The following is a 144,179-nucleotide window of genomic DNA, read 5'->3' on the forward strand; positions in this document are numbered from 1 at the left end:
ACCAGATGGCCTCATTTTTCAAAGACCGCAATTTCCCCTCCTACACAGTGGTTGATGCCCTCCGGCACATCTCATCCACTTCCCACACTTCCACCCTCAAACCCCACCCCTCCGACTGCAACCAGGACAGAATCCCCAGTCCTCACATTTCACCCCAACCAACCTCTGGATACATCACATTGCCTGCCATTTCTACCACCAACAAATGGACCCTACTGCCAGAGATATATTTCCCTCCCCACCCCTACCTACATTCCATAAAGACCATTCCCTCCATGACGCTCTTGTCAGAGACAGGTCCCCCACTAACCCACCCTCCCCTCACAGCACTTACCCCTGCCACAAGAATTGCAAACCTGCATCCTCACCTCCATCCAAGGTACCAAAGGATTCTTCCACGTCCATTTACCTGCACTTTCACGTGTCATTTACTGTATCCATTGCTCCGATGTGGTCTCTACATTGGGGAGACAGGATGCCTACTTGCGGAACGGTTTAGAGAACATCTCTAGGACACCTGCATGAAACAACCCACCACCCTCTGGTTGAGCACTGACTGACCCTCCCACTCCACCAAGGACATGCAGATGCTAGGCCTTCTCCATCACCACCTGATGCCTGGAGAAAGACAACCTCATCTTCTGCCTTGGGACCCTCCAACCACACGATTAATGTGGATTTCACCAGTTTCCTCATTCTCCCACCTCTTTCCCCACCCCCCAACCAAACCTTATCTCAGATACAACTCGGCACTGCCCATTGTCCTTCCCACTCATCTGTTTCACTCTCCTCTCTGACCGATAACTTCTTCCCCATCTTCATTTACCTATCGCACACTCACTACCTTCCCCCCCCCCCCCCCCCCCCCAGTCTCATTTCCCCTCCCATGTATCTCTCAGCCCCCTTGGCTTACAAGCCTCATTGCTGATTAAGGGTTTTTGCCCGAAACATCAATTCTCCTGCTTCTCGGATACTGCCTGATCTGCTGAGCTTTTCCAGCACCACACTCTCGACTTCTCCCTTTCCCTCCTCAGTGCAACTCGGTTCTTGCTGAAATAAGAAGGGAATGAGCCTTTACCACCACATGTGGGCAGTGAGCTCCAAATCACACCACCCTCAGAGTTCAAAACGTTTCTTCACTTTCCTTTTAAAATCAATGCCACATAGTCATTAATCCCTTCATCAAGGAGAAAGGTTCCTGTCTCCTCTACTTATGCACCTTAAATTTTATTAATCTCAATCACTTTCACCACCTCAGTCTTCTCTGGTCCAAGGAAAACACCACCGAAACTATCTGATCTCTCTTTCTAATTGAAATATCCTAGACCATGCAACACCCCATTAAATCTCTTCGGCAATCACATCTTTTCTATAATGTAGATTCCACAACTGCACACAATACTCCAGCTATGGTTTAACCAACTTTTTATACAGCTCCAAATGATATGTCCTATATCTAATCAGGGAATCAATCAGTAATGAGACAGGTTCAATAAATGATCTGGTTAAAAGATCCCCTAGGAAACAGTGACCATAATATGGTAGAATTTAGGATTCAGATGGAGAGCAAGGAACTTGGTCAGAAACAGCTGTACTAAACTGTTCTAAGGGTAATTATAAACAAATGAGAGCTGAGCTAGCTGGAGTGGATTAGAAAAAAATAGTTTAGCCGCAAAAATGGTTGATGAACAATAGCAAGCACTAAAAAAAAAATTCACGCCTCACTGAAAAGATATATCCCAATCAGGAAGAAACATTATTGGAAGGGAAGAAGCCAACAGTGCTTACCCAATGAAGTTACAAATAGCATTATTTATAGTTTAATTTAGTTTAAGTTAGATTTCCTACAGTGTGGAAACACGCCCTTCAGCCCAACAAGTCCACACCGACCCTCTGTGGAGTAACCCACCCAGACCCATTTCCCTCTGACTAATGCACCTAACACTATAGACAATTTAGCATGGCCAATTCACCTGATCTGCACATCTTTAGACTGTGGGAGGAAACCGGAGCACCCAGTGGAAACCCACACGGACACGGGGAGAATGTGCAAACTCCACACAGACAGACAGTCAACCAAGGCTGGAATTGAACCTGGGACCCTGGTGTTGTGAGGCAGCAGTGCTAACCACTGAGCACGGTGCCGCAAATATTAATGATAAGACAGAAGATTGGGAGTTTTTTAATAAAAGCTTAAAGATGACTAAAAAATGAAAACAAACAGTACGAATTTGCAAATAACAATCAAGATGGACAGCAAGAGGTTCTTTAAAATATATATAATAGCAAGTGAAAAGCCAAAGCAAATATCTACCCCTTAGGGAATGAGGATAGGGAAGTAATAATGAGGAACAAGGAAATGGTAAGGTTATGTAATTTGGCAGCAATAGAAGAGCTGAATATTATTTAAATAGAGGAAGACTGCAGAGGGTTTTGGAAGTCCTTGCACATAAATCACAAATTCAGCAGGTAATAGGGAGAGCAAAGGGGATACTGGCCTTTATTTCAAAGACAAAGTAGTATAAAAGACAGGGAGGCCTGCTCAATGTATACAAGTCCTTGTTAGACTGCAACTTGGGGGAGGGGGAGGATGAAGAGTGGTTCTAAGGGTGGGAGAGAAAGGATGTGGAGTTTGGGGGGGGGGGGGGGGGGGGAGGGGGGGGGGAAGGTGAGGAGAGAAGTTGAGAGAAGGGCAGAGAGAGAAAATAATATAAAATAAACAAAAACCAAAATGTGGATCCTGAAGGTCTGGCAGCCTCTGTGGAGAGAAAACAGAGTTAACATTGACCGTTTTTCAGAACTTCCCTGGTGCTGCCTGAGTGCATTGAATGTAGTTTAAAACAAAGCATTAATTCGGTTTTTCTTTCCACAGATATATATTTTTTTTAATTACTTCTGGGACTTGGATGTTCTGACTGATTTGACAGGCTGGCCAGCATTCATTGCCTAGCCCATGATACCCTTGAAAAGACGGTGATGACCTGTCCTCTTAAACCTCTGCCACATGCGATATGGTGTAACAGGTAGACCTACAAACCTATCAACAGGAGGTGGTGGTGGTGGTGGTGGTGTGGGAGGAGGGAGAGGGAGAGCATAGAGAGAGGGAGAGCGGGTGGGGGAGAAAAGGGAGAGGGAGAGAGGAAAAAAAAGGGTAGGAGGGGGAATGAATAGAGCGCGAGCAAGAGGAGAGAGCTTGGAGAATTCCAGCATTTTGACTCAGCTATACTGAAGGAATGGAATATATTTCCAAATCAGCAAAGTGCGTGGCTTGGAGATAAACTTGCAGGTAATGGCGGTCTCATATCTGCTGCCCTTGTCCACCTAGATGGAAGAAGTTCTGGTTTGGAAGCAGCTATGGATCTTGTACATTGTACACTGTTGCTGCTGAATGATAGCAATGGAGGGAATGGATGTTTCTGGGTCTGGTGCCAATTTTAAACAGGATTTGTCCTGGATAGTGTCAAACTTCTGGTGTATTCAAGTAGTATTGGGAATTCTTGGAGGTGCACCCATCCAGGCAAGTGAGGTGTACTCCATCACACTCCTGACTTGTGCATTGCAGATAATGGATAAGCTTTGGGGAAATCAAGCAATGAGTTACTTGCAGCAGTATTCCTAGCTTCTGACCTACTCTTGTAGCCACTGTATTTATAAAGGCAAGTCCACTTGAATTTCTGGTCAATAGTAAATTGACCGGTGGGCAGCACAGTGGCAAGCACTGCTGCCTCTCAGCGCCAGAGACCCGGGTTCAATTCCTGCCTCAGGCGACTTACTGTGTGGAGTTTGCACGTTCTCCCAGTGTCTGTGTGGGTTTCCTCCGGGTGCTCCGGTTTCCTCCCACAGTCCAAAGATGTGCAGGTCAGGTGAATTGGACATGCTAAATTGCCTGTAGTGTAGGTAAGGGGTAGATGTAGGGGTATGGGTGGGTTGCGCTTCGGTGTGGACTTGTTACCTGTTTCCACACCGTAAATAATCTAATCTAATCTAAATCCCAGGATGTTGATAGTATAGATTGCAATGATAGCAATGCCATCTTTGAATGTCAAGGGACAGTGCTGAGCCTGTCCTTGTATTGAAGATAGATATTGCCTGGCATGAATGTTACTTGCCCCTTATCAGGACCAAGCCTAAATAATGTCCAGAACTTATTGCAGCTGACCATGGACTGCCTTACTATCTGAAGAATCATGAATAATGCTGAACATTGTACAATGAACACCCCTACTTTTAACCTTATCATGCAGAGAAGGTCACTGATGAAGATGGTTGGGCCTAGGACACTACCCTGAAGAACTCCTTCAGAAATATCCTTCAGCTGAGATATCTGACCTCCAAAACCACAACCATTTTCCTATATTGTAGGTCTGACTCCAAGCAGCAGAGGTTTTATTCCCTAGTTACCATCAATTCCAGTTTTGCTAGGACTCCTTGATGCCACACTAGTTGGATTCAGCCTTGATGTCAAGGGCTGTCACTCCTACCTCATGTCTGGAATTCAGCTCTTTTGTCCATTTTTGAACCAAGGCTTTAATGAGGTCAGGAGCTGGGTGATACTGGTGGACCCAAACTGGGCTTCACTGAGCAGGTGTTGCTTGATAGCACTATTGATAACACCTTCAATTACTTTAGTTATGATCAAGAGTAGACTGAAGGGGCAGTAAAAACCAGTTTGGATTGGTCTTGCTGTTTGTATTCAAGACACACCTGGACAATTTCCACATCATCAGGTAGATGCCCTTGGTGTAACTGTACTGGAACAGATTGGCTAGAGTCATGGCAAGTTTTGGAGCACAAATCATTAAGTACTATTTCTAGAATGTTGTCAGTGCCCATAGCCTTTGTAGTATCCAGTGCCTCCAATAGCTTCTTGATATCCTGTGGAGTAAATCAAATTGAGTGAAGACTGGCATCTGTAATGCTAGTGATGACTGGAGGAGGCAGAGATTGATCATCTACTCCTGGCTGAAGTTTGCTGTGAATGCTTCAGCCTTATCTTCTGTACTGATGCACTGGACTTATCCTCATCCTTGATAAAAAGGATCTCTGTGGAGCGTTCTCTACAAGTTAGATTTTTAAAATCTGCCATGTTGGGATTTCAATTTAGATGGCTAGATTATTAGATTATCACACTGCTAGATTATTAATCCAGATGCTCAATAATTCCACTAGACCATCTCCTCCCCAGAAGGGAAGGTAATGCAGACCTGATCAAAAGTTGTTTAAAATTTAGTTGCACATGCCTGCTGCTTTCAGTGCATGCTCCCTTTAAATATTTCTCTGGGCTACGAATCCATATTACCCATCACAGAACAAGGCTAGTATATTTTACAGGCTGTTTCAAGTTAATGTGAACTTTGCTGCTGAATATTTGCACCAGTTCCTGTTCTTATTTCCTGCTGTTCTGTGTGGCATTGCACATTGATGTGCTGATTGAAAAAGATAAAACTTCAACAATTTACAAAGCGATAATCAGCACTTTTCACAGCTAACTTTATCCATTCTGTTTCACTTCAAGTCAATTGAAAGTTAAAGGCAGGCCAAGTCAAAATAGTTCACTGCAAAACTTTATTCTTCAAGTAGTTATGTACAATACAGGGTTGTATCGTAAATAGGGAAATAAAAATGGTTGCTTATAAAAGAAATTAAAAACTATAATATACATTATTTACAGCTTTGTAATTATCATACAATAAGTGTAATCAAACCCAATTGTAGAGTTCAATGCACCCAAAAATCATTGGGATGGGAGGAAAAAAGGGGTGCTAGGCAAACACTAAATGAATTTGCTACATATACATAACCATTGCTTGAAGCCAAAATTCTTTCATTGGCAAAATAAAAAAGTGCGCTATTCCATTTTGTAATTTTATTGATTTCAACAAACAAGAGGAAACAACAAGCTTGTTGACAAGTGCGTAGGTGTTTGGAGTAGCTACAAGACAGTATATTTTTGAAGAAGATAAAATCGAAACAAAAAAAGAAAAGGTTTTGATTAAATACAGAGAGGAGGATGCTTTGTTTCACTCATTAAATCAGGTTGAATAATAGAATTTTCTCCACTGCAGCAGTCTACTACAGTAGGCCACAGTGTTGCAAGCAAACACATGTTAATACAATATTGTTTGCAAAAGAACTGAAGCACTTTCAATTAAGTCTAATTTTGCTCCAATTAATACATCGTCCATCTGCAAAAAAAGTTACCAAATCTTTCTATTCAGTTAAGATACTAGAAAACACAATACTTTGAGAAATCTTCCCTTCCGTCATTTATAGTAAGCCATACACAATACATATTACATCCAAATATTCCTTAGTGTTCAACAAATCCCACATTTTTGGTCTCACCATTGAATCTGGCCTCCAACTAGTCAATTAGTAATACATGAGTTTTTTTTAGAATTGAAGTTGATCCAGTTCTGGACATGGTGGTTGCATTATTAAAATGCCCTAGAGATGTGTGCTCCCTGCAAAACTGTAATACTTCTGTAAACAAATGCCTTTTGAAATATTTGAGACAAATAACACACACACACAGTTACTAACAACATGGTTTGGCTCTCAAGTGTGAGCTCAAACACTCAGCACACGGAGGGAAAGATTGCAGTCCTTGCAAGAGAACCAGGTTAATGGTTGCACCTTCGATCCTCTGGCAAAGTGTCTCAATTAGTCATTCTTTCTTTTTGTCACTGACCTTTTCAGGAAAAGCCAAGTACAGTTTCATTAATGGTCACCTAACTCCGGGAATGCAAGGAAACAAGTTACTACAAATTGGATTCTTCCAAACACCTTGCTTGTTTGGTTACAGCCACTTGCACTGCAGAACAGGCTAGGAGTATCTAAGAGACAAAGTAGCACAGAAGTATTTGCAATCAAGGAGCAGCCTCCAGTGCTGTCCCCACTACCCAAGATATGAAACAGAGGACTGTTTTGACTATTATTATGGCACTGAGGAGTTGAGGTGCCCCTTTCTTCAAAAGAAAAAAACCCAGAATTTTGTGATAAATGAAGAATCAAACCGCATTGTTGCTCCTCAAAAAAGAGGCAGTGTACAACTCATTACAACTTAATGCTGAAATTCTGCAAAGTCACAATTACTGCGCAATTTCTGAAATTGATAATTTTCACATGTTAGGAAAAGGAGACCTGCACTGTATATTTAACAAAAGTGCTATCAACCTGAATGCATTAAAACCATTCTCACCCTGGCTCCTCACCACTGTCCTGACCAATGGCTCAGAAGGACTGAACAGCTGGAATGGCCTTCCCAATTCCTGCGTAAAGAGGAAGAAAAGCACCTGAGACAAAAGCTTTTGATCATACGCTTTTTTAGAATTGAATTGTCAGATATCAAAGCTTGCAGATGATAGAAACTTAGGAGATCCAGTTGGTCAAATGCTTAAAAAATGTTGCTTAACTGAAGGTAAATGCAGTTTATGGTAAACAAGAGTGAGTTCATCCATTTTCAGGAATTGCAAGGTTTGTAGCTCAGGTTGAAGTTTAGGGTGTAGGTTTGCTCGCTGAGCTGTAGGTTTGATATCCAGACGTTTCATTACCTGGCGAGGTAACATCATCAGTGGCGACCTCTAAGTGAAGTGAAACTGTTGTCTCCTGCTTTCTATTTATATCTTTCACCTGGATGGGGTTCCTGGGGTTTGTGGTGATGTCATTTCCTGTTCATTTTCTGAGGGGTTGGTATTTGGTATCTAGATCTGTGTGTTTGTTTATGGCATTGTGGTTGGAGTGCCAGGCCTCTAGGAATTCTCCAGCATGTCTTTCTTAGCCTGTCCCAGGAGAGATGTATTGTCCCAGTCGAAATGGTGGTTTTTTTCAATCAGTATGTAGGGCTATGAGGGAGACAGGGTGGTTTCTTTTTGTGGATAGCTGGTATCCTGGTGGCTAACTTTCTTCCTGTTTGTCCTACGTGGTGTTTGTGGCAGTCCTTGCATGGAATTTTGTAGATGACGTTGGTTTTGTCCATGGGTTGTACTGGGTCTTTTAAGTTTATTAGTTTTTGTTTGAGAGTGTTGGTGGGTTTGTGTGCTACTAGGATTCCGAGGGGTCTTAGTAGTCTGGCTGTCATTTCTGAAACTTCTTTGATGTATGGTAAAGTGGTTAGGGTTTCTGGCTGTGTTTGGACTGCTTGTCGTGGTTTGTTCTTGAAGAATCTGTGGACTGTATTTTTTTGAGTATCCGTTCTTCTTGACTATGTTGCATATGTGGTTGTCCTCTGTTTTCCGAAGTTCACCTGTGCTGCAGTGTGTGGTGGCTCATTGGAATAGTGTTCCGACAAACAGGAAGAAAGTTAGCCACCAGGATACACAAACACCAGCTAGCCACAAAAAGACACGATCCTCTCTCCTCATAGTCCTACACATGGATGAAAAAAACCACCAATTCGACTGGGACAACACATCTATCCTGGGACACGCTAAGCAAAGACATGCCAGAGAATTCCTAGAGGCCTGGCACTCCAACCACAACGCCATAAACAAACATACATCTAGATACCATCTATCAACCAGTCAGAAAATGAACAGGAAATGACATCACCACAAATCCCAGGAACCCCATCCAGGACAAACATAAACAGAATGCAGGAGACAACAGCTTCGCTTCACTTGGAGGTCGCCACTGATGATGTTACCTAACCAGGTAACGAAAAGTCTGGATATCAAACCTACAGCTCAGCAAGCAAACCTACACCCTAAATTTTCAGGAATAGACAGCAAAATGGAATATTCTTTTAATTGTGTAAAGTGAGGACTTATATTTGACCAAAAGAGGTGCCAATATACACTATCACAGCAAAAATAATCACAAGTTTTGAAGGGCAATTAAAGAAGCCGAGGAGTAATTGCAGGAGTTTCTTAGGTCCAACCATCTTTAGCTGATCCAATGACTTCCCTCTAACAAATGTTCAGAATTTTAACATTCTGATGATCACACATTGTTCAGTACCATTTGCAATTCCTCAGACACTAATACGTATGCATATACAACAAGACCTGGAGAAAATTGAGGCTTATGCTGATAATAGGTATGAGTAAATGTGCAAAGCCATCAGGCAATGATTATCACTACCTGAGAAAAGCTAACATCCTTTAACCTTCAAAGCATTATCACTCACCCCTCTATTACCAAGAGATGAGATTGCCACTGAGCAGAAATTTAACTAAAATAACCACATCAATATTGTGGTTACAAAAACAAGTCAGAAGCTAGAAATCCTGTAGCAATAAACTAGTCTGCTGAATTTCCAAAGTCTGTCAACCATCTACAAATATACTTGCATTGTCAGGATGGGTGTAGCTTTAATAATACTAGAGATGTTCAAAGCCATCCCAAACTAATCCATCCACTTGATCAGCACCTTCCCCACCGTCTTAAACACTTGTGCTCTCCACCACTAGCATCAAGTGACAGTAGTGTGCATCATCAGAAGGATGTACTACAACACACAAAAACAGTCAGAGCTCTTTCAACAGCAGTTAAAACTTGACCTCATCACAAAAAGAGCAAGGAAGTGTGGAAATGTTAGCACCCAGATGATCCACTCCAAGCTACACATCATCCCAACTTGAACCACATGGTATTCCTTCACCGTTGAGACAGATGCTGGGCTATTAGAGAGATGGGCAGAAATACTAACCTCACCTGCAACGTGGACTTCGCAAGAGCAATTTTGGTTCAATTAAACATATCATTGTATGCATGAATTACCAGAAACAAAATAGCTGAATTTCAAAAAGTGGAGAATTTATTCTTCAGTTGTACAAAAAAAAACTTGTATCAGACCCCATCTGAACTATAATGAGCAATGAGTTATAAAGATTTATTGCTGTAGTCATGGGCACATAATGTACTTTTTTAAAGAAAAAAGTGGCTCATCAGAATAGACATTTTTGGATTTTGTTTTTACAATGCATTAAAAATATTGCTCAGTTTCAATACAACTGATAAGCTAAGGATACTGTTTGTCTGTACAGTTGGCTTTAAAACATTATAGCAGGTTGCTTTCTATTGCAAGAAATGTTTGTATACATTTAACAAGCTCATCAGCTGCAGGACTGTGCTTGAAGTTGCAGCTGGTTTAAAAAAGGTTTCCTGGGAATTTTTTCCACACTGGATTTTGTTTGAATGATTTGGAATAAGAAATGTTTGGCTGAAAGAGATTCCATGCATGTTGACAAAAATATTATATAATTGCATGAAATTACAAGCATATACTGTTGAGAAAATCCTGCCAGTCACTGAGCTTTTAGTTTTAGTCGGTTAATAAGGTTGAGGAAACAAGGTTCAGACAGAGCAGTGGAGGGATACAGGATAGCCAGAAGGGACCTGAAGAAAGGGATTAGGAGAGCTAAGAGAGGGCATGAAAAATCCTTGGCGGATAGGATCAAGGATAACCCCAAGGCATTCTATGCGTATGTGAGAAACCTGAGAATGACGAGAACGAGGGTAGGTCCGATCAAGGACAGTGGTGGGAGACTGTGTATTGAGTCGGAAGAGATAGGAGAGGTCTTGAACAAGTACTTCTCTTCAGTATTTACGAACGAGAGGGACCGTATTGTTGAAGAGGAGAGTGTGAAACGGACTGATAAGCTGGAAGAGATACCTGTTAGGATGGAAGATGTGTTGGAAATTTTGAACAACTTGAGGATAGACAAGTCCCCCGGGCCTGACGGGATATATCCTAGGATTATGTGGGAAGCAAGAGAGGAAATTGCAGTACCGTTGGCAATGATCTTCTCATCTTCACTGGCAACTGGGGTGGTACCAGGGGACTGGAGAGTAGCGAATGTTGTGCCCCTGTTCAAAAAAGGGAATAGGGATAACCCCGGGAATTACAGGCCAGTTAGTCTTACTTCTGTGGTAGGCAAAGTAATGGAAAGGGTACTGAGGGATAGGATTTACGAGTATCTGGAAAGACACTGCTTGATTAGGGACAGCCAGCACGGATTTGTGAAGGGTAGGTCTTGCCTTACAAGTCTTATTGAATTCTTCGAGGAGGTTACCAAGCATGTGGATGAGGGTAGAGCAGTGGATGTAGTGTACATGGATTTTAGTAAGGCATTTGATAAGGTTCCCCATGGTAGGCTTATGCGGAAAGTCAGGAGGCATGGGATAGAGGGAAATTTGGCCAATTGGATAGAAAACTGGCTAACCGGTCGAAGTCAGAGAGTGGTGGTAGATGGTAAATATTCAGCATGGAGTCCAGTTACAAGTGGAGTTCCGCAGGGATCAGTTCTGGGTCCTCTGCTGTTTGTAATTTTTATTAATGACTTAGAGGAGGGAGTCGAAGGGTGGGTCAGTAAATTTGCAGATGATACAAAGATAGGTGGAGTTGTGGACAGTGAGGAGGGCTGTTGTCGGCTGCAGAGGGACTTAGATATGATGCAGAGCTGGGCTGAGGAGTGGCAGATGGAGTTCAACCCTGCCAAGTGTGAGGTTGTCCATTTTGGAAGAACAAATAAGAATGCGGAATACAGGGTTAATGGTAGGGTTCTTGGTCAGGTGGAGGAACAGAGGGATCTTGGGGTCTATGTACATAGATCTTTGAAGGTTGCCACTCAGGTGGATAGAGTTTGTAAGAAGGCCTATGGAGTATTATCGTTCATTAGCAGAGGGATTGAATTCAAGAGTCGTGAGGTGATGTTGCAGCTGTACAGGACTTTGGTTAGGCCACATTTGGAGTACTGTGTGCAGTTCTGGTCGCCTCACTTTAGGAAAGATGTGGAAGCTTTGGAGAGGGTGCAGAGAAGATTTACCAGGATGTTGCCTGGAATGGAGAGTAGGTCGTACGAGGATAGGTTGAGAGTTCTCGGCCTTTTCTCGTTGGAACGGCGAAGGATGAGGGGTGACTTGATAGAGGTTTATAAGATGATCAGAGGAATAGATAGAGTAGACAGTCAGAAACTTTTTCCCCGGGTACAACAGAGTGTTACAAGGGGACATAAATTTAAGGTGAAGGGTGGAAGGTATAGGGGAGATGTCAGGGGTGGGTTCTTTACCCAGAGAGTGGTGGGGGCATGGAATGCGCTGCCCGTGGGAGTGGTAGAGTCAGATTCATTGGCGACCTTTAAGTGGCATTTGGATAGGTACATGGATGGGTGCTTAATCTAGGATAGAAGTGCGGCACAACATCGTGGGCTGAAGGGCCTGTTCTGTGCTGTATTGTTCTATGTTCTATGTTCTAAACTGTGCTGAATATCCATTTTTAAAAGTTCTAAACTCTCAGTGTTGGCCGAAGGAAACAAAAGGCAATGTCTTGGAAGTAAACCCATTTAATTAATTGTAGAGCAGGAATGCCTAAAACATTAAAAACAACTAAACAATTTTCAGGAACGGGGAAAATGCAGTGCATCAAGTGACAATTTTTAGTTGAATACGTTTTAAACAATGCATTTAAGAGTTCATTCCACATGCCACTAATCTTAATCTTGGATGTAGGTTTGCTTGCTGAGCTGGAAGGTTCATTTTCAGACGTTTCATCCCCATACTAGGTAATATCTTCAGTGAGCCTCCGGACAAAGCATGACTGGTGTTTCCTGCTTTCTATTTATATGTTTGGGTTTCCTTGGGTTGGTGATTTCATTTCCTGGTCTTTTTCTCAGAGGGTGTTAAATGGGATCAAAGTTAATGGGTTTGTTGATAGAATTACTGTTGGAATGCCATGCTTCTAGGAATTCTCATGCAGGTCTTTGTTTGGTTTGTCCTCGGATGGATGTGTTGTCCCAGTCGAAGGGGTGTCCTTCCTTATCTGTATGGGAGGACACTAGTGAGGGAGGGTAGTGTCGTTTTGTGGCTGGTTGGTGTTCATGTATCCTGGTGGCCTGTTTGTCCAATGTAGCGTTTATTACAGTCCTTGCAAGGTATTTTGTAAATGACATTAGTTTTGCTTGTTATCTGTATAAGGTATTTCAAGTTCAAGTTCATTAGCTGCTGTTTTAATGGGTTGGTGGGTTTGTGGGCTACCATGACGCCAAGGGGTCTAAAAATGAACCTTCGAGCTCAGCGAGCAAGGCTACATCCAGAACCTCAACCCGAGCTACAAAATCTTCTCAAAACATGCTAATCTTAACCTTACCACAGTTGTCTGAATTTTGTTTTAGATAGCTAAAGATAATAACGAGGTAGCCAAAATAATGTTTTTCACCATAAAATGTTTAACTAAAAAGAAAGAATAATTGTGCACTAGAACAACAGAAATGCACAAGTTTTGTTGTCTAGAAGGAGGTGATTGCATCAGAAATGTTCCTCTTTACCGGGGCCAAGCATTCCTGTCAGCCCAGTTAAGGAGCTATTGTCCAGTTTAAGCACTGTGCTTCTTCTTTGGAGAAAATCAGCAGAACACGTGATTTAAACAATTTTACAGCCCCTGCTCTTTTTAAAAGATGAAATAATTCAGCACTTTCACACAAAGATTTACCAATTTCTTGACTGAAAATTAGAGCCTGTGCAAAACCTCAATTCTCTTTTTTGTCACCAATACATCAAATACGAGGGGGAGGTAAAAACAATCAAGTAAACTTTACTGACCAACAAGTGCTCCCAGACCCAAAGAAACAACAAACATCTTAGACTAGATTTTCCAAATCTAAAACTGACTGTATAAATCCATTTAAAACGAATGACATTCTGTAAGAGGGAAAAAAAACATCTCGGCCTTTTACAGCAGTATATTATTTTCAGTGTCAAGTATGGCACAGGTCAAATACACATCTGTATCCACATTACCATCAATAGAAATCCAAAAAGTCAAGCTGATCTAAATTTTAATGTTATAGTATCTTAAAGTGGAGTCTTTTCAAGCTAATGCCAACTATGAGGACATTAAGGAAATCAAATTCGCAAGATCCAAATAAATGTCACTCAAAATCATTTTATTCAAGCAATTTAAATATAGAGATGGAAGTCTAGGCCATCATGTTTCAGCAGATTTGACAACACTAATTTGCATATCTCCCAACCTTTACACCAAACAAACAATAATAAAGTACTTGAAATATGTTTTACTGCCTTCTCTGTACCAAATAGTGGAATTCTCTACAGTTTGAAATTCAGACAAAGTTGAACCAATACACAGCCCTCCTTGGATTAGACTCACATGGCACAGTGTTCTTACAGACCGAGCTACCATAGTGGCTTTAGGTTATGATTAAGACAAGTACACAGTTATGGGTTTCTGGTCACCAGTTTTCCAAACTGTGCAGACAAATGGGGGGGGGGGAGAAAGTGCCCAGTGCTCAAGAACAGTAAATTCCACTGATAAAATTTTATAACTTCCAGTTTGCATGTGGATTCACATTTTAAGCTAGAATACTGTGTTTGACATAAAGAGACATTTCTCATTTTTAAAATAGTTTGAGATATCCAAAAGACAGCTTAGAGCTAATTTGACTGAACTCAGCCTTTTCCAACCAAGTTTGTAATGGATAACTGATAAGATTTGAAACACACCAGGAGCATTCAACAGGCTCTTGGTATTGGTAACAAGAATAAAGACCAGGTAGAGATGAAATTGAAGGCTGTAGCAGGCAGATGATTTATTGTAGATTCAAAATAAAGAACCAGTAAGTTTACTGGACTAGCACTGCATCTTGCTATCTAGCAATTAAAGAGCACAGTGCTGGAAAAAGTTTTTAAAAATCCTGGCATTTACTTAGAACTACAATAATAAATACTGATCTTTAAATGAAGTACAAAAATATAGGTTAGATTTTTCTTCAGAGAGATTTAACTATTGGATCAATAAAAAGGTAAAAGTATTCATAAGAAAGTTTATAGTGGAGATGTTAATGCAGAGTCTGGGGCATTGACATTGACCAGCAGAACTTCACTCCAGAATGTTAGCATACACAACTGGGGTATTCCTAACATAGGCAGAAACATAACGTCATGCAAGAGTCAAAAGGAACATAAGATAAATGCTAAATAACCCAGCTGTTAGAGTATACCATATTTGTCAACCCATAAACTAACATTCTTTCGTTGTATTCATTAATCATTCAAATAATTCTGAAAAGAAATGTCAAAGATTAAATTCTTATCAGTTTTGGCTCATTTTAAAAAAAAATTCATTCATTCATTGGTTGTTGGAGTCACTGGCCAAAAGGCAGTTACTAGTCATCCACATTGCCCAGACCATGAAATACTGGGTTTCTTTCTCGAAAGGACATTAGTGAATTAGATGAGTTTTCCTGACAATTGACAGTGCGTTCCTGGTCATCATTAGGCTTTTAATTCCAGATATGTACTAAATTGAAATTCCACCATCAGTACCACCACCAAGGCTATCATTAAAGTCTTTATACTGCAAGCAGGTAACCAGAACAAAAACTATATTGACGGTAGTGACTTGGAAGTAGGTACAATTCTACGTGGATCTGAAGGGCTCTCATTTTATCTAATGATTTAACAGCTGTAGCAGAAGGTTAGGAGCACACATGGAATTTCAGAGGCTTAAATACTTTACAATCTGTCTGCAGCTTTTGGCAAACTGTAGATCTTCATTCCTCATAGAATGAGTCAAACAGAACATGTATGATGAGATGGAACTTTCTGAAACATGATTGTATAGATCAAAATTATGGGCATCAACTGGATAGATTTAGGGTGTATTTTGCAATCAGGCAATGATTCTTTTATCCATCCCAGTCCTTTCTCCTGAAAACATACTTCTAAACTTGCATAGTTTACTAAAACAAACCACTTAAGGAAATGGCCTTTGACAGACTTAAACAAATACCCTCTGGCTTTCAGATATTCCTTTGTTTTTCAGTCCTCTACTCATATTTTGCTTATAGTTTGCCATTTTGAGATTCAACGAAGGGAAGTTTTGTTTACTAAGTTGATCCAAAAGCTACAAAATGTTCCACGTTAACAAAGCACTTGCATTACACTCCACCCATGTATATTCAAAAATTATATATTTCTGATATTACACCAACACAGTTGAAAGCTATAAATATTTTTAAAAAGGCAAACTATTTCTTTGTGATTGCATCCCTCAGAATGGTATATGGAGGATGGCTTGCAGAAAAAAAAAAGTTTCATTTTTTGATAAACTACTTTAGAATAGTTTATACACCAGCTACATGTGAACATAGTCTACAGTCTCTGTGGGAGTTAAACAAGATTTAAAAAGGGATAGTTACCAGATTATCACAAGTCATCAGATAAATTTTAAACTTGTCCATTGAATGCATTTCTTCAAATCGCGATAGACATGGAGCCCTTTTGGAGGCCTTTAGAAATTAGTACAGTGTATATTAGGGACACATGATTTTTAAAAAAAATATTAAAATGAACCAAGCCTGAAGTCTTGATGCCCATGAGTATATTTAGTTAATAAAGCAAAATCAAAAATAAGTCTGGAGCCAAACTTGGATCTTAAAGTTTCCAGAACCATAGCCTCCAGCAATGTAAATGTTTACGTTTCAAAATGATTCACAAAGAAATTTACTCAAGGTAAACAAAAACAGTGACAAATTAGCAGCAGAATGGGCAACACCCCAACACCTGGTTTACAAATCTTTGGTTACAGTCCCAGTTTCAATGTTACAAATAAATCAAAACGATCAATGCATTCAATATACAGTAATGCCCATCTCTCATACCATCAAACATAACATTTTAATCAGTTCTACAGCTACCTCTATAACAGCAGTGTCTGAGCATTTTTAGCCACATAATTTACTACAGTAATGTAAATCCAAAAGAATGTGCGCAACAGACATGCTTCAAGTATACCATGGTGTTCAACATCAAGGTTTGCAACTTCCACCTTCTAATCAAGCGCGAGTATTCCCAGCTGTAACAGGTGAGAGGAGTTAGAGGAGCATGCAAATCAAAAACTTGAATGGAGTTGTTGGGAAGGCAAGCCGTGTAAACTACTGCACAGCAACTCAGATCTGCCTAGAAAACTGACCCTGTAAACCACTGTGCATCCATTTGAACCACACAAAAAAACTCCACACAGCATAGGGAGGTTGGGTGAAAGAAGTGGAAATGATAGATATGTACGAATTTCACAGGATTACTCAGAAATACTCAACCATAAATTTTCCTGTGCATATTAAGAAGTGTAAACTGAGTGAACAATGGTTCATTTTTTTGCTGCTGGCATGCACACTGCTAAAAGCTAGCTTGTGCACAATCATATTGGCTAAAAAGGTGACATGCACAAGCAGCAATACTAAGTTTCAGTCGAATGAATAGTTTACTGGTATTAGGATTACTTTCCAAAAAATTAATAGTTGAATAGTCTGCACTGTTTGAGGAAGCCGCAGTGATGAACAAAAGCAAGATTGGTCATTACAAAACGTTAAAATGGCAATACGCTAATGCTCATCACTAATGGCGGTATTTAAACCTCATCATCTGATAGGGCTTTTCTATCATTACAACACAAATACAAACACAATATCCTCAGGTTTGTGGGAGAAAAGGATGAACAAGAAACACCATGTCTAATTCTTATAATAATCTTACTTATGTACAGTAGTAAACATCTCCCCAGAGCCCACTTTTTACCTGGATATCATAGTTCACATTTTCAAATTAATGTTTAAAAACTTCCAAGTTTGGCACATGTAATACTGACACTCTCCCTGCAGTTTATCTTGGAGTGCATTTACAGTTGTGTGCATCTGCCACCATTAACAATTAATGGTAACTGTAGAAAATGTTTTGCTTGTGAGCCTTCACTGATCGCATAATCATCTTCATGCCCTCCTTTCTGGGGAAAAAAAAGCACGTGTGGCGCCATACTACAGAGATCCAAACAGCTTTCCCCTACTGGCCTGGAGATCACAACGGCTGGATATTCCATACAACTTCATGACCTTACAGGTTGGCATTCAATTCTGGTGTCTTCAGCTGGTTTTTTCCTCAAACATTCCCCACATTGAGAGCTCCAACAGTACTGCTTAGCTTAAATGAAATCTGCCCTCATAGTGTGGCTAGAATCCTCGAGAATGAGATGACAACTGTGAGAACTGTCTGTCCAGCACCAAATACCAGAGCCTCAAGTGGAGCCATCGTTTTGCCTGCTACCCTGTATACACCAGCCACTGCTGCACCTATACAAAATTTAAAAAAAAAGAACAATTACTTCACAAGAAGCAAATCATTAACATTTAAAAAATGAATAGATAATGGTGAGCGAAACAAAGCATTTCGGGTAACAGAAAACTCAAGTATCCGTAAGAATAAAACCAGGATTTGCCATCAATATGACAATCAGGCTGGACTTAAATAGGATACAACACCAGGACCAGGTGTGATGGATCCAACAACATGAAAAGGTTAAAGATGGAAATCGTAGAAGCACTAGCTAAAATCTTCTAATTCTCTTTTGAACAGGGATGTCACCGGAGGATTGGAGATCTCAAAAAGAACATGCAAAGAAAATCTCCACAATTGAAGACTAAAGCTCTCTAAGCTGTTTCCCCCCAGTGAGTGTCACTTTGGACACGTATAAATTAAGAAACGAGCACAGATTTGGTAAAGGCATTAAATAAAACAAAGTATTAGAAAAACTCAGCAAGTCTGGCAAGTTCTTGGTAGAAAGCAAAATGATTTAATATTGAATTCAATGACTCCTCAACACCTTACAAAACACTAAGAGGTAAAATAGAAAACAATGAAGATGAATAAACGGAAAAAAAAAAAGTGTGAAATAGAAATCCTGTCAGAGAGAAGAGTAGAACCTCTTCAATGGATCTACCTGCAAAAGAAGTGGCAGTGAATTAAATACTCAAGAACAAAATAGCAGATGCTAGCTTTAATGAAAGAAAAAGTATTGAAGAACCTCTTTCTCTCTCTCCACAGATATTGAGTTTTCATTGAATCCATTGATTATTCAACACTTCAAATACCAGGAGGGCAATAGAAATAAGAACTCTTGAAAAAGGAAAATTGCATTTAATTAACTTCATTAACTCTCAGATGAATTAGCAGAGATGGTAGTTGAGGGTAAAAATATATTGAAGTGGTGTTTATGAACTTCCAAAAGGCATTGGTTAAGTGCTATACAGGAGCACTCCCAGTAACTTTCTAGTTTTTAAGTGACAAAATAAAGCACCAAACAGAAAAATATGGATCAAAGATGATCAACTTGGATTGGTTTAGAAAAGATTCTATTTGACTTAAACTGATTTTTTTTAAAAATTGCCTACATGTGGAATTGAGGACAGTAACACGTTGATCCAATATATTTGGATTTTAGCACGTTTTTGACAAAAACAGACAGACCAGAAAAGCAAAAGCTCATGGGAAGTCAGAAACTTGCATATATAATTGGCTCAGTGCAGGAAGCAAAAAAAAGATAATAATCAAAAGAGTCCTTTGGGACTGACATGTTGTTACTGGTACAATTCCACAGTGCTCAGGATCAAGCCCTCATGACAATGAACAGAGAAATCAGTGTGCAGGCCCACAGATCCCCGAAGGCAGCACAACAGACACAGAAGACTTTTCTAAAAAAAATCAAATCATTCATAGTGAATTAACTGGGCCAGAGAGCAATTAAGAGCCAAGTCTGGAGTCCCACGTAGGCCAGACCAGGTAAAAACAGATTTCCTTCCCTGAAGGACATTAATGAACTAGATGTGCTTTTACAACAACTGACAGTTGTTTCATGGTTTTCATTAGATTCTTAATGGCATACTTTCTTTTAAAATTGGATTCAAATTCCATGATGCCTTGACAGGATTTAAACCCAGGTCCCCAAAAGGATTACCTGGGTCTCTGGATGAATATAGTCAATAAAATGCAAGAGCAGGGAGCATACATTAAAACTACATAAAAACACAGTACTCCTCCTGCTAACTGTATTTCAACAGAGAGTTGGTGCCATCAACTCAAACTGGTGCCCATTATTGCCATCTCTTCCTTACCCCTCTATTCTCAGTTTCTCTCACCTCTCTAATCTCCACTCCCCTTGCCATCCCACTTCGTATTTGTAGCTCTGCTTATCCCATGGTAGACAGCACATGCACTTGAATTTCTATGTTATCATTTCACTAATTTTATTTATTGTTCCTATTGATCCAATAAAAAAATCTGATTATAAAAGCATATTTGTTGATTCAATGGCAGGGTTCTCATCTGCAATGGAATATATGATTACCAGCATTTTCATAAAAACAGTGTATGGTTTTAGTTACTGCAATAAGGGTATCCATCTCAACTCCTTTAGCAATCTATGCAAGCCAGAGTAGATGACTTAGTTAAAACACAGTTAATCCTACCTGTCAATTTTCACCCAATCCATGATCGCTACATCTCCAAATCACCAATATTTTGCCAGCAGCCTCATTTGTTTAATAGCGATAAAAATGTACTCATCAAGTACAGTCTTGTGCAACACCTCTAATCACTTTGACCGCAATAAATACTTTACTGGCCTGTAAATAGTATGCTCCCTTTACATTAACTGCCAATCTCATTTTCCTCTTCACTTCGCTCTATTTACTGAACTCATTCTGGTTCTGGTTCTCACTTGCATCATAGACCAAAAAAAAATAGTGAATCTCCCTCATCACGATGCTCTAACTTTGGTTCCCCTTTGTGGGATCTATCCAGTATCAAAAAGATTCTCCTCCATAAAGATCACAGAGTGTTTTGCTTGCCAGACGTTTGTTCCAATTTACACTGGACAGGTTTCTTCTCACCCTATGCAAGTAGTTCTATTCCAATTTAGAAGTTTTACTTTGGAATATTCCTTGCTTCTCTATTTGCATCATAAGGTTTAGACTACAATGATAACTCTTAGTCAAATATTGCCCAACAAACATTTAGTCCATTCGGCCTACCTAATTTCCTGTGGTAGATCTAGGAATGCCTTCTTCCTACAAGGGCCAATAGCATCACAATCAATGAAATTCTCGGGCACACATTTCAGAAATTCCTCTCCCTCTTTTACCTTTATTGTAATTACCCAAATACAGACGGTTAAAATCAGTCTCTCAATAATCAGCATTCTACAGTTCTTGCAAAACTGATCTCCCAGATTTGTTCTCCCTCATTATTGGAGGGTCTATGGAATGCACATATCCTTCTTACCTCTAACCAAATTGATTCTGTCCTTATTTCCTCAAGGGTATCTACTTTGCAACACCAAAGTACATTCAAGCCAATCCACCATTTCTTTTCTAACTGCAATTTCACATTAATCTTCATTTACCATGTGTCTGCCTATCCTTGAAGTCGGTTACTATTCATTGCAATGTAATAAATGAACAATGACAAATTTATGTCATGTGAAAACTTTGAAGTTTTACCAAATCACAATCATATACAATATATACACAAATATGAAGTAGACTGACAAACTAATTGAAGAAAACATTTGTTCTCTTTACGTTAGCAAAGCCTATCATCTTGAAAATCGCCAACGAGTCAGCTCTTAACCTTTTTTGTTTAGAGAAGAACTGTCCTAACGTTTCGGATTTCTCATGATAAGCGAAGCCACTCATTCCTGTTAACATCTGACAATCAACTTTCCTGGAAAAGTGATGTCAGAACTAGTCATAATACTCCAACTGAGATTAACAAAAGTTGTTTATAAATTGGATTGGAGAACAAAGTTCAGAATGCTTAAGGACAATTTACATGAACGAGAGGACACCTTATTGAAACAAATAAGATCCTAAGGAGGCTTCACAGGGTCAATGTAGAGAGGTTACTTCCACTTGTGGGACAGTCTAGACCATTAAAGGCATAACCTCAAAAGTAAGGTGTCACCTAGTTCAGGTGAAGACAAGGAGGATTTATTTTCCTCTCAAGGATAGGGTGCCTGTGGGATTCTTTACCATGGAGGCCCTTCGAGGCTGGGTTGTTATTTATATTCGAGAGATAGATTTCTAATCAGTAAGAAAATCTAGAGCTATAAAAGCATAAAGCAGTAAAGTGGTGTTTAGGATTAACAGATCAGCTATTTGAATTCTCAGATGGTCTGCTCCTCTTCCCATGTCTTATGGATTTATTGTCAACATGGTGGCTGCATTTTTTGTCCGGAATAGAAATCTGGCAGTCCAACTAAGCTCTCCAAAGTAAGCTCAACTACTTCCAAATGCAAGTATCCAAGCATCTGATTGTTAGATATTTGTATCATCGATAGTCACAGGTGAGGTGCCGGAAGACTGGAGGTTGGTAAACGTGGTGCCACTGTTTAAGAAGAGTCATAAGGACAAGCCAGGGAACTATAGACCAGTGAGCCTGACCTCGGTGGTAGGCAAGTTGTTGGAGGTACATCCTGTCCCTCAGGGTTCCACGTATTTGCAAAGACAAGGACTGATTAGGGATAGTCAACATGGCTTTGTGCGTGGGAAATCATGTCTCACTAACTTGATTGAGTTTTTTGAAGAAGTAACAAAGAGGAATGATCAGGGAAGAGCTGTAGATGTGATCTATATGGACTTCAGTAAGGCGTTCGACAAGGTTCCCCATGGCAGACTGATTAGCAAGGTTACATCTTATGGAATACAGGGAGAACTAGCCAATTGGATACAGAGGGTGGCGGTGGAGGGTTGTTTTTCAGACTGGAGGCCTGTGACCAGTGGAGTGCCACAAGGATCGGTGCAGGGTCCTCTACTTTTTATCATTTACATAAATGATTTGGATTCGAGCATAAGAGGTGCAGTTAGTAAGGTTGCAGATGACACCAAAATTGGAGGTGTAGTGGACAGCGAAGAGGGTTACCTCAGATTACAACAGGATCTTGACCAGATGGACAAATGGGCTGAGAAGTTGCAGATGGAGTTTAATTCAGATAAATGCGAGGTGCTGCATTTTGGGAAAGCAAATCTTAGCAGGACCTACACACTTAATGGTAAGGTCCTAGGGAGTGTTGCTGAACAAAGAGACCTTGGAGTTCAGGTTCATAGCTCCTTGAAAGTGGAGTCGCAGGTAGATAGGATAGTGAAGGGGGCGTTTGGTATGCTTTCTTTTATTGGTCAGAGTATTGCATAGAGGAGTTGGGAGGTCATATTCCGGCTGTACAGGACATTAGTTAGACCACTGTTGGAATTGCATGCAATTCTGGTCTCCTTCCTATTGGAAAGATGTTATGAAACTTGAGAGGTTCAGAAAAGATTTACAAGGATATTGCCAGGGTTGGAGGATTTGAGCTATAGGGAGAGGCTGAACAGGCTGGGGCTGTTTTCCTTGGAGCAGAGGCTGAAGGGTGACCTTATAGGGGTTTACAAAATTATGAGGGGCATGAATAGGATAAATAGACAAAGTCTTTTCCCTGGGGTCAGGGAGTCCAGAATTAAAAAGGGCATAGGTTTGGGGTGAGAGGGGAAGGTATAAAAGACACCCAAGGGGCAACTTTTTCACACAGAGGGTGGTAAGGGTATGGAATGAGCTGCCAGAGGAAGTGGTGGAAGCTGGTACAATTGCAACATTTAAGAGGCATTTAGATGGGTATATGTATCGGAAGGGTTTGAAGGGATATAGGCTGGGTGCTGGCAGGTGGGACTAGATTGGGTTGGGATATCTGGTCAGCATGGACGGGTTGGACCGAAGGGTCTGTTTCCATGCTGTACATCTCTATGACTCTACAACTCTAAGCAGACAGTACATTTTAACCAATGACTGAAATATTCGAAGAGTGAAGATGGATTTATGATGGACCTATAGAGGTCTCACAAAAAACCCCAAACAAAAATGTGGAATAGGAAGCCAGAAAAGAAAAAATAAAAGAGAGATAGACATCAACCAGGACAGCACCACATAAACAACAGATGAAACTGAAAGGCAGTGTATGTATAGGAGCTGACGACAGCATTATATTTTGCCTACTGGTTAATGCATTACGCTCAGTGGTACAGGAAGAATGATAATATAAGGCACTTTCCTTTGTTATCATTTAAACAAATGTAAATTCCTGATCAATGCAAGTTCAATGGCACCTCTGGTGTAAATGATGGTGCAATATTTCTATTGATTAATGGCTACTGCCACATGAACAGCTCTCACCTCCTTTAGAATACAATAAAACACACAATGAGTTTCTGCAGGAAAATACTACTTTGTTATCATCCCACATTATGACTAATTGCCAGAACCTATCTGAAGAGCCAAATTCTCTTGAGCAATAGATAATCAAAGCTGAAAGTGTGAACTGAAGATCACATTTGAAAACAGTTCCTATCTTTTCCCTACAGTTTCCTCTTAAATAAAAAAAACCTAACAAATATACATACACACACAGTCTGCACAAGACAGACAATAAAAGGACAGGGTTCCAAAACTGAAAATCTTCCGCAGCATTCCACTCAGAGAATAGTGACCTGTCATTGCAATATAGCCAGTTTGTCTATAACAAGATGGTTGCGTTGTGAAACCAGTGATATTGAAAAGTTGCATTTTAGAAACAACACTTAAAGTGTTGACGCTGCAATCATGTTACAGCCAACACAAGGTTTAAGTGTTCACACCATAGAAACAGCATCCCCATTCATGAATTGCGATACAGCACATACATGTTGACAAAACGTTAGTTATCACAGAACGAGCTGTACTGGAAATTCTAAACCCTTTCTTACAGAGACCACTTTGTTGCCTTCTATTCTGCTGGAGAGGTGTCAATAAAAAAGTCACACAGGGAAAGCAACATTCCTAAGATCAAAAATTCACATTTCAGGACTGGTTTAAATTGTCTGTCTCAATTCCTTTTCATTTCAACATGGGTCCAGTGTAAAGCGATGGTCATTGTTGATTTGATGGTTGATCTTATTTTAAATTATTTGAAAAAAAAAAGCAATTTATTGCAGCTACTGGAGATCTTAAGCAAAATCAGAAGTTGCAGGAAAAATTCAGCAGTTAGGCAGCATCTATGGAAAGAGAAACAGAGTCCAATATGACTCTTCCATAAATTCCAAATTAGTCTGATCAGATATGAAACATCAACTGTTCTTCTCTACACGAAATGCTGCCAGGACTGCTGAGTTTCTGTGGTACTTCTGCTTTTCATTCAATACTGGCTGACTGCTAAGAGTCAAAATATCAATTGTCTCTTGATGCAATAATTGCCAGTAAAATGGCATTAGGGTTAGGATATTTATTTTCTTCTCATTTTATTCAATTTTTAAAAAATGATTGGTGGGATACGGGTGCCACTGGTGATTAAGTATTAATTGTCCATCCGTAATTGCCCTGAAGACATTGACGGTGAGCTGTCTTCAACTGTAGTCCTTGTGGTGTAGGAACTTGCCAGTGAGTGTGTGTGTGTGTGTGTGTGTGGCACAAGTATGCAGTGCCGTGCTCAGTACTACCTGGATGTTACCCTTTTAGGTGCAGAGGAAGCGGTTAGCTCCATGGAATAGCTGACTAGTTTAAATATAAACATCTTTGACTTGGCTTTTTCCAATGTATTCCAGCATAAATACATATCACACAAGTTTCCCTGCAGTTAATCTTCCAAAATTCTTTGTTAATATTACAAGCTCAAACCTCTCATCTACTGTGTAGGACACTATTTCAATAAAAATTACTGCTGTCCGGATATTATGCAGAGCCTGGTTTGTAGGATTTAACAAATCACATCACTTCTGAAGCAGTTTGGAAATTCTTGCTGTGTTGTGTTATGTCACAATGTTATAATGCATTCAAACAGAATGACAGCAATGTCTTATTGTTCCAGCATACACACTGCACCAACACTGCAGCTAGCAAGTGCTGTTTAACTGTACAAGATTTGATTTGCAATTTAAGGTGTACGTTAAGTGGAGGTTACAAGAAGTTATATAGTAGACACTTCACATCAATACACCTTCACTGTACCACAATCAAAATATGTTGACAACTTACGACAGTGGAAATACCCTCATTGACTTCCCAAAGGATGTAGCATTTTAAATCTAAATCATAGGTAAATTATCTGGGGTTAATCATGGTCTTGCTTCAAGATGAGAACATTAATATGGCCCGTTATCTCAAAAAGAGAGTCAAGAGATTTTTTTCTTCTTTTGAGCAATGTGGGGCCACTTTTCAAGTCCCCAACACATCCACGTGCCATCCAAAGCTAGGGCTCCAACATTGTGAAAGCAGATTGTAAAACCACCAGAACAATGCAGGTTTCTTTTTAAAGTGACTTCTATAAAATGATCATATAGTTTTGTCTTTTGGGTGTATAGACTGGAATGAAATTTGGATTGCTATGAAAGGTGAAATAGCAGAAAAGCTCTGCAACACAGAAGAATCACTAGTTGCCCATTTTTGGTCATACAAGAAAATATAGCTTTTGGGAGCAGCCAGAGGGAGGGAGGAGGAGAGGGGTTTAAAAAAAAGGAGAGACAGACAGGACAGGCAACAATAATGAAACAAGAACAGCTGCCTGAAGACAGCCCTCCAATTGTAACAAACTGCCAAAGTGGCAAGCTCAGGGAAGCCATCATCATTCAGAGCCTAAAACTGAATCTCTCTCTGTCCCTTCTCTTATTCTGGATGAACGAGAAAAAACAAACCAAGGAGGGTTAAAAGACTGGATTCAAACAAAACAAAACATCCTAGGTCCATAAGATCAACCATCAAATCAACAATGACCATTGCTTTACCCAGCGCACTCATTGCTTTACCCACGCTGAAATCAAAAAGAATTAAGACAGACAATTTAAACCAGTCCTGAAATGTGAACTTTTGATCTTAGGAATGTTGGCCTCTTTGTAATAATTAATGTAACTTTTTTGTAATAATAAATTACAAGTATCAAACCGAGCTCTTCAGAACATGGCTACAGTAGTTACAGTGTATGGGAAAATATTTGCCTAATGTAGCCTCAGCAAGTAGGATAATAGCAAGACTGTTTAATCAAGGTTACTGGCTGGGATGGAATGCACAGCTGCAATTTCTTACATAGACAAGAACATTTTACACTAAGTAGTGATTTCTCTTGAATTATTTAATCAATCTGTGACAATATTAAAAAGTAGGTTTTTTTTCCAGATCTTCAGATAATCAAAGATATAGTTATATATAGATTCCATAGTAGCTATAGATCTACATATGTATGAAAAATAACCAAAAGAAAGTGATTCAGGCAATAGAAGTGGCCCCTCTTATCATCAAAGACTGAAAACATCACGAGTGTGGGTGAACCAGTCTGTCCATTGATTTTAGATGCAGTACCAAAAAGGCAATTACAGAGGGTCATCTTAGCGCTGCTGACCAATAATGTCAAAGTGAGAACGGGTGCATTCTAAAGATTTTGTGTACCTTATTGGGAAGATAATCTGAAGCTGTAACAAAGTTCTACCTAAATCTACTATAAGACTCAGACTCTCATGGTTAAATAGGAGATCTAAGTGTTGTGAAGCAAATCCTTTCCTTTGTCAATATTTGTTAAAATGTATTACAGTAAACAGAACTCTTTCTGAATTGCTTATGCCCTGAATTGCAGTCAAGCAAATGAGTCTTCTTGGTGGTCTAACTGGAATTTCAGGATTTGGAGCCGCTGGTGTTGGAGTGGAGTGTACAAGTTAAAAATCACAACAGGTTTGTTAGGCATGACCTCCCCCTCACTAAATCCATGCTGACTTGTTTAATCTGACCCTGCACTTCCAAGAATTTAGAAGCCTCATCCTTAAAATGATGGATTCTAGGATTTTACTTACATCCGATGTTAGGCTAATCGGCCTATAACTTTCCATCTTTTGTCTTTATCCTTTCTTGAACAAGGGGGTTACAACACCGATTTCCCAATCATCTGGGACTTTCCCCGACTCCAGCGATTTTTGAAAGATCACGGTCAGTGCCTCCGCTATTTCCTCAGTCACCTCTCTCATAACTCTAGCATGTAGCCCATCAGGGCCAGGAGATTTATCAATTTTTAGACCTTTGTGCTTTCCTAGCACTTCCTCTTTTGTAATGGCTACCATACTCAACTCTGCCCCCTGACCCTCCTTAATTGTTGGGATATTACTCATGTCTTCCAAGTGAAGACTGACACAAAGCACTTATGTTCTTCAGCTATTTCCTTGTCTCCCAGCACTAGCCTTCCTGCATCAATTTGGAGTGGCCCAATTTCTACTTTTGCCTCTCATTTGTTTCTTATGTATTGAAATAAACTTTTATATCATTTCTAATATTACTGGCTAGCTTACCTTCGTATTTTATCCTCTCCTTCTTTATTTTTCTCTTTGTTATCCTCTGTTTGTTTTTGTAGTCTTCCCAACTTTGATTTCCCAGTGCTCTTAGCCACTTTGTAGGTTCTCTCTTTTTCTTTGATACATTTCCTGACTTCCTTTGTCAGCCATGGCTGTCTAACCCTCTAATCTTTCTTTTCTTTGGGATGTACCTCTGTAATGGTGTCCTCAATTACGCCCAGAACTCCTGCCATTGTTGCTCTACTATCTTCCCCACTAGGCTCTGCTTCCAGGTCAATTTTCATCAGTTCCTCTCTTATGACTCTTATTATATTTAACTGTAACACCATTATATTTGATTTTGCTTTCTCCCTTTCAAACTCCAGACTGAACTCTACCATATTATGATCGCTGCCTCCTAAGTGTTCCCTGACTTTAAGATCTTTTATAAGGTCTGGCTCATTACATAGCTCTAAATCCAGAATAGCCTGCTCCCTTGTGGGCTCCATCACAAACTGTTCCTAAAAGCCATCCTATAAGCATTCCATGAATTCCTTTTCTTTGGATCCACCAGCAACATTATTCACTCAGTCCATCTGCATATTGAAGTCCCCCATAATCACCGTGACCTTGCCATTCTGACATGCCCTATTTATTTCCTGGGACAAATTGCGTCCCTGGTCCTGACCACTGCAGGGAGGTCTGTACATAACTCCCAATATGGTTTTATTGCCTTAAGTTGTTCCTCAGCTCCACCCACACAGACTCCACATCATCTGATCCTATGTCATTCAGTGCCATAGATTTAATCTCATTCTTAACTAACAAGGCAATCCCACCACCTTGTCTGTCTCCCTATCTTTTCGGTAAGTTGTAAATCTTGAATGTTTAACTGCCAGTCCTGAACTCCCTACAAACTCATCTGTGATGTCTATCACATCATAATCATTCATGCTTTGTGCCGTTAAATCAGCTTTGTTACAAGTATTATAAGCATTTAGATAAAGCTCCTTAATGCTAAACATCTTATCCTCATGATTTCCAACATCTCTAGTAATATGTCCTAAGTTATCATTTCTTTTTGCTTCTTTCCTAGCCTGTTTTGAACTTAAACCCTGCACACATGCTAACCTGCTGCTGATCTTTCTACTTGACTCCAACCTCCCTGTTGCTTTCCTTTTCCCTTCCCTCCTACTCAAGCTTAAAATACAAAGGGATGTGTGTCCTTGAATATAAAACAAGTTGTTAGTATGCAGACACAGGAAAAGGTAGGTAACCAAAATGGTCTGTTGCCTTTATTGCGAGAGATTCAAAAGGAGAGAAGTCTTGCTACAACAATTCATCGGTGAAAGCACACCTAATGTATTGCATACAATTTTGCTTCATATTTAAAAGGATGAAGTAGTTGGGTTGGAAGCAATTCTGATAAGGTTCATTAGACCGATTCCTGGGATGAAGGGGTTAGCTTATGAGGCGAGATTGATGGTTTTAAGGATTTTTTTAAAAAAAGGTGGATAAGCTGGCAATTTGACAGGAAATCATTCTGCTTGCAACACACTATCTACCAATTAAATGTGAAAGGTAAGAATGAGTAATTATTGAGCTTTCACAACCATTAGGCTGACACCAGCATTGCTAAAGATCTTGCATGCGATTCAAGAATGAATCCTCTGTTTTAACCTCCATCAAAACAATGGTCTATACCCAATCAGATTCACTCCTCCACAACTGAAATCTTAAGAACTGTAGTCTGAACACCACATTGTGAATTAAATGCAGCATACAAAACTCTGCCACAGGATGCAAGATATTCAACTCGCCACAGTAGTGTGACTTACTGTCTGCATTTAACTTAGACTTGTGGTTACCATTGTGCAGCTTTACATGATCAAAATCATTGAATCCCTACAGTGTGGAAACAGGTCCTTTAGCCCATCAGGTCCACAGTGACCCTCCAAAGAGTAATCCCCTAGACCCACTCCCCTACCCTACTACTCTACATTTACCCCTGACGGACGCACCTAATCCTACATATCCCTGAACAGTATGGACAATTTAGCATGGCCAATTCAACTAACCGGCACATCTTTGAATTATTGGCGGAAACTGGAGGACCTGGAGGAAACCCACACAGACATGGGGAGTTTGTGCAAACTCCAGACAGATAGGCAGAGGCCGAAATGGAACCCAGATCCCTGGCGCTGTGAGGTAGCAGTGCTAACCGCTGAGCCACCGTGCTGCTCAGTAGATAAATTGTAGAGGTAAAAATGCCAAGAGAAGGTTCCCTTCAATTAAAAAAAAACTATGGGTATTAATTTAAAAATAAAGGAGTCTCCATTTAAAATGGACATAGGGAGGAATTTCTTCACTCAGTGGGTCACGCAATTATGAATCACCACAGGAAGTGATGACATCACCAACCCAAGGAAATCTAAAACACAAATAAAAAGCGGGCCATACTAGTGCTTCATGGGAGGCTCACTGATGTTACCTAGTATGGTGACAAAACGTCTGAAAACAAACATTCTAGCTCAATGAACAAACTTACATCCATTAGGAAATTTTCTACTGAGAAAGCAATGATGCTAGGTTATTAACATATTCATTTAGGCAATACAGTGAATCAAGAGTTTATATGTAAAATGGCTTACTCCTCTATCTTACATTCTTTAAGCCAACTTTGATCAATATGGTAAGAATAGTTAAAGAAAGAAGTGAACAAGATTTTACTACATAATGTGTATTACAGATCTGTATATGTTGAAGGATTGACTTATAACTACAAGAGCAGGCCTTTTGACCCACCAAGCCTGTGCCAAATCCTTATTTAAACTCACTACTTATTGCCCATGTGCAGTGTTCACTGTTCTGTCTCTGTTCACCTCATGTTCATGGTCTATCAAGATACAGATTAAGTGTTAACGTGCCTGCTTCCACCACCTCCAGCGGCAGTGTTTCAGGCATCACCACACGGAGAAAATCTTTTCCTACACTTCTCCCCCACACTTTCATCTGCTCATTGACTTTATCACCCTGGGGAAAAAAACCTTTCCACCCTATCTATGCCTCTCAATTTTGTAGACCACCATCAGGTCGTCCCTCAGCCTTTCCAGTGAAAAGAATCAGATCTTGTCCAACCTCTCCTTATGTCCAAAGCCCTTCAGACTAGGCAACATCCTGCTAAACCTTCTCTGCACCCTCGCCAAAGCATCTATATACTTCTGTTAGTGTGGTGACCAGAACTACATGTAATATTACAAATGTGTTCTAACTAAAGTTTTGTTTGGCTGTACCGACTTCAGAGTAGGATTCATGAAATTTAGTGAGAAAATTTTATGTACAATAAAAGTCAGAGAAAGGTAACTAATAGTGCTCAGCATTGCAACTTAGTTGGGGGTGTGGCATTTAAAAACATCCATTAAAGGAATCAATTTTGAAATGCTGCAAGGGTTTTACATTCCTGGAATCAGCTCCACTTAAGAATAAACAATCCCTTTAGGTTTACGAAAGTTAAAACAAGTTTCAAAAAGAAACTTTTAATGACATCAGGATATGAAATATTATTGAAAATCTTAAATGAAAGCCAATTAACACGTCACTTCAGGTCTTTAGCTATCACCATAAGACAGCAGGTAAAAAAAAAATCTGGATCAAATTACTGAGTGAATAGGGCTATAATCAAGGAATTGAAAGTTACGGATTTAAAAGAAACTTATCAATCAAGACCATATGCTGTCCACATCCGTGGTCAAGTTGCATTTATGTTACATGTTTACTGGCTTCATCTTCTGCCTTAATCTCTTCAACACAATAACACACCCTTTTGACGGAGGGACAATCTCCAGTTTCCCCTTCCAGAGTATAGACATCACATCCTGAAGGAGCTAAATTGTCGGCTCTGGTGTTTCTCCAGTTTCCAGGCTCCTTCCCACGTTGGTTTCTCTCATTCACTTAACTCTCAACTTTTGTTCATTGCCATTACATGAGCTCTGAAATCCGCAGAATGTTATTGCAGGTAGGAAGGTCACTCAGCCCCTCAAACCTGTGCCAGTTCTTTTGAAGAGAAATTTAATCAATTGTATCACTTCCCTGCACACAGTCTCTCCCCCTCTCCACCACACAAAGTATTAAATTTCTTTTTGAAAGCCAATTTAAATCGCCAACACAATTTCAGGGAGCAAGTGCATGTCAAAGCCTAACTGTGAAAGTTTTTCCTCATGGCACCTCTAGTTCATTTATCAACTTTAAGTGAATCTATATCGGAGCCCTTGGATTACCAATCCTTAAGCCACTGGAAACACTTTACATTTACTAAGAATATGGTGTTTAGGAACAAGATCAGGCTAATACCCACATCATGGCCACTCCCACAGCTACTTCCGGCCCTCACATCATCGCTGATGCCACATGCTCAGTGACTCCCGCCACCCCTACTGCCATGATCACCACCACTTCTGCCTCCACCAGCGCCACTCACCTGCATTCTGCAGACACGCCCCCCCACAGACCCCACTGTCACTATCCCCACACCCCAGAACCCCGAGGGCAACATTACCCCAGCTCATGCCTCCACCCCCATTCCCCCCACCATCACACCCACTCCAGGTACTGGCTCCGACCCCATTCCCAGCTCCACACCCGCACCAGATCCCAGCTCCCGGCCCTGCCGAGTTTTCACCATCCCTCCAGACCTCCCACTCACGGAGGACGAACGATCAGTCCTCAGCAAAGGACTCACCTTCATCCCCCTCTGTCCACGCATCAATGAATTTAATACACGACGTGACATCGAACAATTCTTCCGTCGCCTCCGCCTCCGAGCTTACTTTCACAATCAGGACTCCCACCCACCTTCCGAGGACCCCTTCGCCCACCTCCAACACTGCATCCACCTGGACACCCCGCGCTGGCCTATTACCTGCCCTCGACCTCTTCATTTCCAAGTGCCGCCGGGACATTAACCGCCTCAACCTGTCATTCCCCCCTCCCCCACTCCAACCTCTCACCCTCACAACGCGCAGCCCTCCAGTCCCAACCTCACCATCAAGCCAGCGGATAAAGGGGGCGCAGTGGTAGTCTGGCGCACTGACCTCTACACCGCTGAAGCCAAACGCCAACTCGAGGACACCTCTTCCTACTGCTCCCTCAACCATGACCCCACCCCCCATCACCAAACCATCATCTCCCAGACCATACAGAACCTCATCACCTCAGGAGATCTCCCACCCACAGCTTCCAACCTCATAGTCCGGGAAGCCCGCACTGTCCGGTTATACCTCCTTCCCAAGATCCACAAGCCTGACCACCCTGGCCGACCCATTGTCTCAGCATGCTCCTGCCCCACTGAACTCATCTCTACCTACCTTGACACTGTCCTATCCCCCCTAGTCCAGGAACTCCCCACATACGTTAGAGACACCACCCACGCCCTCCACCTCCTCCAAGACTTCTGTTTCCCTGGCCCCCAACGCCTTATCTTCAACATGGATATCCAATCCCTCTACACCTCCATTCGCCATGACCAGGGCCTCCAAGCCCTCCATTTTTTCCTCTCCAGACGTCCCCAACAGTACCCTTCCACTGACACTCATTCGTTTGGCCGAACTGGTCCTCACCCTTAACAATTTCTCCTTTGAATCCTCCCACGTCCTCCAGACCAAAGGCGTAGCCATGGGCACACGTATGGGCCCCAGCTATGCCTGTCTCTTTGTTGGCTATGTAGAACAGTTGATCTTCCGTAATTACACCGGCACCACTCCCCACCTCTTCCTCCGCTACATTGATGACTGCATTGGCGCCACCTCGTGCTCCCACAAGGAGGTTGAGCAATTCATCAACTTCACCAACACATTCCACCCGGACCTTAAATTTACCTGGACTATCTCTGACACCTCGCTCCCCTTCCTGGACCTCTCCATCTCCATTAGTGACGACCAACTTGACACTGGCATTTTTTACAAACCCACTGACTCCCATAGCTACCGGGATTACACCTCTTCCCACCCTATCTCTTGCAAAAATGCCATCCCGTATTCCCAATTTCTCCGCCTCCGCCGTATCTGCTCCCAGGAGGACCAGTTCCACCATAGGACACACCAGATGGCCTCCTTCTTTAGAGACCGCAATTTCCCTTCCCACGTGGTTAAAGATGCCCTCCAACGTATCTCGTCCACATCCCGCACCTCCGCCCTCAGACCCCACCCCTCCAACCGTAACAAGGACAGAATGCCCCCGGTGCTCACCTTCCACCCTACAAACCTTCGCATCAACCAAATCATCCACCGACATTTCCGCCACCTCCAAAAAGACCCCACCACCAGGGATATATTTCCCTCCCCACCCCTTTCCACCTTCCGCAAAGACCATTCCCTCCGTGACTACCTGGTCAGGTCCACACCCCCCTACGACCCACCCTCCCATTCTGGCACTTTCCCCTGCCACCGCAGGAACTGTAAAACCTGTGCCCACACCTCCTCCCTCACCTCTATCCAAGGCCCTAAAGGAGCCTTCCACATCCAAAGTTTCACATGCACATCCACCAATATCATTTATTGTATCCGTTGCTCCTGATGTGGTCTCCACTACATTGGGGAGACTGGGCGCCTCCTAGCAGAGCGCTTTAGGGAACATCTCCAAGACACCCACACCAATCAACCAAACCGCCCCGTGGCCCAACATTTCAACTCCCCCTCCCACTCTGCCGAGGACATGGAGGTCCTGGGCCTCCTTCACCGCCGCTCCCTCACCACCAGACGCCTGGAGGAAGAACGCCTCATCTTCCGCCTCAGAACACTTCAACCCCAGGGCATTAATGTGGACTTCAACAGTTTCCTCATTTCCCCTTCCCCCACCTCATCCTAGTTTCAAACTTCCAGCTCAGTTACTGTCTCCTTGACTTGTCCGACCTGCCTACCTTCTTTTCCACCTATCCACTCCACCCTCTCCTCCTTGACCTATCACCTTCATCCCCTCCCCCACTCACCGATTGTACTCTATGCTATTCTCTCCCCACCCCCACCCTCCTCTAGCTTATCTCTCCATGCTTCAGGCTTACTGCCTTTATTCCTGATGAAGGGCTTTTGCCCGAAACGTCGATTTCGCTGCTCGTTGGATGCTGCCTGAACTGCTGTGCTCTTCCAGCACCACTAATCCAGTAAAAGGTCAGAGGGAGTCTTCTCTGCCATTAACATATATAATGTTGATCAAGCAGAGGTGTCAGCCCCATTTTCTTATTGGCCCTCCTTATAATTTAATCCTTAGTTATGTTTTTCATATCTGCATCAAATCCCCTCAGGTTTCTGGGGTCAGTGAAGAACAACCTCAGATCCACAGCAGTCCCTGATTCCTAGAGCCATTCTAGGTGAATCTTTGGAATCTCTACAAAGTCTTTATCTCCTTCTCATGTCCAGAATTTGAATCCATAGGCAGAGTAGGGTTGATCTGTCTCAATATAGGCACAGGACAGCTTCTTGGTTTGTGTATTCTACCTTGTATTATAAAAGTTCATTACAAGTACAGGTTTCAGTATGATACTGAGTCAGAGTCATACAGTGATGTACAGGACTGAAACAGACACTTCGGGCCAATTCGTCCATGCCGACCAGATATCCCAACCGAGTCTAGTCCCACCGGCCAGCACCCGGCCCATATCCCTCCAACCCCCTCCTATTCATATATCCATCTAGATGCCTTTTCAATGTTACAATTGTACCAGCCTTCACCACTTTCTCTGACAGCTCATTCCATACACATACCACCCTCTGCGTGTAAAAGTTGCCCTTCTCACTCTAAACCTGCACCCTCTTGTTCTGGACTCCCCCACCCAAAGGTCTCTTTCTCCTATCCATGCCCCTCAATTTTATAAACCTCTAAAAAAAAAGGTCATCCCTCAGCCTTCGAGTTCCAGGGGAAAAAAAACCCCAGCCTATTCAAACTCTCCAGCCCAAGCAACATCCTTGTGAATCTTTTCTGAACCATTTCAAGTTTCACAACATCTTTCCAATAGGATGGAGACCAGAAGAATTGCACACAATGAATTCACAATCATTACTTCGTCAGGCAAATGCTACTTGGTCATTCATATCACACAACTAACCAACCCCACTTCTCTGAACCTCACCATATGAAATATCGGGACAGCAACACCCAAAAACCAAGTACTATTATCAATAACCCCAAGCACAAAGGAGAATTTCTGGAATTAGCAGCAAATCAACTGCAATGTACTATTCATATTCTAAACTAAAAGGGCTTTATTAACAAAACTGAGTGACAAATATTTTCTCATTTTAAATTTAAGTTAACCAATTTACAAATTTCCAACAGCAAGCATGTAATAGGAGAACAACATACTAGAGATACTGAAAAATCTGTAATACAAACAGAAAACCAATGATCTACTCAGCAGCCAGGCAGTATCTGGAGAGTGCACATGAGAGAATCAATGCATCAGGGGCACAATCTACACTAGATCTGACAAATGGTCACTGATGTCGAATTCTCTCAGCATAGATGCCATCATATATGCTGAGGATTTCCAACATTTCCCATTTATATTACAGCAAATATAATTATGCACTTTTTGCAGCTGCATTCTTCTTTCCTTCCACCCTCAGTTGCCTCCCTCTTCCCTCCCACATTTGCTGCTGATTCACTACTATTGAGACAGTGAGCCTATGTGGGTAAGAACACACTATAATTAGAGGAGCAGTTTCTCATGGGCTATGTCCCTTTCACCTATACAGACTACCTTGCTCTGACTGGTCACCCTTGAAGTTTTTTCTTCCCTGGTGCTGTGGGCAAAATCACCCTCTGCATATTTTAAAATGCTGCAAGTGACAGGAGATGGTTACTTGAGAGACAGTCGGTCAGCAATGCAGGAGACGGAGGCTTCCTGAAGACCCCAGTAATTAGCATAGTCAGTACCATCCTCTCTCAGCCACTGCCCTCACCCTCACCTTTAATGGCCTAAATCATCATTACACTTTGCAAAATGGGCAAAATCTCTGTTCCCTCAAGGTTTAAAGAAAGTAAGCTTGAATAAATAAGTGGACTAGTGGTTTAGCCATTCACTGCTAGATCTCATTTGTGAAAATCAGTTCACCTTTCTAGGATAACACTAGAACATAAATGTAATTTCAGTTTCTCTCCTTTGATGAAATTCCTCTTCTAAGCAGGACTGCAGAGATCATGGATTTTTTATTACTAAGATCAAGGCCACCCATTAACTGCTACGTCTCTTCTTTCCCCAAATCCACTAGGTCAAACTTTCTTTAAAGCTATCCATGCACAAGCCTTGAATTTGTGACTCTCTCTGGATTCTTTCCAATTTTCTGTGTGCTCTCCATGCTCATCCTGTTCATGAGACCAACCTCCTACTGCTCACTAAACTACTGACAACTGTTACAATAGGAAGGTTAAAAGTATTACGATGTTTTGGATACGATCAGTAAATGGAAAGGGGAAATTAAGGGAGTTATATGACATGTTCTACAGCCTACCAGACAGTAAGCCTGGCTAGTTTATGATATCAAAGAACAGCTTAGATTGTCTATTGGGAAGGCAATGAAAGACATTTCGGCTTGAAATCAACACCAGAGAGTAAGCAAGCTCCTTGCAGTCTCAGTCATAATGTTTCTTGATCTAAACTAGATTCTGATAAAATCAGACATTTAAAATTCTCACCAAAATCTCTCTACAGACTTGCTGTTTCACATTTATGTAATCTCTTTCAGCCAACAATGCTGAGGTGTCTATAGTCCTCTAATACTGGCCTCTTCAACATTACCAATTTTAAAATTCATTCACCATCGTTTGTGGTTTGGTTTACAACTGTTTCAAGCTCTGCAACTTCATTCTAAGTCCCGGAGATTCTTTCATCTATCTTCCTTTTAGTCACCCTTATGAAGTCTGTTTTTGAGCTGTGATCTAAGAACTGTGAGCTAAAGATGTCCTCTGGACTGTGGGCAGCAGCATATATGTTTTAAAAGAAAAACACAGAAACAGATATTCATTAGGCCAGGCCTGGAAGTTAAGTGCAGGTTGGCTTTCAATCAAAAAGGTTCTAGAGACTCTTTGACACCAAGGACAGACATTATGTTTAACAAGTTGACATACATTGGCCATTAAAAAAGGTCAGTGCCTGAGATCTGGTTCTTCTAAATCTGAAGCAGAACTTATCCTCCAGAAGATGGCAAATGTTAAATGGTAACCAAAACCTGATGAGGAGACAGGCCGGAGTTTTGAACTCTGTTTTAGACTGCATTTTCTGTTAGAAGGAGGAGTTTGACTGTTAATGAGACATTCTTTTCACAGGCAACCACACATTTGCACATTGTACGTCAGTGACCAAGCTGAACTTGGTCCTTTTGGTGCTCAGAGAGAAAGTTACTAGAATTAACTTTATGATATTTTAGAATAAAAAGTTTTATTTTTAAGAATGGCTGCCATAGGTGTTTCAAAGATAAAGTCAACAACTTCAATTGCATAATGGTTGGAAACTATAAATGATTTTTCATGGGTTGTTAAAGTTCAAGAACCTTGAAAATGTTATGTAAATAATTATTCACTTAAGTTAATTTTTTGGTAAAACATGAACAATATTTCAATTTCAAAGAATCTAACAGAGGCAATCCCCACTTGGAAACAAACTCACATTACTTCCTATAGTTTAATGGAGAAACAGGACTGACACGATTCTCAAACTTCATGACTTTAATTTTACATTTGGAGATAATGTGTGCAATACAATGAGTCAGCATAATCTGAACAGTTCAGGTGGAAGAATACCAATCCACTGCAATTCCACCTCTGCTCTGAAGAAGTCTGGGTTGGGGGTGGGCCCTCCCACCTAATCAGCAACTGAAACCTTCAAGCAGATGTAATTAATGCCTACTTAAAAAGGGACTCATCGCACTGTCACTTATCAATTTACCAATAGGCAGGAGACATGACAAGCAGCACCCAGTATCTCTGAGGGGCTTGGCCCAACACTAACCTGTCAAATGCCCCAGTGGACCAAGACAAGGCACATTTTCCCTAAAAATAAAGCAATGCAGGACTCCCACTGGATCTTCAGACATCAGATCTCTATCCCATGCCATATCTTAAAGCCAAGACATCAGGAAATTGGTCATATTTCTCGGAAAATAATGTGCATCCAGTTAAATTTTAAGCAATCCCCACATTCAATAAAACACTTTAAAAGTTACAGAATAAATACATGTAAGAATTATCTGGAATCTCAGTTTAAGCTAAATTCTCCCCATTGCTCAACACTGTTTGTATGTTAGATTAAAACAGGACTTTGAGATTGAGTGCAACCAGTATAACACGAATTCAAAAAGATATGGAAACTGAATACAGAAATATTAAGAGTATAAAAGAAGTCCACAAATATGTATGGGCTGCACGATGAATGCAAACATTTTAAACATTATGAACACTTTGCCCCCCTATCTCCTGTTGCCCTGGCAAACTGACTGGAAACTCTGCCTGACTTGTATTTCTCCTTTGCTGCATGAACTTTGTGGGGCACAGGTTTAGATCGCAATTGTAAAGTGTTGCCTTGTCAGATCAATCTGAAAATGAGAATGCAAGAGGGTTGGTATTGACAATACAAAAACAACTAAATACAAATTGATGTGAACATGGTTTTAAATTTAATATGCCTGCCAAAGTTTCATGGTAGATATAAATATGGGCTACAAAACCAAAAACGTTGGTGTCAATGCCTTAAAAGAGGCATTCCTGTGTTAATAGCATTGGTATTGAACAAAAACTCAAACACTGCAGTCATTAACCCCAAATCTGTGCAATTTTTGATGACGACAATTTGCATCAGTCTTCATTCATCATCTGAATCGACCAAAACTTCAGGGAAATATTTTGGAAAATTGATGTTGCAGTCTACCTGCTCTAGCTCAGTCTGTAGTATGACATGACCTACTTCCACCACTGAATTGGCAAAACAAGTTACTCAAATGAAAGCTGCCTTTTCACCAAGCAAAAAAATTATTTGTCATAATGGACTAGAAACATTAGCTCTGCTTTTCTCTTCACAGGATGTGGTCAGACCTGCTGAGTTGCACCAGTTCTATTTTTATTTCAAATTACTATAGATGCTGAAGATCTGTTTTTTTCCCCCATTTAGGGTTCTCATTGGGCTGTTAGAAAGCTGATAACAAGCTTATCTTTGTTCAAAGAGCTGTAACTGGGTCTTAATGGCAATGAGGAAAATTACTGGAAAAAAAATCAGTCTATACCAATTTGTGGGCGGGGGGGGGGGGGGGGAAAGGTTGTTATGTTCTTAAAATTAACCTGTTTAACTGTCTAAAAAAAGCTAGTACATTTTATGCATATTTTAGCTTCCACCTTATTACGTATTTCCCCTCAGTAAATGTTCACAGTAGTGATTTAGTGCTTTTCATTATGCTTCAGAGATCACTAGACCAACCAGGAGCCTTTCTTCAGGCTCAATCGCCATCAGGTTGCTAACAGGTTTGCCAGTTATAATGGCAAACATTTCATGGTCTTATCAATTCACGTTATAATTAGTCTCATGACACACATCCATTATTCTGTTCTCACAAACATTTCCTGTTCAATATCAGAAATAAAATAAAGTGACTAATAATTCCTGAAATGACAACACTTATTCTTGAGGGGTCCAGACTGTCAGAAGCCTCAGTACTTTTAGATATACTTTGTGTGCCTCTGTTTGGTGAGCAGAATGTGCAAACATCAATCATAGCACCATACTTAGAAAAAAAAGGAGGGGTGGATGAGGGGGGGGGGAATTTTTTTTAACCTCAAAAGAATATACAGTACATCAAACTGCAATTTTCTTTTACAATATTTTGTAGCCAGAAGTCTAGGCTAAGGCACAGAATTTAACTGTAGCTAGCATATGCTGAACTAACAAAATAGCACCTATGTAACAACACAAACACTTACTGGTAATCATTCCTCCAGTTATGGATGCCAGGAATCCCACAACAATTGCCACCACTGATATCACTCTCCCTTGCTTGTGCCTTTGAAGCATCACAAACATCAGCAGTCCCACTGCACCATGCAGAAAGAGAGAGGAGAAGAGAGCCCACAGGAAAACCCAGTACCACATTTCTGGGAGAGAAAAGAAATAATTAATTAGGATGGATAAGTAAACCAAAAACATTTATAATTACTGACATACATGAAAAGACAAGGCACATAAGCTAATTAAATCTTCGACAAAGAATTGGGTGAATAAAGCAAAACTCCTTGAAAGAAATAATGTAAGTTCCCAGGAATTGGCAGCGATAGGGTTAAGATTTCTCTTACACACCATCTGCCGGTCATGAAAACTTGTTTCTGCAAAACCCACTGGATGTTCTTACTGTCTGCAGCAATTACCTCTAGCGGCTAATTTTAGCAATCAAACTCAAATTTGCTAACAGTTAAAATTTAAGATAGAAAATCGCTAAGGTTATTCACAGATGAATGTAAAAAAAGTGATCATTTCAAAAGTTTCAAGCCAAATTGATGGCACCTTAAAAATATTTTTCACAACACTGAAATCTAATAATACCTAGCAATTTTACAAAGTATCCACCCTAAGATTTTCTATTACATTAAACAAAGATTTACAAAAACAGGATTAGAACATAGAAAAGTACAGCACAGAATAGGCCCTTTGGCCCACAATGTTGTGCCAAGGTTTAATCCTGATGTAAAATATAATAACTTAACCAATGTACCCCTCAACTCACTGCTATCCATGTGCATGTTCAGCAGTCACTTAAATGTCCCTAATGACTCTGCTTCTACCACCATGCATTCACAACTCTCTGCGTAAAGAACCTACCTCTGACATCTCCTCTATACCTTCCTCCTAATATTTTCAAACTAGGACTCCACGTATCAGTCAATCCTGCCCTGGGGAAAAGTCTCTGGCTATTGAGTCCATCTATTCCACTCGTGATCAAAGCATACAAAATAAGGTCTCCACTCTTCCTCCTCCTCCTCCTCTCCAGAGAGAAAAGTCCGAGCTTATTCAAGCTTCTTTCATAAGGCAAGTCATCCAGTCCAGGTAGCATCCTGGTAAACCTTCTTTGCACCCTCTCCAAAGCCTCTATCTTTCCTATAATAGGGTGACCAGAATTGGACACAATCTTCCAAGTGTGGGCTCACTAGGGACTTGTAGAGCTGCAGCAAAACCTCGTGACATTTAAACTCCTGTTAAATGAAAGCCAAAACACCATATGCTTTCTTAACAACCCTATCCACTATTACTTGAACACCAAAATCCCTCTGTTCCTCCACACTGCCAAGAATCCGGTCTTAATCCCATATTCAGTATTAGAGTTCGACCTTCCAAAATGCATCACTTCGCATTTATCCATGTTGAACACCATCTGCCATTTCTCAGCCCAGTTCTGCATCCTGTATATGTCAAGCTGCATTCCGCAGTAGCCCTCAATACTAATCGACGACACCTCCAACCTTTGTGTCGTTTACAAATTTACGAACCCACCCCTTAACCTTCTCATCCAAGTCAAGAACAGAGCCCTGCAGGACACCACTCACTGTCCTCCAGGCAGAATATTTTGCATCTACAACCACCCTCTGCCTTCTGTCAGCCAGCCAATTCTGAATCCAGATAGCCAAATCTCCCGGTATCCCATACTTCCTGACATTGTAAATGAGCTTACCATGGGGAACCTTATGAAATGCCTAGCCGAAGTCCATATGTACTACATCCACTGCTCAACCTGTCTTGACACCTCAAAAGAGCTCAATAAGATTTGTGAGGCATGACCTGCCCCTCACAAAGCCATGCTGACTGCCTTTAAACACACTATGCTTTGCCAAATAGTCATAAATCCTATCCCTCACGCTTCTTTCCAAAAAACTTTGCTGACCACAGCCATAATACTGACTGGTCTGTAATTGCCAGGGATTTTTCTAATACCCTTCTTGAAAAGAACAATATTCGTCTCCTTCCAATCCTCCGGTATGACTCCCGTGGAGAGTGAGGCGGCAAATATCCTCGCCAGCGGCTTAGCAACCTCCTTTCTCACTTTCCGGAGCAGCCTCGGATAAATCTGGTCTGGCCCTGGGAACTTAACAATCTTAAACGTTTACCAAACTTTCCAGCACATCAGCTTCAGCAATCCTGATCTGGTCAAGACTGTATTCCACCTCCTCAAAATTCTCATTTCGCAACTAGGTCCCTTTCCCAAGTGAAAACCGAAGGAAAGAAAAACGCATTTAGGGCTTCCCCTTTCTGCTCAGACTCCACGCACACATTCCCTCAATCGGCCCTACCTTCTCCCTGATCGTTCTCTTATCCCTCACGTCCAAGTAAAACACCTTTGGGTTCTCCCTAATCCTTCTTGCCAAGCCTTTTACGTGACCCTCCTGGCGCTCAGTCCATTTCGGAGCTCCTTTCTAGCAAGCTTGTAATCCTCTAAAGCTGTGCGAGATCTTTGCTTCCTTCACCTTACATAAGCTGCTTTCTTCCTTTTGACGAGAAGCTCCTCTGTTCTCGTCATCCAAGGTTCCTTAATCCTACCCCTTCTTGGTTAAAAGAAGGACTGCAGATGCTGGAAACCAGATTCTGGATTAGAGTGGTGCTGGAAAAGCACAGCAGTTCAGACAGCATCCAAGGAGCAGGACAAATTGATGTTACGGGCAAAAGCCCTTCATCAGGAATAGAGGCAGAAGGTGGGGGTGGGGAGAAATAGCAAAGAGTACAATAGGGTGAGTGGGGGTGGGGATGAAGGCGATAGGTCAGAGAAGAGGGTGGAGTGGATAGTTTGAAAGGAAGATAGGTGGAAAGGAAGAAGTAGGACTGGTCATGGGGACAGTGCTGAGCTGGAAGCTTGGAGCTGGGGTGAGGCGAAATGAGGAAACTGTTGAAGTCCACATTGATGACCTGGGGTTGAAGTGTTCCGAGGCAGAAGATGAGATGTTCTTCCTCAAGGTGTCTGGTGGTGAGGGAGCGGTGGCGAGGGAGGCCCAAGGCCTCCATGTCCTCAGCAGAGTGAGAGGGGGAGTTGAAATGTTGGGCCACAGGGCAGTGTAGTTGATTGGTGCGGGTGTCCCGGAGATGTTCCCTAAAGCGCTCTGCTAGAAGGCGTCCCGTCTCCCCAATGTAGAGGAGATTGCTTCAGGAGCAACGGATATGATAAGTGATATTGGTGGATGTGCAGGTAAAACTTTGATGGATGTGGAAGGCTCCTTTGGGGCCTTGGATGGAGGCGAGGGAGGAGGCGTGGGCACAGGTTTTGCAATTCCTGCGGTGGCAGGGGAAGGGGTGGGGCATGGACCTGACCAGGTAGTCATGGAGGGAACTGTCTTTGCGGAAAGCGGAAAGGGGTGGGGAGGGAAATATATCCCTGGTGGTGGGGTCCATTTGGAGGTGGCGGAAATGTTGGTGGATGATTTGGTTTATGCGAAGGTTGGTAGGGTGGAAGATGAGCACCAGAGGGTGTTCTGTCGTTGTTATGGTTGGAGGGGTGGGGTCTGAGGGCAGAGGTGCAGGATGTGGATGAGATGCATTTGAGGGCATCTTTAACCACGTGGGAAGGGAAATTGCGGTCTCTAAAGAAGGCGGCCATCTGGTGTATTCTGTGGTGGAACTGGTCCTCCTGGGAGCAGATACGGCAGAGGCGGAGGAATTGGGAATACGGGATGGCATTTTTGCAGGACGTAGGGTGGGAAGAGGTGTAATCTAGGTAGCTGTGGGAATCAGTGGGTTTGTAAAAACTGCCGATGTCAAGTCGGTCATCATTGATGGAGATGGAGAGATCCAGGAAGGGGAGGGAGGTGTCAGAGATGGTCCAGGTAAATTTAAAAAAGGTCAGGGTGGAATGCGTTGGTGAAGGTGAAGGTGATGAATTGCTCAACCTCCTCGCGGGAGCATGAGGTGGTGCCAATGCAGTCATCAATGTAGCAGAGGAAGAGGTGGGGAGTGGTGCCGGTGTAATTACGGAAGATCAACTGCTCTACATAGCCAACAAAGAGACAGGCATAGCTGGGGCCCATATGGGTGCCAATGCCTACCCCTTTGGTCTGGAAGAAGTGGGAGGATTCGAAGGAGAAATTGTTAAGGGCGAGGACCAGTTTAGCCAAACAAATGAGTGTGTCGGTGGAAGGGTACTGTTGGTGACGTCGGGAGAGGAAGAAACTGAAGGCTTGGAGGCCCTGATCATGGTGGATGGAGGTGTAGAGGGACTGGATATCTATGGCAAAGATGAGGCATTGGGGGTCAGGGAAACTGAAGTCTTGGAGGAGGTGGAGGGCATGGGTGGTGTTGACGTAGGTAGAGTTCAGTGGGGCAGGAGCATGCTGAGACAATGGGTCAGCCAAGGTGGTCAGGCTTGTGGATCCAGCTCCAAACTTCCAGCTCAGCACTGTCCCCATGACTTGTCCTACCTGCTCATCTTCCTTTCCACTCCAGCCTCCTCCCTGACCTATCACCTTCATCCCCACCCCCACTTACCTATTGTACTCTATGCTTTCTCCCCACCCCCACCCCCCTCTCATTTATCTCTCCACCATTCAAGCACTCTGCCTGTATTCCTGAAGAAGGGTGTTCACGTGAACCATCGATTGCCCTACCCCTTCTTACCTGTCTCAGAAGAACAAATCAGTGCATCACTCCCAACAACTACTCCTTAAATCGTCTCCACATGTCTGCTGTGACCTTTCTGTGGAACATTTGCTCCCAACCTGTACTTCCCAACTCCTGCCTGATAGCGTCATAAATTTCCTTTTCCCCAATTAAATATCTTCCCTCGGTAACTGCTCCTTTCACTCTCCAAGGCTATGCTAAACATGAGGCAGTTATGATCACTGTAACCAAAGTGCTCTCCCACCGCGAGATCTGACACCTGTCCTGGCTCGTTGCCGAGCACCCAAATCCAAAATGGCTTCTCCTCTCATTACACAATGCAGCAGCATAGTGCATTACTCTACAAGGGAGGTTCACTGGTGCCTGATTAAAGACCACCAGATCTACATTAAAAGAACTAGTCTTGCCGATTGCTGTTAGAAAACAAAGACATATTTTCAATTCCTGGTGCGGACAAAAGGAAAGTTCAGATGTTGTCGTTACAAATTGTCCGCTATTTACATGGTTAAAATAAATATTACTGGTTTTACCTCAAACAACTAATATTCCAATCACAGTTGCTTTTGAAGCAATTTGGGAAAAGCCATAGTTATAGCCAGAGGAAGGGTTGGAACATTGAAAACCCAAAACAGCCTTGACAGCTTGTTCTGCAGTTTAAATATGATAATGGCTGATCTCAGACACAGCCAACAGTGACCACGAGGAGGAGCAGATCTCAGGCTTTAGGACTAATAGTGGGATGGACAGACGAAATCCAAAAGTTGCTAATTATATTGCTGGATTAGTTATTTGGCAACTCCAAAATATTCATTTATCTTGTGGTTCAGGATCATACAGGGCTGTCATTTATCCTCATTTCCTCTCTCCTGGTGCCTGAAATGCTGTGCTTCCGGTACTTCCCTTTTTACTTACTTTCAGCAGGTCTGTTTCACACCTATCACAGCAATAAAAACTGAAAATACTTTTTGTAGCCAAAGGAATCAACTGAATAAGCAGGAAGAGACAGGGAGGTTTCCCAGAAGGTGGTGATTCCAGAAGTTTGAGGGGCCCAGTCATTGTTGTGGCTCTGTTTGCCGAGCTGGGAATTTGTGTTGCAGACATTTCTTCCCCTGTCTAGGTGACATCCTCAGTGCTTGGGAGCATCCTATGAAGCGCTTCTGTGATCTTTCCTCTGACATTTATAGTGGTTTGTCTCTGCCGCTTCCAGTTGTCAGTTCCAGCTGTCCGCTGCAGTGGCCGGTATATTGGGTCCAGGTCGATGTGTTTGTTGATAGAATCGGTGGATGAGTGCCCCAGCTGTTCTCTGTTTGGCTTGTCCTATAATAGTAGTGTTGTCCCAGTCGAACTCATGTTGCTTGTCATCTGAGTGTGTGGCTACTAAGGATCGCTGGTCGTGTCGTTTCGTGGCTAGTTGGTGTTCATGGATGTGGGTCGTTAGCTGTCTTCCTGTTTGTCCTATGTAGCGTTTTGTGCAATCCGTGCATGGGATTTTGTACACTACGTTGGTTTTGCTCATGCTGGGTATTAGATTACTTAGTGTGGAAACAGGCCCTTCAGCCTAACAAGTCCACACCGCCCCGCCGAAGCGCAACGCACCCATACCGCGACATCTACCCCTTACGGGCAATTTAGCATGGCCAATTCACCTGACCTACACATTTTTGGATTGTGGGAGGAAACCGGAGCACCCGGAGGAAACCCACGCAGACACGGGGAGAACGTGCAAACTCCACACAGTCAAATCGCCTGAGGCGGGAATTGAACCCGGGTCTCTGGCACTGTGAGGCAGCAGTGCTAACCACTGTGCCACCGTGCCGCCCACAGGTTCTTTGTCCTGGGAAGTTGGTTTGTGTGCTATTGTTATGAGTCCTAGTGGTCGTAGTAGTCTGGCTGTCAGTTCAGAAATGTTGTTGATGTATGGTAACGTGGCTAGTCCTTTGGGTTGTGGCATGTCCTCATTCCATTGTCATTAAATAATATTTTAATGCATCTAAAATCAGTCACTTATCTGAAACTACTTGGAATAAAATCCAAAGATAGTCAGAAGGATCAAGAAGCAGGGCAACAGCTGGCGGTTGTCACAGACCCAAGGGAATAGTCCCCAGTTTGGGGTTAAAACATAGATGTTGCCAGAACCTGAAACCATTGTAAAATGGGAAGTACTGGGGAAGAGGAAGCCTGAGAATTTATTTCAGGGTCAGGACTTCATTTCTTCTACTCCTACAACCCTTCAGAGATAACACTGTGGAAACTAAAGTTTCTCTTTTCTAAAAATAATTCATTGATGCAAGTGAGCGTTGCTGGCAAGATCGGCATGTATTGCCTATCTCAACTTGCCTGCAAGAAGCTAAAGACAAGCCACATTCTTGAAATGTTGCTCTGTGTGGTGTAGATATGTCACAGTACAGTTTAGGAGGAAATACAAGCAGTTTGACCCAGCAACAATGGAAAAAAAAAGAACACCATCAACGTAAATCAACATGTGTGCAACTTGGTGAGAAACTTTCATGCACTGTGTTTATCAGAGCCTCTGTTGCTCTTGATCTGATCAAAGTAGATACTGTGGTTTTGGAAGGTGCTGTAGAATGTAGGGTTGAATTTTGCTGTACAACATGCAGGAGATACAAAGTGCAGCCAAGGTGTTTCTGCAATGAACAGAGTGAAAGGTTGAAGGTGTTGGATGGAGTGCCAGTCAAATGACTTGCTTGATGGCATTAAGCATCAGGGAGGTGGTGTTCTCGGAGTTGCACTCATCCAAGCAAATGGAGAACATTCCATCACATTTTGCACTTGTGCCTTGTCGGAGAATCTGCAACAGAGAAGCTCATGCAGAATTCCTAGTTTTTTTAGCCATTAAAGTAGATACTGACTAGAGAATTGCACACTAGTGCAACTAACATCAGTGGTTGAGAAACTATTGGAGAAACGAGCGATGGAGAAACTTAAAATCGCCATTTAGAGAGGCAAGATTTGAACAGATATGGTCTGTATGGCTTTGTAAGAGGCAGGTCATACCTAACAAATCTAGTGGAATTTGTGAGGAGATAAAGATGGGGTGTTGACAGAGTTTACATAGATTTCAACAAGACTTTTGACAAGGTCCCACATACAGCAGCAATAAAGAAGGTAGAAGCTCTGGGGATCCAGGGAAACTGGTCAAGATGGATGCAAAATTGGCTTAGTGGCAGGAGAGAGAGAGGATGGTGGTAGAAGAGGAGTCCGGAGGCTGAGATGCAGCGGAGAACACAGGCATCAGTCCACAGGCTGGTCCTTTATCATTTGTGATAACAGAAACAAAAAATTCCTTTTTGTGGAGATAAGTAAGTTTGCTGACTACAAAGATTGGCCAGGTGGTCGACAGTGAAGAGGAAGGTGTTAGGTCACAGAAAGACAAACAGATTGATCTGATTGGCAAAACAGTGGCAGACGGAGGTTAACTCGATAAATGAGAGGTGATGCACTTTGGCTGATAGAGTACTCTATTGTTTTCCTCAATGAATTACAGGTCTCTAGGAAGCTCCGATGTATCTTGCCATGCTTGTCCTGAAGGTGGCAAGACAGATTAACAGAATAATTAAAAGGTTGTTTACAGGATGGTTGCCTTCAGACGAAAAGAGCAGGGGAGTCATATTGGAGCTGTATACAACTTTGGGTATGCTACAGCAGGAGGACCATGTGCAGTTCTGGCCAGCACAATATAAGAAAAATGGGACTGCACTGGAGGGAGTGCAAAGGCAATTCACCAGGCAGTTGCTTGGGATGGAGCATTTTACCAATGACCAGAGACTGGATAAGCACAGGCAGTTTTCTTTTGAGCAGAGAAAGTGGATGAGACCTGATTGAGGTGTACATGATTGTGAAGGGCTGGGTAAGGTGACGAGAAAACAGCTGTCCATCTTAGTCGAACGGGTCAATAACAAGGAGGCATAATTTTAACATGAAAAGCAGGAGGTTTAAAGGGCATTTGAGGATTTTTTTTTTGTTTTCACTTTTGAGGTGGCTGTGTCTCTCGAATGCATTGCCTGGAAGGATTGCAGCAGGAAACCTCAACCTTTAAAAAGTACTGGGCTAAGCAAGAGGAAATATCCTGACATTCAAGGCTATGGATCTAATGTGGGAAAAGTGGAACAGTGTAGGTAATAGAACATTTTTCAGGGTATAGACTTAGTGGACCAAATGGCCTCAGCTCAACTGTTTGATTCTATGATTTATAGGAGGTGGTGAAGCTGCATTCCTGGTCAGTACTGAATCGCAGAATGTTGATGGTGGGGGAAATCAACAAAGAATACTTTGAATGTGTTGGGGGGGGGGGAAAGCAGGGAAAAAAAGATCAAGGCATTCGAAACAAGAGTAGACCATAAGGTCAATCTAACCTGCTCCTGTGTCAGATTAACAGCCTTAACTCCACTTTCCTGTCCACTGCCCACTTCCCACAATTGCCTGAGAAACCAAAACTCGGCCTCTCAATTTTAATAATACTCAAAATGATGGAGCATCCAGCATCCACAACACTGTCTGGTAGAGAATTCCAAAGATTCACAACCTTTTGGAGTGAAGAATTTCTCCATCTCAGAAGCAAACAATTGTTCCTTTATTCCAAGGCTGTGTTCTTCCTGTTCTACATGCCCCAGCCAAAAGAATCAACCACTGTGTCTAAACAGTCAAATCCCTTCAGAATCTGGAATGTTCCAGAATGGCCTTTAGTGGAGTGATATGCTCTTCTTGTCGGATGTGGGAGTTTAGGGAGAGTTTACGTGTTACTGATGATTATATCTGCAATAAATGCAGTCGGTTGCGAATGTTATCAGGTCGAATGGATCAGTTGGAGAGACAGTTAGAGGCAATGAGGAATTTACAAGAGCAAGGGGGTGTGATGGATGGCAGTTATAGGAAGGGGGAAAAAAAAAGGTCACAAATACAGTCACATAGATGGGTTAACTCCAGGAAAGGTAAGAGAGATAGGTAATTAATGCAGGAGTCTTCTGTGGCTATCCCCATTTCAAGAAAGTATGCTATTTTGGAAAATGTAGGTGGTTGATGGATTCTAAGAACATAGCACGAGCAGCCAAGTTTCTGGTATTGAGACTGGCTTTAATCCAATGAAGGGTACATCGGGTTCCAAGAGATCAATTGTGATAGGAGACTCTCTAGTCCAAGGTACAGACAGACGTTTCTGTGGCTAGCAGCAAAAAAAAAAATCAGAATGGAGTGTTGCTTCCCTGGTGCCAGGATCAAGGATGTCTCAGAGTGCAGAATGTTCTCACGGGGGAAGAGGGGCCAGCAAGAGGTCATTGTCCACATTGGAACCAACAACATAGGAAGGGAAAAGGTTGAGATTCTGAAGGGAGATTACAGAGAGTTAGGCAGGAATTTAAAATGGAGGTCCTTGAGAGTAGTAATATCTGGATTATTCTCAGTGCGACAAGCCAGTGAGAGCAGGAATAGGAGGATAGAGCAGATGAATGCATGGCTGAGGAGCTGATGTATGGGAGATGGATTCACATTTTTGATCATTGGAAGCTCCTCTGGGATACCTGTACAAGAAGGATGGATTGCACCTAAAATTGGAAGGGTAGAGCTGCTCGGGAGGATTTAAACTAGTAAGGTGGGGGGTTGGGAACCAGGGAGATAGTAAGGAAAGAGATCAATCGGAGACTGGTATAGTTGAGAACAAAGGCGAGCCAAACAGTCAGGGCAGACAGGGACAAAGCAGAGAACAAAAAGGTAGGACTGATAAACTTAACTGCATTTCAATGCAAGAGGCCTAACAGGGAAGGCAGATGAACTCAGGATCACGGGACTGGGATATCATAGCAATTACAGAAACATGGCTCAGGGATGGACAGGACTGGCAGCTTAATGTACAGCTGTACTGAGGGACAATATACATCCAGGGAAGTTATTTGGATGGAACTGAGAAATCACAAAAGGGATGATCACCTTATTGAGATTGACTATTAGGTTGTCTATAATACAGAGGGAAATTGAGAAACAGACTTGTAAGGAGATCTCAGTTATCTCTAAGAATAATAGGGTGGTTATGAGAAGGGATTTTAAATTTCCAAACATAGATTGGGACTGCCATAGTGTTAAAGGTTTAGATGGACAGGAATTTGTTAAGTGTGTATGAGAAAATTTTCTTATTCAGTATGTGGATTTATCTACTAGAGAAGGTGCAAAACTTGACCTACTCTTGGGAAATAAAGCAGGGCAGGTGACTGAGGTGTCAGTGGAGGAGCACTTTAGGGCCAGTGACTATAATTCTATTAATTTTAAAAGTAGTAATGGAAAAGGATAGACCAGATCTAAAAGTTGAAGTTCTAAATTGGATTAAGGCCAATTTTGACGGTATTAGGCAAGAACTTTCGAAAGCTGATGGGTGGGGCAGGTGTTCGCAGGTAAAGGGACGGCTGGAAAATGGGAATCCTTCAGAAATGAGATAACAAGAATTCAGAGAAAGTATATTCCTGTTAGGATGAAAGGAAAGGCTGAACGACTAAAGAAATTGAGGGTTTGGTTAAGAAAAGAAGGAAGCGTATGTCAGATATAGACAGGGTAGATTGAATGAATCCTTAGAAGAGTATAAAGACAGTTAGGAGTATACTTAAGAGGGAAATCAGGAGGGCAAAAAGGGGACATGAGATAGCTTTGGCAAATATAATTAAAGAGAATCAAAAGGGTTTTTACAAATACATTAAGGACAAAAGGGTAACTCGGGAGAGAATAGGGCCCCTCAAAGATCAGCGAGGCAGCCTTTATGTGGAGCCACAGGAGATGGGGGAGATACTATACGAGTATTGTGGAAAAGGACATGGAAGATATAGAATGTAGGGAAATAGATGGTGACATCTTGAAAAAGTGCTGGATGTCTTGAAACGGGTAAAGGTGGATAAATCCCCAGGACCTGGTCAGGTGTAGCCTAGAACTCAGTGGGAAGCTAGAGAAGTGATTGCTGGGCCTCTTACTGAGATATTTGTATCATTGATTGGCATAGATGAGGTGCCAGAAGACTGGAGGTTGGCTAACGTGGTACCACTGTTTAAGAAACATGGTAAGGACAAGCCAGGGAACTATAGACCAGTGAGCCTGACATCAGTGGTGGGCAAGTTGTTGGAGGGAATCCTGAGGGACAGGATGTACATGCATTTGGAAAGGCCAGGTCTGATTAGAGATAGTCAATATGGCTTTACATGTGGGAAGTTATGTCTCACAAACTTGATTTGAGTTTTTTGAAGTAACAAAAAGAGGATTGAGGAGGGCAGAGCAGTAGACGTGATCTGCAAGGACTTCAGTAAGGCGTTCAACAAGGTTCCCCATGGGAGACTGGTTAGTAGGGTCAGATCTCATGGAATACAGGGAGAACTAGCCATTTGGATACAGAATTGGTTCAAAAGGTAGAAGGCAAGAGGGTGGTGGTGAAAGGTCGTTTTTCAGACTGGAGACCAGATCGGTGCTGGGTCCACTACTTTTCATCATTTGTATAAATGATTTAGATGCGAGCATAGCAGGTTATAGTTAGTAAGTTTGCAGATGACACCAAAATTGGAGTTGTAGTGGACAGCGAAGAAGGTTACTTCAGACTACGACAGGATTTGATCAGATGGGCCAATGGGCTGAGAAGTGGCAGATGGAGTATAATTTGGATAAACGCGAGGTGCTGCATTTTGGGAAAGCAAATCTTAGCAGGACTTATACACTTAATGGTAAGGTACTGGGAGGTATTGCTGAACAAAGAAACCTTGCAGTACAGGTTCATAGCTCCTTGAAAGTGGAGTCACAGGTAGATAGGATAGTGAAAAAGGTGTTTGGTATGCCTTCCTTTATTGGACAGAGTATTGAGTACAGGAGTTGGGAGGTTATGTTGCGGCTGTACAGGACATTGGTTAGGCCACTGCTGGAATACTGCGTGCAATTCTGGTCTCCTTCCTACTGGAAAGATGTTGCGAAATTTGAAAGGGTTCAGAAAAGACTTACAAGGATGTTGCCAGGGTTGGAGGATTTGAGCTATAGAGAGGTTGAATAGGTTAGGGCTGTTTTCCCTGGAGTGTTGGAGGCTGAGGGGTGACCTTATAGAGGTTTATAAAATCATGAAGAGCATGGATAGGATATATAGACAGTCTTTTCCCTGGTATGGGGGAGTCCAGAACAAGAGGGCATAGGTTTAGGGTGAGAAGGGAAGACATAAGAGACCCAAGGGGCAACTTTTTCATGCAGAGGGTTATACGTGTATGAAATGAGCTGCCAGAGGGAGTGGTAGAGGCCAGTACAATTGCAACATTTAAAAGACATTTGGATGGGTATATAGGAATAGGAAGGGTTTGGAGAGATATGAGCCAGGTGCTGACAGGAGGGACTAGACTGGGTTGGGATATCTGGTCAGAATGGATGAGTTGGACTGAAAGGTCTGGTTCCATGCTGTACATCGCGATGACTAACAAAATCACTTCACACATTCCTCTAAACCCCAAAAAAAAATTCATTCTGTTTTGGGACAATCCACTCATCCTGGGGATCAATCCAATGAACCTTTGAACCGCGTCCAATGCAAATATTTTTCCTTCTTTAAATAGGAGACAAAACTTTCAGAAAGTTTCCAATGCGTGGTCTCTTTAAAAGACTGTACAATTATCAGAAGACTATTGCATTCCTGTGATCCAAATCCTCTGAAGTAAAAGATTCAACATGCCATTTTCTTGCTTGCGCCACCTACCTGTCAACCTTGTATTTCTGGAGCACATCCAAGTCTTTCTAAAAACCAACATATCCAGGGTGATACCTTCCAAAAATATTCTGCTCTTTTATTTTGTGCAGGAAGTGATTAACCTCACTTCTGCACATTTACCTTACCTCTCCATATTAATCTATAGCTCATGTCCTCCTAGCTTCATATTGCCTACAAATCTAAGATACCTTATTGCCTTTTCACCCAAGTTATTAAATAATCATAGACAGTCAAAGGCCTGATCTTGTTACAATCTGCCAACCTGGAAAAGCCCCTTTAAATCACTGTTTCTCATCGATTTTCTATCCATAGCCATATTAACCTCAACTCTGATCATTTATCATTGGTGTGTAACTGCATGGAAACCCAAATACACATCTACTGAATAAATATTTAACTATCCTACTAATTAGATCTTCAAAAAAAAAATCAACTAAAAGCAGGTAGGCTTTGTTTGATTATAATATGAACTTGAAAAGTCATTGTAAGTCTTCCTTAATGGATTACCACAATTTCTGGACAAGTTGTCAGGTTAGCCACATCTCCTCTCTCCACACCATCCCCCCCCCCCCCCCCACAATCGTCTATCTTCCTCTCTACAGGGACCATGATAGAATCCAGGAAAGTTTTGGAACATTAGCAACATAGATAAAGGATACATTGGCTCTCTCTTTTTGAACCTTTGCCTGGGAATTTAACAAATTGTAGTCCCTTGAGTTTTTCCACTACTTTTGTTCTGCTGGGATTAGTTAACTTACGTTCCTCACTCCTTTCACCCCTAGGTTGCTCTTTATTTCTGGGACGCAACTGTGCTTTCTACGGCAAAGGCAGACAGAAGTACTTGTTCAATGTCGCTTCCATTTGCCTAGCTGCTGTGATAGGAACAATGCTCAGTCTCTTTTAGGAGGTAAATATTTACATATTCCTTTATATGTTCTTGTAAAAGCTCCTACAATAAATCTTTATATCCCTGACTAGATGATTCACTCCACCATTTCCCTCAATGATTTCTTGGTAGCTCAACACTGGTTTTGAAAATTCTCCCAATTCTCAGGCTGTTGTTCTTGGCAACATTACAAGATTCTTCATCTATTACTATCCTTAATCTCCCTAGTAAGTAAATTGAACACAGGTGGATTTTCTCACTGAATTTTCTGTTGAGCATATTCAATTGTTTACTTTGCCATTACTGTAAGGCCTTTATCCAATATGGAAATTCTCCCTACCTATGAACCAGGGAAGAGGAGCATACAGTATTCCAATCCCAAAGCAATGAAACTATCGTCCAAATTCAGTCTTGATTTGAAAAAAGAATAAAAAGCAAAATACTGCAAATGCTAGAAGTCAAATAATACTAGAGAAACTCAGTAGGTCTGACAGCATCTGCAGAGAGAGAAAAACAGGGTTAACGCTTTGAGTCTGCTAGGACAGTGCTTCAGAACGTTGTTGGAATTTTTAAAAAAAAACACACTTTTGACTGAAGCAGAAGAGAACGAAGGGCAGACAGTGAACAGGCACTGTGCAACAAACAAAGGGCTTTTTAATGGTAGTGAAAGATAAAGGGATGCAGAATGGGTATAAATTCAAAGATGTGTCAGCGAGACAAATGGATCTTTTTAAAACAAGACAAACAAGAAAATGCCTTGGCCGGATGGGGTGGGGGAAAAAAAAAGGAGGGAGGAAGGGAGAGAGATGCAAATAAAGTGCAAGATGTACATAATGTGGTCAGTTACTGAAGTTATCAAGAAGAAAATAAAAAAAAAGGTGCTGCTCCTCAAGCCTGCATTCTGCTTTGTTGGAACATTGCAGCAGGCCCAGGACAGAAATTGTAATAAAGAGAGAGAGTGTGAGGTGCTTCATTGGAATAGTAAGCAACTGGGAGGTCAGGGTTATTCAGGGTCAGTAACTACTCAGTCTGCGTAATTTCAAGGGTTGCAGTTCTCAGGTCTCAACTGGACCAACTCAAAAATATTGCAATTGTTATAATTACAAAAACAAGCACCAACTCCATAAGAAATAGGAACAGGAGTAGGCTGTTTGGCCCTTCCAGCCTGCTCTACCATCCCATAGGATCATGGCTAACCTGACACACCATGTCCACTTTCCTGCCGTTTCCCCAGAACCCTCACTCTACTGATGAAGAATCTATCTAAACTTTGTGTATACAGACAATGCCTCTTTCCCCCCCACCTCCCCCCAGAGCTCTGTGACAAGCAGGTTCACTACCACTTTTACACAGATAAACACAGCACCACCTCAGACTGGAGGCACAATCTTTGCTTAGATTGCTTATTTAATTCACTTGCTTTAGTTCTGTTAATTAAGGTGATGCAGAGAAAACTCAGCTGTGGTGACAAGGAAGAAAACAGGAAGGTAGCAGAGATTCAGAAGTCAGTGTCTCTACAACCACGAGCATAAACTATAAGATGCTACTTTACTTTTAAATGCAAAGGTGAAGGATATTACTAAAAGGCTGCAGAGAACTTGAAGGGGAGTTTGATGGCCAGAGGTCATGGTCAATATCAGGTCACAGGTCAATAAAGCAAGGTCATGCAAGTAGATTTTAGGAACCTCAGAAAGCACAAACTCAAGGGGCTGTGATTTTAACATGTAACTGACAGTGCCGTGTAATACAAATATCCCAAGTAATATGGACTGACAAACACAAATCCTTGGAGCACATTTCTACTGCTACAAATTAATGAAAAAGTCACATAAGTAAGAAAACCAAGTTAAAACCCTGGCTAACCAAAGCAAGTTAGCTACAATTCTTGAGGATAAAAATAAAGTATGTACATAACTGATTGACACACCCAAACTGGACTGATGCCACAATACCAACTGGGCACTGTTTAAATAAGATTGGGCAAGGTAAGGTTTCATTGCTTTAATAAAACCGGATTAGAATATTGCCAAAACTTCAGCATCATAAACGCATCACATCATCCAGATAGCAAAAGTAAACAACCACATGGGATTGTTAAAGAGCAGAACAATCAACATTTGATCTGCTGCCACTGAAGCATAAACAGGTGCAGTAGAGGGATTATTGGAACCCAAATTAAAATGGAAATACTAGAAAAACGGTCAAACAAAATCCAGAGGAAGAGGAAAAATGGAGTTAACAATTCAGGCCGTTTAATCTAAAGTGGGAAGAACTTGAAACACAAATTGCTTTACCTTAAAAGGTATGCCCCTTGACATTGATCCTTCCACCAAGGAGAGAGGTTCCTTTCTATACAGGTCAGTTATATCCCCTCTCAGTCTCGACTGCACCAAAGGAAAACAACCCCAGTCTATCCAAAGTTAGAGACAAAAAAAAAACCTGCAGATGCTGGAATTCAAAACAGACAAACAGGAGGCTGAAAGAATGCTGCAAACCAAGTCCATCTCCTGATACTGCAAGTCAACATTTCAGGTATTAACTCTTCTTCAGAACTCAGTCATTGACTTCTCCACCTCCTGAAGCTGCTTGGCTTGCAGTGTTCTTCCAGCCTCCTGTTTGTCTACCTAGTCTATCCAAACTCTCTTCATAAACTCTCAGTCCAGGCAACATCCTGGTAAATCTCCTCCATACCTGGTGCAGTGCAATCATATCCCTCCTATGATGTGGATTCCAGAATTGCAGATAATAGCTGTGGCCTTTAACACTTCAACTAGTTCCAGCAGAACATCCCTAGTCTTAAACTTTATGCCTCAGCTAATAAAGGCAAGTATTCCATATATCTTTCTAACCACTTATCTACCTGTCCCACTAATTTAAGAGACAGATGCTCATGCATGCCAAGGTCCCTCCAACCCTCAGTGCTTCCTGTTGATCATGCATTCCCTTGCCTTGTTTGCACTGTCCAAGTGCATCATCTCAGAATTTCATATGGTAATGATGATTTATCACTCATTCCCTACAATGAGCAACAAGTGAACAGCTTCACCACAATCTGGCACCATTTGAATATTTTAAGAATTAAAAAGATAAAGCTAAAAAAAAATTCTCTTCATTCTGCTATTTCCAACATCATTCCTGAGCCACTGACCAACATCAACACTGCCACCCTCTGTCAGACCCACCATTGCTACAGACACCACTATTTAGGTGCCACCTCTTCATTGCTGGGCTCACCTCACTGATGGGCCACCAATGCCTGTTGGACCCACACTCACCCTGCAACCAGGAGACCCTGACTCCACTGTCAGGCCAGGCTGCCATCTCACCAAGAGTCTCACTCTGGCACTGTCCTCCATAATGTCACCCCTCTTCTTCACTGCTGACAGAAAGATGAAGGAGGGAAAGAAAAAGAAAAAAAAGTCAAAAAGAGAGATAAGGAAAGGAAGCAAGCAACCAACCATCTGGAGCAGACAGGCCCAGGAGCGTGGACACTGCCTACCTTGCCGAGAGCACCACCTTGATTTGCTGCTAATCATTTGTCCCTGATCAGCCTATCTATATCCCACTGTAATCTCGACTATCCTCATTATTTACTATCCACTAATCAAACTTCTAATGTTCAAATCTACAAATGCCACAAACATCAAGAAACATTAACAATCCCTATTGAAACCCACTGGTGAAAAAAGGTGTTGCTGGAAAAGCGCAGGTCAGGCAGCATCCAAGGAGCAGGAGAATCAACGTTTCGGGCATAAGCCCTTCTTCATTGGACCCAGTCACAAAGACTGTCTTGCCACTCAGGCAATTCTTTCCAATTTGTCAAATTTCCTTGGACCTTGTTGGCTCTCATTTTTACTAAGTTTCCCATGCAGAACTTTATCAAAAGCCTTGCTGAAATCCAAGTAGACGATGTCAAAAGCATTGCCCTCATCTACACACCAGGTCACTTCTGCAGAAGATTCAATCGGATATGACTTCCCTTTAAAACCATGCTGACTGTCCTTGAATTAATTGCTGCCTCTCCAAGTGCAACTCAATTCTGTCCCTCAATTACTTACAATCATTTTCCCACCACTGAGATTGAACTACAGTTTCCTGGTTTATCCCTTGGTCCCTTCTTGAATAATACCACCATACTGGCTGTCCTCCAGTCCTTGGGCACTTGTCTGGTGTATCTGGAGTTATTAGATTAATAGCATTTTAAAATTTGGGGCAGCTCTTCTGGGCAGAGAGTAGGAGAAATTATCTCGAGGATTGTTCCAAAGTTGCACAATGTCACTGCAGGAAGTGGATTAATCAATGAATCTATGGAGAGAAACAGATCCATAATCAAAGTGTTAACTCTGTTTCTCTCTCCACAGATGCTGCAAGTCCTGATACGTTTCTCCAGCATTCTCTGTATATAGATTCTCATTAGGCAAGGAAATCAAAAAGGGTTCTTTGTTTGTGGTGACGGTGATGAAGATGGTGAAGGAGTGGGGGTGTAGAATGGAGACTTGGAAATTAAAACAAAACACAGTCATGATCTTCCCAACTGGGACAGCAGCTTGCAGAAACTGCCCCTATGTTTGAGTCAAGAATTCCAGAAGGGACCACACTCTTTCCCCCCCCCCACCCCAACAGAATTCTTCAAGTAATTGAATCAACTACTGAAGGTCTAAACCACTAAGAACAATGGCTGACTAATTCACAGACGAGATTAGTGGTGCTGGAAGAGCACAGCAGTTCAGGCAGCATCCAACGAGCAGCGAAATCGACGTTTCGGGCAAAAGCCCTAATTCACAGACGGGTCCAGAGAGGGACAGCAAATGCAAAACAGAAGACGATCATGATTTGCATGGTGTTGAACAGAGCACGAACAGAAAATGATTAACCTGCTCAACGATTAATCTTTGTAAGTGGAAAGCTAGTGAAAAATATCAAATACACACAATGTTCACTGAAAATTTGAAAATGGTAAAATATAGAGGTTATTCTTGAATAAAGATCTTCACTTGCCTTTTCTCCTTTAAAGGATACTGTTTAACCATCATACCTTTAATCAAGTCATTCATCACCTGCTTTAACTGTGTTTGACAAAGTTCCTGTGAAGTACACTAAGTTTTTCTAGCTTAAAAAGGCAAAATGTAAATGAAAGTTGTGAACTAGTTGTCTGTAGAAAGCAGAAGAATTTCACTGACTTGAATATTTGGATATCCCATAATTAAAAAGGACAAAGAAAAACACGTTTTCCTTCCATGCCATTCCTCTTGGTGTTTCCCATGTGTGAAGTATAGAGCACGGTGTTCAGTTTTGCACTATTCAGGTAGGATGGATTCGCGTTTGAAAGGGACCCAACTCAGATAGAAACAGGGAAATAAAGGAAGTCATCCTGAAGACATTGGGTAAACAAGTAAATCTGAATATGATCTTTAAAATGTGAAGGTGATTTGATAAAGTAGGTGTAGAGAAATGATTTCTTTTGATAGTGGAATTATTAACAAGGGGATATAATCTTAAATTTGTTTCTGAAGTCTCTTTTATGAAGCACTTTTGAAATCTGACAGACATTCTCCAGAATTCTATATTTTCCAAGTCAACTGAGCTTTTAAAACTGACTGACATGTTGATTTTTTAAAAATCAAGTGAGTGTTTAAAGTGACATGGTGCAAAGGTACAAAACCAGATCTGTGGTACAATTCTGCAAGGATCGAAAAGGAAGGAATGGTAAGGGAATAGCAACAGGCTTGTCAGGTTGAATGTCCTAAATTTAAAAAAGGTAAATGAGAATAAACATTAGAGCAAAACACAATTATGATGAAACCAAAGTGAGAAAATTGCAACACATATCTCTCACAGATAAACTCAATACACTGTGCATGCAAATGAATTATGAAATACAATAATCGTAAAGTAAACAGTGGAGTTGTCTTGCAGTCAACATGACCCCACAAACAACAATAAATTCACTATCTACCTTTGATGGCATTTGGCCAATTGTAGCCATAACATTTAATTTAATAAAGGATTTAATAATTACAGCCTATACCAAATTGCTATTGAGAGTCTTTAAAGAAGTTAAATCTAATGAACAGCTTACCTTTTAAAAAGGAAATTGGTGTTTCATTTCACTAAAACGTTATGAACACATGCCCTTAAAGGTTCACTCTTAAAAAGACTAACAAGAATTCCCATGCTGTGATGAGGCAATGTTTTTGGTGTTTAGGTTGCCTCCTTCCTCATAATTTGAGTAACATATCGTGGAAGTAAAAACGCTCTATTTCAGACTGGAATTAATTGGAAATTATTGATCTCTCAGCAAAATCTCTTTTCAAAATTACATTTTCTGCACTTTTAATAAAATTTTCTTCTACAAAAAAAACTGGCAGGTTCGCAATAAAAGGAGCAACAAGTAAAAGCAATAAATTTAATTTTAGTTATAACTGAAAATTGCCAGAGATTTCAAAAGACTCAGCACACTTTATGAATATTGTATCATTCTGAAAGGCACTGCACTTGTACTTCTTTCTAGATAAACAGAAGTATTACTGAAGCACAGACCAGAAATAATAAGAATTCCCATAGCATTTTATTCAGTCTTGTGTCACCCCTTTCCCACTTCTTCCTCCCTACATACGATGAGACTGAGCATACAAAACAGAAGAGCAACAAGGGTGCATCAACTAGTTGTAGACAATATGCTATGAGTCAGAATGAATGACCAATGACTCTTGCTGGCATGAATAGAAATTAAATTCAGAAATTTATGAAAAATAAGTGTTACAAGTTCCGCTTCTCCATACATTGTTGTGTTAATCTTTTAATATAAGTGGGACTTTCTCTTTGGAGATTAATATTAAAGGGTTAAACTGCACCTGTCTTTGGGTGAAGATAAAAGCCATGAAAGAATTTGGATGACTATCCATTGTAACTGAATTTGAAGATGCCAGTGTTGGACCGGGGTGTACAAAGTTAAAAATCACAACACCAGATTATAGTCTAACAGGTTTAATTGGAAGCACGAGCTTTCGGAGCGCCGCTCCTTCATCAGGTGGTTTACCTTCAGGTAATTGACACTTTACATTTAGACATTACTCCCCTGCTATTGTCAAGTTAAATTATCAATTCAATCTCTTCCATTCAGAAATGCTTTCTGGCTAGAGGTATGTCACACTTGTATTGCCTTGGAAAGCACTCAGTTAGAAAATAATCCTGGGGAATCATTATGCAGACTAAGTTATTAGCATTATCTCAGAGAATGATCTCATCCGGTCATTGTACCTGGGGTAACATGCGACTGAGTAACTGGGGGGGGGTTGTCTTGAGTGGACTGTGACTGTGGGGGAAATGTCCAGAGCATTTGTAATTTAGCCAACCGGCCTGTATAAAGGGGATGTGCTTTCTTTGTTCAGAGCCTCACTTTGACTCAACCTTGCACAGCTGCAAGGTGGGGTGGTCAAAAGGGGGTCACCGAGCTTGTACAAGCTTTAATAAACTTTAACTGTTTTGTTTGTTCACAGAGCTTTTACCATGACCCTATAAAAGCTCTGCGAGGTGTGCGTTAAAGGTTCCTCCAGAAAGCTTGTACTGTACTGTGCCTAATAAATTTGGTTGCTTGTTCACAGAAGTTGGTGTGTTGCAGTTTCATCAAGGTGTGTAAGAACCTCAAGAGTAAAAGGAACTTAACGGTTGGATAACGAACTGTTCTGCCAAAAGCCTCACCAAAGCGGAGCAACAAATGTTTGTTTTCAATGTCAGGTTCCCCATTGAATTCAGTGACAATAATGCAAGATTTGCGATGTTACTATGAAATATTCCCACCAGTCATTTAAAGTCTGGAAATTAATGCAATGAATTCGGTGGTGACTTGTGGCGCTATTCGGAACCTGAATGTTCGGAGTCTATTCTGGAAATAGTGAAGCTCTAGTACTTCACAACAATGGGTAGTGAACTGTTCGTATTTTTTTAAAAATACAATTATTTTTAAAACTTGCTTCACAATATTTTTGTGTCACATTTCTGTTGGTGAAACAAGACAATAGATATAAAAGCGGTTCACAAACAAATTGCTCACCATTCAAATGCAAATTAGATAGATCTTTCAGAAACTATAACTGATACAGTATGCAAGTAACTTAATGCCATCATATTCAGCACAGCATGTTCAAAAGTTAACATGGAATTTTCAACCTATGGATCTCACAAGCTTTCCATTTTTGGGTTTTCCTATTTAGGTTTCTGTAGGCGGTTTTAAAAAAAAAATGAAATCAGAGAAACCTGCAGCACAGGAGACTAATTACTGTAGTCAGTTACATCTATGCTTGTTCTTTCAAAGAACACTTATGCTTCTTCTCCGAAGTAGCTGTCCAATTACCCTCTCTGGTCCAAGGAGAACAGTTCCAACGTTTCTACTCTGTCCTCAGTACTGAAGTCTTTCAGCCTTGGTAAATTTCCTCCATTTTCTGACCGAAGGCGTTTATAACTTCCCATAAGTACAGCATCCAGAATTGTCAACAATGCTTAGACTGAGGTCTAATGGCATTCAAGTGTATCTCTTTGCTTTTATGCTCTTTTCATAAACCACCACGCCCCACCCCCAAAAAAAAGACTAGCATTTCTGTGGTGTTTTTCAAGGCAGTCAATAATTGCCATTTTGAAGCTTAGTCAGAAAATAAACGTTTAATTTTGCCCAGCAACGCTCACCAACAGTAATGGTGACAAACATTTGTTTATGACGCTCACTAAAAGGAGATAAACGTTGTAAGTCTTCAAATAGTGTTACTAAATCTTATGTCCACCCGAGAGCGCAGATGTTAAAAATCACATCCAAAAGCAACACCTCTGGCAGTGCAGCATTCCTGCATTGGAATATCAGCTTTGAGTTTATGCACAAGTCCCATAGTGGGACTTGAATCTAGAACCTCGTGCGGCTCAGATGCAAGTTTAGTACTGACTGAACTCTCATAGCTGACTCAACTTTGTAGAGAAGAAAAAAAATCACCGTCAATTCCTACCACCTTTAACGATGTGACTACAAAGATATCTCTCAGCTTCACAACACATTTCAAAATTGAGAAATTTATAATTGTGCTGTCTTTCCATCACAGCCTTCCCAAAGTACATCACTTATCACCTCTCCACAGGAATGAGCTGCTTTGCTCCCACCCATCCCACCATATCACCACCCCATCTGGTAGAAAACCACACCTCCTCCATGATAACACATCACTGGAGCTGCCCAAGAATGCATTCTCAGCCCTCTACTGTACTCCCTGTACACTCACAACTGCGTTTCCAAATTCCAAACGAACGGTATCTATATGTTTGCTGACAACACCACTGTGGTAGGACAGGCATCAAAAAATGAAAATTCGGAATACAGAAAGAAGATAGCGGGTGTGGTGACGTGGTATAATGAGAACAAGCGCTCTCTCTCTATGTCAGCAAAACTAAAGAACTGTTCATTAACTTCAGAAAGAAAGGGGGAGAACGTGCCCCATCTACATTAATAGAGCAGAGGCTGAGGGGGTTGACAGCATTAGTTTCCAAGGAGTGACAATAACCAACTGGACATGGACTTCCTATGTAGATGCAATGGTCAAGGTGGTACAACAACACCTCTTCTACCTCAGGCAGCTCAGGAAATTCAGCATGTAAATAAGGACCCTGCGCTGAAAATGTGTTGCTGGAAAAGTGCAGCAGGTCAGGCAGCATCCAAGGAGCAGGAAAAATCGACGTTTCGGGCATAAGCCCTTCTTCAGGAAGGACCCTGACCAACTTTATAGATGCACCACAGAAAACACACTATCTGGATGCATAACAACCTAGTATTGCAACTGCTCTGCTGTAAGAAGCTACAAAAGTTTGTGTGCACAGTCCAGACCATCACAGAAGCCAACCTCTTAACTATAGACTTCATTTAAATGTCTCGTTGCTATGGAAAGGCTGCAGACTTTCCCATCTCATCAATGCTCTCCCACAATCTCCTCCATCTGGTAGAAGATACAAAAGCTTGTACACATGTACCAGCAGGTTCAGGAACAGCTTCTTCCCTGCCATTGATGAATGAACTCTCCAACTTCAAATAATGCCAACCTTGTGAATGTAATCTTGCCTAGCGCCCATTCTGTGCGGTGTAACCTGTATGCTTTACTTTGTCCAAGTTATTTTTTCCACCCTTATGATTTGTGTGTCCTTGCTTACTATGATCTGCCTGTACTGCTTGCAAACAAAGCTTTTCACTGTAGTTGGTACACATGATAATAAATCAAATCAATACCACTTTCCTCACTTGCTGCTACTTTGGCAAGTTTCATTACATCCATAAACTTTATAGTGCTACTCCCTACATGAAAATCTGTCATTTATAAAAAATTCAAAAAAAAAGCAGAATAATGGACCCAAAAACCAAAACTTGGAAGAATGTCACTGTAAACTACCCCCAAATCTGAAAAACAAACTCTGACCACCCCTCACATTCTGTCACTGATCCCATCCTGTATTCATAAACACATTTCCTCCAATTCCATGGGCTCCGATTTTAATCGGTCAGCTCAACAAGGATTCTAACTTGCATTTTGTTGAAAGCCTTTCGAAAGTTAATATATTCAGTTCATAGTCTAACTTGATCAAAGTCGTCGAACATGCTAGGCAGATATGATCTGCCTTTAACACACTGTCTCTCCTTATTAGCCTTTGCCTACCTGACTTACAGTTAATTCTGTCCATTAAGGGATGTTCCAGTCCAGTGGCAGGGACACTGTCCCTGCACCACAAGATCCTTCAGAGCATCCCTGTCATCAGGTTTTTTTTTGTACCTTGCATAGTGAATATAAAGAAACAAAAAAAAATCACAACAGGTATTAGTCCAACAGGTTTATTTAGAGGCACTAGCTTTCAAAAAGCTGCTTCTTCATCAGGTGGTTGTGAAGCAGGACCATAAGAGAATTTATAGCAAAAGATTACAGTGTCAAGCAGCTGAAATGATATACTGAACAAACCTAGAGTAAGTCTTTCATCTTTTAGAAAAGGTTTACTAGTTTCGGTTCTTTAATATATAAATATCAGAACTTCATTTAAGTCACATTCTTGAGATAACTTCAGGTTTTATAAGAAAAAAAAGGTCCCATCTCAGCTCAGACAATGCATTAAAAGGTGAGAGGCTAAAGTCAGTCTGTATCTCAGTCTTGAGTCAGACTGGTTCGATCTCTAAAAGTGGAATTTACGTGATATCACACGGAATGACTGTCTGTAGGTTATACATTTTTGAGCAAAATAGAATGTATATGCAAATATAAACTCATCCCATAAACTTAGGTGTGCGCATGCATGCAGGAGAGAGACACAGACAGACAGACTGAGTGCTTGTCACTGGGTAAAGTGTGTGTACGTGTGTGCATGTACACCTGTTGTATGACATGAACCCAAGGTCCCCGTTGAGGCCATTCCCACTGGTACCGAACCTCTTCCCAGCAACTCTGCATTGTTGCCTGTGCCAAAGTCTGCCTTGGAGGATGGTCACCCAAAGCTTGAATGCCCCTGACCACTGGCAGTGTTCTCCAACTGGGAGGAAACACTTGTCTGTTGTGCGGTGTCCATTCATCCATTGCTGTAGCCTCTGCTTGGTCTCGCCAATGTACTATGGCATCCTCAGGGCATCCTTGCCTGCAGCGTATGAGATAAGCAACATTGGCCGAGTCACATGAATACCTGCTGTGTACATGGTGGGTGGCGTTCCCACATGTAATGGTGGTATCTGTGTCGACACTGACATGTCTTGCAGTGGTTCCCAAGATAGGGTTACATGGTGTTGTGGTTGATGTTATGCTGAAGGCTGGGCAGTTTGCTGTGAACAATGATCGGTTTATGGTTTGGTGGTTGTTTAAAGGTGAGAAGTGGAGGTGTAGAAAAGGTCTTGTCCAAGAAGCATGATTCTAAAAGATGAAAGACTTAATCTAGGTTTGTTCAATATCATTTCAGCTGCATGACACTAATTTTTTGCTATAAAATTCTGTATCTTATGATCCTGCTCAACAACCACCTGATGAAGAAGCAGCGCTTCGAAAGTTAGTGCCTCCAAATAAACCTGTTGGACTATAACCTGGTGTTAATTGATTTTTAAACTTTGTCCACCCCAGCCCAACACCAGCTCCTCCAAATTAAAGAAATAAATATGGACAAGATAGACCACTTGGCACATTATTCAAGTGGTCTCAGATGCAACATTAAGTTCATTGCTACTTAATCAGATACTGTCAATTTGGAGGAGATTAATGTTAATAAGTGAGCAAAGAAGTCAAATTAACATTGTTGCCACTGCAGTAATCTCTAGCCCTACATCTGCCAATTTTAGGTCTAATATGTTGAAGTACTGACGATCTTATTTGTGAGCAATGAAAAGGAGTGCTTACTTAAAAGGAATATAATTGTGATGATAAAGTAGAATTCAAAGTAGATGTTTATTTAAACAGTGCACTTTACAGTAGCTAATACATTCAGTCCTGCCAAAAATACATAGTACTTAGAACTCAATGTATCATAATTCAATATGACTGTTAAGGAAACCTTCCTTAGTAAATTTCCCCATTTATCACTTGCTGTTCAATCTAGTTAAATATTTTCCAAAAAGGAAAAAATGCAATGATAATGGAAAAACAAAAGCACAGAAGTCTGGGACTTACTGGATTGCTCTTTGTAAGAGCCAGTGCAGATTCAAAGAGCCAAATAGCCTTTTTGGGTGGTCTTTAAATTTATAAAGAATTCCCAAGAAGTGGAGATGTTTAAATATTCCTTATTAAAGGTGGAATTCTTTTCATTTCTCCTACCTTAAAAGCAACTTCGTCCCAAAAATGACTTTAAAAGGTCTCTACATAGAACCATCTGGATGGGCACAAAAGTAACCATACTTAATTGATCTGAGTAATTGGCTCTATATATTGAGTCTAGAACATTTGTATATTCCACACAAATACTCTCAACGCCAGCAAAACCATGGACTGTACTATTGACTTCCAGCAGGATGTTACTCATGGATGTTACTCACCCCCCCCCCCCAGAAACATTAACAGCACAGAAGTGGAATGAGTGAACAGTGTCATACTCCTGGGAGTGGTCATCCACAACAAACTTTCTTGGACTGTTCATATGGACACACTAGTTACAAAAAGCCCAACAATGTCTCTTCTTCCTCAGGCAGCTGAGGAAATTTGGCATGATGGCAAATAACTTTGCCAACTTTTATAGGTGTGCCAGAGAGCATTCTGTCTGGATGTATCACTACCTGGTATGGCAACTGTACCATTCAAGATCGGAGACAGTCAGAGTGGCAAACTCAGTAACATCCTGCCGGAAGTCAATAATACATTCCATGGTTTTGCTGGCATTGAGTGTATTTGTGTGGACGATCGCAAAGACCAACCTCCCATCTATAGAATCCAACTACCAGGCCCACCGTCAAGGAAAAGCCGCCAGCATTCTGAAAGATCCATCCTGGCAATGTTTTTCTACAACCTCTACCATCAGGGAGAAGGTACAAAAGCCTGAACACATGCACCAGCCAGTTTCATAACAGTTTATACCCTACTGTTTTTAGAATACCAAATGGACTGTCAAACTCTTAACATTCGCCTGTACTTCTTTTTGTTTACCTATTATTTACCATCTACGCTACTTAACTATGATCTGCCTGTATTGCTCGCAAGACAAAGCTTTTCTCTGTGCCTCAGTACACGTGACAATAAATTCAATACCCTATCATTCACTTATTAATTTTTCACAAAAATCAATGCTACAATTTATGGACACAACTGAGTTACAACATTCCCCTTCTGCTTATTTAAAAAAAAAATCACCACTTTTGTGTAACTGAGTGCTGATAAAAATGTGTAATATATATATCAAGTTACTTTACCTGACTGCCAACAGGGCCAAAATAAAATAGTTTTTTTTAAATGGTTAAGCTACAATCCAATTTTTCCATAACAGTCACATCTGTGAAAATTAAAATGGAAGTCAAGCTAACGGTTACCCTCAATGCCTCATTTTGCTCAGTCTCCATTTCTTTGATGCCTCAGTTGAACACTTTGGAACATTTTTCTAGAAGTTGTCTCAAATTTTTTTTATACAGTAATAGTACTTTAATAAGGGATGGTTGCTATCATAAAGGGGAGCTGGGTTAAGTATGAAAACAAAAATCAACAAAACACACTTGCTTTTGATGACCAAATCTAATGAGATATCGGCACTAGGACTGTGAGCAGCTTTATTGTATAACGGAAAAGCACAATGTTGTGACGGTCCTATCAAGGCATTGTGTGGAAACAAAACAAGCTGCAATTTATCATAAAATCCTGCAAGGTAAAGCTGGTACCGATCAGTATCAGAAATGTGATCAAGCTGCTTTAAAATAATGAAGATTTCACTGTATCTTCTCATTATAATAATATTTAGTTCAACCCCTCCCCAAAAATGATGCCGTTGTGGTTTTTGCCAGCATGTGCTCTATTCATGCTATGGAAAGTGAGGTATCCAGTCAGTAAAATAACTCTCTACTAATAGGTCTGGTTTTAATCATGCAAATTGTACCCAGAGAGCAAATTCAGGATGCTCATTAAGGTATTGGCAAAAAAAAATGAAGAAAGGATAAATTCTGCAGCATTTTACAAAGCAGCAATGCATTTTGACCCTGAGATGTTACCTTATCGACTTCAACTCCTGTATTTTTGAACAAATTCTCACCCCTCAATACAGGGTTTTGAACTTAAAAGAATTCCATGGAACTTCAAAAGAGAAAAAAAAAATCAAACAAAAACTTTCCCCCAGTACATATATATATTAGGATAGGGAGTGGCCTGGAGCAAGGTTTCAGGGGAGAAACAGGAGCATAAGGAGGGAGGGATTTCCAGACCTTAGACCCAGGCTACTCAAGGCATGACTGCCATAATATCATACCTATGATCATAAAATAGTTCACGTAACGTGGATTTTTCTGGAGACTCTATCATTTACTGTCAATCCCCAAATGCCTGGAGTTACCTTTTTGAACTGCCAGAGTCCACTGGGTGCAATTACACCTTCATTAAGATCGGAAGGATTTGGTTTTTAACCCAGAAACAGAGCAATAATATAAAATAAAATCAGGATTGCGTGGTTTGGAGGGAAACATGGTGGCAGTGTTCCCACATAGCCACGGTCCTTGTGGCTCTCGGTGGTAATGGTCATGGGTTTGGAAGATGCAAATGAAGGAACCGTGATGAATTACTATGGTGCATCCTGTAGATGAAGCACCCTGCTGCCACTATGTGTCAGTAATAGAAGCAGTAAATATTCACAGAGATGGATGGGGTGCTGATCAAGTGGATTGCTTTGTCCTAGATGGCAATACATTGCACTGACATATTGTCCAATAACAATTGCTGACTAACTAGAGACAATTCACTACATTTTAGTGCAAAGTACAGTATGTATCCATAACACTTACTGGGATATTTACTTAAATATCAATTCAATCGATTAACAAAAAGGAATTAAAATACTCAAACGGTCAAAACAACATTTAAAAAGAATAAATTCAGTATGCAATTATTTAAAAGATTTAAAAAGGACTTTGAAGCAGAAGTAGGCCATTCAGTTGCTAAAACCTGCTCCACTGATCAACAGAATTCTGGCTGTGATTCTGCTTCAACACTTCTGCACTTACCCCATATCTTTTTGTTTCTAAAAAAAAAAGACATTGATCTTGATCATACATATTCAAAATGACTAAGATCCTACTTGTATTTCAGGATAAATAATTCCAAAGATTCACCATTCTAAAAAGTGAAGAAATTTCTCCTCATTTTAGGCCGAAATTGCCTCTTACTCTGAAAGAGTGCTCCAACCTGGTTCTATTTTCCGCAACTGGAATATCACTGCATCTATTCTGTTGAGCTGTTTAAGGATTTTGTATGCTTCAAATGAAGTCATTTCTCATTCTTCTGAACTCTAGAAAATATCAGCGCAGTTTTAGCAATCACTCAGTCACAGAATCAGCGTTGTGCAGCATGGAAGCAGACTCAAGCCCAGCAGATCAAGGTCCTACTGTACTCCAATCACTATCCATTACACCACCAATTTTGATGTCATCTGCAAATGTACTAACCATTCCTCCTCTGTTCACATCCAGATTATATAAAAACAAAAAAAAGTGTAACCAACACCAATTCTTGCCAGTCACAGGCTTCCAGTCCAAAAAAATGCAACCTGCCGCCACCACCCTCTGTCTCCTACTTCAAGCTAACCATGTGCCACTCCTCATGGCAAAATTCCAGGAAATAGCCTTGTTATACCGCCAGTATGGTAGGTATGTGGCTGCTTAAGTAACATGACCAAACCTGCACAAACTATTCCAGGAGTTGACTCACAGGGCAGCACAGTGGCTCAGTGGTTAGCATTGTACCTCACATTGCCAGGGACCAGAGTTAGATTCCAGTCTTGGGCGACTGCCTGTGTGGAGTTCACACATTCTCCCAGTGCCTGTTTGGGTTTCTTCCAGGTTATCCGGTTTCCTCCCACAATCTAAAGATGTGCAGATTAGGTGAATTGCCACAATAATACTGCCCATAATGTTCAGGGATGCATTGGTTAGGTGCATTAGTTAGGGGTAAATGTCATAGGATAGGGATATGGGCCTGCACGGGTCACTCTTTGGAGGGTTGGCATGGACGTGTAGGGCTGAATGGCCTGTTTGCACACTTTAGGGATTCGATGATGACTTTATGACATGCCCTATGAAGATGTCTATTTCTCATAATAACCAATCTGAATTTCCATTTAACTATGAAATTGGAATGCATATAATCAAATTGCTCCTTTATTTAATCTGAAAGCAAAGTAGATTTTCAAACCACCTTCCCCCCTTCTTCATATACAAAAACAAAATTCTAAAAAAATTCAAGGTAAACTTACAATGAAAGTTACTGCAAGAAAGCAATTGTTCTTCAGGCCTTGAAACAAAGTGTACACCCACTTCCCCCAAAACAATACCTCATAACCATGAACACCACCACCACCTCTTTGTCTGTCCCATCTTAAAGCACACTGCAAGTGATTGTTAAATGGCATTTCATTATAGTAGTCAATGTGACTAGTATTGCATGTGATATTATCATTTGCCAGGGACAAAGAACAATCCCACTGGCAGATTGGTAGCTTAATATATAATTCATGTCGCAGTATCTCATTTCCTTACCCCATACTCCGTGGGTAATGTAATTAACTCTTTATTCAGAATTGGTCAACACATAATCCACTGCGAGTGATAAAACTTATTTTAAGATGTTGAGTCTTTTTGCCACGCCCCATTTAATGCGAGGGTGTGAACATCATTTTATTTTCCAACTTATGCGAAAAGGATATTGAAACAATATGTACTGTTCCATCCCAAAAATGTCGATATTAACCTGGCCAACCTCAAGTAACCTAACTCAGTAACGCTAGCTTCTCCTCCAGGTTCGATCCTACTGCGGCCCTCAGTGTTGGGAGTCACACAACTAGAAACAATTGTTACAATAAGCTGCTACATATTGTGACCACCGCAGCTCGCAACTCGGGCTGTGCAGGAACTCTCGACCTGCTGGAGAACCGGGGATTTCGGGGAACTGGCCAGCCCTTCGCTTGTCGCTCTGGATTTCATTGCAACCTTTCCCCCCACCATGTCTTCACTTGGCCCTGGCGGCCTGGAGTTTAAGCAGCCTCAGTTTCCCTGACCGGCTCTCCAGCACTAGCTGCAATCACTACACTTCAGTAGGATCAACGCACTCCTTCCCAGCCGCCCCCAACCTCCGCTGTGTCCCTCTTTTACCTGTGAAATGCCGCAGGGTGCCGTGTGCCCACAGGCTCAAGACTTGCTGCACCGTCAGATTGATGGAATAATCGCCGGCGGCCATGGCTGTACGGCCCGCTCGCTGCTGCTGCTGCTGGGGAACCCTTTTACTCGAGGCGGCCGGCATTGGGATGCAGGGTATGGGGAAAAGAGAGACTGCCAGTGCTGCCTGCCGCGACGCCCAGCCCAGCACTGAGGCGGTGCGGTGGACAGCCGAGAGGAGCGAGCACTGTCTTAAAGGCAGCAGCAGCCTCTCCCAGCACTCTCCCCCTGCTCGCTCCCTGTCGGCCAGCGTCACGAACGGGCACTGCAAGCATTGCAGGGTCACCTCAGACTGGTGGCCTTCCCGTGGTAACTCCCCAGCCTTCCTCCAGCAATGCATACGCCTTTAAGAGAGAGAGAGAGAAGGCGTAAACTCTTCAAGGGGATTGTCTAAGATCGAATCAGCTGTTTCTGGCGCGGAAGATCCGGGTTCAAGTCACTCCTGTTCCGAGGTCTGTCACAACAGGGTGGTTTTTTAAAAACCTGGCGGTCACTTCTATATATTTATAATACTCTCTTAAAACGATTTTTTTTTGTCAAAAGTAGGGCTTTGAACGAGGTTAAAGCGTTTGATAAGGTTCCCACGATAGACTATTGCAGAAAATACTATGGGATTGAGGGTGATTTAGTGGTTTGGATCAGAAATTGGCCAGCTGAAATAAGACCTTAAGAAATAAGGTGGTAGTTGATGGGAAATGTTCATCCTGGAGTTCAGTTACTAGTGGGGCACCGCAAGGACCTATTTTGGTGCCATTGCTGTTTATCATCTTTATAAATGACCTGGATGAGGGCATCGAAGGATGGGTGAGTGAATTTGCAGACGACACTAAAGTCGGTGGAATTGTGGACTGTGTGGAAGGATGTTACAGATTACAGAAGGACATGGATAAACTGCAGAGCTGGGCTCAGAGGTGGCAAATTGAGTTTAATGCGGAAAAGTGTGAGGTGATTCACTTTGGAAGGAGTAACAGGAATACAGAATACTGGGCTAATGATAAGATTCTTGGCAGTGTAGATGAGCAGAGAGATCTTGGTGTCCATGTGCTTAGATCCCTGAAAGTTGCCACCAGGTTGATAGGTTTGTTAAGAACGCATATGGTGTGTTAGCTTTTATTGGTAGATGGATTGAGTTTCGGAGCCATGAGGTAATTTTGCAGCTGTACAAAACTTTGGTGTGGCTGCACTTGGAGTATTGCGTACAGTTCTGGTTGCCACATTATAGGAAGGATGTAGGAGCCTGGTATGGGGGGAAGGTCTTAGGAGCAAAGGCTGAGGGACTGTTTTCATTAGAAATAAGAAGGTTGAGAGGTGACTTAGAACATAGAACATTTTTGCGCAGTACAGGCCCTTCAGACATGTTGCGCTGACCTGTGAAACCAATCTGAAGCCCATCTATCCTACAGTATTCCATTTTCATCCATATGTTTATCCAATGACCATTTAAATGCCCTTAAAGTTGGCCAGACTACAACTGTTGCAGGCAGGGCGTTCCACTCCCCAACAACTGAGTAAAGAAACTACCTCTGACATCTGTCCTGCATCTATCACCCCTCAGTTTAAAGCAATGTCCCCTCATGCTCGCCATCACCATTGAGGAAAATGGCTCTTAATGTCCACCCTAACTAACCCTCTGATTATCTTATATATCTCAATTACATCAATAGTCAATAGACAATGGACGCAGGATCTGGATTAGTGGTGCTAGAAGAGCACAGCAGTTCAGGCAGCATCCAAGTAGCTTCGAAATCAACATTTCGGGCAAAAGCCCTTCGTCAGGAATAAATCAGGAGTAGGCCATTCTGCCCCTTGAGCCTGCACCACCATTCGATATGATCATGGCTGATAACCCTTGATAACCCTCCATAACCCTTGATTCCACTATCCTTGAGAGCTCTATCCAACTCTTTCTTAAATGAATCCAGAGACTGGGCCTCCACTGCCCTCTGGGGCAGAGCATTCCACACAGCCACCACTCTCTGGGTGAAGTAGTTTCTCCTCATCTCTGTCCTAAATGGTTTACCCTGTATTTTTAAGCTGTGTCCTCTGGTTCGGCATCACCCATCAGCGGAAACATGTTTCCTGCCTCCAGAGTGTCCATTCCTTTAATAATCTTATATGTCTCAATCAGATCCCCTCTCAGTCTTCTAAACTCAAGGGTATACAAGCCCAGTCGCTCCAATCTTTCAGTGTAAAGTAGTCCCACCATTCCAGGAATTGACCTCGTGAACCTACACTGCACTCCCTCAATAGCCAGAATGTCTTTCCTCAAATTTGGAGACCAAAACTACACACAATACTCCAGGTGTGGTCTCACCAGGGCCCTGTACAGCTGCAGAAGAACCTCTTTGCTTCTATACTCAATCCCTCTTTTTATGAAGGCCAGCATGCTATTAGCCTTCTTCACTACCTGCTGTACCTGCATGCTTACCTTCATTGACTGGTGAACAAGAACACCCAGATCTCTTTGTACTACCCCTTTACCTAAATTGATTCCATTTAGGTAGTAATCTGCCTTCCTGTTCTTGCCACCAAAGTGGATAACCATACATTTATCCACATTAAACTGCATCTGCCATGCATCTGTCCACTCACCTAACCTGTCCCGGTCACCCTGTAATCTCCTAACATCTTCCTCACATTTCACCCTGCCACCCAGCTTAGTATCATCAGCAAATTTGCTAATGTCATTACTAATGCCATCTTCTATATCATTAATATATATTGTAAAAAGCTGCGGTCCCAGCACTTATCCCTGCGGTACCCCACTGGTCACTGCTTGCCATTCCAAAATGGAGCCGTTTATCACTACTGTTTGTTTCCTGCCAGCCAACCAACTTTCAATCCAAGTTAGTACTTTGCCCCCAACACCATGCGCCATAATTTTGCTGACTAATGTCCCATGTGGGACTTTATCAAAAGCTTTCAGAAAGTCCAGGTACACTACATCTACTGGATCTCCCTCGTCCATCTTCAGAGTTACATCCTCAAAAAATTCCAGAAGATTAGTCAAGCATGATTTCCCCTTCATAAATCCATGTTGACTCTGACCTGTTACTACTATCCAGATGTGTCGTAATTTCATCCTTTATAATAGACTCCAGCATTTTTCCCACCACTGAAGTCAGACTAACTGGTCTATAATCTCCTGCTTTCTATCTCCCACCTTTCTTAAAAAGTGGTACAACATTAGCCACCCTCTAATTCGCAGGAACTGATCCCGAATCTATCGAATTCTGGAAAATAATCACCAACGCATCCACGATTTCCCGAGCCACCTCCTTCAGTACCCTGGGATGTAGACCATCAGGCCCCGGGGACTGGTCAACCTTCAGTCCTAACAGTCTCTCCAAAACCAATTCCTGGCAAATATAAATTCCCTTAAGTTCAGGTCCTTCAGCCACTGTTACCTTAGGGAGATTGCTTGTGTCTTCCTCAGTGAACACAGATCTGAAGTCACCAATTCAATTCTTCTGCCATTTCTTTGTTCCCCGTCATATATTGCCCTTTTTCTGTCTTCAAGGGCCCATTTTTAGTCTTAACCATTTTTTTGCCTTTCACATACCTAAAAAAGCTTTTACCATCCTCCTTTATATTTTTGGCCAGTTTACCTTCGTACCTAATTTTTTCTCTGCGTATTTCCTTCTGAGTAATCCTCTGTTGTTCTTTAAAAGCTTCCCAGTCCTCCATTTTCCCACTTATCTTTGCTATGTTATACTTTTTCTCTTTTAACTTTATATGTTTCTTAACTTCCCTCGTCAGCCATGGCCACCCATGTCTCCTCCTAGGATCTTTCTTCCTTTTTGGAATGAACTGATCCTGCATATTCTGCATTATACACAGAAATATCCGCCATTGTTCCTCCACTGTCATCCCTGCTAAGATATTACACCATTGAACTTTGGCCAGCTCCTCCCTCATAGCTCCATAGTTCTCTTTATTCAACAGAAATATTGTCACTTCCGATTGTACCCTCTCCCTCTCAAATTGCAGATTGAAGCTTATTGTATTATGGTCACTACGTCCCAATGGCTCTTTCACTTCGAGGTCTCTGATCAATTCTGGTTCGTTGCACAATACCAGATCCAGAATTGCCTTCTCCCTAGTCGGCTCCAGCACCAGCTGCTCTAAGAATCCATCTCGGAGGCACTCAACAAAGCCTCTTTCTTGAGGTCCAATACCATCCTGATTCTCCCAGTATACCTGCATGTTGAAATCCCCCATAACAACTGTAGTAATATCTTTGCGACAGGCCAATTTCAGCTTCTGATTCAACTTACATCCGACATCCAGACTCCTGTTTGGGGGCCTGTAGATAACTCCCAAGAGGGTCTTTTTACCCTTAGAATTTCTCAGCTCTATCCATACTGACCCTACATCCCCTGATTCTAGGTCCCTCTGCGCAAGGGATTGAATATCATCCCTTACCAACATGGCCACCCCACTCCCTCTGCCCGTCAGTCTGTCCTTACGATAGCACGTGTAGCCTTGAATATTCATTTCCCAGGCTCTGTTCACTTAAAGCCACGTCTCAGTTATCTCCACAATATCGTATCTGCCAATTTCCAAAAGAGCCTCAAGCTCATCCATCTTATTTCTAATGCTTCGTGCATTCATATATAGTACTTTTAATTTGTTACTACCCTCACCCTTCCCATCAACTCCTATTTCACTCAACCTTATAGTATGATCCCTTTTTGAGTTTTCTGCCTCATTGACACGGTTGTCTTTCTTTACTTTCCTTGTTCTAACTTTCCCTTCAATTTCCTTCTTAAACATCCAGTTTGTCCCCTCCCCCCCACTGCTTAGTTTAAACGTAGCTGTGTTGCAGTAGCAAACCTGCCTGCCAGAATGCTGGTCCCCAACCTATTAAGGTGCAAACCGTCTCTCTTGTATAATTTATACTTACCACAAAACATACCCCAGTGACCCAAGAATTTAAATCCTTGCTTCCTGCATCACTTCCCCAGCCACAAGTTCAAGTCCATTATCTCCTTGTTTCTGGCCTCACTTTTCAACCTTCTTCTCTTAATGAAAACAAACTCACGTCCCTCAGCCTTTCCTCATAAGACCTTCCCTCCATACCAGGCAACATCTTAGTTAATCGCCTCTGAACCTTTTCCAAAGTTTCCACATCTTTCCTATAATGCGGTGACCAGAACTGTATGCAATACTCCAAGTGCAGCCGCACCAGAGTTTTGTACAGCTGTAGCATGATCTCATGGCTCCGAAACCCAATCCCTCTACCAACAAAATTAACACACCCATATGCCTTCTTAACAACCCTATCAACCTCGGTGGCAAAACATAGAACATACAGCACAGAACAGGCCCTTCGGCCCACGATGTTGTGCCGAACATTTGTCCTAGCTTAAGCACCTATCCATGTACCTATCCAATTGCTGCTTAAAGGTCACCAATGTTTCTGACTCTGCCACCTCCCACAAGCAGCGCATTCCATGCCCCCACCACTCTCTGGGTAAAGAACCTACCCTGACATCCCCCCTATACCTTCCACCCTTCATCTTAAACTTATGTCCCCTTGTAACGCTCTGTTGTACCTGGGGAAAAAGTCTCTGACTGTCTACTCTATCTATTCCCCTGACCATCTTATAAACCTTTATCAAGTCACCCCTCATCCTTCTCATTTCCAATGAGAAAAGGCCGAGAACTCTCAACCTATCCTCATACAACCTATTCTCCATTCCAGGCAACATCCTGGTAAATCTCCTCTGCACCCTCTCCAAAGCTTCCACATCTTTCCTAAAGTGAGGCGACCAGAACTGCACACAGTACTCCAAATGTGGCCTTAGCAAGGTCCTGTACAGCTGCAACATCACCTCACAACTCTTGAATTCAATCCCTCTGCTAATGAACACTAATATGCCATAGGCCTTCTTACAAACTCTATCCACCTGAGTGGCAACTTTCAAAGAGCTATGAACATAGACCCCAAGATCCCTCTGCTCCTCCACCTTACTAAGAACTCTACCGTTAACCCTGTATTCCGCATTCTTATTTGTCCTTCCAAAATGGACAACCTCAGACTTGACAGGGTTGAACTCCATCTTCCACTCCTCAGCCCAGCTCTGCATCATATCTAAGTCCCTTTGCAGCTGACAACAGCCCTCCTCACTATTCACAACTCTACCAATCTTCGTATCGTCTACAAATTTACTGACCCACCCTTCGACTCCCTCTTCCAAGTCATTAATAAACATTACAAACAGCAGAGGACCCAGAACTGATCCCTGCGGAACTCCACTTGTAATTGGGCTCCAGGCTGAATATTTACCATCTACCACCACTCTCTGACTTTGACCGGTTAGCCAGTTCTCTATCCAACTGGCCAAATTTCCCACTATCCCATGCCTCCTGACTTTCCGCATAAGCCTACCATGGGGAACCTTATCAAATGCCTTACTAAAATCCATGTACACTACATCCACTGCTCTACCCTCCTCTACATGCTTGGTACCCTCTTCAAAGAATTCAATAAGACTTGTAAGGCAAGACCTACCCCTCACAAATCCGTAGTGGCTGTCCCTAATCAAGCAGTGTCTTTCCAGATACTCATAAATCCTATCCCTCAGTACCCTTTCCATTACTTTGCCTACCACCGAAGTAAGACTAACTGGCCTGTAGTTCCCGGGGTTATCCCTATTCCCTTTTTTGAACAGGGGCACAACATTCTCCACTCTCCAGTCCCCTGGTACCACCCCCGTTGACAGTGAAGACAAAAAGATCATTGCCAACGGCTCTGCAATTTCCTGTCTTGCTTCCCACATAATCTTAGGATATATCCCGTCAGGCCTGGGGGACTTGTCTATCCTCAAGTTTTTCAAAATGCCCAACACACATCTTCCTTCCAAACAAGTATCTCCTCTAGCTTACCAACCTGTTTCATACTCTCCTCTTCAACAATACGGTCCCTGCACTATTCCTGCAGACAATGACAACATAAAGATCAAAGCCAAAGGTTTAATTGAGACAGATGAGTTAATCAGAGGCTTTGATTAGGTGGGCAGTGAGAGCCTTTTTCCTTGGATGGTGATGGCTAGCACAAGGGGACGTAGCTTTCAATTGAGGGGTGATAGATATAGGACAGATGTCAGAGGTAGGTTCTTTACTCAGAGTAGTAGGAAGAGTGTGGAAAGCCCTGTCTGCAACAGTAGTAGACTCACCAACTTTAAGGGCATTTAAATGGTCATTGGATAAACATATGGAAGATAATGGAAAAGTGTAGGTTAGATAGGCTTCAGATTGTTTTCATAGGTTGGTGCAACATCAGGATCCAAAGGGTCTGTACTCCACAGTAATGTTCTATGTTCTAATGAAAAAATGTGTTCAATTTAGTTTAACAGATGTGAGTTTCTTCTTAATGACATAAAGCACAGAATGAAATAAAAAGAAATCCTATCTCTATTTCGGAATATCGCCAGTCAATCACCTCCAACTTTCTGGTACAGTATGTTTTTTTGTCCTGCACTGCTTTCGTGGGGAGTCGATTTCACATCTTTATTACCTATTGTGTGGTTAAAATCTAAACTCTGTCATGGCCTATCTTCTAAAGTGGACCTCCCCTAGTTCTACCGTCTCCAGCAATCTCAGATAAATGATAAGAATTTTGAATACTTGCATGATGCTTTCATATAAATTTCCATTCTTCAGAGTGAATAATCCCAGCTCTCTTTAGCACCTCTACGCTCAACATCAACCTGGCTGTCCTTTACAGCTCAGACATCTTACTGTTCAGCACCAGAATTTCTGATGAAGGGCTTTTGCCTGAAACGTTGATTCTCCTGCTCCTCAGATGCTGCCTGACTTGCTGTGCTTTTCCAGCACCACACTCTCAACTCTAATCTCCAGCATCTGCAGTCCTCACTTTCCTGATGAAGGGCTTTTGCCCGAAACGTCGATTTCGCTGCTCGTTGGATGCTGCCTGAACTGCTGTGCTCTTCCAGCACCACTAATCCAGTCCTCACTTTTTGCCTACCAGAATTGTGCAGGATATTTCTGATATGACCAAATAAAGGTTTGCAGTGCTCTGGCAGCACTTGTTAAGATCCTGCTAACTTCCCTCACTATTACTGCTTCAATGAACTAAATGATACATATCTCCAGCTTGGGTTGTGTTCTTTTGTCTCCATCTACTTCCCGTTGACCTCTCTGTCACACAGAGACATAGTCACTGCAAAGTCCATCTTTTCAAACTCTCCGGATCCCTTTATGTGTGTGCTGCTTAATCCCTTATCCTCAGTTTAATGCAGGCAGGTAGGTTTGAGCTCTGAAATGTGGAACAGAGTGAATACTTCAGGAAAATGATAAGAAAGATAAGAAAAAAGATTTTTAAAAATGAATATTAGATTACATTAATCCAATATCTTCAGGACATAAGACATTGGAAGGAAGCAAAAAATTCGACTTGTCAGGTTAGCGGGTCCGATGTTTTGATTTGAACACAGAATGAATGTAGAGAGGAAGGAGAGCGTTTAGAAGGAACAAAAAACATGTTCTATAACCTGATGTTATGTGATTTTTAGCTTTGTCCACCCCAATCCAACACTAGCACCTCCACATCATGAACAAAAAACAGGTCAGGTTAGCATAGACCACCCAGCAACAAGAGAGGAAATAAAAGCTCTTTTGCCTCATGTTTGAGGCAAATGGAAACCAGGAGGGGCAGCGGATTCAATATCTTCTGTTTTACCCCAACAATCAAAGTCAACCCATCTATACGGTATGCTTGATACTGAAAACTGCCATTTCCATTCAGTTTGTATAATTTGACTTTTCAGGAGTTAGGAGACGGATGACTTATTAACTTCATTCCTAATTTCTTTGTCTCTTCCAATTTGCTGGGGTATTTTCCCAATAAACCTGGTTGTGGTCATTCTTCCTTGGCGTCCCTTAATGCATTAGAGGAGTCTTGGAATTTTCTAAATGCTGTGATAAAGCTTAATCGATAAACATTGGCTTTCCTTTTATGGCAGTTATTGATCGTATTCTCCAGTACATTACTCATTGGTATGTTTTCTGTTCCTTTAAATTAATATTCTTAAGAATGAAGTCGTTATCTGCTGCCATTCCCACTCCCTCCAGTCTGCGACCACACCTTTTTATTGAATTCCAAAATGGGATTCAAAGTTTGTGATCCCAAAATGGGATCACAAGGGAAAATACTTTGAGGAGTACTGTGGAAGAGGTTAATGGCTTTAAAATTATTGGTGCAAAACCATTGGTATTAAGTGCTAACCATTAGTAAGCCAGTGCTTAGCAACATTATGAAGTCTATACAACGTGCCCAAGGTAGAGAAAGTCTTTGTAGAAGAGATGATGTGCCATTAGCATTGTCAACCTGTTGACTCAAGGTGATTTGAATCAATTTAGGGATGAGTGAACCTGCAGATAATATGTTTCAGTGTTTCATTTGGAGATTGAAACATTTCTTTCTCCCATTTTGAAATGATGCTTAGGAGAACTGGAACTACCATTCTCTCAAAAAGAGGTTGCCCTTGATGCATTCTGAGCAACCAACATCTGAAAGGCTATGTTGATGCTAAATATCCCATTGAAGTCACAATTGGATTAGAGAAATATTTCTATATTTTCTTTGTATCACTTTCTGTCATCCACTACAGTGTGAAGCTTCCAGATCTTGACAATTATGACCATATTTCAAGATCACATTGATTCTGGCGGTTGTGGAAAGTCCGTTTTTCAGCATGTATTTCCTAATAGGGCATTTTATTTCTGAACAGGAACAAGATGTGAGAAGTAATAGTAATCTAAAAAAAAGTTGTATTAATTTAACTTTTGAACATTTGAACTGCAAAAAATTTTAACTGTCTGCTAAGAGCCTGCAACCACACATCAGAAAGTTCCAAATCAAATTAGATAATGAGTTAAGCCAATAACCTAATGGCAATAACAGCAATTTTAACTATGACGAGCTTAAAGATAGAACGTTTTTTTTCCGGTATTTAGAATTCAAAATAAACAAAACAATTGCTAAAGTTCCCAACAATGGTTACAGGAGAAATCTCAATGCCTACTCAGGCAGAAAATTTTAATTAGGCATCTGGGCCTTTTCTCCTACAAGTGAAATGTGAGGTACATACAGACACAATTTCTTCATCCTGCTGTTATTCCCAGAAGTCAGGAAAAAAAAAATCCTACGTTATTTTGTTTGAAACTTGTTCTCTTTGCTTAAATTTTCTTAAAAATTGACAATGCTGGGTAGTCAACGTGGATTCCATTGATCACGTGATGCCAGTTGGTCATAATTTCTGGAACGTCGTAACCAGCAATTACTAGAGGTCAAAAACCTTAAATCTAAGCATACAATCTGAGAGAATCTCAGCAGGTCTGACTGCATCTGGCAGAGAACGAAACAGAGTCTAATATGACTCTTCTTCGCAGCTGAAAGGGGTTTGGATAATGGTGGTTATTATGCTTTTGACAGAGAGGGAGTAGGAATAAGTGTAACATATAGTGAGGGGGTCCAGAGCAAAAGACAAAGTGAGTGCTAATGGTGTTGAAGCATGGATAGAGATGTGAGTAAATGATTAAACAGAGAAAATGGTTCTATACTGCTGACAGTAATGCTGACAAGACAACAAGAAGCCACTTTGAAACCCTAGAGGCATAAAAGTGCCAAGGCAGAAAATGAGATGTTGTTCCTCAAACATACATGATCTTCATTGGAATATTCTAGAAATTTCAGGATAGAATTGCAACTAGAAGGTCAGGCTCATTCTCACGGATAGAGTTGGGTTATTCCCTAAAGTAGCCACCTAGTCTAGTTTTGGTTTCGCCAATGTAAAGGAGACCACAATAGACTAAATTGGAAGAAGTGCAAGTTAAATGCTACTTCAGCTGGAAGATGCATTGGTGAGAAGGGAAAGGTGAATGGGCACTTGTAACACCTTATGTGATTGCATGGGAAGGTGCCATAGGAGAAAGAGCAAGTATTAAGAGTGGTGGAGGAGTGGATCAGGATGTTGTGGATGGAGCAATCCTTACAGAATGAGGGATATTAACTAGAAGGTTGTTCTCCTTGGAGGGAAGATTAGTTAGAAGTGTACAAGATTATCTCAGGATTAGATAAGGTAGACAAAAAACAAAGCTGTTCTCATTTGTTGTGGTAAAAGGACTAGAGAAGTCAGATTTAAGGTTTTAGGCATAAGATGCAATGAGGAATGTGAGGAATAACTTTTCCAGTTAATGACCTGGAACTCTATGCCTATGGGGACATTAGAAGCAAAGATGTTAGATCATTTGAAAAGGAAATTGGATGTACAATTGAGGGAAGTACACTTACAGAACAAAAGTGATAAAGCAGGTGAATAGAATTGCGCAGATTATGCTGGTGAGACCCAATATAGGTTTGATGGTTTGATTAACCTCATTCTGTACTGTAAAACCTCTATTACTCTATGATCCTGAGTCCAAGATTCATTAACAGTGCAGTACTGTTGTTGTAAAGTTTTGCAGTTAGCGATAAAATAGTGAAAGCAATATTCTTGGTGGCTTTTTCCTAGCTAGTTTCTGCCAATTAAAAAGGGCAGGCTAGTACTCTGGACTACTGACTAATCAAGGGGCTGTTACAAAGATAAAGTTTGATAAGCTATTATATTTTGGAACTGTTGCTTTAATTTATTGAAAGATGTGTAAATAAAAGGATTAAGTAACTTAATTTGAATCCTGTCAGTTGTGGATGATTCAGATGTTTAAGTGAACAGGAGTGCTTACTGAGAAAAAGGTGCAAGATGAGCGCAGGTTCATAGCTCCTTGAAAGTGGAGTCGCAGGTAGATAGGATAGTGAAGAAGGTGTTTGGTATGCTTTCCTTTATTGGTCAGGGTATTGAGTACAAGAGTTGGGAGGTCATGTTGTAGCTGTACAGGACATTGTCTAAGCCACTTTTGGAATATTGCGTGCAATTCTGGTCTCCATCCAATAGGAAGGATGTTGTGAAACTTGAAAGGGTTCAGAAATGATTTACAAGGATGTTGCCAGGTTTAGAGGGTTTGATCTATAGCAAGAGGCTGAATAGGTTGGAGCTGTTTTCCCTGGAGCGTCGGAGACCGAGGGGTGACCTTATAGAGGTTTATAAAATTATGATGGGCATGGATAGGGTAAATAGACAAAGTGTTTTCCCTGGGGTGGAGGAGTCCAGAATTAGAGGGCAAAGGTTTAGGGTGAGAGGGAAAGATATAAAAGGGATTTAAGGGGCAACTTTTTCATGCAGAGACTGGTGCATATATGGAACTAGTTGCCAGAGGAAATGGTGGAGGTTGGTACACTTGCAACATTTAAAAAGCATCTGGATGGGTATACGAATAGGAAGGGTTTAGAAGGATATGGGTCAAATGCTGGCAAATGGGACTAGATTGGGTTAGAATATCTGGTGGACGAGGATGAGTTGGACCAAAGGGTCTGTTCAGTGCTATACATCTCTATGACTGTATGACTCTACATTCAATAGCGAAAGCAGCTGTGCTGTCGTTGGATAGACTTCAGGTCTCACAGGGAGATATTAAAAATGTCAGGCTTTATAAACAGTTATACCTTACGTAAACAATTATTCCTTTTGAATTTAATTGCAAAATGGAATAGAGTTAGTCCAGAGGACAGATGCTTACTATTTCAAAAGGCCCTTTTGATTTTCATTGCCACAGAGATGGGTTTTGAGAGGGGAAAGAGTCCATAGCAAGTCGATATAATATCAGCTTACAGGTTTATTTTAAGATGTCTCTGAATCAAAGATGTGTGATGTTAGTAAACAAGAATCTGAGAGAGAGTGCAGAGATATAAAGGCAGCCAGTCTCTGTTATTCAACTTGCAGAATGTGGGTGAAAGCTTTTGTTCAGATTGAAGAAACTGGTGTCAAACTGCTGACATGCGCACTGCTCACAAAATAGCTGATTATGCGACCACATCAGGGAACTCTCCTGATGTAAATACTGTCTGACATTTTACTAGCTTCTAGCCCACCACCTGGGTCAGTCGAGGAGATGGGAGGAGTCTCTAAATTATTATTTCTGCATGGTAAACATTGGCAGAGAGAAATGTTCTGAAAGCACCCAAAGAGGCAGAAGATGTAGACGAAAGCTATAGAAGCTAACCAAATGTTTCTTTAATCTAAATGGTCCTTCTAGATTGTGGTACTTCTTATTTTCAATGAATATCAAATTCCAATTATTCAATTGGCTGGGTTTTCTGTGATGTCAAACAAAGGAGGAAGGGAGGACATCCATGTTAATCCCAACAGATTTGGAGCCATTCAAAAAGCATTAATTGACTGGAGTCAGGACTTCCTTTACTTCTGGGGAGAAGAAATTACATCTCTGAGAGCTGCCAGCCAAAATGAATGTCTTGTTTTTGTAGTAAATTCACTGGGAATAGTGACAATTGCTGAGACTACATGCAATCATCAAATTTAAATGCCGGGACTTGAGGACTAAACAGATCCAGCGCTGTCACAGTGATGATTCAAAGGGAATCTCAGGGCAAGGGTGTTGGACATTGTGTTAGAAATACTGAGATAGCAGAGGACACCTGAGGAAGGTGAGAAGGTGCAGACATTGAGGAAAATAAGATCAGGAAAGGTAGGCTGGGGTGGAAATGCTTCCTACCCTTTCCCAGCTGAGGCTTGAGTTGTATTAGCTGCCAGGTTTCACCCGATTTCTGACATAGAACATAGAAAAATACAGCACAGAACATGCCCTTTGGCCCACGATGTTGTGCCAAGGTTTAATCCTAATGTGAAATATAGTAACTTAACCTACACATCCCTCAATTCACTGTTATCCATGTGCATGTCCAGCAGTCGCTTAAATGTCCCCAATGTCTCTGCTTCCACCACCACCGCTGGCAACTCATTCCTTGCATTCACAACTCTCTGTGTAAAGAACCTACCTCTGATGTCTCCTTTATACCTTCCTCCTAATATCTTCAAACTATGACTCCTCGTACCAGTCAGTCCTGCCCTGGGGAAAAGTCTCTGGCTATTGACTCTTATCTATTCCACTCATTATTAGATTAGATTACTTACAGTGTGGAAACAGGCCCTTCGGCCCAACAAGTCCACACCGCCCCGCCGAAGCGCAACCCACCCATACCCCTACATCTACCCCTTACCTAACACTACGGGCAATTTAGCATGGCCAATTCACCTGACCTGCACATCTTTGGAGTGTGGGAGGAAACCGGAGCACCCGGAGGAAACCCACGCAGACACGGGGAGAACGTGCAAACTCCACACAGAGAGTCGCCTGAGGCGGGAATTGAACCCGGGCCTCTGGCGCTGTGAGGCAACAGTGCTAACCACTGTGCCACCGTGCCGCCCACTTATCTTGTATACCTTGATCAGGTCTCCTCTCTTCCTCTTTCTTTCCAGAGAGACAAGTCCGAGCTTATTCAACCTTTCTTCATAAGGCAAGCCCTCCAGTCCAGGCAGCATCCTGGTAAACCTTCTTTGCACCTTCTCCAAAGCCTTTGTATCTTTCCTATAGTAGGGCAACCAGAACGGGACACAATATTCCAAGTGTGGTCTAACCAGGCACTGGTAGAGCTGCAGCGAAACCTCACGGCTCATGTCTGTCTTTGCCTTAAAATTACAGTTGGATAGAATGCAGCCTTTAGTTGACCAATTAGCCACTCTAGGGCCTTAACTAGGGGTGAAGGTTGACAGACCACTCTTACCTACCTTCGTTAAAATGTCTAATAGTCCAGGCAGGCAGGAAAGTGGTAGGAAGGTTTTCTAAAGAATTTTATGGGCCTCTCTACCTACAAATTCAGCAGGCACCTGTAAGATTTTGTCCCAAATGTTTTATTGGTGTTATAACAGAAAACTTTCAGGCGTTATCATGATTCATGTTGATGATTTCTTATGGGGTGGTACTACGGAATTCTGAAAATTAATAAAGTGGAGTGGAGTCTAAAGTTGGGTTCAAACTCGTGGGACTGTTAAATATAATAATTTAGATATTTAGCAAGGAAGGTCTCAAGTGACCTTAAATCAATAATCCTTTCAAAACGTATTACTCCTATCCAAATTACAAAGACATCACAGAAAGATGATGTAATAAATAAAGAAGAGGCACAGTCTAATGTGTTTATATGTTATAAACTGTATATGCACAACTAAAATCTGAGGATTCTGGGTAATTCAAGATGGAGGACAGAAAAATATTGTGGCTCTAAGAGCTGCTCCTTTTTTGAGGTATTTCCAGTGTAGAAGCAGATTTCCTTGAATTCTAGGAACAGTAATTACTGACTTATAAGCTGTTTCATTGTTTAGAAACTTTGGAAAAAAAAGAGAGCAAAAGAATGACACTTTAAAAAGGAAGAAGAAAGACAAATCAGTGACCACATGAGTAGTTAAACAAACAGAAAAGTAAATCTGCACAGCTGTTGACCCAGAGGTAACCTGCACAGCTGACTGCCTTTGCTATTTGGTTTCAAGAATCTCTGGACATCAGAGTTCATCTAAGAGAAATAAACAAAAAGTGAAATTCACAGCTGATCTTGGAGAAACCTGTTGGCACTGGGGACTCACAGCAGGGGAGTAGCTAAGTGGCCAGCTTTTAAAGTGGAATCTCAACAGTCTTTTTGTAAATCTACAATAATGAGTAGAGTGGATTCTTTTTTGATCATATGTTTTTATTGAAATCGATCTCTTGATTAAACTTTAAAAACAGAAAAGATAGGTACTAAGTTAGCATGGAGTAGTGTTTTAAGAGCAGTAATTCTGGGAAATTTTCTAAATCTGTAGATTGCTCAGGCACAAAGATGTCCTTCAGTAGAGTGATGTGCTCTTCCTGTCAGGTCTGGAAGTTGAAGGAGAGTTTCCATGTTCTATCTCTGCAGGAAGTGTGAATTCTATCAGAATGCATGGATTGGTTAGAGCAGCAGTTAGAGGCAATGAGGCATTAACTTGTGCTGGGGCTGTGATAGATGGCAGTTGTAGGAACAAAGAAAAACAGCAGATACAGTCAAGTAGATGGGTTACCTTTGGGAAAAGTGGAAGAGAAAGGCAGATAGTGCAGGACTCTCCTGTGGCTTTCCCCATCTCAAACAACTATGCTGTTTTGGAAAAAGAAGGGGGTGATGGACTCTCAGGAGAATGTAACACTGACAGCCAGGTTCCTGGTATCAAGACTGGCTCTACTGTATTGAGGGTACATCAGGTTCCAAGAGATCAATTGTGATAGGGGACACTCCAGTCAGAGGCACAGACAGCGAGACCTCAGAATGGTGTGTTGCCTCCCTGGTACCAGGATCAAGACTATCTCGGAGAAGGTGCAGGATGTTCTCAAAGGCAAGAGGGACCAACAGGAGGTTGTTGTACTCATTCGAACAAGTAATGTATGAAGAGAAAAGCACAATATTCTGAGGAGAGAATATAGAAAGTTGGGCAGGAATTTAAAAAGTAAATCCTCAAGTGTAGTAATATCTGGATTATTCCCAGTGTCACAGGTTATTGAGGGTAGGAATAGAAGGACAGAATGAATGTGTGGCTGAGGAGCTGGTAAAGGGGAGAAGGATTCACCTTGTGGATCATTGGAATCCCTTCTTGGGTAGAAGTGACCTGTACAAGAAGAAAAAATTGCACATGAATTGGAAGGGGACTAATATACAGGCAGGGAGATTTGCTAGATCTACTCCAGAGGATTTAAACTAGTAAGGGCGTGAAGGGATGGTGGTTGGATCCAGATAGACATTGAGAAAAGAGAGCAGTCTGAGATTGGTACTTTTGGGAAAAAGAGCAAGTCAAACGGTCAGGGCAGGCAGGAACAAAGCAGAGAACGAGGTAGGACTGATAAACTAAACTGCATTTATTTCAATGCAAGACGCCTAACAGGGAAGGCAGATAAACTCAGAGCATGGTTGGGAACATGGAACATTGCAATTACAGAGATGTGACTCAGGGATGGACAGGACTGACAGGTTAATGTTTTGGGGTATAGATACTAGAGAAAGGAAAGAAAAAGGATAAAGAGAGGAGGGGGAATGGAGTTCTTGATGAGTGATAACATTACAGCTGTACTTAGGGAATATGTCCAGGGGAGTCATTTGGGTGGAACTGAGGAATAAGAAAAGGTAATCTCCTGACAGGGATTATACTATAGACGTCCCAATAGACATCGGGAAATAGAGAAACAAATTTGTAAGGAGATCTCAGTTATTTGTAAGAAAATAGTTTTGGTTGGAGATTTTAACTTTCCAAACATTGATTGGGACTGCCATAGTGTTAAGGGCTTGAATGGAGAGGAATTTGTTAAATGTGTACAAGAAAATTTTCTGATTTAAAATGTGGATGTACCTGCTAGAGAAGGTGCAAAGCTTGACCTACTCTTGGGAAATAAGGCAGGGCAGGTGACTGAAGTGTCAGTGGGGGAGCACTTTGGGGCCAGTAACTACATTCTGTTAGTTTTAAAATAGTGATGGAAAAGGACAGACCAGATCTAAAAGTTGAATTTCTAAATTGGAGGCGGGCTAATTTTGATGGTATTAGGGAAGAAGGTTCAAAAGTTTATTGGGGGCAGATGTTCACAGAAATGTGGAGGTTGTTTAGGGAGCACTTGCTGTGAGTGCTGGATAGGTTTGTCCCACTGAGGCAAGGAAGGGATGGTAGGATGAAGGAACCTTGGATGACAAGGAATGTGGAACATCCTGTCAAGAGGAAGCAGAAAGCTTACATAAAGTTGAGGATGCAAGGATCAGACAGGGCTCTAGAGGATTACAAGGTAACCAGGAAGGAACTGAGGAATAGACTTAGGAGAGCGAGAACGGGGCATGGTGGGTAAAATTAAGGAAAACCCCAAGGTATTTACACTTATGTGAGGAAAAAGAGGATGGCCAGAGTGAGGGTAGGGCCAATCAGGGATCGTGGAGGGAACATGTGCCTAGAGTCAGACAAGGTAGGGGAGGTCATAAATTAATACCCTGCTTCAGTATTCACTAGTGAGAGAGACCTTGTCATTTCTGAGGATAGTGTGAAACATGCTGATATGCTTGAACAGATTGATGTTAAGATAGAGGATGTGCTGGAAAGTTTGAAAAACATGAAGATAGGTAAGTCTCCTGGGCCAGACCAGGATATACCCAAGATTCCTATGGGAAATGAGGGAAGAGATTGCTGCTCCTTTGGCGATGATCTTTGTGTCCTCACTGTCCACTGGTGTAATGACAGATGATTGGAGGGCAACAAATGCTATCCCCTTGTTCAAGAAATGGAATAGAGATAACCCTGGGAATATCAGACCAGACAGTCTTACGTTGGTGGTCGCCAAATAATTGGAGAGGATTCTGAAAGACAGGATTTATGATTATTTGGAAAAGCATAGTGTGATTAGAGATAGTCAGCATGGCTTTGTGAGGGGCAGGTCATGCCTCACAAGCCTTATTGAATTCTTTGAGGAGGTGACAAAACACATTGATCAGGTAGAGCAGTGGATATGGTGTCTATGTATGCCAATGACACGAAGGTTGGTGGAGTTCTGGATGGTGTGAAGGGCTGTAGTAGGTTGCAATGGGACATTGACAGGATGCAGAGCTGAGCTGATAAGTGCAGTGGTGTTCAACCTGGAAAAGTGTGAAGTGATTCATTTTGGAAATTCGAATTTGAATGCAAAATACAGGGTTAAGGGCAGGAATGTTTGGTGATGTAGAGGAACAGAGGGATCTTGGGGTCCATGCCCATAGATTCCACAAAGTTGCCACCCAAATTGATAGAGTTGTTAAGAAGACCTATGGTATGTTGGCTTTCATTAGCGGGGAATTAAGTTTAAGAGCTGTGAGGTTATGCTGCAACTCTATAAAGCCCTGGTTAGACCACACTTGGAATATTGTGTTCAGTTCTGATTGCCTCATTATAGGAAGGATGTGGAAGCTTTAGAGAGGGCGCAGAGGAATTTTACCAGGATAGTGCCTGGACTACAGGGCATGTATTATGAAGAAAGGTTAGGAGAGCTAGGGCTTTTCTCATTGGACTGAAGAAGGATGAGAGGTAACTTGACAGAGGTGTACAAGATGTTGAGAGGCATAAGTAGAGTGGATGGTCAGAGACTTTTTCAGGTGATTAGAGGAAGGTTTAGGGTAGAGGTCAGAGGCAGATTCTTTACGTAGTGCATGAGTCCGTGGAATGCACTGCCAAGGGTGGTAGTCAAGTCAGATATATTAGGGATATTTAAGCGATTCTTGGATAGGCACATGGATGACAGTACAATGAAGGGTATGTAGGTTAGTTTGATCTTTGAGTAGGCTAAAAGGTTGGCACAACATTCAGGCCTAAAGAGCCTATACTGTGCTCTACTGTTCTATGTTCTATGTAAAGGGATGGCTAAAAAAGTGAAGCCTTCAAAAATGAGATAATGCTAACCCAGAGACATTATGTTACTGTTCGTGTGAAAGGCAAGACTGGTAGGCATAGGGAATGTTGGATGACTAGAGAAATTGAGGTTTTCATTAAGAAAAAGAAGGAAGCAAATCTCATCCTACACATCACCCTGAATTACAGCTTCCAGATCTGCCTCCCAGATAGCTTTAATAGAATCAAGAGAATCTGAGCGTACTTTATGAATGTTTGAATAAATGGCTGAAATAGCCCCCTTTAATGAAGAAAGTGGTTCTAGAAAGATGTCACTATCAGAATCATTAGGAAAGATGGGGGCAAACCTTAAATAAACTATGGACAAAACTGCGAACATGGAGATATGAAATTTATCAACTAATTGTTGAAAAGATGCAAAAATGCCATCGACATATAAATCTTTCATAGTTTTTATTCCTAACCTAGCCCAACCAGAAAAGGCACTGTCCACTAAAGATGGGGGGGGCAATATGATTTGCCAGCAATGGTGCCTTAGTAAAAAATGACTGAAAGCCAAAGTTGCGTCTAAATTGAAACTAAATTTTAAGACAGGATATTGTTCATGAAGATTGAAGAAAGGAAAGATGAATGCAATAAAGCCTTCAATGTTACCTGATGGGTGGAATTTCCTCAATAGTCAACCAAATTGGGAGAGCATCAAGGTTCTCATATAGGAGCCGATAGTTCAAATTTCTAATGTTTGCAGCCCATAATAAAACAAAATATTAGGCTGTACTATTCCATCTAGTATCTTAGACCTCCGTAACCTAGGAGTTTTTTTATTCCAAATAAATTCAAGAATGAGTATCTACTTTATGGAAAAAGGATAGAGGGAGAAAAATTGATATGTATTGAAATAAATAAGAAACTCATGGAAAAATAGACAAATTAAGGAGAGACCATGGCTCAAAGTCTCGTATAATTTGTACCAGTAATGGTTCATAACTTTTCCTGTACAATTTGCCTCGTGTACCTGCCACCTTTACACCAAGATAAACAAAACCAGAGTTGGCTATTTTACATGGTAAATTATCTAATGGGTATTCCCTGGCAGGCTTATTGATAGCAAATATCTCACCTTTGCTAAAATTCAATTTATACCCAGAAATATTACTGAAAGATTCTAAAACTGAAAGTGTGGTGGGAATGGAGCGAGAGAGAAGTTTGAGACAAGTGGCAAAAGGTCATCTGCATCGAGGGCAAGCTTCAACTGCGCACATTTCTAATAATGCCCGAGAAATCAGGATGAGTCCATAGAGCAATGGACAGAGGTTCAATTACAACAGCAAACCGCAGTGGAGTCAGAGGACAGCCTTGTCTAGTAGAATGATAAAGGTGGAAATAATCAGAATTCATGTTATTGGTCCTAACAGAGGCCTGTGGTGATGCATAGAGTAGTTTGATCCAAGAAATAAATTTTTCCCTAAAGCCAAATTTCTCCAAAATAAAAAAAAGATAATTCCATTCCACTCTATCAAAAGCTTTTTCAGTATGTAAAGATATCAAAGCCTCGGGGAGAATGGATGGGGAAGAATTGTAAACAACATTAAATACCCGCCTAAGAGTGCCTGTTGTGAATTAATTCCACTTGAACCAAGGATATGATAGATGGAAGGATGGTTTCCAAGCGTCAAGCCAATAGCTTTGACAAGAATTTAAATTCAACATTTAGCAGCCCTGTAGGATGATATGAACCACACAGTAAGGAATCTTTGTCTTTCTTTAAAAGCAAAGGAATTGATGCCTGAGTTAAAGCTTGAGGTAGAGAGCCAGAATTAAACGCAAAGCACAACAGAACCTTGATCAAATGGGCCAATGGATCGAGGAGTGAAACATTGAGTTTAATTTCGATAAATGTGAGGTGCTGCATTTTGGAAAAACAAATCAGAGTAGGACTCATATGTTTAATGGGAAAATCCCAGGGTGTGTTGATGAACAAAGAGACTTGGAGTGCAGACTCATAGTTCCTTGAAAGTGGAGCTCCAGGTAGAAAAGATAGTGAAAAAGGTATTTAGTATGCTTGCTTTAATGGTCAGTGCATTGAGTATAAGGATTGGGAGGTCATGTTGCAGTTGTGCAGGACATTAGTTTGGCCACTTTTGGCATACTCCGTGCAATTCTGGACTCCCTTCTATCGGAAGGATGTTGTGAAACTTGAAAGGGTTCAGAAAAGATTTACAAGGATGTTAACAGGGTTGGAGAGTTTGAGCTTTAGGGAGAGGCTGAATAGACTGAGGCTGTTTTCCCTGGAGCATCAGAGGCTGAGGGGTGATCTTATAGAGGGTTATAAGATCATGAGGGGCATTGATAGGATAAATAGCCAAGGTCTTTTCCCCAGTGTGGGCAAGTCCAAGACTAGAGGGCATAGGTTTAGGGTGACAGGACCTAAGGGGATTAAAAAGATTTTAAAAGGACCTAAGGGGAAACATTGTCACGCAGAGGGCGGCGCATGTATGGAATGAGCTGCCAATGGAAGAAGTGGAGGCTGGAAGAAGGACGGGTATATGAATAGGAAGGGTTTAGAGGGATATGGGCCAAGTGCTGGCAAATTAGGATATCTGGTCGGCATTGACTAGTGAGACCGAAGGGTCTATTTCCATGCTGTACAATTCTAAGATTCTAGACTTTAAGTGATTTGGCCAGCTTGGTTTCTGTCCTCTCCTTGCAAGTGCTTCTCATTATGCAATAGGTTTAGGCAGTGAGATGGAATCAAAGTACAAAAATATTTGCAGCCAACAGGGGTAGAATCTGTGATCCTAGTTCCTAGCTACCTACCTGCTCAAATGGCAATGATTTCAATTGGATTATGTTGTGAATATGCTCATAGGCAGACCTGAAGCAGGTCTTTTTAAACAGAATTCCTTTGATTGAATATGTACACCATAATGGATAGCCAGAGTCTCTTTCCTATCAAATATTAGTGGGCATATGTTTAAGGTAAGGGGGGAACGTTTAAAGGAGATATGCGAGAACAGGTTTTTGCACAGAGGGTATGATGTGCCTAGAATACACTGCCAAGGGAGGTGGTAGAAGCAGATACCATAGCAAAGTTTAAGATGCATTTACATAGACACATGAACAAGCAGAGAATAGAAGGATATGGGCCATGTTGCAGACAGATGGGATTAATTTAGAATAGCATATGGTCAGCACAGACATGGTGGGCTGAAGGGCCTGTTCCTGTGCTGAACTATTCTAAATTGTCCACATAACAAGGAATGATTAATGCATGACCATTCTACAGTCAGGTTTATACATGCTGCCCATCACATGACCTGATGTCAGTGCTAGTGATGTCATCAGCTAACCTATATAGCTGCTTCCCTTATACAACAGTTCCCCCAAGTACTCATACAGTCCTTGAATGTTTACATTTCTATTCACCAACCTGTGCACCAATCCCCTTCCTAAAAGTTTGCTTCCATTATCCCTGAGTCAAATGGACAGTTGTTGTAATGATTTGACCTGTCAGCATGCTCATGTTCTCAGCGAGATATAGGATCATTGTTCAGCAGAGGGACATGTGAACCTACCAGTGGAATGGTTGGTTGACTTCTTGGCTCTTGATCATTGGGTGAGTGTCACTGACATTTTTTTTCCTGAGAATGCTGTGGACAGTTTATTCAGGGTAATATTGAGGGTATACAAAGAGATCTTGACCTTCATGATTCAGATCATGAACTCATGCTAACTACCCTGTCTGAAATCCTTTAAAGTCCTCTGTTTTATGGTGACAGTTGTAGTTTATTATCTGGTTTACATAATTGTGTCTTCTTTCTCTCATCTTCTTTATTTCTGTTGTCTGGAAGCCCAGCTGAAGGTTAAACAGAAGAGTCAGAAGCTGCATGCTTAGACTTCTGTCCAACTTGGGTTCTGCTTGGAGACAGCCTATTACATAGTGGTGTGGAATAAAAATCATACGCTTCAGATCCTTCTCTCAACTGCTCTGTTAACCTGCTATATTTAACAAACTAGCGATGTGAATAAAGCCAAAAATCTTTGTAAATCACTTAATGCAGTCATTGGTGAACTGTAGACTACTATTCAAGAAGTCTAAGTCTAGAATGCCTGTGTGGTGAAAAGCTCCCTGGAGAAATGCAATAACAATGGCCAAGGTAGGACTATGCAGTTATTTGACTTTTACCCATCGTGCGTAAGATTCAACTACAATAAGGAATGTTTATGTTTGCATGCAAAAGAGATCCATCCTGAGGCTTTCCAATGGTCTGGAAGGGAATGAGCGATTATCAATGGCTGTTTATAATCTTGACTATGAATGGAGCAGGAATTACAGCTGGTCATAATGTACTTGATAGCTTTAAAGAGTCCTGGCTACCAAATCAAAATTTGAGTTCTGTACTGGAACTTAGTTATCCAGATACCCTCTGTGTAAGCGTTAGACCTTGTCAAGCCTAAGGACTCTGGATCTGACTAGTTTTTCATCAGAAACCAAGAAATCATCCATAGTAATAAAGGATTGACATTGTACAAAATATTGTCTGAGAATAAAAATCACTAACACTCTCCACATGCACTATTTATTATATTTGGTCATGAGATGACAGCGACACAGGCTAGGCCAGCATTTATTGTCTATCCCTAAATGCCCAGAAGACAGTTATTTTACTTTGGGTGTGGAGTCACATGTAGGCCAGATCAACTAAGGAGAGCAAATGTCCTTCTTGAAGGGGCTTTAGTGAACCAGATGGGTTTTTACAACAATTGACTGTGGTTACTTGATGTCCTTTTATTTCATATATTTTTTTAAAAATTGAATTCAAGTTTCACCATCTACCACAATGGCATTTGAACCTATGTCCCGAGAGTATTAACTTGAGGTTCTGGATTACCAATCCAGTGACCTTATCACGACATGTCCAGATTCAAGATCATTATGGTAAGTGAATGAGCCTGATATCAAAGTTCTTCATTGGGAGAAGGCCGATTTGAATAAGATCAGATATGATTTGGCCAGAGTGGACTGGGACACATACTTTCAAGTAAATATGACTCAGAACATTGGGATGCATTCAAGAAGAAAATGTGGAGAGTACAAGGCCAACAAATTTTAATAAAGATAAAAGGTGGGACCATCAAATTTTCTGATCCCAAAAGGAATGCATGGAGTCATAGAAATGTACTGCATGGAAACAGGCCCTTCGGTCCAACTCATCCATGCCAACTAGATATCCTAAATTAATTTAGTCCTATTTACCAGCACTTGGCCAAAATCCCTCTATACCCATCCAGATGCCTTTTAGATGTTGTAATTGTACCAGCCTCCATCCCTTCCTCTGGCAGCTCATTCCACATAAGCAACAGACTTTGTATGAAAAAGTTGCCCCTTAGATCCTTTTTAAATCTTTCCCTTCACACCCTAAACTGATGTACTGTAGTTCTGGACTCCCCCATCCCAGGGAAAACACCTTGTCTATTTACCCTACCCATGCCCCTCATGATTTTACAAACCTCTATAATGTCACCCTTCAGCCACCGACGCTCCAGGGAAACCAGCCGCAGCCTATTCAGCCTCTCCCTATAGCTCAAACCCTGCAACCCTGGCAACATCCTTGTAAACCTTTTCTGAACCCTTTCACATTTCACAATATCGTTCCAATAGGAGGGAGACCAGAATTGCTCATTATATTCCAAAAGTGGCCTCACCAGTGTCGTGTATAGCTTCAACATGATCTCCCAACTCGTACTCAATGTTCTGAGCAATAAAGGAAAGCATACGAAACACCTTCTTCCCTATCCTATCTACTTTTAACTCCAGTTTCAAGGAACTATGAACCTGCACTCCAAGATCTCTTTGTTCAGCAACATTCCCAGGACTTTACTGTCAAATGTATAAGTCCTGCTAAGATTTGCTTTTCCAAAATGCAGCACCTCATATTTATCTAAATTAAACTCCATCTGCCACTCCTCGGCCCATTGGCCCAACTGATCAAGATCGCATTGTAATCTGAGGTAATCTTTTTCACTGTCCAGTAAACCTCCAATTTTGGTGACATCTGCAATCTTATTAATTATAGCTTTTATGTTCACATCCAAATCATTTATATAAATGATGAAAAGCATTAGACCCAGCACCGATCCTTGTGGAACACTACTGGTCACAGGCCTCCAGTCTGAAAACAATCCTCCACCACCACCCTCTGTCTTTTACCTTCGAGCCGGTTCTGTATCCAAATGGCGAGTTCTCCCTGTATTCAATGTGATCTAACCTTGCTAGTCAGGCTACCATGATGAACCTTATCGAACGCCTTACTGAAGTCCATATAGACCACATCTACCGCTCTGCCTCATCAATTCTCTTCACTAGTTCTTCAGAAAACTCAATCAAGTTAATGAGACATGATTTCCCACACACAAAATCATGTTGACTATCCCTAATCAGTCCTTACCTATCTAAATACATGTAAATCCTGCCCCTCAGAATTCCCTCCAACAACTTGCCCACCACTGATGTCAGGCTCACTGATCTATAGTTCCCTGGCTTCTCCTTACCACCCTTCTTAAACAGTGGCACCATGTTAGCCAACCTCCAGTTTTTCCACACCTCACCTGTGACTATCAATGATGCAAATAACTCAGCATGGGGCCCAGAAATCACTTCCCTAGCTTCCCACAGAGTTGTAGGGTACACCTGACCATGTCCTGAGGGTCTATCCACTTTTAAGTGGTTCAAGACATCCAGCAACTCCTCCTCCCTAGTATGAACATTTTTCAAGATGTCCCAATCTATTTCCACACACACTATATAGAGTCGTAGAGATGTACAGCACAGAAACAGACCCTTCAGTCCAACCTGTCCATGCCGACCAGATATCCCAACCTAATCTAGTCCCATTTGCCAGCTCTTGGCCCATATCCCTTTAAACTCTTTTTATTCATATACTCATCCAGATGCCTTTTAAATAATGCAATTGTACCAGCCTCCACCACTTCCTCTGCCAGGTCATTCCATACATGCACCACCATCTGAGTGAAAAAGTTGCCCCTTAGGACTCTTTTATATCTTTCCCCTCTCACCCAAAACCTATCCCGTCTCGTTCTGGACTCCCCCACCTCAAGGAAAAGACTTTGTCTATTTATCCTATACATGCCCCTCATGATTTTAAAAACCTCTATAAGGTCACCCCTCAGCTTTCAACGCTTCAGGGAAAACATCCCTAGCCTATTCAGCCTCTCCCTATAGCTCAAATCCTCCAACCCTGGCAACATCCTTGTAAATCTTTTCTGAACCCTGTCATGTTTCACATCGTCTTTCTGACAGGAATGAGACCAGAATTGCACACAATATTCCAAAAGTGGCCGAACCGATGTTCTGTACAGTCGCAACATGACCTCCCAATTTCTATACTTAATGCTCTGACCAAAAGCATACCAAAAGCCTTCTTCATTACCTATTTGCCTGAGACTACTTTCAACCTACACTCCAAGGTCTCTTCATTCAGCAATACTCCCTAGGACCTTAAGTGTCTAAGTGTTGCTAAGATTTGCTTTCCCAAAATGCAGCGCCTTGCATTTACGTAAATTAAATTCCGTCTGCCACTCCTCAGCCCATTGGCCCATCTGATCAAGATCTCATTGCAATCTGAGGTAACCTTCTTCGCTGTCCACTACACCTCCAATTTTGCTGTCATCTGTAAACTTACTAACTTACCCTCTTATGCTCACATCCAAATCATTTATATAAATGATGAAAAGTAGTGGACCCAGCACTAATCGTTGTGGGACTCCATTGGTCACGGGACTCCAGTCTGAAAAACAATCCTACCACCACCCTCTGAATTCTATCTTGCAGTCAGTTCTATATTTCAATGGGTAGTTCTTCCTGTATTCCATGAGATCTAACCTTGCTAACCAGTCTCCCATGGTTAGCAACCTTGTTGAATGCCTGACTGAAGTCCACTTAGATCACATCTACCGCTCTGCCCTCACCAATCCGCTTTGTTACTTTTTCAAAAAACTCAGTCAAGTCTGTGAGACAGGATTTTCCACGCACAAAGCCATGTTTACTATCCCTAATCAGTCCTTGCCTTTCCACATACGTGCAAATTCTGTCCCTTAGGATTCCCTCCAACAATCTTCCCACCACCGATGTCAGGCTCACTGGTCTATACTTCCCTGGTTTGTCCTTACCACTTTTCTTAAATAATGGTATCAAGTTAGCCAACCTCTAGTCTTCTGGCACCTCACCTGATCCAAATATCTCAGCAAGGGCCCAGTAATCACTTCCCTAGTTTCCCATAGAGTTCTAGGGTACACCTGATCATCTCCTGGGGATTTATCCACTTTTATGCATTTCAAGGCATCCAGGACTTCCTCTTTTGTAATATGTACATTTTTTAAGATGCCCCCATCTATTTCCCCACATTCTATATCTTCTATACCCTTCTCTACAGTAAACACCCATTATCTTATTTTTGAAGGCTTCCTATTTTTTAGCCGTCCCTTTACCTGCAAACATCTACCCCCAATCAACTTTTGGAAGTTCTTGCCTAATACTGTCAAAGTTGGCCTTCTTCCAGTTAGAACTTTAACTTTTAGATCTGGTCTATCCTTGTCCGTCACTGTTTTAAATCTAATCGAATTATGGTCGCTGGCCCAAAGTGCTCCCCCACTGACACCTCAGTCACTTGCCCTGCCTTATTTCCCAAGAGTAGGTTAAGTTTTGCACCTTCTCTATTAGGTACATCCACATACTGAATCCTAAAATTTTCTGGTCCAAACTTAACAAACTCCTCTCCATCTAAACCCTTAACATGATGACAGTCCTCATCCACATTTGTAAAGTTAAAATTGCATACCATTACCTCCTTATTATTCTTACAGGTAACTGAGATCTCCTTATAAATTTGTTTCTCAATTTCCTTCTGACTACTGGGAGTGGGGGTCTATAGTATAATCCCAATAAAGTGATCATCTCTTCTATATTTCTCAGTTCCACTTAAATAAGTTCATTGAATGTATTTCTGGAAATATCCTTCCTCAGTACAGAAGTAAAAAAACGCCACTTCCCCTCTTCTCTTGCTCTCCTTTGTATCCTTCCTATAAAATTTGTATCCTAAAACATTAAGCTGCCAGCCCTGTCCATCCCTGAGCAACATCTTTGTAATTGCTATGATATCCCAGTCCCATATTCCTAACCATGCACTGAGTTCATCTGCCTTCCCTGTTAGGCCCCTTGCATTGAAATAAATGCAGTTTAATTTATCAGTCCTATCTCATTCTCTGCTTTGTCTCTGCCTGTTTGGCTCACTTCTTTTCTCAACTGTACCAGTCTCAGATTGATCTCTTTCCTCACTATCTCCCTAGGAACCACCCCCTACCCTTACACATTTAAACTTTTCCAAGCAGCTCTAGCAAATCTCCTCACCAGTATATTAGTACCCTTCCAATTCAGATGCAATCTCACCTTCTCATACGAGTCACTCCTATCCAAGGAGAAATTCCAATGATCCAAAAATGTGAATCCTTTTCCCCTGCACTAGCTCCTTAGCCACACATTCATCTGCTCTATCCTCCTATTTCTATCCTCGCTGGCTCCTGGCACCAAGAGTACTCAGGATATTGGTACCCTCAAGGCTCTCCTTTTTAAATTCCTGCCTAACTTCCTATATTCTCCCTTCAGAATCTCTTCCTTTTTCCTTCCTATGTCATTTGTTCCAATGTGTACAACAACCTCCTGTTGGTTCCACTCCTCTTTGAGAATATTCTGCATTCTTTCCGAGATATCCTTGAGTCTGACACCAAGGAGGCAACACACTATTCTAATTTCTTGCTGTCGACTGCAAAAACGTCTCTCTGTGCTCTGACTAGAGAGTCCCCTATCACAATCGATCTCTTGGAACCCGACATACCCCTCGTTACATTAGAGCCAGAAGCTTGGCTGTTTGTGCTACATTCCCCTGAGATTCCAAAACAGCTATTCATTTGAGATGGGGATAGCCACAGGAGACTGCTATACTACGTGCCTTCCTCTCCTACCTTTTCTTGGGATTAAGAGGAAAAGTAGATTTGTAGCAGATACTGAGGGCTCAGAACAGGAGAAGCCCTTGAGGAATACAGAGTGTGCAAGAGAGAACTTAAAAAGAACATTAGAAAGGCTAAAAGAGCACATGAAAGGATCATGGCATGTAAAATAACAAAAATCCTGAATTGTTTTACAGATACGTTAAGCATAAAAGATAATGAGGGAAAGAGCAGGACCATTAACGACCACTGTTGTACTTTGTACATGGAGCTACAGGATGTTGGTAGGGTTCTAAATGAATGCTTTGTATTGATGTTCACTAATGATCGGGTTGGATGAGTATAGAAATAAGGAGAAGGTATAGAATACAATTAAAGAAATTAGCACAGATATAGAGGAGATTCTGAGTGCTCTGGGAGTTGGTAAATCTCCAATACTGGAAGAAGTGTATCCCAGATTGTTGAGTGAGGCAAGGGAGGAAATAGCTAGAATGTGTGCATAAGTTTTCAATTCCTCTGTAGCCACAGGAGAGGTGCCAGAGGAGATGAGGACAGACAATGAGGTACCATGACTCAAAAAAGGAGAAAGGGATAAATCAGGAATCTACAGACCAGTCAGTCTAACCTTGATGATGGACAGAGTATTAGAAGCAATTCAGAGGGACAAAATTAATCTACATTAAGAGAGACAGGAGTGATCAAGCATGGTTATGGGGAGGTCATGTCTGACCAACTTAAGTGAGTCTTTCAAAGAGGTAACCAGGTGTGGATGAGGGCAATGCTTTTGGTATAGTCTACTTGGGCTTCAGCAAAGTGTTGCATGGGAGACTGACAGCAAAAGTAAAACCCAATAGATCCAAGAAAATTTGGTAAATTGGCTAAGTGGCAGGAAGCAGATTTCAACTTGAATGTAGCAGGGTTAATAAGTAAGTTCGTATATGATATGAAAATTGGTGGGGTGATCCATAATGAAGAGGATAGCCTTAGATTACAGGTGAGCTGTTCAGTTGGGCTGGTCAGTGGCAAATGGAATACAATCTGGATAAATGTGAGGTGACGCATTTGCACAGGACAAATAAGGCAGCGAATACATGATAACTGATTGGATTCTGGAAAGCACTGAGGATCAGAGGAACTTTGGTATTGCATGTACACCTGTCCCTTAGGTATCTGGACAGGTGGATAAATTGGTTAAGAGGCATATGGTATAATAGTTGCTTTTATTAGCTGAGACATAGAGTTTAAGAGCAGGGAGATTATTTTGGAACTGTATAAATCATCAGTAAGGCCACAGAGAGATCAAGCAAGTACAAACACTGGAATTTTCGAGCCAAAGAAAGTTTAATCAAGCTCTTATAGTCCTATAGCTACTTAATCTAATTAAGCTAATTAATTATCTTGGATTTGCTTCTTGTATCAGGGCAGGTGTTATAGAAAAGCCATGCCTAGAGCGCTCCAAGCACAGAGTGCAACCAGCAAGAGAGTGCAAATGCTGGGAATTGAGCTAAGTGTGGGAGTTTAGGCAAGTGCGGGAGGGAGGCTTTTTGTTGGGGGTTGCTTTGTGGTTGAAGAGCAGGTGAATACCAGGCTCTGTTAAGAGGGTGAGCAGCAACAAGGTAGGATAAGGTAAGACCTTTTTTTTCCCCCTAAGTCCACTAATTTTTAAAGGGGCAGAGATGGCAGCCAGTGAAGTGATAACCTTCTCCTGTCAGATGTGGGAGATCAATGAGCAGTTGAGTATCCCTGGCAACTATGTCAGTAGGAAATGTGTGAGGCTGAAGCTCCTCTTAGCCTGCACAAATCAGTTGGAGTCACAGTTGGAAACAATAAAGAGCACACAGGAGACAGAGAGTGTGATAGTCGATTCAGGAAGGTGGTCACATTGCAGGTACATTCGGGTAGATGGGTCACTGCCGGGAGAGGTAAGCAGGTGGGGCAGGAATCTCCAGTGGCTATCCCCCTCTCAAACAATTATACCATTCTGGATACTGTTATGGGGGGGGTAGCTTCTTTGGAAAATAGCAGCAGCAACCAGGTTTTAGGCACTAGTACTGGCTCTGCTGTAAAGCAGATTATGGGAAAGTCCAATCGAGCAATTGCGATAGGGGATCCTCTGATCAGGAGCAGAGACAAGCATTTCTGCTGCCGTGAGTGATGTTCCTGGATGGTGTGTTGCCTCTTGGTGCCAGGGTCAAGGATGTCTCAGAGCAGTCGCAGCAAATTCTCAAAAGTAGGGTGAGCAGTCGGAGGTTGTTGTACACATTGGTATGTGTACATAGGGTGAATATAGGGAGTTGGACAGGTGATTAATAAGCAGGACCTCAAGTGTAGTTATCTCTGGATTACTGCTGGTGCCATGTGCTAGTGTGAGTAGGAACAGGAGGTTAAGGCAGATGAATGCATGGCTAACAAACTTTGCAGGGCTGAAAATGTGTTGCTGGAAAAGCACAGCAGGTCAGGCAGCATCCAAGGAGCAGGGGAATCAACGTTTCGGGCATGAGCCCTTCTTCAGGAATCTCCAGCATCTGCAGTCCTCACTTTCTCCTGGTGAACTTTGCAGGGGCCAGGAATTCAGATTTTGGATCATTGGAATTTTTTCTGGGACTGAAGTGACCTGTACAAGAGGGACAGGTTGCACCTGAACTAGAGGCAGACCAGTATACTGGCAGGGAGATTTGCTAAATCTACTTGCGAGGATTTAAAGTGGTGGGACAGGTGGGTGGGACTCTAAGCAGGAGTGTGACAAGAGAGAAGGCTGAGTCTGGTACAGAAGTTAAAGCGAGCAAGTTAAATAGACAAGGCAGACAAGAGCATAGCAGAGAATGAGAGAAGACTGATGAATTAAATTGCATCATTTCAATGCAAGAAGCCTGACAGATAAGGCAGACGAACTCAAGGCATGAATAGGAACATGGGACTAGGATATCATAGCTATTAGAGAAACATGGTTGAGGGAGGAACAGGACTGGCAGCTCGATGTTCTGGGGTACATTTGTACCTGACTGAAATGACCAACATGATAAAAATTCAATGCTGGAGGGAATAATGCTGGAAATAAGACTGTACAAATGACTGAGGATTTGGTGGAGGAGCACTTTGGGACCAGTGACTATAATTAATTGCAGAAGTAATGGTTTAACCCCAACCATAAGGCAGGACAAATACAATTCTAAGAACAGGTTGTTAACACAAAAATTCAACACTGAGAAGGGATTGCAGCATTTGCAGCTTGGTTCTGACATCCTATAAGATAGCATAGAAGCATCTGATTACTTCCCTAAATCATAATCTACTGTAGAAGTCTCCTCTCACATCATTCCATAAGATATCCTCTCTCTATGCACTCTCAGGAGTGGGTATACAATCTCCCTGGTGACGAAGTGGGTCATTGCCTGACTCTTCCTTCACAATCTCTGGCCCTGTGTCATGCATACCTTTTAAGTAGCGAAGTTGCAATACAGAAAGTAATATTTATGAAGTGCCAAATGTTAAAGCAAAAGTGTGATTTAACAAATGAACAGGCCCAGGGGTACCACAATTTGAAGTTGGAGATTGGGTTTATGTTAAGCCACCAAATTAGATGACAAATTAAGCCAAAGCACAACCACAAACTTGGATCATCTCTACCCAAAACAAGGCAGATTAACCAGTTGCTCTGTACCAATCTTTATCTATTGGATGACAACATTATGTGGAATGTGTGACACTTGATATTAAAGTGGCAGGATATTTCAAGGGCAGTGATTATTAGTTAAGTTTCCTTTTTCAATGGGAGACATTGATGTTATTTAGGGTGGCACGGTGGCTCAGTGGTTAGCACTGCTGACTCGCAGCGCCAGGGACCTGGGTTCAATCCCAGCCTCGGGTGTGTGGAGTTTGCACATTCTCTTTGTGTCTGCGTGGATTTCCTCCGGGTGCTCTGGTTTCTTCCCACAGTCCAAAGATGTGCGAGTCAGGTGAATTGGCCATGCTGAATTGCCCATAGTGATAGGTGCATTAGTAGGGAGTAGGTAAATGGGTTGGGTGGGTTACGTGCCGGAGGGTCGGTGTGGACTTGTTGGGCCGAAGGGCCTGTTTCTGCATTATAGGGAATCTAATCAATCTAATCTGCCTCAGTAAGGTGATCCATAGAATCAAAGCCTCCAATTTGTAGAAAGCATAGTGTTGAAACCTTTTTATAGATATTTTGGTAGAACTGAGAAATAAGAAGTATTTGATGGGATTGTCCTACAGGCCCCCAGTAGTCAGCAGGAAATTGAGAGCCAAATATGTAGGGACTTTACAGATAGCTGTTAGAATAATAGGGTTGTAATAGTAGGGGACTTTAACTTAGACTGGGACTGCTATAGTGTTAACAGCTTGGGAAGGGGAAAAATTTGTTGAGTGTGTTCAAAAAAACTTTCTCAATCAACATGTAGATATCTCTACCAGAGAAGGGGCAAAACTCAACCTCCCCATGGGAAATAAGACAGGACAAATGACTGAGGTCTTGGTGGAGGAGCACTTTGGGACCAGTGACAATAATTCTATTAGTTTTAAAATAGTTACAGAAAAGGATAGGCCTAGTGCACACATTAAAATTCTAAAGTGGGGCAAGGGCAATTTTGATGGTATTAGAAAGGAAGTTTGAAAACTTGACTGGGGGAGACTGGTCACTGGTAAAGGGATGTCTGGCAACTGGAAGGCTTTCAAAAGCGAGATAGCAAGAATCCAGGGACAGTATGTCCCTTTTCAGGTGAAGGACAAGACTGGCAAGAGTAAGGAACACAGATGACTAGAAATATTGAAGCTCTTGTCAAGAAAATAAAGGGGTCATTTGTCAGATATAGATAGATAGGATCAAGTGAATCCCTTGAGGAGTACAGGGGATGTACATCATCTTACAAGGAAAATCGGAAGGGTAAAAAGGGGACATGAGATAACTTTGGTAGATAAAATTAAGGAGAATCCAAAGAGAATCTACATGTCTCTGAAGGGCAAAAGAGTTACTAGGGAGAGAACTAGGGTCCTTTAAAGATCAATAAAACCATCAATGTGTGGAAGCGCTGGAAAGGGGTGACATCCTAAACAAATATTTCACTTCAGTATTTACTGCGGAGAAAGAAATGGAAAGCCAGGGAACTCAGGGGAATAATTAGTGATGTCTTGTAAAGTGTCCACATTACAGAAGATAAGCTGCTGCAAGTCTTTAAATGTATAAAGGTAGTTAATTCCCCAGGACCTGTTCAAGTTCATCCCAGGACATTGTGGGGAACTTGGGAATAAATTGCAGGGCCCCACATAGAGATATTTATATCATTGATAGCTATGGGTAAGGGATCAGAAGACTGAAGTGTGACTAAAATGGTGCCATTATTTAAGAGGTTAACGAAAAGCCAGCAAACTACAGACTGGTCAATGGTGAGTAAGTTGTTGGAAGGGATTCTAAAGGATAGGATCTACATGCGTTTGGAACGGCAAGGATAGGTTAGGGATAGTCAGCATGGCTTGTGATTGGGAAATCATGTCTGCAAACTTGGTTGAGGTCTTTGATGAGGTGACTAAGAAAATAGATAAAGGCAGAATGGTAGCTGTTGTCTACATGGACTTCTGCAAGGCTTTTAATAAGCCTTGACATGTAAGGTTAGAAAACATGGGATCCAGAAAGAGCTAGCCAATTGGATACAAAATTAGTTTGTTGTTAGAGGGTGGTGATAGAGGGTTGTTCAGACTGGAGGCCTGTGACAAGTGGTGTGCTGCAAGGATCAGTGCTGGGTTGACTGTTATTCATCATTTATGTAAACAATTTGGATGAGAATATAGGAGGCGTAGTTCATAAGCTTGCAGATGACACCAGTGGTATAGTGGACAACGAAGAAGTTATCTAAGAGTACAACGTGATCTTTATCAACAGGGCTAAGGAATGGCAGATGGAGTTTAATTTAGATAAATAGGAAGTGTTGCATTTTGCTAAGACGAACCAGGCCAGGACTTACACAGCTAATGGTAGGATCCTGGGGAATGTTTTTGAACAGAGAGACCTGGCGCTACAGGTATATGGTTCCTGGAAAATGGCAACACAGATAAACAGAGTGATGAATAAGGCATTTGGCATGCTTGCTTTCATTGGTCAGAGCACTGATTACAGGAGTTACGATATCATGTTACAGGATATCCTTACAGGTAAGGCCACATTCAGAGTAATGTTTACAATTCTAGTCACCCTGCTATAGGAAGGATCTTATTAAACTGGAAGGGATGCAAAATAGATTTACAAGGATGTTACCAAGACTGGAGGGTTAGCATTATAAGGAGAGGTTTGATAGGCTGGGACCTTTTTTCTCTCTAGAGAAGGAGGCTGAGGGGTAACCTTAAAGAGGTTTATAAAATCACAAGGGTCAAAGATTAGGTCAATAGCCAAGATCTTTTCCCAAGATTGGGGGAATCCAAAACTAGAGGGCATAGGTTTAAGGTGAGAGGGTAAAGATTTAAAAGGACCCTGAGGGGCAATTTTTTCACCCAAAGTGTGGAGCATATATGGAATGAGCTGCCAGAGGAAGTGGCGGGGGTGGATACAATTACAACATTTAAAAGACATTTGGACAGGTATGTAGATAGGAAGAGAGTAGAGGTATATGGGCCAAATGCAGACAAATGGGACTAGTTCAGTTTAGGAAATCTGGCCAGCCTGGACGAGTTGGACCAAAGGATCTGTTTCAGTGTTGTGTGACTTTATGACACAGCTAGAGCAATGTGTGCAGTTCTGGAATCCACATTATAGGAGAGAAGTGATAGATTAGATTAGATTCCCTGCAGTGTGGAAATAGGCCCTTCGGCCCAAAAAGTCCACACTGACCTTCCAAAGAGTAACCCACCCAGACCCATTTCCTTCTGACTAATGCACCTAATACTACGGGCAATTTAGAATGGCCAATTCACCTGACCTGCATATCTTTGGACTGGAGAGGGTGCAGAGGAAATTTACGAGGATGTTGCCTGGGCTGGAAAGTTTCTGTTATGATGGAGAATTAAGAGGCAACATGCTTCAGTTGTATAAAATTATGAAGGGCATAGAGAGGGTAGACAGGAAAATAGTTTTCCTATTGATGGAAGGATCAATGACTAGGGGCAAAGACTTAAGGATTAAAGAAGACATGAGGAAAAATCTTATCACCCAGATATTGGTGGTAATCTGGAACTCACTGCCTGTGAGTGTGGTAGAGGCAGAAACTCCCATAGCATTTAAGAAATGTTTAGCTGTGCACTTGCAGTGTCAAGCAGACAAGGCTATGGGCTGTCAAACTGGGATTAGAATAGTTAGATGGTTATTTTGAAGAGTGCAGATGTGATAGGCCAAAGGGCCTTTTTCTGTGTTGCAGATCTCTACTATTCTAAGACTCCACCACCTCTACTAAAGATAAATTATTGTACATATACTCCATCCACTTTGATTGTTGCACAAATTTCTTTGGTTTGTTAAATTGTTGCTGTTAGAGATTGCACAGCCAAAGAAGTATTGGATTCCACATCCAGCAGCCCAATTGATGTTCTTTGCTGTGGGCAGCTTTGTAGTGATGCTGTGGCTTAATGATTACTTTGGATATTTTCGGTCGAAGCGTCAAACAGCATGATTTGTAGATGAATCTCTGAACTCTGGTGGCATCTTCACCCACTCTTAGTACAATCTGACCAGCAATCTTGAGTTTCAAGGTGTAATCTGAAAATTTCTCTTAAATCCAAGTGATGGATAGGACTTCCTTTTCTATGACACGTTGCTCTGGATGCCCTGGAAACATTATACCAACCTGCGAGTAATATCTCTCTGGGGATGACACTTTTATAGTTAAGCATGACTCCACAGTCCCACAAGTATTATAACATTGCCCATACCTAAAGACATTCATAATTCATAAAATCTCTAAAGATACATTACGTAACATGTCCACTTGAATATTTGTGACAAAAAATCCATTTTATCCCCACACACCATTTCTACTCAATACAATTGTATTAGAATCTGGCTTAATAATGATGTAGAGATTTCTCTGATTTCCTTCACTTTGTCTGGAACTTAGCAGTAAACTGTCCTTTTACTTTTGCCATTCCTATTTCTTGAGGAGCATTCGTTTTCAGCTTTATTGCTGCCACCATTTTGTAAATGCTCATGGCACAAGTCTTTGTAACCGGAGCCTTTCATTGAACTATGTGTAATATTTACATAATAAGAAGAGATCACTATGTAATCATCTTACAGTAAGGCTTTCGGCCCACTACCTATCATGTGACCTGATGTCATCAGCTCCCTTGTTAATGGCTGCTTCCCTTATTATACTGATTGTGCTGAGCCTCACTGTTCCCAAAAAATCTTAACTTGGAGCTGGCATGTGAAATAACTTTTATCATGGTAATGTCACCAAAGACTTGTCGAGAATTTTGTCCTGTGCAAGTGACTGATGAAACCCCCACAATGTCAAGCCTGTGGTGGGGAGACCTTGTCAGAGGAGTGCTGGTGATAGTGAGTTATTTTCACTTTAATGGAAACCACAAAGCACAGCCATGTCAGTGCAGAAATGCAAAAATGCTTTTGTTGTCAAAGACCAGATTGCAACTGCTTGCTGAGCAAAGATGAAACAGGATTCTTAAGGGGGAGGGAGAGCGGCCAGAAGTCATGGTACATATTGGTACCATTGACATAGTTAGGAAAAGGGAGGAGGACCTGAAAAGAGAATATAGAGGGTTAAGTTGGAAGCTAGAAGGCAGGATGAGCAGAGTAGTAATTTCAGGATTGCTACCGGTGCCAAGTGTTAGTGAGGCTAGGAATAGAGAGCGAGTGCAGCTGAACACGTAACTGGTGTCGGAGGAATGTGGATCTGTGATATGTGGACCATTGGGATACCTTCTGGGGAAACTGAGACTTGTACAAGAAGGATGGGTTACACCTGAATTTGAGGGGCACCAGTATCCTAGGTGGGAGGTTTGCGAGAATTCTTCGGGAGGGTTTAAACTAGTTTGGCAGGGGGGTTGGGAACCGGATATACGAGTCAAAGGATGGACAAGGTAGTGAACAACCAGATATAGTGTGCAGAGTGTCTATGAGGAAGGATAGGCACTTGATAGGGAAATGGTGCAGTCATTGTGAAGGGTTGAAGTGTGTCTATTTTAATGTAAGAAGTATGAGGAATAAGGGTGAAAGCTCAGAGCATAGATTAGTACTCAGAAATATGCCATTGCAGAGACTTGAATGTAACAGAGGCAGAAATGGTTGTTGGATGTTCCAAGGTTTAGATGTTTCAAAAGGCATGTGGTGGGAGATAAAAGAGGTTGGGGAATGACATTGCTAATCAGGGATAGTGTCACAGCTGCAGAAAGGGAGATTATTGGGGAGGGATTATCTACAGATTCAGTATGGGCAGAAATCAGAAATGGGAAAGGAGCAGTCACTTCATTGGGAGTTTTCTACAGGCTCCCAAATAGCAACAGAGACATGGAGGAGCAGATTTTGGAAAGGTGAAGAGGTAATAAAGTTCTTTCATGGGTGACTTTAACTTATTTAATTCCAATATTGATTGGAATCTACTTAATTTAAATAGTTCGGATGGAGTATTTTTATCAGGTGTGTCCAGGAAGTGCTCCTGACATGATATGTAGATAGGCTTACTAGAGAGGAGGCCATATTAGATTTGGTATTTGGCAACAAACCATGCCAGGTGTCAGATTTCTCGGTGGGAGAGCATTACAGTGATAGTGATCACAACTCCCTGACCTTTACTTTACTCATGGGGAGGGATAGGAGCAGACTATATAGGAAAGTATTTAATTGGGGAGGGGGAATTAAAATGCTATTAGGCAGTAACTGGGGCACCTAACTTGGGAACAGATGTTCTCTGAGAAACGCACAATGTGGAGGTTGTTTAGGAAGCACTTGCTGATAATGCTGGACAGGTTTGTCCCACTGAGGCAAGGAAAGGATGGTAGGTTGAAAGAATCTTGGATGACAAGGGATGTGGGACATCTAGTCAAGAGGAAGAAGGAAGCTACGTAAGGTTGAGGAAGCAAGGATCAGACAGGGTGTGTACAGGGTTGCAAGGTAGGAAGGAACTGAAAAATAAATTTAGGAGAGCTAGAAGGGGGCATGAAAAAGCCTTGATGCGTAGGATTAAGGAAAACCCAAAGGTGTTCTACACTTTTGTGAGGAACAAGAGGATGGCTGGAATGAAGGTAGGGACGATCAGGGATAGTGGAGGGAACTTGTGCTTGGAGTTGGAGGAAGTAGGGAAGGTCCTTAATGAGTATTTTGCTTCAGCATTCACTGGTGGGAGGGACCTTGACATTTTTGAGGACAGCGCAAAACAGACTGATATGCTAGAACACATTGATATTAGAAAGGAGAATGTGCTGAAAAACATTAGGATAGATAAATCCCCTGGGCCAGACTGGATATTACAGGAAGTGTGGGAAGAGATTTCTGCACCTTTGCCGATGATCCTCACTATCCACTGGCGTAATGCTAGGTGATTGGACGGTGACAAATGTTATTCCCTTGTTCAAGAAAGGGAATAGGGATAACCCTATTCAGTCAGTCTTACATTAATGGTGGGCAATGTATTGGAGAGGATTCTGAGACATTTTTATGATTACTTGGAAAACCATAGTTTGATAGAGATAGCATGGCTTTGTGAGGGGTAGGTCATGCTTCACAAACCTTATTGAGTTCTTTGGGGATGTGACAAAACACGTTGATGAATTTAGAGCAGTGGATGTGGTGAACATGGATTTTAGCGAGGCGTTTGATAATGTTCCCCATGGTAGGCTCATTCAGAAAGTAGGGAGGCATGGGATACCAGGAAATATAGCTATCTGGATGCAGAATTGGCTGGCCCATAGAAGACAGAAGGTGGTGGTAGATGGTAAATATTCAACCTGGAGCTCAGTGACCAGTGGCATTCCATAGGGATCTGTTCTGGGACCTCTGCTCTTCGTGATTTTTATAAATGATTTGGATAAGGAAGTGGAAGGGTGGGTTAGTAAGTTTGTCGATAACGCAAAGGTTGATGGAGTTGTAGACAGAGTAAAGGGCTGTTGTAGGTTATAACGGGACATTGACAAGATGCAGAGCTGGGCTGATAAATGGCAGATGGAGTTCAACCTGGAAAAGTGTGAAGTCATTCACTTTGGAAGGTCAAATTGAATGCAGATTACAGGGTTAAAGGAATGATTCATGGCCGTGTGGAGGAACAGAGGGATCTTGGGGTCCACATGTATAGATCCCTCAAAGTTGCCACCCAAGTTGATAGGGTTGTTAAGAAGGTGTGTGGAGTGTTGGCTTTCATTAGCAGGGGGATTGAGTTGAAGAGCCATGAGGTTTTGCTACAGCTCTATAGAGCACTGTTAGACCACACTTGGAATATTGTGTTCAGTTCTGATCACCTCATTATAGGAAAGATGTAGAAGGGTGCAAAGGAGTTTTACCAGAATGCTGCCTGGATTGGAGGGTATATCTTATGAAGAAAAGTTTTGGGAGCTAGGGCTTTTCTCATTGGAGCAAAGAAGGAGAGGTGACTTGATAGAGGTGTACAAGATGTTAAGAGGCATATGTAGAGTGAATGGTCAGAGACTTTTTCCCAGGGAGGAAATGGCTATCACAAGGGGGCATAATTTTAAGGTGATTGGAGAAAGGTTTAGGGGAGATGTCAGAGGTAGGTTCTTTATACAGAGAGTGGTGCGGCACGGTGGCACAGTGGTTAGCACTGCTGCCTCACAGCGCCAGAGACCCGGGTTCAATTCCCGCCTCAGGCGACTCTCTGTGTGGAGTTTGCACATTCTCCCCGTGTCTGCGTGGGTTTCCTCCGGGTGCTCCGGTTTCCTCCCACACTCCAAAGATGTGCAGGTCAGGTGAATTGGCCATGCTAAATTGCCTGTAGTGTTAGGTAAGGGGTAGATGTAGGGGTATGGGTGGGTTGCGCTTCGGCGGGGTGGTGTGGACTTGTTGGGCCGAAGGGCCTGTTTCCACACTGTAAGTAATCTAATCTAATCTAAAGTGGTGGGTGCGTGGAATGTACTGTCAGAATTGTAGTAGAGTCAGGTACATTAGGGACATTTAAGCAACTCTTGGCTAGGCATATGGATGATAAGTGAAAGTGAGGCCTGCAGATGCTGGAGATCAGAGTCGAGAGTATGGTGCTGGAAAATCACAGCAGGTCAGGAAACATCCGAGGAGCAGGAGAGTCGATGTTTCGGGCATAAGCCCTGGTGAATGACTTATGCCAAAAACATCGATTTTCCTGCTCCTTGAATGCTACCTGACCTGCTGTGCTTTTCCAGCACCACACTCTCAACATGGATGATAGTATAATGAAGGGTATGTAGGTTAGTCTGATCTTAGAGGAGGATAAAAGGTCAGCACAACATTGAGGGCCAAAGGGCCTGTACTGTGGGTAGTCTTCTATGTTCTATGAAACAGTAGCTGTACAAAACAACAACATTGAAGTTCACAATGTTGAAGCAAACACAGAATGCATAATTAAAATGGAGTATTTATGCTTTTTGCAGTCATTCAAATGATAATTTTGTGATAAGATGTTCGTAAAGTAACAGTTCATCAGCATACGCATTGATATGTTAACAATTTGTTCCACTTTGAGTTAAGACACACGCTGGATCAAATTCAGTAATGTACCACTAACTGAAAACAGTTTCTAGAAAATCTGCTCTGGTGAGGTGTTAGTAACGTGGCATATTTTTCAAAATAAGGGCCAGTCCATCAAGTTACCCATTGACATATCTCACTATAACAGTAGGCTACTGTTAATGAAATAGTAATAAAAATAAAATAGTGTAGATACTGGAAACCTGAAATAAAAACAGAGAATGCTGGACAAACTCAGCAAGCCTGACAGCAAGTGTGGAATGAAAAACAGAGTTAACATTTTGAATCCAATATGGCTCTTCTTTAGAGTGGAAAGGATCTGGAAAATGTTTGTTTTCATGCTGTTGACGGGGGTGTGGGGAAACAAAGAGGTAAGTGGAACAGATGATGAAGGTAAAGGAGAGATGGAGATGTAAATGTAACTATGAAAAGGAGAAAGTAAGTCCATTTTGCTGAGTGCAAAGTTAACAAGACAATGCTGGGGACAGGATTGGGGATTGAGTTGTAATCAAATGCAGGGTAGAGATCATGCTATGTAGCTGTTAATCTAAATGATGAATCATAGATTCTGTTCTCGACCTAAGCAGAAAATGACAGCTTGTGTTGAGCTTTATTGAAACACTGCAGCAGGAACAGGATGGAAGTGTTAGCATAGGAGCAAGACCATTTATTGCAATGACAAGCAATTGAAAGATCAGGGGTTGCTTGCCCATTGCCAGCCACTTCCCATGCCAAGATTTCTGCAACATTTTTGAGGACTGTTATGAACATCAACTATTCAGGCCTGATGCAAGCAGTACACATTGCAAAGCTAGGGTGATTCCTTCTGATGTCTTCGTTAGGTTGGGGAAATAAAGAAGCTAGAGAGAAATGAAGTGCAAGTGAAAACGGAATATTATACAGTTATTGGGCGATTCCATTTTAGCAGTTCCTCCAAGTCAGATAACAAGTAAGATGATCTAGAGGCTACAACATCAATATCAACCAGACAATTGATGATGGGCAGTATCCATGACCAACTTCATAAGATGTATAAGCAGAGATTGCAGGGTGCAAGATATTCTCTAAATTGCATTTGCCTCATTTTCAAGCGCAGCTCAATGTGGATTGTAAGAATCAACGTATCTCTAAAATGTCCTAAGATGTGATATCTTCTTCAAAATCTTCCAAGCACAATAGATAAGAGCTTGCCAGTGCAGCATTGCTTGTGCAATCGATGCTGTTGATGATGACTGCAACAGTGAAAGAATTCTCAAGTTCTGAAGAAAGGTCACTGGACCCAAAATGTTAACTCTGCTTTCTCTCGACAGTTGCTCCCAGACCTGTTGAACTTTTCCTGCAATTTCTGCTTTTGTTTGAGAACTCTCAAATATTAGATAAAGTGAGAGGGGAAGGATTCAAAAATGGCCTGATGGATAACTTTTAAACACGGATGGTGGTGTATGTATGGAATGAGCTGCCAGAGGAAGTGGTGGAGACAAGTACAAGGACAACATTTAAAAGGCATCTGGATAGAGAGATGAATAAGAAGAGTTTAGAGGGACATGGACCAAATGCTGGCAAATGGGGCTAGGTCAGATTGGGATGACTGCGTGGCACAGACAAGTTAGACCGGTCTGTTTCTGTAACTAAAACAGAAATTGCTGGTAAGGCTCCACAGCGTCTGTGGAGAGAAAAAGAGTTAACTTTACGGGTCGAGTCACCCTTCCTCAGAACTGATGGTGGTTAGGAAAATGTTGGTTTATATGCAGAAAATAGGGTGGGGGGAGGGGTAAGGAGTAAACAATAGGTGAGGATCGAGCCCAAAGAGAGAGAACAGGTGGACAGTGAAAGGAGTGAATGTGCAGGTTAGGTGAATTGGCTATGCTAAATTACCGATAGTGTTCAGGGATGTGTAGGTTAGGTGGATTAGTCAGGGGTAAATGTAGAGTAATAGGGGAATGGGTCTGGATGGGATACTCTTCGGAGAGTCAATGTGGACTTGCTGGGCCAAACTGCCTGTTTCTACACTGTAGGGATTCTATGATTCTATGAGTGCATAATGATCTGGCTGGTGTGATGAATAGCTATTAATGGGGACTGTTAGTGGCTAACAATGGGTTGTATGTAATAGCAGACGATGTGATAACAAGTTCTGGTTTAGTGGTGCTGGAAGAGCACAGCAGTTCAGGCAGCATCCAAGGAGCTTCGAAATCGACGTTTCAGGCAAAGAAGGGCTTTTGCCTGAAACGTCGATTTCGAAGCTCCTTGGATGCTGCCTGAACTGCTGTGCTCTTCCAGCACCACTAATCCAGGATCTGGTTTTCAGCATCTGCAGTCATTGTTTTTACCTCGATGTGATAACAAGGCCTGGTGTGTGGAGATTGGAATAAGGACAGGGGAGAGCTCAAGCTCTAAAGTTATTGAACTCGATATTGAGCCCATAAGGCTGCAGGGTCCCCAAGTGGAAAATGAGGTGCAGTTTTTCCAGCTTGCACTGAGCTTTATTGGAGCATTGCAGCAAGTCTGAGACAGAGATGTTGGCCAGGGAACGGGGTGGTGTATTGAAGTGGCAGGCAACTGGAATTTCAGGGTCTTTTTTGTGGACAGAATGTAAGTATTCTGTGAAGTGGTCACCTGTCTATGCTTCGTTTCACCAATGTAGAAGTCTGTTTCTATGCTGTATGACTCTTTGCCTCTATGACTCTAAGTGCTCTGGCACAATGATTGCAATGAGATGCATTTGTGCTAGGTTATAGAGGCTATCATCATTACACCAAGCCAAACATTGTACCTGAGTTTTGGCATGGAACGTTATATCCCTTTTGAAGAAAGATGTGAAATGGGAGTGGCCTAAAGCACAACAAGACACTAATGATGCATGTAAAAGACACTTGTTGGTAATGCACTACTTTAGATTAGATTCCCTACAGTGTGGAAACAGGCCCTTTGAAGCCAAAAAGTCCATACTGACCCTCTAAAGAGTAACCCACACAGACCCATTTCCTTCTGATTAATGCACCTAACACTATGAACAACTTAGCTTGGGCAATTCCCTTGACCTGCAGAGGTTTGGATTATGGGAGGAAACCAGAGTACCCGGAGGAAACCCAGACACAAGGAGAATGTGCAAACTCCACACAGACAGTCGCCTGAGGTGCGAATTGAACCCGGGTCATTGGCGCTGTGAGCCAGCAGTGCTAACTACTGAGCCACCGTGCCACCCATTATATAAATTTCTTCATTATATAGATTTCAACCTGAAACAAGCATCTACTGCTTCAAACTATGGAGTGGAGGTGCCGGTGTTGGACTGGGGTGAGCAAAGTTAAAGATCACACAACACCAGCTTATAGTCCAACAGGTTTAATTGGAAGCACTAGCTTTCAGACTGCTGCTCCTGCGTCAGGTCTGTCTATCTGCTTGTCTTCACTGAGCCCCTGGAGGTCTCTTCGGAATGATATTTACATATTCCTATTATGTGCCTCTAGGTCCTCTTCATCATTGATATTGTATTTGTTTCCATTAGCAAACCACATTTTCCCTTTTTATGTTTACAGGAAACTACAGTACACTATGATAATGAGGGAGCTATATCTGGTGGATGGATGCTATAGTTAATACTCTCAGCAATGGGGGAGAAGGCAATGAATTTAGCAAGTCAGTTTGTGGAATTGCTGATGGCAGAACAGAAGGACGCCCCAAAGGGAATAAGTTTTTGAGTGTGGGTACCCATGGCATTGTGGGCATCCCAGCACAAACAAGACACAGTGCTCAAGTGATCAATGTTGGACACTTAGTGTATTTTAGATGAAGTTGTCAGAGAATTTCAAGAATAAATAGTGCTGAAATGTTGATGTTGCTTAAACAAAGTGCCCCAGAAAAACTCCTGACGTGTTTTAGCTCCAACAACAAGTAAAAGGTAAATATCCCAAGTCATATTTGAAATCAGCACCATATTTAATTCCATCAGCTGACTGTTATTTAGGAAGGTCAAAGTTGGAAAATCTGTTCATTAAAGTGTTGTTCAACTTCTTTGATAAGCACTAGCGAGCATTTAAAATGGCAATCAGATATTCAACAAGCCTCCGAGTGGTTATTTAGTGCTGACTTCAACTCCTTAGCAATTTGGCATCTTGTACTAAATTTGAGCTAGACCAGCATTTTAGCTAACAACCCCATTTTAGCCATCACCTTACTTCTTTAAAAAACACAGGGAAAGCTGGAGAAACTCAGCAGGTTAGATTTCAGCTGTGGAGAGAGAAACAGAGTCAACATTTCAAGTCATATCAGATTTCCTGCATCTGTAGTGTTTTGCTTTTACTTGAGCCTTTATTTCTTTAGTGCTTAAAACAGGAATCTTCAACCTGTGCTTGTCTCTCAATTGTAGCTTCCATCCTTTTCCAACTGGATCATGTTAGCATGGAATAAAGCATATTAAAGAAATTAATTAAGAAATTAGTCAAGAAAAATAAGAGTTGTTCCTTTACAGTGCTGATCTTGTGATTTCAAGTCTTTATTTTAGTAAAGAAAACATTATCGTGCTTTAAATAAATGCACTTTGAGGAGCGGGTTTTATTAATGAGACCAATTTTTAAAATATGCTAAATGATGCTAAATTATTCTGAAAACTTCTAATAGTGCCTTTTGTTATACTTGTGCCTGAGATGTAGGCCTGTTGGTGACTACAAAGCTGAGTTAATTTTACCTATGGCTGCCTTGGTGCCACACTCATCCCTGCACTGCACTGCAGTCTCTCAGGACTGACAATTACTTTCTTCTACTTTGGAGATATGGGTTCTGAGGATACAATATGGTCTCGTACTGAATATACACATTTTACTACAGATGGGTGAGTGGGAGGTTCAGATATTTTGTACGCTCTTTGCCGTTTGTGTTTGGCCTCCACCTGGGCCAGTCACATATAGATTAGATTAGATTACTTACAGCGTGGAAACAGGCCCTTCGGCCCAACAAGTCCACACCAACCCACCCAAGCGCAACCCACCCAGACCCATTCCCCTACATTTACCCCTTCACCTAACACTGCGGGCAATTTAGCATGGCCAACTCACCTAACCTGGACTGTGGGAGGAAACCGGAGCACCCAGAGGAAACCCACACAGACACGGGGAGAATGTGCAAACTTCACACAGAGAGTCGCCTGAGGCGGGAATTGAACCTGGGTCTCTGGCGCTGTGAGGCAGCAGTGCTAACCACTGTGCCACCATGCCGCCTTATAGTTGGCACCCTAGTGGATGCCTCTTCTCTAATTTGGACATTCTCAGGCAAGACATTCTCAATGGAGATTGTGCTTTTTCTTTCAGTGATGATTTGAGGACAACCCTGAAGCCGTTCCTCTACTCTCTTGGTAAGCACATGCCGTGATGAAGCTCAGAGTGGAAAATTTATTTTGGAGTCTTATATTGGGCATGCAGGTGATGAGACCTGACCATAGTCAGTTCGTCACTACTGGGTACATTGGCTTGAGTAAGACTCTAATAATGGAGCACTTTCCCTGCTATGTAGGATTTGTGGTGGCATCAATGGTGATATTTCTCAAGAAGATGAGGTGCCCGATGTGCATTTTACATGCCTCCAATAAATATAGGAGGACAGGTAACACTGTAGACTAAGTGTTTTTACCTGGTTTGAAGACTTTGTTATCACATGCAGTTCTTCAGACAGCCAAAGTTATAGAGTCATAGAGATGTACAGCATGGGAACAGATCCTTCAGTCCAATTCATCCATGCCAACCAGATACCCCAACCCAATCTAGTCCCATTTGCCAGCACCTACCTCATATCCCTCAAAACTCTTCCTATTCATATACCCATTTGCCTTTTAAATAATGCAATTGTACCAGCCTCCACCACTTCCTCTGGCAACTCATTCCATACACATACCACCCTCTGTGTGAAAACGTTGCCCCTTAGGTTCCTTTTATATCTTTCCCCTCTCATCCTAAACCTATGCCCTCTAGTTCTGGACTCTTTACACCAGGGAAAAGATTTTATCTATTTATCCTATTCATGCCCTCATGATTTTATAAATCTCTATGAGGTCACCCCTCAGCCTTCGACGCTCCAGGGAAAACAGCCCCAGCTTATTCAGTCACTCTCTATAACTCAAATCCTCCAACCTTGGCAACATTCTTGTAAATCTTTTCTGAACCCTTTCAAGATTCATCATTTCCTTCCAATAGGAAGGAAACCAGAATTGCACGCAGTATTCCAAAAGAGGCCTAGCCAATGTCCTGTACAGCTGCAGCATGACCTCCCAACTCCAATATTTAAAGCTCTGACCAATAAAGGACAGGATATCAAACACCTTTTTCACTATCCTATCTACCTGCAACTCCACTTTCAAGCAACTATGAACCTGCACTCCAAGGTCTCTTTGTTCAGCAACATTCCCTAGGACCTTACCATTAAGTGTATAAATCCTGCTAAGATTTGCTTTCCTAAAATGCAGCACCTCATATTTATCTGAGGTAACCTTCTTCGCTGTCCACTATACCTCCAAATTTGGTGTCATCTGCAAACTTACTAACTATATGTCCTATGTGCATATCCAAATCATTTATATAAATGACAAAATGTAGAGGACCCAGCACCAATCCTTGTGGCACTCCACTGGTCACAGGCCTCCAGTCTGAAAAAGAACCTCCACCACCATCCTCTGCCTTCTACCTTTGAGCCAGTTCTGTATCCAAATGGCTAGTTCTCTCTCTATTCCATGAGATCTAATCTTGCTAATCAGTCTCCCATGGGGAACCTTGTTGATAGTCTTACTGAAGTCCATAATAGATCACGTCAACCACTCTGCCCATATCCATTGCTCTGTCCTCATCAATCCTCTTTGTACATCCTGTCCCTCAGGATTCCCTGCAACAACTTGCCCACCACTGACACCAGGCTCACTGGTCTATAGTTCCCTGGCTTGTCCTTACCACCTTTCTTAAGTAGAGTTAGCACGTTAGCCAACCTCCAGTCTTCCGGCACCTCACCTGTGACTATCAATGATATAAATATCTCAGCAAGGGACCCAGCAATCACATCCCTAGCTTCCCACAGAGTTCGAGGGTACACCTGATCAGGTCCTGGGGACTTATCCACGGTTATGTGTTTCAAGACCTCCCGCACTTCCTTTTCTGTAATATGGACATTTTTCAAGATGTCACCACCTATTTCCCCATACTCTATATCATCCATGTCCTTCTCCACAGTAAACACTGACGTAAAATACTCATTTAGTATCTTCCCCATCTCCTTCTGCTCCACACAAATGCTGCCTTGCTGATCTTTGAGGGGCCCTATTCGCTCCCTGGTTACCCTTTTGTCCTTTATGTGTTTATATAAAAACCATTTGGATTTTCCTTAACCCTATTTGCCAAAGCTATCTCATGTCCCCTTTTTGCTGATTTCCCTCTTAAGTATACTCCTACTGCTTTTCTATTCTTCTAAGGATTCACTTGATCTATCCTGTCTACCTTACATATGCTTCCTTCTTTTTCTTAACCAAACCTTCAATTTCTTTCGTCATCCAGCATTCCCTATACCTACCAGCCTTTCCTTTCACCCTGACAGGAATAATCTGTCTCTGGAATCTCATTATTTCATTTCTGAAGGCTTCCCATTTTCCATCCGTCCCTTTACCTGTGAACATCTGCCCCCCCGCAATCAGCTTTTGAAAGTTCTTGCCTAATACCATCAAAATTAGCCTTCCTTCAATTTAGAACTTCAACTGTTAGATCTGGTCTATCCTTTTACATCACAAATTTGAAACTAATAAAATTATGGTCGCTGGCCCCAAAGTGCTCCCCCACTGACACCTCAGTCAGCTGCCCTGCTTTATTTATCAAGAGTAGATCAAGTTTTTTGCATTCTCCAGTCAGTATATCCACATACTGGCTTAGAAAATCTTCTGATCCACTCATAACAAATTCCTTTCTATCTAAACCCTTCACACTATGGCAGTACCAGTCTATGTTTGGAAAGTTAAAACCCCTTGACCATAACCGCCCTATTATTCTAACAGGTAACGGAAATCTCCTTACAAATTTGTGTCTCAATTTCCCACTGGGTATAATACAATCCCAATAAGGTGATCATCCCTTACTTATCTCTCAGTTCCACCCAAATAACTTCCCTGGATGTATTTCCAGGAATATCCTCCCTCAGCACAGCTGTCATGCTATCCCTTATCAAAAACACCACTCCACTTCCTCTCTTGTCTCCCTTTCTGTCCTTCCTGGAACATTTGTATCCTGGAACATTAAGCAGCCAGTCCTGCCCATCCCTGAGCCACATCTCTGTAATTGCTATGATATCCCAGTCCCATGTTGCTAACCATGCCCTGAGTTCATCTGTCTTCCCTGTTAGGCCCCTTGCATTGCAATTAATGTTGATTAATTTATCAATCCTACCTTGTTCTCTGGTTTGTTCCTGCCTGCCCTGACTGTTTGACTCGCCTTTGTTCTCAACTGTACCAGTCTCAGATTGATCTCTTTCCTCAGTATCATCAATGTCTGCTCTCACTGAAAGGAGGTGTTCAAACTCTCCGAATTGAGCCATGTTCTCTAATCCCTGCCATGGATCTTGATTGTTGTGAGGCAGTGTTGAGTAGTCGGATCAGGTTGGTAGAAGATCTTTGTATCAGCTTCAAGCTTATTTTTTCAAGTGCCTCTGTGAAAATGTCGATGGTTTGGATCTCAACCTCTGAGTGTGTGCACACACAAGTGTCATTTGCATACTGTAGCTCAGTCTATAAGATTGACGCAGTCTTGGTTCTAGACTTGAGGTGAAATAGGTTGAAGAGTACAGCGCATGAAAAGGCTGTTCAACCCACTATGTCTGTGCTGACAATGATGTTATTCTAAAACAATCCCATTATCCTGCACATGGTGCCTGTCCCTCTATTCTTTGCTTGTTCATTTGTCTGTCTAAATGCCTCCTAAATGTTGCTATCGCATTTCCTTCATCCACCTCCTAGGGTAGATCATTCTTGGCACCTACTATCCTCTGTGTGAAAAAGTCCTTTCCTTGCACATCTCCTTTGAACTTTCCCCTCTCACCTTAAATCTATGCTCCCTAATATTTGACATTTCCACCCTAGAGAAGAGACCCTGATCATGCACCCCATCCACGTCCCTCATAATTTTATAAACGTCTATCAGGTTATCCCTGAAGCTCTGACGCTCTAACAAAACAAATGCAAATTTATCCAAGTTATCTTTATAACTAATACATTCCAATCCAGGCAGCATCCTGGTAAAACTTCTTCTGTACTCTAAAGACTCCACATCCTTCCAATAGTGTGGCGACCAGAACTGCGCACAGTCCTCCAAACATGGCTTGATCAAAGTCTTATACAGTTGCAATATGATTTGCCAATTTTATATCCAATGCCCCAACCAATGAAGACAAGCATGCTGTCTGCCTTCTTTATTACCGTATCCACTTGTTTTGCCATTTTCAGGGAACTATGGACTTTAACCACAAGGTCCATCTGTATATCAATGCTCCTAAGGGTTCAGTCATAAAAAGTATGCTTTCCTCTTGCATTTATTCTCCCAAGATGTACGACCTCATACTTGTCTGGATTAAACTCCATCTGCCATTTCTCCACCAGACTTTCCAGCTGATCTATATCCATTTGCATCCTTTGATATCCTTTCTCACAATCCACTATTCCACCATTTTTGTGTCATCTATAAATTCATTAATCAGGCCACCAACATTTTCATCTAACTCATTTCTTTATATATGTTACAAACAACAGAGATCCCAAGTAATGATCCCTGTAGAATATCACTGCCCATGGACCTTCAGTCAGTAAAACAGCCCTCCACAACTATCCTTTTTCCCAGTGGGATTCTTTGTCAATATGTAGTGGAATATTGTGGTGATGAAGATAGAGAAGAGCCAGTAACTCATCTCGTGTCTCACCAATTCCTATCCGCCATCTACAAGGCACAGGTGGAGTTGATGGAATACTCAATACTTGCCTGGATGACTGAAGCTCCAAATGATACTCAGAAACATGACACTATCCAGGACAAACAGGCCATTTGATTGGCTCCCCATTCTCCACTTTCAGCATTTAATCCTTTCACCTCATTAGTGTGTATGATCCATTCCTATTCTACTACAACTCTCATATGAAGCCTGTCATTCATTAGACACCACTCCTAACCAATAGCTGTGATGCCTTCCCTCTCTTTTTCATCTTGCAGGTACCACCAGCATCTCCACCACCTCTACAGTGGAACAGCTGGCTTACCCACAAACCACCCCTTCGACCTCTCAGGACACAAATACCGAGGCCTCAGAGGAAGCTTCAGCAAGGCTGCCACCTGACCCCTCATCAAATCAGACACTGAACTTTCAGTGGGAATGTTAGCCTTACAGAGTATGGAAGCACAATTTGGTAAGCACCTCACTGCAACAGCTCTCCAACTGGCTAAGGAAGAAAAATCCCAGACCGTAGCCATTCTGAGGACTGCCAAGGGCAAGATGCCTCCTGAGTTCCAGGCTGGAGATGATCCTATAGTGACAGCAGGGACTTTTTCCTCATGGACAGGGAGGAACAGGAGCAGCAGGAGGTATGCGAGAAACAAATGTTCTCACTGCCTAGAAGCTGCAGAAGTGTAGTGTATCATGTGACTATCTGTCTGTTTCCATGGAAAGCTTGGTGGCTGCTCATAACTGCACTGCATCTCCCCCACCATCAGGAGCAAAGGATGGTGACAAGGGATGGGGATCCTGATGATTCCAAGCACTCCAGTTGCCCCTTCCTCACAGTATCCAGCCAGCGGAGAAATGACACACAGGCCCATGAGAAAATCTCCACTCAAAAACACTCTAGATGTGACTGGGCTCTTCATCTGCCTCTCACCTGTACCCCTTCAACCCTTAGAAGTTCACACTGGAGAGGGTCCACTTGCATGTGAGAAGAAGACCCTCAGCATGAATAGTTCATTCAGCACAAAAGGCCCATGGGGCTGAACCGAACATACCTCCAAGGCCAAAAGGCTCCAATGTCCCTTCACCCCAGCTGCAGAACCAGGCAGTATATTAAACTGTAGTGAGAAGCAAGGAAGAAGAAAACATATTGAAAGCACTGTGGTGTCATGAATGACGATGTACTGTATGTTATTTGGAACATTTCTATAAATGTCATTGTGTTGACCTTAGATCTGGTTATTATCTTTTGGTTTAGTTCCAGATGTAACTATGCCAGGATGATGGCTAGCTTCATGGCCAAACAGGCTGTACCGCTGGACCAATGTCTGTTTCAAGAGCCTGCTGCAGTGTGTGGAAGCAACAAGAACAAGATCATAAGATATCAGAGCAGAATTCGGTCATTTGGCCCATCAAGTCTGCTCCACCATTTGATCATGAGACAAAAAAACTGCAGATGCTGGAATCCAGGAGGCTGGAAGAACACAGAAAGACAGGCAGCATCAGGAGGTGGAGAAGTTAACGTTTTGGTATCACCCTTTTTCAGTATAATCCAGCTCCTGATGCTGCCTGGCTTGTAGTGTTCTTCCAGCCTCCTGCTTGTCTACCCACTATTTGATCATGGCTGATATGTTTCTCATTCCCATTCTCCTGCCTTGATCCCTTACTAATCAAGAACCTATCTATCGCTGTCTTAAATATAGCCATTGAGTTAGTATCAACTGTCTTTTGATGCAATCAGTTCCACAGATTGACCACCCTCTGGCTGAAGAAATTCCACCTCATCTCAGTTCTAAAGGCTTGTCCCTTCACTCTGAGGCTGTGCCCTCAGGTCCTGGTTTCTCCTACTGTTGGAAATATCTTCTCCATGTCTATTCTATCCAGATCTCTTAGTATTCCGTAAGTTTCAATGAGATTTCCCGTCATTCTTCTAAACTCCATTGCTACAGATCCAGAGAGATTAGCCACTCTACGTATGGCAAGCTGCTCATCCTGGAAAACATTCGTATGAACCTCCTCTGGACCACCTCCAAGGCCAGCATATCCTCCCTTCCGTGTGGAGCCCAAAATTGCTCACAAATTTCCAAATGAGGTCTGACTAGAGATTTATACAGCCTCAGCAGTACATCCCTGCTCTGGTATTCTAGACATCTTGAAATGATTGCTAACATTTCAGGTGCCTTCCTAACTGCCACGTGAACCTGCATGTTAACCTTAAGAGAATTCTGAACGAGGACTTCTCATTCTCTTTGTGCTTCAGATTTTTGAAGCTTTTCCCTATTTAGAAAATAGTCTGTGTCTCTATTCTTCCTACCAAAGTGCATTTTCCAACATTGTATTCCATATCCTATTTCTTTTCCCATTGTCCTAGCCTGTCCACGTCCTTCTGCAGCCTCCCCGCTTCCTCAATACATCCGTCTACCAATCTTTACGTCAAGGCATTTGCAGGGTGATGAGTTCTACTGACAATGTTACCCCTTGTCTGTAAACTTTCCTATTCTTTCCCTGTGTCCTAAGGTTTTAGTATGAATGAGTTGATCACTGATATCTGAAATGAGGAGGAGCATAGCAAAAGGTGCCAATTCAATATGATGGCCTTGAATTAGGAACCCACACACCTGTGTCTTATGCAGGGAATGGATCTGTGTGTAATGTTGGTTCCCCTTAAAGGTCCTCATGTCAGTGGGTGTTGTAGCCTCCATCCTTACAAGTCACATCACCTAGTGCGATTGCAACTCTTTTCTACCCCTTTGCACAGCTTTGATTCCTAGCATGATGGAAGGTGACAATGAATGCTCTTCAACTGTGGCTTCCAGCCTCCATCTCTATATAGTGTGTGAGCGCCAAATGTCCAATTCTCAATCCTGGTAGCACTTCCATAAATTCCATAGGCTTTGCACCTGCTAATTAGCAAGGCAGTGCATCTTAGATAGGCGTTAAGTGACCAAGCGCTTAGAGAGCAAGAAAGCAGCCCAGAGATGCAGCTGGGTACCTGCCCCTGCATGCAAAATGTCTTTCCAACAGCCTTTCAATATTAGTTGTTTGTGCGCCCAGAAATTCCTAACCAACCTGCGCATGAACTGGAAAGGTGACATGATGGTCATGAGGGATTGGTGAATGATGAATGATAATGTCTGTTGGCACCCGGCAATTGTGCCCTGAGATGTTGTTTGGTCTTGATGAAAATGGAGCTGAAATCACCTGTTAGCCACTCTGATATCCATGTAAAGATTTCTTGATGTTGAGCTTGTTTGGTGCATTTTGTAAAATAGAAAGTTGAATATTAAGGAGATGAGTTGGCCTTAAAGTGTTTAACAAGTTACAATAGTTTTTAAATTAAAACTCTGTGCTCCTCTTGAGAAACTCACTGGGCTGCCTGGCAAAATCATAAAAGGTGGATTAAGATTCTCCCAGTTTGGAGATGGGGCTGATCAGTGTTCTCATCTGATTCTGCCACAAATCCTACCATAGTCCATGTCACGAAGACCCCTATTAGATTCAGACCAATATTTTTCACCTGACAGAACATTTAACCCTTGTTTGCTTACTTACTCTTTTATGTTGCTAGTACTCGTGCATGCCAACGTTGACCATGGTCACAAGTACCACCCCTCAAGGGGACCCCTCTATCACCCCTGAGGAAGAGAGCATGGACACACTGACACACCACTCTATCACTGGCACCTAGGTTAAGGGCATTTTAACCAGATTAGATTTGGGTCACGTGCCTGTTGGTGACACTCAGGTCACTGGCACTCACAGGTGACAGGGACCAGGCACCTGTTCAGTCCTAGGAAGAGATAACCCATGGTGTGGTAACCAGGGACATCCTGCAAATGTGCAAGCAGCCACAGGCACAATGTAGTATTGTTATTCTAGAAGTCAGTCAACCCAACCTGAGTGGTAGGAGAACTATTGGAAGCAATTCTGAGGGACAGAATTAACCTACGTTTTGAAGAGGCAGGGGTTAATCAAGTGCAGTCAGCCTGTTTTTGTTACGGAGAGGTCATGTAAGACCAAATTAATTGATTTTTTTGAAAGAGATGACTAGATATGCAGATAAGCGCAATGCTTTTGACATAGCTATAAGGACATCAGCAAGGCCAGTGGTAGCTCAGTGGTTAGCACTGTGCCTCAGTACCAGGGACAGGTGTTCAATTCCAGCCTCAGGCCACTGTCTGTGTGGAGTTTGCACATTCTCCCCATAGCTGCATGGGTTTCCTCCAGGTGCTTCGGTTTCCTCCCATAGGCCAAAGATATGCAGGTTAGGTGGTTAGGCCATGCTAAATTGCCTATCGCATTCATGGATGTGTAGGTTAGGTGGATTTGCCATGGTAGTGCCAAATTACAGGAATAGGGTAGGGGTCTTGGTGGGATGTTCTTCATAGGGTCAGTGTGGACTTGAAAGGCCAAATGGCCTGCTTCCATACTGTGGGGATTCTGTGAAAGCTTTTGATAAGGTTCTGCATGAGAGATTGATGGTGAAGGTAGGAGTCTATGGGGTCTAAGAAAAGTTGGCACATTGGAGGCAGGATTTGCTGAGTGTCAGAAAAAGCAGAGGGTGCTGCTTGAAGGGCGTTTTTGTGACCGGAAGCCTGTGTCCAATGGGGTCCCACAGGGATTAGTGGTGCTGTTTGTGGTCTATATAAATGATTTAGATTTGAGGATAGGAAATTTGATTAGTAAGTTTGAGGATGATATGAAAATTGACAAAATGGTAAATAATCAAGAGGATAGCTGTAGATTAGAGGAGACATATATGGGACTAGTAAAAGGGACTAATCGGTAGCAAATCAAACTCAATCCAGATAAACGTGAAGTGATGCACTTGCAAAGGATGAGCAAGACAAGGGAATATATGATGAACAGTAGGACACTGGGACCACCGAGGATCAGTGGGATCTTAGTGTTCATGTCTACTGATCCCTTATGGTAGCAGGACAGGTAAGTAAAGTGGTTAAGAAGGCATTTGAAATACTTACCTGTAGTAGTGAGTCAGAGTTTAAGAGCAGGGAGGTTGTACTCAAACTGTACAAAGTCATCGGTTTGGCCACAGCTAGAGAATTTTGTGCAGTTCTGGAATCCAAATTATAAGAGGGAAGTGATTTACCAAGATATTGCCAGGGCAGATGAGTTTTACTTATGAAGAGAGAGAGAGTTATGAAGAGGAGTTTACCTTGGAGCAGAAGAGACTGAAGGAAGACATAATTATGGGGTGGCAAAGAAAGGGAAGACAGAAAGAGGCATTTCCCTTTGGAGGATCAGATTAGATTGGATTCCCTACAGTGTGGAAACAGGCCCTTCAGCCCAACAAGTCCACACTGACCCTCCATAGAGTAACCCACCCAGACCCATTTCCCTCTGACTAATGCACCTAACGCTATGGGCAATTTAGCATGGCCAATTCACCTGACCTGCACAGCTTTGGATTGTGGGAGGAAACCGGAGCACCTGGAGGAAACCCACGCAGACACAGGGAGAATGTGCAAACTATACACAGGCAGTCACCCGATGCTGGAATCGAATCGGAGACCCTGGTACTGTGAGGCAGCAGTGCTAACTACTGAGCCACCGTGCCATCCACAGCATGATTGGTACGGAGATTTAATGGAAGGAGCAGGAGATTTAGAGGGATTTGAGGAAAAATAATTTCACCTAGAGAGTGATGAGAATCTGGAACTCACTGCCTGTAAGGGTGGTAGATGCAGAAACCTTCATAATATTTAAGAAGTGTGTGGGAAATTGTGTCTCACTAACTTGATTGAGTGAGTTGAAGAGGTGACAAAGAAGATTTATGAAGGCAGGACAGTAGCCATTCTCCATATAGACTTCAGCAAGGCATTCGACAAGTTTCCACTTGGTAAACTGGTAAGCAAGATTAGATCGGACAGAACATAGGGGGTGCTAGTCAACTGGATATAAAATTGATCTGAAGATGGGAGACAGAGGATGATGGTAAAGGGTTGTTTATCGGACTGAAGGCCTGTGACCAGAAGTGTGACGCAAGAATCAGTGCTGGGACTATTGCTTTTCACCATTTATTTAAATCATTTAGATGTGAATGTAGGAAGTATGGTTAGTATGATCAAGTTTTCAGATGACACCAAAATAGGTCATTGAAGTAGGTTATCTCAGAGTGCAACAGGAGCTTGATCAGATGGGCCAATGGGCCGAGGAGTAGCAGATGGCATTTAATTTAGATAAATGTGAGGTGTTGCATTTTGGCAAGGCAAACCAAGGCAGGGTCCTGGGAAGTGTTGCCAAACAAAGATACTTTGGAATGCAGGTGCATAGTTCCTCGAAATTGGAGTCGCAGGTAGAAAGGGAGTTAAAGAAGGCATTTAGCACTGGTCAGTACATTGAATATAGGAGTTAGTATGTCATTTTGCAGCTACACAGGACATTTTAAGAACTGTGGACCCAGAGACCGTACTGAGATGTAGTGGTAGAGAGAAATAGAAGACATTCTGAGCCTGCATTGGTGGCAGAGGTGACACTTCATTGTAAATAAGCTTTCACATTTAAAAGTTTTAATTTTCAGTTCTGGCTATCATCTGTTAGTGTGAATCTCTTGTATATACACAAGCAATGTTGGAGATGCTAAAGCCATCCATCTTTATTCTGACTGAAATAGGACAAAAGAACAGTAAAGAATTTTGATAATCACAAAATATCTACTCTCAGCAGTAAATGTGAACAGGTTACAATTTGATTAGATATTATAATCATGTGTACAGATTTGAATATGATTGGACATTATAATTATGCATACCCACTTGGGATGTAACAGTGAACATCTTTGGTCAGAGATGAGAGTGTGTAAATGTGTGATCTTTTTATTGGGAACCTGTTATCTGTAAAAACGGAGTTCTGATAGGGTTGGCCCAAATCTTAGATCGGAGAATCAGATCAATTTTGTCTCAGGCGAGACAAAAGCCAGGCCATGTCGACGCAAGACCAAGTAAAGCTGAGGTTACAGAAATTAGCAGTAAAAATAAAAGGGACAAAGAAGTCTGACTCAGATTGCAAAGACTCAAGTGCATGCAAATGCAGTAGATTAGAATTCAGGGACTAAATTGAAATGAACTCTGGAGGAAGAAAGGATTATTTGAAGGATGATTTGGCATAGACAACTGAATATAGTAGGTTCAAGATGTGAGTATCTCTGATTGGAACATTCCCTGAATTATGGTTTCCACATGAAATGGCCTGCATCAAAGTCACCCCAGTCGATAAGACAGAACTTGAGTCTGCCATGAAATGGAGGAGAGATGAAGGAACAATGTTCCTCTACCTCATGAAAAGTCAGAGAAAACTGATAAAATGAAAAAGCAAGTTTGGCAAACTGATGACCCACCATCACACTCTAAGGAATGATTTGGAAGTGCCCGTGTTGGACTGGGGTGTACAAAGTTAAAAATCACAACACCAGGTTATAGTCCAACAGGTTTATTTGGAAGCACTAGCTTTCGGAGTGTTGCTCCTTCATCAACCACCTGATGAAGGAGCAGCGCTTCGAAAGCTAGTGCTTCTGAATAAGCCTGTTGGACTATAACCTGGTGTTGTGTGATTTTTAACTGTAAGGAATGATGGCAAAGGCAGGCAGGTGACAAAGCTGATAAGGTTACAGTTATTATACATAACCTCTAACCATAACAAATTGAAACCATCCAAAAATTTGTCAGGTCAGTAGTCCTGATCATGCAACAGATTGATTTTTTTCCAGGAAGGAGTAGTAATGCATGGGGCTGGAATTTTGAAGCAACCAAATACAAGGAGAGAATTGGAAACTGGGGATGGACCATCCCCAAGTCCAGTGCTAATGGCCTTGTATCAAACAGTTGATAAGCATATGGAAGAAGAATATGTCAGCAATTCCGTTTACTATTGATAAAAGACACATGTTGTTAAAAGAACCAGGATGTTGTTGAGGTTGAGAGGTGACCTGATAGAAGTTTACAGACTAATCAGAGGTAGAGTTGATGGGAGTTGCCTTTTTTCCCCTAAGATGGAGAATTGCAACACTAAGGGGCACATTTTTAAGGTGAGAGGAGAGAGATTTATAAAAGCATAAGAAATAATTGTTTTACACAGAGGGTGGTTTGCCTGTGAAATGAACTTCCTGAGAAAGTGATGGATGCGGGTACAATTACAATGTTTAAAATACAGTTGGATGGTTACATGAATAGGAAAGGTTTGGAGGGATATAGGTCAGGAGCAGGCATGTAGGACTAGTTTAGTTTGTGATTATGTTCAGCATGGGTTGGTTGGACCGCTTTATCACTCTATGACTATAACTGCCCGTGTTAAAGAAAAATTGCAGAAATGCAAATTTTTGAAAGTCATTAGGGTGAGCTAAGGGAAGCCTAAATCCTAAGTCCCAGAGATTGGTATGTGCAACGGTGGACAGGGGAACTTTGGGATAAAATATCAACATGCTCTAGGGATGGTGCATGAACGAAAGAGATAAACTCAAATGGGAACTCAAGATCAGATGAACGGAAGTGGGCAATATTATAAGAAGCAGGAATTAAACTAAATTGAGGAATCATAATGAAGACAAAAAGAAGGGAAGTCATCATTGGAACTTGAAGAAAGAGAACTGGGATGCAAAGAATATATTCAGTTCAGTAGCTTAGGACTCCACCTATAATGCCATCCAAAGGATCACACAGGAATTTTGAACACTTATCTTTAGCCAACTTAAGCATTTGCCAAGTACCAAATGGGGATTGAAAAAGATTAAAAGAACAGTAAAAAGTTTCGATAATCACAAAGTATGTACTCACAGTAGGAGCTCTGAGTAGTTAATGATTTGATTAGATAATATATTCACATGAACATGTAATAATTTGTTTAAATATTATATTGATGTGTATAGATTAGAATATGTGTGTAGAATAAGATGAACACCAATGGTTAGAGATGACAGTGTGCAGTAACCTTTGGTTGGAAACCTGTTATCAATAGAAGGAATATAAAACAATCATTTTGTTGCAAATCAGAAGGTGTGTACCATCTTTGATGTGCACAGCTTCCAGTCCTGCATGAATAAACGCTTAGCAAACATACCTACATTTGATTCAGCCTTTACGGAACAAAGGGTTAAAAGTTTTCCCTTTCATTTACATAATGCTATATCAAGCAAGGTGTGAAGTTAGCAGGCAATGGGGGCCTGCAACGGTGATCATTCGACTCCATCGTTCCAGGTGCACAGGGTTGTTCACCTGGTTTAATTGGTGTGGAGGGCTTAGATCAAGGAGATAGACTGCACACAGGAGGCTAATGCCAAAGGGTCACAAGAAATGCTGAGCTTGCAAGTGTATTCCACATCCACTACATAGGAGATTGTCTATTGAGTTTTCCTTGAAGGGCTCCCCGTAGCTATAAGCTGCAGGACCTACCCCACATTTCCAGATACCAGCATTTATACTCCCCAATCTGTGTGCCAAGAGTCAAGAGTAGCTTTTATTTGTCATTTCTACTGCATATAACTGATACAGTAAAAATGAGACAGGGTGGCATAAAGTGCATAAGAAGTGCAAAACACACAAGACAACATAGTAATTCCTGACAAGTCAAGACAATAGGCACAGTGGTGTACAAATTACAGTGTAATAAAAGAATGATAATTAATAAAACATTGTTCTAGCAGCAATTCAAAGTTGTGCAAAGAGTTTCAGATGGAGTAGAATCTGATCATACAATGCTAAGGACCCTGATGACTTGGGGTAAGAAACTGTTGCACAGTCTGGCCGTGAGAGACCGAATGCTCTGGTATCTTCTGTGAGATGGCAGGAGGGAGAGGGTTTGAGTGAGGGGTGTGTGGGGTCTTCCGCAATGCTCTTAGCCTTTTGGATGCAGTATGTGGTGTAAATGTGGTGTAAATGTCTGTAATGGAGAGAGGAGAGGCCCCAATGAGCTCAGCTGTCCACACTCTCCGTTATAGGGTGTTACGATCTGAGACAATGCTCACCAAAGTGTGATCAGCAGATCAGGGTACTCTCCATGAACCCTCTGTAGAATGTGGTGGGAATGGGGAGGGAGGGGTGCGGGGGGTGGTGCAAGGTGGGCTTTTCTCAACCTCCGCAGAAAGTAGAGACACTGCTGGGTTTTCTGGAAGGGAGCTGGTGTTGAGGGACCAGGTGAGATTCTCCACCAGGTGTATGCCAAGACATCTGGTGCTCTTCACAGTGGAGCCATCAATATCGAGCAGAGAGTGGTCCAGTGAAGGGGGGGGAACAGGGTCGCCATATGCCTCATCACAAGCCTCTCAAAACACTTCATAATGATGGGTGTAAGCACAACAGGGCGGAGGTCATTGAGACAGGATGCTAAAGACTTCTTCAACACGGGGAGAATGGTAGCGGCCTTGAAGCACATTGGAACAATGGCACAGCTCAGGGAGATGTTAAAGATATCTGTGAGAACATTACATCAGCGCATCCCCTGAGCAGTCTGCCAGGGATGTTATCTGGTCCAGCAGCCTTACATGGGTTGACTCTGCACAGGGTTTTCCTCACGTCGGCTGTGGTAAGACCCAGCACCTGGTCATTGGGAGGGGGTGGACTTCCTCACTGCCATGTCATTTCGTGCCTCAAATCATGTATGAAAGTTGTTCAACTCATCCTAGAGGGAGCATCACCAATACAAGCAGGCGATGCAGTTCTGTGGTTGGTGATGCTCCCTCCAGGATGCCCTTCCACATGCTGTGCGTGTGCATGCTTTACCTCTTTGATGACCCAGGTCACTTTGGCCCTTGCTGTTATTGGGGCCGCCTTGTCATCTGCTCTGAAGGTGGAATCATGGGGGCCTCAGCAGAAACACACACTTTTACGATCATCCACGGCTTCTGGTTGGGGTGAGAAGTGATGGTCTTGGACACAGTGATGTCGTCAATACATTTGCTAATGTAGCAAATCACTGATGCAGTTTACTCCTCTAACTTGATGGAATCGTCATCAGTTGCCGCCTCTCTGAACACGCACCAGTCAGTGCACTCAAAACAGTCTTGAAGAGCAGAAATGGCTCCTGGCAGCCAGGTTTTCACCTGTTTCAGAATCAGTCTGACGCATCTGATGAGCGGTCTGTGTTCTGGGATTAGCATAACAGAGATGTGATCTAAGGAGCTGTGGTGGGACAGGGGCTCTGCCCTGTATGCGTTGAGGATGTTTGTATAAACAAGATCCAGTATGTTTCCCCCTCTTGTCGCAAAGTTCACATGGTGATGGAATTTAAGGAGCACAGTCTTGAGATTTACATGGTTGAAATCTCCAGCACCAATAAACAGTCCATCAGGGTGTATTGTCTGCAGTCCGCTAATAGCCCCATACAGTTCACAGAGTGCTTCCTTAGCATTAGCACTGGGAGGAATATACACCCCAACTATAAGGACAGCAGTGAATTCCCACAGCAAATAAAATGATCTGCATCTAACAGTCACAAACTCCATCAGTGATGAGCAGTGGATGGAGACTAGTACAGAGTCTTTGCACCATTTTGTGTTGATGTAAACATACAGACCCCACCCTGAGCCTTTCCACACAGAGCTGCATTTCTGTCGGTTACAAACAAAGTGAGCCCACCTAGATGGATGGTGGTATCTGGAACACTGTCACTGAGCCATGTTTCCGTGAAAATGAGGATGCAGCCGTCTCTGAACTCAGACTGAGAAGCTTGTTGCAGTCAGACACAGTCCAGTTTATTGTCCAGAGTGGACCGTAGAGCCGGCCGGCTCAGGTATGTTTCTGGCCTAGCACGAACTCTTGCCCGCTTACCACACTTCCGCACGTTGCTTCCAATGTCTCAACACCTGGTTACCAGCATCAGCTGAGGCAGTGGACCAGAGGCCTGGTCCCAAGTGGAGATCGCGTAACTCCTTCAGCAGCTCTCCATTCTGGTATGTTTTCAGACAGTTCCTGTACTGTAGCAGTATTTGCAGACTAATAGTATGTGCAAACACTGGGTTTTCTGTTCCTCTCAGTTGGGAGAGCTGCTGCCGCGCCATCATTTTAATTTCCAATCTAATCTACACTTAGGACTTACATGACAGTGGAAGGTGCATAATTACATTTGGAGTGCACAGCCTGAAAACCAAATGAAGGCTGAGTTAACTTTGAAACAGGAACTGTGTATATGTGTTTGAAAAGGAGAAATTGGAAGGACCCGGGAAAACAGCAGCTAATTGGGAGGAATTAAACAATTTCAAAAAGCAATACAGAGTGAAGGACTGATTAGTCTCCTCAGCTTTATGACTGTGAGAAAGAATATACTACACATGAAGAAGGAAAAATACAGGTTTGAGTTTACATGGACGGTATCAAGTCTGTCAGAAATATGTCAACATGCATTACCTATAATGAATTATTTACAAGTGCATTGCCTAACAATCTGTTCAGTGGAATCTGTCGGGTCATGCAGATTGCAGTCAAAGACAGCAGGGGTAATGTGCTGACTGCACATTATCAGCAGGGAGCTTCAACCACTAAGAGTGCACATTGAGCATTTCAGCAAACAACAATGAGAAAGATATGTGCAGCTTGTGCCCTAATTCCCAATGCCCACTCGCAACAGGATAGACTCCATGCTGGGAGTACAATTGTATAAAATCATCCCTTCATCTCAATTTCCTGTAAGGACTAAGACAAGCAGAGCTCGTTTTAACTCCTGAAATTATGTTTTATTTCTAGTCTTTTACTTATGGTTTCTGTATTTTAATTGCAAGTGGAAACAAAGGAAAAATTGTTGAGAGAGGTCAGATGGCTCATTGCCAGTTGCTAAACTGATTTGCTTGCCTGATTTAATCTCATGCCTGATCAAATAGCATAAATTGCTTCAAGTCCTGTCACTGCCCAAGCAGAAGAGGAGGCCAGACAACTAGATTTTCAGAACAGCAAGACCCACCCTGTAGAAAGTTCAAAACATGCAAGTTTAAATCTGTCAGAACAATTTTATGGTCATCAGTGCTTAAGGATGTAGTGGTATGACTCCTTCATTCTCAAAATAAGTTGAATAATTTGGGTTATAAAAAGCTCAGTTTTCATACTATTACCTTTATAAAAGTACTTTCAATAGCAGTGCGTATAGCTGCAGATAAATTCTAACTTGCTTGTTAAAGCAACATTTTAGGTGTTTTACAAATAAGAATGATACTGGAAATGTAGCATCAAATCTCACCATTTTATCAATCTCAGCAACCTGAGTAAATCATGGGACCACAGTTCACAAATGGTAATATGGAGGGATTTACTTCAATCATTAAAGATCCAGACAAACTGCCTGAATTGCCCAAACATTGCCCGGATAATCTTTTGATCCATGAATGAGAATTGAAAGGAGAAAGTGAGGACTGCAGATGCTGGAGATCAGAGCTGTAAAATGTGTTGCTGGAAAAGCGCAGCAGGTCAGGCAGTATCCAAGGTCCTGCTGCACTTTTCCAGCAACACATTTTTCAGCAGATCAGAATTGAAACCCCAAAAGAGATTTGTTTATTGCTGAATATTAGAGGAAAATATATTAGAGAAACAATAAAGTGAAGTGCAATGTTATAAACATTTTTATTAATCATAATAAATTCATATCTAGAGAAGCACATAGTTTAAGTAAGAAAATACTCTTACATCTGTTTACAATATCCTATCTGCTGGTGTCAGATTGGGGTGTGTGTTTGCTAGGATTTATGGGAGTTTTTAAAAATTCATTCATGGGATGTGGATGTCAATGCTTCACATTTTTGCCCATTTGAAGGAAGTCGACATACTGGTGTTATGTTGGATTGTTATTCCAGAGACGTAGGCATCACTCAGGGGACCTGGGTTCGGATCCTGCCATGAAGATGGTGGAATTTGAATTCAATAGAAGTCTGGAATTAAGAGCCTAATGATGACGGTTTAACTATGCTGATTGAAGGAAAATCCTGTCAGTTTCATTAATGTCCTTTAGGGAAGGTAATCTGTCAACATTATCTACATTTTACTCCAGACACCAGCAAAGTGGTTGACGCTTAACTACCATCTGGGCAATTAGGGATGGGCAATAAATGCTAGGCCTGGCCAGAGACACCCTCATCCCATAAAAATGAATAGTCAACAAATCATACTATTCTCAAGGTGGAGGTTTGCTCCCTTTGCGTACTGCTTCATCCTGTATGGTATGGTATACCCACTGTACTGATAGGGAGGTTGTTCTAGGAATTTGATGCCGTGACGCTGGAGAAACGTTAATATGGTTCTAAGTCAGAATAATGTGTGACCTGGAAGGGCATTTGCAAATGATGGTGTTCTCATGTACTTGCTGCCCCTGTTCTTCTCAGTGGTCGAGCACTGTTGCTGCAAAGTCAGAACTAGGCATTACACTCCTGGTTTGTGCCCTGTAGGGAGTGGGCAGGCTTTGGGGATTGAAGAGCTGAATTACATGTTGCAGAATTTCCAGCTACTGACCTGCTTTGTAGCCACAGTTTTTAATGGCCAGTTCAGTCCATTTTCTGGTCAAAGTAACCTGCAAGATGTTAATAGTGAGGAATTCAGTGATGGTAATGCCTTTCAATATCAAGGTGAGACAGATAGATTCTTTCTCATTAGAGATGGTCATTATCTGGCACTTATTTAGCACAACTGTTTCTTGCAACTAAAAGGTTAAGCCTGAATGTTGTCTAGTTCTTGCTGAATGTGGCAATAGCCATATTCAGATTGCAAATTGTTTTGAACATTATGTAATCATCAGCCAATATTCTCAATTCTGACTTCATGAGGAAGAAAAGACCATTAATGAAGCACTGAAGATAACTGGCCAAAGGATATTACTCTGAAGAATTCAGCAATGTCTTGGGCCTGAATGACTGACCTCCAACAACCACAACTATCTTTCATTGTGCAAGATATAACGGCAAACAGAGGTTGTGTTTCCTCCTGATTTCCACTGACTTCAATTTATCTTTGGTTCGTTGATAACACGTTTAGTCAAAGGCAGTCATTCTGACATCACGTCTTGAACTCAGCCTTTTTGTTCGTATTTGTCAAAGTCTAAAATGATGTATGGAGTTGAGTGGTTCTGGAGAAACCCAAATTCAACATCGGTGAATACGTTGATACTGAGGAAATGCCACTTGATAGCATGGTCAATTGCCAATGTTTGAGCATATAATAATTGGCTGGTAATTACTGGATTAGATTTGCCAGTGTCGTCGTTGTACTGGAACATTCGACTAGTTCTGAAGCACAAGATTTCACAAATATTAGAGCCGGGATGTTGTCAGGACCCAAAACCTTTACTTCATCCAGTGTGTTCAGCCTGTTAAGAGGCAATAAATTCAGAACATACTGACAAAAAGATTATCAACCTAAAATTTTAACACTTTTTCGTTCAAATTTCCAGTATCTATAATACTTTCTCTGTTCAGAATAACAGTATGGAGCAAACAATGCATAAATATTGACCAAAGAAGTCTTGTCATAGATGTTTATAAAATCATGCGGGGCATGTATAGGATAAATAGACAAGGTCTTTGCCCTGGGATGGGGGAGTCCAGAACTAGAGGGTATAGGTTTAGGGTGAGGGGGGAAAGATTTAAAAAGGATGTAAGGAGTAACTTTTTCATGCAGAGGGTGGGGTGTGCATGGAATGAGCTACCAGAAGAAATGGTAGAGATTGGTACAATTATAACATTTAAAAGGCATCTGGATGGGTATACGAATAGGAAGGGTTGAGAGGGACAAGGGCCAAGTGTTGGCAAATGGGACTAGATTAAGTTAAGATATCTGGTTGGAATAGATGATTTGGACCAAAGGGTCTGTTTCCGTGCTGTAACTTCTCTATGACTCTGACTGAATTTTTAATCTTATGCACTTTGATAGATCAGCTCCCAATGTGATAGCTGTAATATCCAGCAGATGGTGCTGTGGTGCTATTGCCGATGAAGGTGCAGCCCTGGACATTGTTCATAGAGTCAGAGACATAAAACAGAGAAACAGTCCCTTCAGCCCTCTATGTCTATGTCAACAAACACTGAATTACACTAACCCAATTTTCCCACACTTGATCCATAGCCTACCGTGCCTTAGCATTTTAAGTACTCATTCAGATGTTTCTTAAATGTTGTGAGAGTATCTGACTCCACCACCCTCTCAGGCAGAACTTTCTCATTTCTATCACCTTCTGGGTGAAACATTTTTTTCTCACATCTCCTCTAAACTGTTTGCTCATCACCTTAAAAGTTACACACTGTGGTTTTAGATACATCTGCCATAGGGAAGTGATTCTCACAATCGGCTCTGTCCATGCCTCTCATTATTTTTTACACTTCAGTCAGATAACTAGAGTCATAGAGTCATAGAGATGTACAGCACTGAAACAGACCCTTTGGTCCAACTCATCCATGCCGACCAGATATGCCAGCACAATCTAGACCCACCTGCCAGCCCCTCCAAATCCTTCTTGTTCATATACCCATCCAGATGTTTTTTGAATGTTGCACTTGTACCAGCCTCCACCACTTCCTCTGTGAGCTCATTCCATACACGTACCACCCTCGGTGTGAAAAAGTTGCCCCTTAGGTCCCTTTTATGTCTTTTCCCTCCCACCCTAAACCTATGCCCTCCAGTTCTGAACTCCAACACCCGAGGGAAAAGATTTTGTCTATTTATCCTAACCATGCGCCTCATAATTTTATGAACCTCTATAAGGTAACCCCTCAGTCTCTGACACTCCAGGGAAAACAGCCCCACCCTATTCACCCTCTCCCTGTAGCTCAAATCCTCCAACCCTGGCAACATCCTTGTAAATCTTTTCTGAATCCCTTCAAGTTTCACAATTTCCTTCTGATAGGAAGGAGACCTGATTTGCACGGAATATTCCAAAAGTGGCCTAACCAATGTCCTGTACACCTCCCAACTCCTATACTTAATATTCTGACCAATAAAGGAAAGCATACTAAACACCTTCTTCACTATCTTATCTACCTGCAACTCCACTTTCAAGGAGCTATGAACCTGCACTCTAAGGTCCTTTTGTTCAGCAACACTCCCTAGGACCTTACCGTTAAGTGTATAAGTCCTGCTAAGATGTGCTTTCCCAAAATGCAGCACCTCACATTTATCTGAATTAAACTTCATCTGCCACTTCTCAGCCCATTGGCCCATTTGATCAAGATCCTGTTGTAATCTGAGGTAACCTTCTTCACTACACCTCCAGTTTTGGTACCATCTGCAAACTTATTAACTATACCGCTTATGCTCGCATCCAAATCATTTATATAAATGATGATAATCAGAGGACCCAGCACCAATCCTTGTGACCCTCCACTGGTCACAGGCCTCCAATCTGAAAAACAACCCTCCACCACCACCCTCTGCTTTCTACCTTTGAGCCAGTTCTGTATCCAAATGGTTAGTTCTCCCTGTATTCCATGAGATCTAACCATGTTAACCAGTCTCCCATGGGGAACCTTGTCAAACGCTTTACTGAAGTCCATATAGATCACGTCTACTGCTCTGCCCTCATCAATCCTCTTTGTTACTTCTTCAAAAAACTCAATCAAGTTTGTGAGACATGATTTCCCATGCACAAAGCCGTGTTGACTATCCCTAATCAGTCCTTGCCTTTGCAAAAACATATAAATCCTGTCCCTCAGAATTCCATCCATCAACTTGCCCACCACCGATGTCAGGCTCACTGGTCTACAGTTCCCTGGCTTGTCCTTACCGCCCTTCTTAAACAATGGCATAATGTTAGCCAACCTCCAGTCTACTGGCTCCTCATCTGTGACTATCAATGATACAAATATCTCAGCAAGGGGCCCAGCAATCACTTCCCTAGCTTCCCACAGAATTTGAGGGTACACTGATCAGGTCCTGGGGATTTATCCACTTTTATGCGTTTCAAGACATCCAGCACTTCCTCCTCTGTAATGTGCACAGCGTCTACTTTCCTCAGGAAAGGAAGCCCAGCCTATCAAATCTCTCATAACTGAATCTCCTCTGCTGGTGCTCCAGTGTAATCAAGTACTTCCGACAGTGCGGCAACTAGAACTGCACACGGTATTCCATCTGTCATTGAACCAATATTTAATATGGTTGTGACAAGACGTCCTTGCTCCTGTACTGTATGCCCCTGATGGCTAATGAAGGCAAGCACAGTGTATGCCTCCTTCACCACTCTGTCTACCTGAGCTGACACTCTCAGGGATCCATGGATTTGTACATCCATACATTTGTTCCTCCGTACCCATCAGGAACCTACCATTCATTGTATATATCCTTCCCTTATTTGACCTCCCAAAATCCATCACCTGGCATTCATCAGGATTAAATTCCACATGCCACTGCTCAGCCAATTTACCAGCTGATCAATGTCAGACTGTAGAATAAAGCATCCTCCTCACTATCAACAAGACCACCAATTTTTATGTCATCTGCAAACTTACTGATTTGTACCACCTGCATTCAAATCCCAGTCATTAGTGTACATAACAAACAGCGAGGGTCCCAGCACCGAGCCCTGTGATACATTGCTGATCAAGGGTTTCTAATCATAGAAACAAAAACATTCTCCATCATCACCCTCTGCCTCCTATTTGCAAGGCAAATTTAGATCCAATTTGCCACTTGCCATGGACCTCATGGTCTCTTACCTTTTGGATCGTTCTTCCATGTGAGACCTTATCAAAGGCCTTAGTGAAGTCCATGTAAACCATATCAACTGCACTACCTTTATCGATATATTTAGTTACCTTTTCAACCAAATCAATTAACATAGTCAGACAGGATCTCCCTCTAGGTAAAAACAATGACTGCAGATGCTGGAAACCAGATTCTAGATTAGTGGTGCTGGAGGAGCACAGCAGTTCAGGCAGCATCCAAGGAGCTTCGAAATCGACGTTTCGGGCAAAAGCCCTTCATCAGGATCTCCCTCTAATAAATCTGTGCTGACTATCCCTGCCTTTCCAAGTATTAATTAATCTTGTCCCCTCAGAAGCTTTTCCAATAACTTTCTCACCATGACATCAGACTAACTGGTCTGTATTAACTGGCTTAACTCTGCTACCCCTCTTGAAC

General features: G+C 41.9%; 1 protein-coding gene across 1 annotated transcript; it reads right to left on the minus strand.

The window, feature by feature from the left end:
• Window positions 1–16,445: 16,445 nt before the first annotated feature.
• tmem170b (transmembrane protein 170B) lies at window positions 16,446–73,534 on the minus strand. Its single transcript, XM_072560782.1, has 3 exons — window positions 73,141–73,534; window positions 41,049–41,219; window positions 16,446–18,083 (listed from the first exon to the last, which is right to left on the minus strand). Exons 1-3 carry the CDS (start codon window positions 73,286–73,288, stop codon window positions 17,953–17,955), a joined length of 450 nt encoding a protein of 149 aa, XP_072416883.1. The 5' UTR covers window positions 73,289–73,534; the 3' UTR covers window positions 16,446–17,952.
• Window positions 73,535–144,179: the final 70,645 nt, after the last annotated feature.

Source organism: Chiloscyllium punctatum, chromosome 41 (genome assembly GCF_047496795.1).
Source record: "Chiloscyllium punctatum isolate Juve2018m chromosome 41, sChiPun1.3, whole genome shotgun sequence".
Taxonomy (NCBI): domain Eukaryota; kingdom Metazoa; phylum Chordata; class Chondrichthyes; order Orectolobiformes; family Hemiscylliidae; genus Chiloscyllium; species Chiloscyllium punctatum.

Excerpts from the sequence above, each read along its gene's own strand:
- tmem170b (XM_072560782.1), bottom strand. The coding sequence starts at position 73,288 with ATGCCGGCCGCCTCGAGTAAAAGGGTTCCCCAGCAGCAGCAGCAGCGA. Across the intron at positions 41,220-73,140 it reads CACCCTGCGGCATTTCACAG|AAATGTGGTACTGGGTTTTC; the intron begins GTAAAAGAGGGA and ends TTTCTCTCCCAG. Across the intron at positions 18,084-41,048 it reads AACTGGAGGAATGATTACCA|GTGCAGCAGTGGCTGGTGTA; the intron begins GTAAGTGTTTGT and ends AATTTTGTATAG.